The sequence below is a fragment of the Muscardinus avellanarius genome (assembly GCF_963383645.1).
Source record: "Muscardinus avellanarius genome assembly, chromosome: 5".
Lineage (NCBI taxonomy): Eukaryota > Metazoa > Chordata > Mammalia > Rodentia > Gliridae > Muscardinus > Muscardinus avellanarius.
The window spans coordinates 76814487-76957111 of NC_137790.1; the positions used below are offsets into that span (position 1 = coordinate 76814487).

General features: G+C 44.8%; 4 protein-coding genes across 6 annotated transcripts; 2 read left to right on the forward strand and 2 right to left on the reverse strand.

Moving 5' to 3' along the window:
- Positions 1-20253: 20253 nt before the first annotated feature.
- SENP5 (SUMO specific peptidase 5) lies at positions 20254-71756 on the forward strand (the record flags this gene model as incomplete). Of its 2 annotated transcripts, XM_080696297.1 has the most annotated exons (9): positions 20254-21775; positions 44031-44136; positions 44286-44424; positions 46590-46637; positions 49866-49943; positions 60692-60829; positions 69361-69444; positions 70774-70824; positions 71646-71756. In XM_080696297.1, 9 exons carry the CDS (start codon positions 20269-20271, stop codon positions 71754-71756), a joined length of 2262 nt encoding a protein of 753 aa, XP_080552423.1. The 2 variants fall into 2 exon arrangements, with proteins under 2 accessions (XP_080552423.1, XP_080552422.1); XM_080696296.1 differs by lacking the exon at positions 60692-60829 and having other exon boundaries at positions 20269-21775.
- Positions 71757-78232: 6476 nt separating this feature from the next.
- NCBP2 (nuclear cap binding protein subunit 2) lies at positions 78233-87095 on the reverse strand (the record flags this gene model as incomplete). Of its 2 annotated transcripts, none has more annotated exons than XM_080696870.1 (4): positions 78233-78304; positions 79167-79288; positions 82405-82444; positions 87018-87095. In XM_080696870.1, 4 exons carry the CDS (start codon positions 87093-87095, stop codon positions 78233-78235), a joined length of 312 nt encoding a protein of 103 aa, XP_080552996.1. The 2 variants fall into 2 exon arrangements, with proteins under 2 accessions (XP_080552996.1, XP_080552995.1); XM_080696869.1 differs by having other exon boundaries at positions 79167-79305; positions 82263-82444.
- Positions 87096-87327: 232 nt separating this feature from the next.
- NCBP2AS2 (NCBP2 antisense 2 (head to head)) lies at positions 87328-87627 on the forward strand (the record flags this gene model as incomplete). The annotated part of the gene is made up of 1 exon (XM_080696540.1): positions 87328-87627. One exon carries the CDS (start codon positions 87328-87330, stop codon positions 87625-87627), a length of 300 nt encoding a protein of 99 aa, XP_080552666.1.
- A 101-nt stretch (positions 87628-87728) lies between these two features.
- On the reverse strand, positions 87729-95702 carry PIGZ (phosphatidylinositol glycan anchor biosynthesis class Z; the record flags this gene model as incomplete). Its single annotated transcript, XM_080696541.1, has 4 exons — positions 87729-87959; positions 90209-90315; positions 90442-92001; positions 95585-95702. The coding sequence occupies 4 exons, from the start codon at positions 95700-95702 to the stop codon at positions 87729-87731; spliced, it is 2016 nt and encodes a 671-aa protein (XP_080552667.1).
- Positions 95703-142625: the final 46923 nt, after the last annotated feature.

Here is a 142625-nt window from a genome sequence, read left to right on the forward strand (position 1 = left end):
CCCAATGGCATTCTACCTCTGAGCTACATCTCCAGCTCTATTTTACTTTTTTTTTTGAAACAGTGTCTCACTAGGTTGATGTGAGTCTCACTATTTGCTAAGACTGTCCTCGAACCAGTGCTTCTCCTGTCTCAGCCTCCCAAGAGCCAGCATGTGCCACCATGCCTGCTCTAAGTTAGTTTTCATCTTGAATGTAAGAATTAACTTCCATTAGTGGCTAAGAGACACTAAAAATTTTCAGTTACTTTAGTGCTCATTTCTCCCCCGCCCCTTGTACTGGGGATGGAACCCAGGGGCATTCTACCTCTGAGCTACACCCCCAGCCAGCCCGATTTTTTAGTCTTTATTTTGAAACAGGGTCTCACTGAGTTGCAAAGGACTGCTCTAAATAGCTGAGTTCTGTCCGCGATCCACAATCCTGTCTCAGCCTCCCAAATGCTAGGATTACAAGCATGTGCCACCACGCCCAGCTCCCCAGCCCTATTTTATTTTTATTTTATTTATCTTTTTTTGTGTGTGTGGAATCGGGGATGGAACACAGGGGTATTTTACTTCCAAGCTACACCCCCTGCCCTATTTTTTTCTTCTTTATTTTGAAACAGGGTCTCACTAAGTTGCAGAGGGCCTCACTAAGTAGCTGAGGCTGGCCTCAAACCTGTGATCCTCCTGTCTCAGCCTTCCAAGTACTGGGATTACAAGTGTGAGCCATTATGCCTGGCTTGGTTCCACTTTTTTTGAGAGGGGGGATACTGGGGATTGAACCCAGAGGCATTCTACCACTGAACAACACACAATCTCTTTTCATTTTGAAGCAGGGTCTCACAGCCAGGCATGTTGGCACAAGCCTGTAGTCCCCATACTTGGGAGGCTGAGACAAGAGGATTATAGGTTCAAGGACAGCCTTAGCAAGAAGTAAGACTCCTATGAACCTATATACACCGTGTTTCTTTTTTTCTTTTTTTTGGTGGTACTGGGGGTGGAACCCAGAGCCAGACATATTTTATATTTTATTTGGAAACAGGGTCTCACTAAGTTGCTGAGAGCCTCACTAAGTAGCTGAGGCTGGCTTCGAACCTGTGCACTCCTCCTGTCTCAGCCTCCCAAGCACGGGGATTAGAAGCGTGCGCCACCACACCTGGCTAGACACCGTGTTTCAAAATAAACATAAAGTAGTTCAGCATCATGACACCATCAGGTCACACCTCTCCTGGCCACACAGGCCAGGTGGAGGGAGAAGCTGTTTCAGCACTTCCTCCCCTGAGGGCTCTTGGACAGATGGACTCAGGTGCTGAAAGCCAGATGGGCAGGGGCAGGACTCCAGGGATGGGCGGGCTGTTTGCTCTTGGAGTTCTTCTGGTGTCTGCAGCCATGGAAGCAGTCTCAGGAGAGAGGCATACTGCAGCCAAGCCTGAAATGCAAGGTTGGATCACCAGCTTGAAGTGGATAAAGCAAAGAGAGAAAGCCCTAGTTTGGAAGAAGAAAAAAATAGCTCAAAAAAGGGTTAGAGGCCGGGCATGGTAGTGCACTCTTGTAATCCCAGCATTCGGGAGGCTGAGACAGGAGGATCATGGTTCACAGACAGCCTCAGATACTACATAGTGAGGCCCTTTGCAATTCAGTGAGACACTGTTTCAAAAATAATGCCCCTGGGTTCTATCCTTAGTAACACAAAAAGAAAAAAAAAGTTAGAGCTGGGGCTGGTGGCACATGCCTGTCATCCCAGCTTCTCAGGAAGCTGAGGCAGTAGGATTACAAGTTCAAGGCCACCTTGTGCAAGTTAGTAAATCCCTGTCCCCCCCAAAAAAAAAAAAAAAGTTTGGCCGGGCGGAGACAGGAGGATTGCGCAGGTTCGAAGCCAGCCATGCTGGCTTAAGAGACCCTGTTTCCAAAAATTAAAATGTATAAAATAGGTCTGGAAGTGTAGCCCGGAGGTAGAAGGGCTTCCAGGAACCCCAGTAACACAAAAAAATAAAAAATAAAAAAATAAAACGAACAAAAAAAAGAGCCGGGCGTGGTGGCACACACTTGTAATCCCAGCATTCAGGAGGCTGAGACAGGAGGATCGCGGTTCACAGACAGCCTCAGCTACTTAGTGAGGCCCTCTGCAACTCAGTGAGACCCGGTTTCAAAATAAAGAACAAAAAATAGGGCAGGGGGTCTAGCTCAGAGGTCGAATGCCTCTGGGTTCCATCCCCACACCCACAAAACAAAACAAACAAACAAACAAAACAAAACAAAAATGTTTAGAGAAAGTTTATTTGAGGAAGATGCCAAGGAACAATGCCTAGCACAATTTGTGAGCTAGGTATTAAGTAATGACAAATTATGGTCTAATTCCTATGGCCATATATGAAAAATGGGTAAAGGGCAGGTGTGGTGGCGCACGCTTGTAATCCCAGCATTTGTAAGGTTGAGACAGGAGAATAGGGGTTCTCAGCCAGCCTCAACTACATAGTGAGGCCCTTTGCAACTCAGTGAGACCCTGTTTGAAAATAATAGGGTTGGGGGTATAGCTTGGAGAAAGAATGCCCCTTGGTTCCATCCCCAGTGCTGCGGAAAGAAAGAAAAAGAAAGAAAGAAAGAAGAAAGAGAGAAAGAAAGAAAGAAAGACAAGTGAATGACTAGGTGGACATTTTCTTCTTTTTTTTTAGTCCATTTGTGTGTGTGTATGTGTGTGTGTGTGTGTGTGTGTGTGTGTGTGTGTGTGTGTTACTAGGGATGGAACTCAGGGGCATTCTACCTCCAAGCTACACCCCTAGCCCTATTTTTTATTCTTTATTTTGAAACAGGGTCACAATGAGTTGCAAAGGGCCTAAGTAGTAGCTGAGACTGTCCAGAAACCGTGAACCTCCAGTCTCAGCCTCCCAAATGCTGGGATGATAAGCGTGTGCCGCCATGCCCAGCTTCTTTCCATTTTTTGAAACAGGGTCTCACTGAGTTGTGAAGGGGCTCACTAAGTAGCTGAGGCTGTCCACAAACCAGGATCCTGGATCCTCTGGTCTCTGTCTCCCGAATGCTGGGATTACAAGCATGCGCCACCATGCCCGGCCCTAGGTGGACATTTTCTGAACACACACAAAAGCTTATACAAAAGTTGTCTTGGAGCCAGGTGTGGTGGCACATGCTTGTAATCCCAGAATTTGGGAGGCTGAGACAGGAGGATCCAGGTTCACAGCCAGTCTCAGCTACTTAGTGAGGCCCTTTGCAACTCAGTGATACCCTGTTTCCATAAAGAAGAAAAAGCAGGGCTGGGGTATAGCTCAAAGGTAGAATGCCCCTGGGTTCCAACTCCAGTACTGCAAAAAAAAAAAAAAAAAAAAAAAAAAGTCTTGGGCCAAGCAAGGCCCAAGCTGTTTGGTTTTCGTCGACTCCCAGCTTCTTGTCCTCAGCTTAGGGAGACCACCAGGCTCCTCATGGCTTTTCACACCTGCGACATGCCTATCCTGGAAACTCCAGGCAGTAAATAGGGGCTTTGGGAGGCTCACCCATATATTCCCCAGTTCCCAGTGATCATCTTTATTTGAGGTCCAATGTCTTGGCAACTGTTGTTGCATATGTTCTATCTGCTTTTTGAGTTGTTTCAGTTTAGAGGGGGGGTCAGTATGATCCCTGTTATTCCATCTTGGCTGGAAGCAGATATCTTAAAAGATTGTTTACTTATTAATTTTTTGTGGTGGTACTGGGACTTGAACCCAGAGGTATTCTATATTTGAGCTACATCCCCAGCCCTATTTTATTTTCTTTTAATTTGGAAACAAGTTATCACTAAGATGTAGAGGGCCTATGTTGCCGAGGCTGTCCTTGAACCTGTGATCCTCCTGTCTTAGTCTGCAAAGTACTAGAATTATAGGCACGTATCACCATAACTGGCTTATTTATTATTTACTCATTTATTTATTTCGTGGCACTGAGAATGAAACCCAGAGGCCTTCTACCTCCAAGCTACACCCCAAACCTATTTTATTATTTACTTATTTTATTTGGAAACAGGGTCTCTCTAATTGCTGAGGCTGGCCTTGAACCTGTGATTCTCCTGTTTCAGCCTCCAAGTGGGATTACAGGCCTGTGTCACCACATTAGGCTAAGGAAGGTTTCTGTTTGGAAAGGAGAACTGTAGCCAGGCATGGTGGCACAGGCCTGCAATCACGGTACTTGGTAGGCTGAGACAGAAGAACTGCAGGTTCGAGGACTGCCTCAGCAGGTAGTGAGACTCTCATCAACCTAGTGTGACCCTGTTTCCAAATAAGAAATAAAAGCTGGTTGTGGCGTCCCATGCTTGTAATCCTAGCATTTGGGAGGATGAGACAGGAGGATCGCAGTTCACAGCCTCAGCTACTTATTGAGGTCCTTTGCAACTCAGTGAGACCCTATTTCAAAATAAAGCATAAAAAATCTGCCTGGGGAGCCGGGCGTGGTGGTGCACGCTTGTAATCCCAGCATTCGGGAGGCTGAGACCCGTAGGATCACGGTTCACAGACAGCCTCAGCTACTTAGTGAGGCCCTCTGCAACTCAGTAAGACCCGGTTTCAAAATAAAGACTGAAAAATAGGGCAGGGGGTGTAGCTCGGAGGTCGAATGCCCCTGGGTTCCATCCCCAGACCCTCAAAAAAAAAAAAATCTGGCTGGGGGTGTAGCTCAGAGGTAGAATGCACTTGGGTTCCAGTTCACACACACACACACACACACACACACACACACACACACAATTAAAATAAGCCAGGCATGGTGGCACACGCTTGTAATCCCAGCACTTAGGAGACTGAGGCAGGAGGATTGCACAGGTTCGAAGCCAGCCTCAGCTACTTAGTGAGGCTCTCAGCAACTTAGTGAAACCCTGTTTCCAAATAAAGTATAAAATAGGTCTGGAAGTGTAGCCTGGGAGATAGAAAAGCCCCTGGGTTCCACCCCAAGTACTACACACACACACACACACACACACACACACACACACACACATAAAATAAAATAAAAAATTGAACTGGGTGTGGTGGCCCAAGGCGTGTCATCCCAGTACTTGGGAAGCTGAGACAGGAGGATCATGGTTTTAGACAGCTTCAGCTACTTAAGCTTTCTGCAACTTAGTGAGACCCTATTTCAAAATAAAGAATAAAAAATAGAACTGGGATGCTGGGCATGGTGGCACATGCTTATAATCCCAGCACTTGGGAGTCTGAGACAGGTGGATCGTACAGGTTAGAAGCCAGCCTCAGCTACTGAGTGAGGCGCTCATGATCTTAGTGTGACCCTGTTTCCAAATAAAGTATAAAACAGGTCTGGGAGTATAGCCTGGAGGTAGAAAAGCCCCTCCCTGGGTTCCACCCCCAGTACCACACACACACACACACACACACACACACACACACACACACACACACGGGCTGGGGGTGTAGCTCAGAGGTAGAATGCTCCTGGGTTCCATCCCCAGTAATGGGGGAAAAAAAAGTACAGTCCAGAGAGGAACACAGTAAATTTATTTTTTTGGCAAAAAGGCCTTGCTCAGTGGAGGGTCGATTAGTACACTAGGTGTGGTTTGATTTAGCCTGTTTGGGGGTAAAATCTTGAGCCGGATATGATGGTGCACACCAGCAATCCCAGAATTTGGGAGACTGAGACAGGAAGATTGCAGGTTGGACGACAGTCTCAGCAAGTAGCAAGCCTCTCAGAAACCTAGTGAGACCTTTTTTTGGTACTGGAAATTGAAACCGGGGCATTCTACCTCCGAAGTATATCCTCAGACCTATTTTATATTCTTTATTTTGGAATGGAGTCTCACTAATTTGCAGAGGGTCTCATTACTTATGAGGTAGAATAAGTTCCTGGCTGAGGCTGGCCACGAACCTGGATCTTCTTGTCTCAGCCTCCCAAGTATTGGGATTACAAGCGTGTGCTACCATAGCCGGCTCTTATTTCAAAATAAATAATAAAAAATAGGGCTGGGGGTGTAGCTTGGATATAGAATGCCCTTGGGTTCAATCTCCTGTACCGCAATAAATAAATAAGTAAATAAATAAATAAATAAATAAATAAAAGGGCTGGGGGTGTAGTTTGAAGGTTGAATGCCCTGGGTTCACTCCCCAGTAACACGCATACACACTATTGAGAAAGGGCTCAAACAGAAGTCTCAAACGCGTTTACATCTATAATTCCAGTAGTTGGGGGCTAAGACAAGGATCACAAGTTTGAGGCCATCTTCAGTAATTTAGTCAGACCCTGTATGTAAAACAATTCGGTGCTTCGGGGTTCAATTCCTAGTACTAAAATGGAAAAAAGAAAGAACAGGAAGAAAGGAAGGAAGGAGGGAAGGGAAAGAGGGAGAGAGGCCGGGTGTAGTAGCACACCTTCTAATCCCAGTATTTGGGAGGCTGAAGACAGGAGGATCGCACAGGTTAGAAGTCAGCCTCAGTACTTAGTGAGGCTCTCAGCAACTTAGTGAGACCCTGTTTTCAAATAAAATATAAAACAGGTCTGGAAGTGTAGCCCAGAGGTAGAAAGCCCCTGGGTTTCATTTCCAGTACCATAAAAAAAAGCAAGCAAGCAAGCAAGCGAGCAAGCCGGGCGTGGTGTCGCACCCTTGTAGTCACAGCATTCCGGAGGCTGAGTCCAGAGGATCACGGTTCGTGGACAGCCTCAGCTACTGTGAGGCCCTCCGCAACTTACTGAGACCCTGTCTCAAAGTAAAGAATAAAAAATAGGGCAGGGGGTTTAGCTTGGAGGTAGAATGCCCCTGGGTTCCATCCCCAGACCCGAAAAAAAAGAAAGGGGAAAAAAAAGTAAGCAAAGGAAAGAAAGAAGGAAAGAAAGAAAGAAAGAAAGGAAGAAAGAAAGAAAGAAAGAAAGAAGGAAAGAAAGAAAGAAAGAAAGAAAGAAAGAAAGAAAGAAAGAAAGAAAGAAAGAAAGAAAGAAAGAAAGAAGAGAGAGATAGAAAAAATAACCAGGCTCTGTGCAATCTTTGTAGGTCCTTCCCAGCTCCTACAGGTCCCACAGCCCCGCCCACGGCGCGGAGGCGGAGCCACGTGGCCCCGCCCCGCCCCACGCGGCGCGCGCCCGCCCCGCCCCTCGCACGCGGCCCGGGCGGGGCTGCCGGCGGAAGGGCGGGAGGAGATGACGCGGTAAGTGAGCGCCGGCGTCGGCAGCGGCTCGGGAGGAACTCGGCGGCCGTGGCTGCCGCTAGCAGGCCCCGCACCTCCTCGCTGGCGGAGTTTCCCCTGGCCCCGGCCGAGCTGTGGCCGCAGCCCGGGTCGCCCGGCTTGTGGGCAGGCGCGGGGCAGGTGCGGGGAGCGAGGGATGTAGGTAAGCCGGAGCACTCGTGGCCACTCGGCCGGTGACCGCCAGATCGACCGCCTGACCGGCCATTCCCCGCGCCTGGAGCGCCAGCTCAGCGCCCCGGCCCCGAGGCCGCACTCGCCGCCCCTCCCCCCGCCCGGCCTCAGGCTGCAATTTCTCCCCCCGCACTGTGATTTCTGGGGGCCGGGAGGGAGCTCATCCCGAGGGACCGCTGCCTTCCGTTCCCTCTCGCCAGCCCAAGCTGTGCGACGTTGGCAGTGGGAGCGATGTCCCCAGCCGCTCCCCTGAAGAGGGTTGTTAGGGGTCCCCAGCTCCTTCCGCCTTGGAAGTCAAGGACTTTTATTTACGGGGACAGTTCTCCTTTTTTCCTCTAATGGGATATGGTATAGTTGAACATTGGGATGGGGGACCGCTTATTCTGCTTCATGCGATGTCAACCCCCGTTCCATTCTATGGCCACCTTGTTGAGGAGGGATGCAGAGAGGTTGAATTTTGGACTCAAGAGTCAGGAGATCTGAGTTAAAATCCCATCCAGCCTGCCATTTGGTAATGTTCTTAATTCATCGGGTGTAAAGTGAGTCCTTCTTACACCTGTGTAAGTTAGCTAGAATTAAACTCCTTTTAAAAACCAGGCGTGGTGGCGCACGCTTATAATCCCAGCATTCGGGAGGCTGAGACCGGAGGATCGCGGTTCGCGGACAGCCTCAGCTACTTAGTGAGGCCCTTTGCAACTCAGTGAGACCCGGTTTCAAAATAAAGAATAAAAAATAGGGCAGGAGGTGTAGCTCGGAGGTCGAATGCCCCTGGGTTCCACCCCCAGACCCGCAGAAAAAGCAAAAAACAAAAAACTCCTTTTAAGAATACCGAGGAGACCTACTGGTAAGTTCCTAATTATTAATTAATTTTTGCCTTTTGTCCAGAATAGCTAAATTTGGTTTGGAGAAGGGTGCCTGAAGAGATGGCCAGGACTGAAACAGGAGGATGGTGGTTCGCGGCCAGCCTCAGCAGTTAGTGAGGCCCTTTGTAACTCAGTGAGACCCTGTTTCAAAATAAAGAATAAAAAATAGAGATGGCCAGGATCTTATGTGGTCAGAATCTAACTGCAGTTTGTAATTTAAATGAATAGCATCAAAAAGAAACCAGACTCACTCTTAGTCACCCGGACGTCTCACGCTTACTGAAAACATTATTGGTGTAGGAAAAATGATTTTGCTCTTTATTCGTGATAGCTTTTTTTTTTTTTTTTTTTTTTGTACTGGGGTTTGAACCCAGGGGCATCCTACCCCCCCCCCCCCAGCTACACCCTCAGCCCTATTTTTTATTCTTTGTATTTTGAGACAGGGTCTCACTAAGTTAAGGAGGGCTTTACTAAGTAGCCAAGGCTGGCTGCAAACCTGCGATGCTCCTGTCTCAGCCTCCCAAGTACTAGGTGCGCCATCTTGCCCGGCTTGTGCGCATGTGCTTTTCCTCTCCCTCTCCTCCCTCTCCTTTTTTTTGGGGGGGGGGTGATAGTGGGATTTGAATGCAGACACATTCTACCTCAGCTACATCCCAGCTACTCCCTCTCTCCCCACTTTTTTTTTTTTTTTTTTTTTGCTTTGAAACAGGGTTTTGCTAAGTTATTGAAGCTGGTCTTGAACCAGCAAATCTACTATTTCAGCCTCCCAAGTGGCCACCCAAAGTGGCCTCCCAAAGTGGCCACCACGCCCAGTTTGTCATAGATTTTGCCCAGTGCACTGTTACTGGGAGAAATGTTGGGAGGGGTTTTATTTCCCCCTCCGCTGCCTTAGAAGGAATTCTTTGCACCTATTTTTGAAGACCTCTCATTCTGCCTCTAAAACATTTTATGTTCATTGAAAGCAGAGAGTGAAATCAGGGACTGGGATATTCTCTACTATAGTGTAATGGGTCCCAAGTTACAGAAATACTGGGGAGGGCAGGAGATGCAGTCAGTGACTTGAGTAGCACCTACTCTTACAGGTTGATTAAAGATACTTTCCATTGGGTGTGGTGGTGCACAGCTGTAATCTCAGTAGTTGGGAGGCTAAGACAGGATTGCAGGTTCAAGGACAGCCTCAGCAATGTTAGCAGTGTTGTGAGACTCAGCAACCTAGCAAGGCTGTTTCAAAACAAAAAATAATGGCTGGGGGTATAGCTTGGAGGTAGAATGTCCCTGAGTTCAATCCCTAGTATCACCAAAAAAAAAAAAAAAAAAAAAAAAAAGATAAAGAAAGAAAGAAAAGAAAAAAGATACTTTCCTTACTTCATTGGGCCATGATATGACTCTGGTGCAGTATGTAGTTAATGCATTCTTTCTTGTCATTGACACAGAATTGTCAGTTTGGAATTTAAAGTCATAGATATGGGAGGAACCTTGAGCCAGGCATGGTACACTTGCCTGTTACAGTATTTGGGAGAGTCAGGCAGGACAATCCAGGTTTGAGACATCTTCAGCATTTCAGCAACTTGGCAAGACTCTGTTTGAAAATAAAAAGGGAAGTTGGGCGTGGTACATGCTTGTAACAAATCCCAGTACTATGGAGGCTGAGACAGGAGAATCGCTGAGGTTCGAAGCCAGTCTTAGCTACTTAGGCTCTTAGCAGCTTGTTGAGACCCTGTTTCCAAATAAAATATAAAATAGGTCTGGGAGTGTAGCCTGGGGGTAGAAAGCCCCTGGGTTCCATCCCCAGTACCACAAAAAGAAAGAAAGAAAGAAAGAAAGAAAGAAAGAAAGAAAGAAAGAAAGAAAGAAAGAAAGAAAATGGATAAACCGAGTGTGGCTGCACACACTTGTAATCTCAGTACTTGGGAGGAGACAGCCTCAGCAACTTGTAAGGCCCTGTTTCAAAGTAAAGAATAAAAAATAGGGCTGGGAACCAGTGCATGCTTGTAATGTCAGCATTTGGGACAGCCTCAGCTATTTAGGTAGACTGCAACTTAGACTCTGTTTCAAAAAATAAAGAATAGCCTGGTGTGGTGCCACATGCATGCATGAGTGTAATTCCAGTGCTTGGGAGGCTGAGACAGGAGGTTTGCACAGGTTGGAAGCCAGCCTCAGCTATTTAGTGAGGCTCTCAGCAACTTAGTGAAACCTTATTTCCAAATAAAATATAAAATAGATTTGCCAGTATAGAGTATAACCCAGAGGTAGGAAAGCTCCTGGGTTCCATCCCCAGTACCACACACACACAAAAAAAAATGAATAAAAAACAGGGCAAAGGGGTGTAGCTTGGAGGTCGAATGCCCCTGGGTTCCATCCCCAGACCTGCCCCCCCCCAAAAAAAAAAATAGGGCTGGAGATGTAGCTTGAAGGCTACATACTCCTGGGTTCAATCCCCAGCACTGGGGGGGAAAAAAAAAAGATTCTGGGAGTGTCACTCAGTGTAGAAAGCCCCTGGGATCAATATCCATTACCCCCCTCCCAAGAAAGTGTTAAAGAGTCTTAACTGCTTAAGAAACTACCAGAACAGTCCTTTTTATTTTGAAAAAAAGATCTGGCTAGGTTGCCAAGAGTCTCACAAAATTCCAGGGGCTGGCTTTAAACCTGTGATCTTGTCTCAACCTCTCAAATACTGGGATTATGGGTGTGTGTCAACTCACTCAGCTCTTACTGAAAGTCTTAAAAATGGGTATGTGATCTGCTGGCCTATTCCTTTATTTTTCTGTTATTTTCAATTTCTTTTTTTTTGTACTTGGAAATTTTTTCAATTAAAATTTTTTAACTCGGAAATAATTTCAAACTTTAAAAAGTTGCAAAAATTACAAAATTTTCAAATGTACTTTATCTAAGTTTCCTCTAGTATTATACAATGTAACCAGCACAGGATCAAAACCAGGAAATTAACATAATGCTCTTTAGCCTGGCATGGTGACACTCCTGTAATCCCAGTTCCTAGGAGGCTGAAGCTGCAGGATCCCAGGTTTATGGTCAGCCTCAACAAATGAGCTCCCTTGGTTCAAGCCCAACTACCACAAAAATAAAAAAACAAAGATAACATTGTTAACTGATCTACAAGCCTTATCAAAATTTTGGCTGTTAGCCCAGCATGGTGGCACATGCTTGTAATCTCAGTACTTGTGGCTGAGACAGGAGGATCCAGGTTTGTGGCTAGCTTCAGCTACTTAGTGAGGCCTCTGCAACTTAGTGAGATCCTGTTTTAAAATAAAGAATAAAAAACCGGATGTGGTGATGCACACTTATAATCCCACTTGAGAGGCTGGAGATAGGATCACGCAAGTTCGAAGCCAGCCTCAGCTACTTAGTGAGGCTCTCAGCAACTTAGTGAGAATAGGTCTGGGAGTAGAATCCAGCGGTAGAAAGCCCCTGGGGTTTCATCCCCAGTACCACACACACCAAAAAAAAAAAAAAAAAAAAAAAAAAAAAAAAATTGGAGCTGGGCTTGGTGGAGTACTGAGTCAGGGGGATCACAGTTTGTGAACAGCCTCAGCAATACTTAGGCCCTTTGCAACTCAGTGAGACCCTGTTTCAAAATAAAGAATAAGAAAATAGGGCTGGGATGTAGCTTGGAGGTTAAATGCCCCTGGGTTCCATCTTCAGTGCTGAAAAAAAAAATTGGGCTGCGGAAATAGCTCGGAGGTAGAACACCCCTGGGTTCAATCCCCAGTATCTATCTATCTATCTATCTATATCTCTCTCTCTCTCTCTCTCTCTCTCTCTCTCTCTCTCTCACACACACACACACACACACACACACACACACACACACAGTTGTCTGTTGTCCCATTAATTTTCTTTTTCTAGACCAGAATTCCATATAGGGGGTTACACATACAAATTGTATTGTCATGTAGCCTTAGTCTTAGTCTTTTTTTTTTTTTTCTTTTTTTTTTTGGTGGTACTGGGGATTGAACCCACAGCCATTCTACCTCCACAGTACATCTCCCAACCTGATAGTTTTATTTTTTATTTTTTGGCAGTACTGGGGATGGAACCCAGGGGCATTCTACCTTTGAGCTATACCCCTAGCCCTATTTTTTATTCTTTACTTTGAAACAGGGTATCACTAAGTTGCTAAAGGCCTCACTGAGGTGGCGGTAAACCTGTGATCCTTCCTGTCTCAGCCTCCCAAGTACTGGGATTACAAGCATTCACCACTATGCCTGGCTTTGATTTTTTTTTTAATTGTTTATTTTGATTGTTTAATTGTTCTTACTAAGTAGCTGAGGCTGGCCACAAACCGGGATCCTCCTGTCTCAGCCTCCCAAGTACTGGGATTCCAAGTATGTGCCACCACGTCCTACTAGTCTAAATCCTTTAATCTGGACATTTGCTTTGTTCCACTTTATTTTTCCTGACCGTGAATGACATATTTGAAGAATATTGATTAGAATCTCCTTCAATTTCAGTTTGTCTTTTGTTTCCTCATGATTAAATTCAGGTTAAACATTTCTGACAGCCTGGCATGGTAGTGCACTTTTTTTTTTTTTTGTGGTACTGGGGGTGGAACCCAGAGGCTTTCTACCTCCGGGCTATACTCCCAGACCTATTTTGTATTTTATTTGGAAACAGGGTCTCACTAAGTTGCTGAGAGCCTCACTAAGTAGCTGAGGCTGGCTTCGAACCCGTGTGATCCTCCTGTCTCAGCCTCCCAAACGCGGGGATTACAAGCGTGTGCCACCACGCCCGGCTGAGTAGCACACATTTATAATCCCAGCGCTTGGAAGACAGACTGGAGGATCACACAGGTTCGAAGACAGCCTCAGGTAATTAGGCTCTCAGCAACTTAGTGAGACCCTGTTTTCAAATAATTATAAACATAGGGCTGGGAGTGTAGCCTGGAGGTAGAAAAACCCCTGGGTTCGAAAAGAAAACACACTTTTTTTTTTTTTAGGATCTGGGGATGGAACCCAGGGGTATTCGACCTCCGGGCTACACCCTCTGTCCTACTTTTTATTCTTTATTTTGAAACCTGGTGTCACTGAGTTGGAGAGGGCCTCACCAAGTAGCTGAAGCTGGCCTCACTAAGTAGCTGAGGCTGTCTGCGAAATGCGATCCTCTGGTCTCTCAGCCTCCCGGATGCTGGGATTACAAGCATGCGCCACCACGCCCGGCTCAAAAGATTTAAAATTTTCTGTTTCCATCATTCTGTATTTGTTTGTTTGTTTGTTTGTTTGTTTATTTTGGTGGTACTGAGGGTGGAACCCAGGGGCTTTCTACCTCTGGCTTATACTCTCAGACCTATTTTTTATATTTTATTTGGAAACAGGGTCTCATTAAGTAGCCGAGGATGGCTTTGAACCTGCTCGATCCTCCTGTCTTAGCCTCCCAAGCTCAGGGATTACAAGAATGCACCACCACACCCGGCTCATTCTGTATTTATTAATATGAAATTGTATGTAAGGAAGAGCTACTTCTCCATAGTTATTGAATCAGTTTTTTTTTTTTTTACTATCACTATGAACTCAAGGATATTTATCTTATTCTTGAGTTAAAACCCATTACTATCATGCATTCATTGCTCAAAGTTTTCTTGGCTAGTGTGATTTTCTTCAAGTTGGCTTTTGTGTCCTTGTGACATGTCATCATGATTTTTTCAGCACTTGTGTAATTTTTGGTACCACAATGATTTTATAAGCTCATCTTGTGTTTTCTTTGTCCTAGCTCTGGGAATGGCCTCCCTCTCCTCCCATCCCATCCCATCCTCTCCCCTCCTCTCCTCTCTTTTTCCTTCCCCTATTTTCTCTCTCTTTTAGAAATCTCACTATTGTTGCCACGCTTGATAGTAATCATGTGTGCTCAAATGATCTTTCTACCTCAGCCTCCTGAATAGCTGGGCTTCAGGTATGTGCTGCCTTGCCTGGCCAGCCATTCATTTATTTCCTCCCTCCTTCCCTTTCTTCATTGGGGATTAAGTCCAGGGGCATTCTACCTCTACACCTCCAGCCTTATTTTGAGATGGAGTCTCACTAAGTTGCTGAGGGTCTCATTAAGTTGTGAAGCCTGTCCTTGAACCTGTGATCCTCCTATCAAGGATGGACAGCCATTTTCATTTAAATTTATATTATATTTAAATTTATATATTTAAATTATATTATATTTAAATTATATTTAGAAACCAAGGTCTGAGCTAGCGCACGCTTATAATCCCAGCACTTGGGAGGCTGAGACAGGAGGATCGCACAGGTTTGAAGCCAGGTCAGCTACTTAGTGAGGCCCTCTGCAACTTAATGAGACCCTGTTTCAGACTAAAGAATAAAAAAACAGGGCTGGGGATGTAATTCAGAGGTAGAATACCCCTGGGTTTAATCTCTGATACCACACACACACACACACACACACACACAAAGAAACCAAGGTCTGGGGTGGTAGGAGTGTTCAGTTTTTACTGGAATGGTATTGCATTTAGGACACCTAGGAAATACTGTAATATATGTATATACAATTTTATATCTCTGTATATTAAATACTGTTGTCTTGTTCCCTTCCTTCCTTTCTTCCTTTTTTTGTGGTACTAAGGATTGAACCAAGAGGTATACTATCACTGAGTTATACCCCCCAGTGCCCCCCTTTTTGGGGCAATATTGGGAATAAAACCCAGGGGCATTCTACCCCCGAACTACATCCCCTGCCCTATTTTTCATTCTTTATTTTTTTGAAATAGGGTCTCGCTTAGTTGCAAAGCGCCTCACTAAGTAGTAGCTGAGGCTGTCCATGAACCGCAATCTTCCTGTCTCAGCCTCCCAGATGCTGGAGTTACAAGCATGTGCCACCATCCCCCAGTTCCCCAGTCCTGTTTAATCTTTTGTTTTGAAACAAGTTTCACTTAAGTTGCTGAGGCTGTCTTTAAGCCTACAATCCTCCTGTCTCAACCTCTCAGGTACTAGGATTACAGACATGTGCTGTCACGCCCAGCTCCAGTTTCAGTGTAGCTCCCTGGGCTAGCTCTCATTTTGTCTCTTTCGTCATCATTCATTATTTTCCTAACAATGAAAACTCTTTTAATCATCTCCTCCCCTCCCCTTCCTTGCAATACTGAGGATTGAACCCAGGGACATTCTATCTTTGAGCTACACCCCAGGCTTTTTATTTTTTTATTTTTAGGCAGGGTCTAGCTAGGTTGCTGAGTGTCTCACTGCATTGGTGAGGCTGGTCTCAAACCTGCGATCCTCCTGTCTTAGCCTCCCAAGTACTGTGATTATAGGCATGAGCCACTAAACCCAGCTCCAGTTCTAATTATTTACCACATATTTACTTATTTGATCAGTCTTATAATACTGATAGTTTTAGGGCCGGGGCCACAGTTCAGTGGTAGAGTGCTTGTCTATCATTCGTGAGGCCCTGGGGCCTTAAAAAAAAAAAAACAACAAAACAGAAGGTTATGTAGTTTTAGAATTCCCTTATATTTCAGCCGGGCGTGGTGGTGCACGCTTGTAATCCCTGCGCTTGGGAGACTGAGACAGGAGGATCGCACAGGTTCAAAGCCAGCCTCAGCTACTTAGTGAGGCTCTCAGCAACTTAGGGAGACCCTGTTTCCAAATAAAAAATAAAAAATAGGTCTGGGAGTATAGCCCAGAGGTAGAAAGCCCCTGGGTTCCATTCCTAGTACCACCAAAAAAAAAAAAAAAGCCCTTATATTTCTATAGAAAAGTAAATTTGCTAATCAATAATATTTTCCAAAGTTAGATTACTTCTCCACTTTGTTGTCATTATGTTATTCATATAAAATTTGGTTCAGAGCTGGGCATGGTGGCTCACATCTGTAATCCCAGTACTTGGGTGGCTGAGATAGGGGGAGGGCAGGATCAAGGATAGCCTCAGCAAGTAATGAGACTCTCATCAACCCAGGGAGATCCTTTTCCAAATAAGAAATAAAATCAGCTGGGCTTGTAGCTTAAAGGTAGAATGCTTCTGGGTTCAATCCCCAGGACCACAAGAAAAAAATATAGTTCATGTTGGGTGTGGTGGCATATGCTTGTAATTTGAGGACTTGAGAGACTGAGACAGGAGGATTACAGGTTCACAGCCAGCCTCAGCAACTTGTGAGGCCCTCTGCAATTTATAGAGATCCTGTTTCAAAATAATAAAATAGGGCTGGGGCCTGGCGTGGTGGCACATGCTTGAAATCCCATTACTTGGGAGGCTGATGCAGGAGATTGCAGGTTTGAGGACAGCCTCAGCAAGTAGTGAGACTCATTAATCTAGTGAGATCCTTCTTCAAAATAAAAATAAGATAGACCTGGGGTATAGCTCGGAGGTAGAATGTTCATGGGTTCCATCCCAAGTACCCACCTTCCATGCGGTGGTGTATTATTGATACTCAATTCAAATGTTGCTTTTTTTTTTTATTAATGATATATCTTAGAAATCATTCCATGTTTGTTCTTACAGTGGATCCTTGTTTTTTTATAGCTTCATTTATTCTGTGGATAAGCCATAGTTTATGAAGTCACTCTTCTATGTATGGACATTTATTTGGCTTCCAATATTTTGCAGTAATATATATTATTCTTTATTTTTATTTGCAGCACTGGGGATGGAACCCAGGGGTATTCTGTCTTAGAGCTACACCCACAGCCCAGTCCTACTTTTTATCTTTTTTTTTTTTTTTTGTGGTACTAGGGTGGAACCTATGGGCTTTTTTTGGAAACAGCGTCTCACTAAATTACAGAATGCCTCACTAAGAAGCTGAGGCTGGCTTTGAATTTGTGCAATCCTCTTTTCTCAGCCTCCCAAGCGCTGAGATTACAAGCGTGCACCACCATGCCTGGCTATTTATTTATTTATTTATTTAGGGTCTGGGGATGGAACCCAGGGACATTTGGCTTCCGAGCTACACCCCCTGCCCTTTTTTTTATTCTTTATTTTGAAGCAGGGTCTCACTAAGTAGCTGAGGCTGTCCACGAACTGTGATCCTCTGGTTTCAGCCTCCTGAATGCTGGGATTACAAGTGTGTACCACCATACATGGCCAACTTTCTGTTTTACTTCTAATCTTGGGTAGGGGAAGAAGAGTGGAGCTAGGAGGGTTTTTTTTTGTGTGTGTGTGTGTGTGTGGTACCAAGGATTGAACCCAGGGGCATTCTACCTCCAAGTGATACCCTCAGCCCTATTTTTTAATTTATTTTGATTTTGAAACTAGGTCTCACTACACTGCAGAAGGCCTCACCAAGTAGCTGAGACTGGTCGTGAACCTGTGATCCTTCTTTCTCAATCTCCTAAGTACTGGGATTACAGTGTGTGCCACTGTGCCCAGCTCCATTTTTAAATTTTTATCTTTGAAACAGGGTCTTGCTAGGTTGATGCGAGTCTCACTACTTGCTAAGGTTATTCTCAAATCTGTAGTCCTCCTGTCTCAGCCTCCCAAATGCTGGGGTTACAAATATGTGCCACCATGTCCGGCTCTTAATTGTTTCTTAAATGTTAGGGTGCACTGTAGAGGAATTAAGGCCTTCTTGTTAAAGCGTTAACAAATTTACTATGTGTAGTCTTTTTCTTTTTCTTTCTTTTTTTTTTTTGCGGGTCTGAGGATGGAACCTAGAGGCATTTGACCTCCGAGCTACACCCCCTGCCCTATTTTTTTTATTCTTTATTTTGAAACCGGGTCTCACTGAGCTGCAGAGGGCCTCATTAAGTAGCTGAGGCTTTCCACGAACCACGATCCTCTGGTCTCAGCCTCCCGAATGCTGGGATTACAAGCGTGCGCCACCACGCCCGACTGATCTCCTCCTTAGGGGTATATACTTGGCTGCCAGTCTCTTGGAAGCTGAGTGGGGAAGTGGAGAAGGAGAGAGCTCATGTGTAAACTCACTTACTCTATTCTAATCATATCCTCAGCTGTACATAATGTGCTTGACTGTCCTTGTTCATCCTCCCAGAAAAGTGAAACTGGTTTTTTGCCAGGGTAGTAGAAGTGATCTGGGGGTCCAACTATTTCTTCAAACTTTGAATCAGTCATTCTTTTTTTAGTTCTACCCATACTCCTAACCTTCATAGTATTTGTTGCTTCTAATTCCAAGCCTTTCTAAAATCATATAGCTTGCTTCTTGGCCTCTCCTCCTGTTGGCTTAGATTGCAGATCTTTTGGCCTGCTAAGTTCGCTATTACTCATTCATCTGCTTGCTTTAAAAAAGTTTATTGTTCTTATCTCCTCTTTCATTGTTTTTGTCCTTGAAGGTGGGTTTTGCCTTTTTGTTGTTGTTGTTGTTGTACTTGGGATGGAACCCAGGAACATTCTACCTCCAAGTGATACCCCCTGCCCTATTTTTTACTCTTTATTTTGAAACAGGGTCTCACTGAGTTGCAGAGGGCCTCACTAAGTAGTAGCGGAGGCTGTCCGCTAGCCGTGATCCTCCTGTCTCAGCCTCCCATATGCTGGGATTACAAGCTTGCGCCACACACCCGGCTCCATGTTAGATATTAATTGCCATTTATTCACATCCATGTCTCTTGTCGTTGTATTCCTGAAGTTCATGTGTATATGTTTGTGTTGGTTCTTGTTCCTGATAGTCACTTGAGGACCAGAATGACTGGGTGAGAGCACCTGATGGAATCTTTTCCTATGTTGTCATTCACAGAGTCTTTGACTACCTGGAAAAAGGGAAGATTGGTTTCTTTTTGAGATACTGATAATTAGGTCTTGATGGAGTATTCATCTCTGGATGACTGCAGAGCAAAAGCATCTGCCCTTGCTGAGTGTGGTGGCGCACGCTTGTCATCCCCGTGCTTGGGAGGCGGAGACAGGAGGATCGCACAGGTTCGAAGCCAGTCTCGCTGGCTTAAGAGACCCTGTTTGCAAATAAAGTATAAAATAGGTCTGTGAGTGTGGCCTGGAGGTAGAAGGGTTCCATCCCCAATACCACCAAAAAAAAAAAAAAAAGTACCTGCTCTTTAAAAGTTTTGGAGTATGAAACAAATTGTTTCGCTGTTGGCAATCCATTTATTTATCCAGTTATAAATAAGTGATTATGAGGGCCTGTGATGGAGGTCAGTGGTAGAACACTTGCCCAGCATGTGTGAGGCCCTGGATTCAGTCCCCAGTAAGCTGTGAAAAAGGAGGGATACATAAATTCTGTCTTAAGTGGTATTTGCATCCCTCGGATGTAGGTTCAGTTCTAAATGGTATTTGCATCCCTCTACCTTCCCTAGCCTTCATTTTACAAATGAGAACACAGAATTTGGATGACTGACTTAAAAAGCTATATAGCTAATGAGAAGCAGAGCCAACACTTAGAATTCTTTCTCTTCTGAATTCCAGTACTTGGGAGGCTGAGACAAAAGAATTGCAGGTTTGTGGCCAGCCTCAGCTACTTAGCGAGGCCCTCTGCAACTTAGTGAGACCTTGTTTCAAAATAAAGAATACAAAATAGGGCAGGGGGTGTAGCTCAGAGGTCAAATGCCCCTGGGTTTCATCCCCAAACCCAACAAAAAAATAAATGACAAAATAAAGAATAAAAAATAGGGTGTAGCTTGGAGATAGAATGCTCCTGGGTTCAATTCCCAGCACTGCAGAAACAAAAAAGGCTCTTTGACTCCTTGCCCTATATATTACATAAAAAACTAATTATGGAGCCGGGCATGGTGGCACACACTTGTAATCCTCGCGCTTGGGAGGCGGAGACAGGAGGATCGCACAGGTTCGAAACCAGCCTTAGCTACTTAGTGAGTGAGGCTCTCAGCAACTTAGTGAGACCCTATTCCCAAATAAAAAATATAAAATAGGTCTGGGAGTATAGCCCGGAGGTAGAAAGCCTCTGGGTTCCACCCCCAGTACCGCCACCAAAAAAAAAACAAAAACAAAAAAAACTAACTACATACTGGGAAATGATTATTGAAACTTTTATCTGAGGCAGGTCTACAGCAAATGGGTTGTTAGAATGTTCCCATCTTCCCTCCTGTCCGATTTTCACTGAGATAAAAACTTTGATCTGATAGAATTTTATTATGTCTGAGAGCCTAAATTAAAGTATGTATGTTTTCAATTTTCTCCTTTTCAGCTGCATTAAGATATCATTATGCATCAGAAAAATGAAAAAACAGAGGAAAATTCTATGGAGGAAAGGAATCCATTTAGCATTTTCTGAGAAATGGAATACTGGGTTTGGAGGCTTTAAGAAATTCTATTTTCACCAACACTTATGCATTTTGAAAGCTAAGTTGGGAAGGCAAATTACCTGGAATAGACAGTTGAGGCCTTTCCAGTGTAGAAAGAACACTCTTCATATCCAGAAAACGTGGCTCCAGAATGAACCCCTTTGTGCTAAGACCAAATCCAGTGTGGCTACTCAGAATGTTAATACTTTGTCTAAAGTGAAAAGAAAGGATACTAAGCACTTCATTTCTTCTTCAAGGAGTCTCCTGAAACTCCAGACAGAGAAGTTGCTGTCATCAGCAAAGAACTTGGATCATGAATACTGCGGAGAGAAAAGTCTCTTGAAGGGAGTTGCTGGCTTAGCAGCAAATAGTGTTTTAGGTCAGGCCAATGGTCACAGACCTAGAACAGAGCCACAAACTTCTGACTTTCCTATGAAGTTGAATGGAGAGAGCCAAAGTCCAGGTGAAAGTGGCAAGATTGTGGTCACCTTGAGTAACCATAAGAGAAAGCGCTTTTGTTATGGCTGCTACCAAGGGTTGGAGCACCAAAGGTGTAGGGAACCCCTGATTTCAAAAAAGTTTCAACTTAACCAACATCGAAGAATAAAAGTGTCTCGTCTTATGATGTATGAGAAATTATCCATGATTAGATTTCAGTATAGGATTCTCAGATCCCAGCACTTCAGAACAAAAAGCAAAGTTTGCAAGCCAAGAAAAGCCCAGCAAAGCTGGGTGCAATTCACTGGGGACCACCAGGAGACCCTGCGGGATAACACGGAGGGTGGCATTTACAGCCCAGTCTCTTCCCCAGAACCTGAAGACCCTTCTTGTCAGCATCCACAGTTCCCTCCAGATATGGACAGCAATGTTGTGGTAAAAGGAAAGAACTCCCATATGCCTGATGGTCACACTAATGGAAGCCCTTTCTTGGGCAAGGATCTTGGTTTAGATGAAGCATTCCCTGACCAACAGAATGGCAGTGCCACATACACCTGGGACCAGTCACCATGTTCCTCTCCTAAGTGGGTGTGTACAGAGCTGATTCATGATATCCCCTTACCAGAACATCATTCTGGTAACATGTTCACCTCGGAAACTGAAAGAGAAATTGTGACTCTGGGACAGGAAAATCAGACAAGTACCGTCAGTGATGACAGAGTAGAGCTGTCAGTGTCTGGAGCAGATGAATCTGTGAGCAGTGTAGATGGGCTTGTGTCTGAAGAGACTGTCCAAAATGAGAACTCATGCCAGATGGAAGAGGATGGGTCTCTCAAGCAGAACATCCTCAGTTCTAAGTTGCTGGACCACCCTTACTGTAAAAGTCCACTGGAAGCTCCCCTGGTGTGCAGTGAACTCAAACTAGAAAATCAAGTGGGAGGTGGGAAAAACAGTCAAAAAGCATCTCCAGTGGACGATGAACAGCTTTCAGTCTGCCTTTCTGGTATGCGCTCTTCCTTTATTCTTCCCCAACCTATGGCCCACACTTGCTGTTCATTATCCTTTATTAGAAGAGTTCTGTTTTTCCTCTCATACATGGCTTTCCCTTTGAGCAGCTGGATATGCTTCTTGAGGCTGTGTTATGTATATATTCCATAAATTATTTTATTCATTGCTTATGGACATGTACTTTGATTTCCAGTGATTTATCCTATAACAGTGCAGTGAAGTTCTTCATACTTATACAATTGTTTTTGTAAGTTAAATTCTTGGTGAAAGAATTTTTTTTTTTTTTTTTTTGAGGTACTGGGGATGGACCCTAGGGGCATTCTACTTCTGAGCAACATTCTCAGGCCCTATTTCTTCTTATTTTATTTTTGGTGGTACTGGGGATGGAACCCAGAGGCTTTCTACCTCCGGGCTATACTCCCAGACCTTTTTTTTATATTTTATTTAGAAACAAGGTCTCACTAAGTTGCTGAGAGCCTTACTAAGTAGCTGAGGCTGGCTTCGAACTTGTGCGATCCTCCTGTCTCAGCCTCCCAAGCGCGGGGATTACAAGCGTGCGCTACCACGCCCAGCAAAAAAATTTTTTTAAATAAGTGTCTCACTGAGTTGCAAAAGGCCTCAGAGTAGTTGAGGCTGCCTGCAAACCCAGATCCCCGTCTCAGCCTCCAGAATGCTGGGATTATGAGCATGCACCACCTTGCCTAGCTGTGAAAGAATATTCAAACTGAAAATTATTTTTATTTTGTTTTATTTATTTTTTTGTGGAACTGGGGGTGGAACCCAGGGGCCTTCCACCTCTGGGCTATATCCTCTACCCTATATTATTTTTTATTTGGATACAGGGTCTTGCTAAGTTACTGAGAGCCTCACAAAAGTTGCTGAGGCTGGCTTAGAACCTGTGATCTTCCTGTCTCTGCTTCCCAAATACTGGGATTACAAATGTGTGCCATCATGCTCAGCTTCATACTGAATATTTTGAATAATGATAAATTACCCTTCAAAAAGTTAAGCCAGTAAGCTTTACTAGTCTTACACATCATTGAGAGTTTTGTTTTAATTTTACTTTTTTTAAATTTTAGACTTTTTTTTTTTTGGTGATACTGAGGTTCCTGGAAACCCTTCTACCTTCAGGCTACACTCCCATACCTATTTTATACTTTTTTATTTGGAAACAGGGTCTCTTAAGCCAGCATGGCTGGCGTCGAACCTGCGCGACCCTCCTGTCTCCGCCTCCCAAGCGCGGGGATTACAATCGTGCGCCACTACACCCGGTGAAATTTAGACTTTTTAATGTGTTTATTGGCCATTTTATTGTGTATAGTTTTCTTTTGCCAATTTTTCTATTTAAGTTTCTGTTTTATTTATTTAGTATCTAAGAAACTACTATATATCAGATACTATTAGGCCGGTTTCTAAGAATATAGCTACAAACAGGATTTTTTTTTTTTTTTTTTTTTTTTTTTTTTGCAGTACTAGGGATTGAATCCAGGGACAATTTTAACACTTGAGCTACTTCTTCAACCCTTTTTGCTTCTTATTTTGAGACAGAGCTTTGCTAAGTTACTTGGGTTGTCCTCAAATTTCCAGTTCTCCTGCATCAGCCTCTTTAAATAATTGGAGTTACAGGCATGTATTACTGTACCTGACAGTTTTTTACTGATTTCTGGCTTCATGGTCCACAACATCATTCTAGTTATAAAAATGTCAAGTTGGCCGGGTGTAGTGGTGCATGCTTGTAATCCCAGCATTCGGGAGGCTGAGACAGGAGGATCGCGGTTTGTGGCCAGCCTCAGATACTTAGTTGGGGCCCTTTCCAACTTAGTGAGACCCTATCTCAAAATAAAGAATAAAAAATAGGGCTAAGGGTGTAGCTCAGAGGTATAATCCCCCTGGGCTCCATCCATCTCCAGTAACCCCCCCCCACCAAAAAAAGTCAAGTTAATTGCTAGTTATAAATATCAAAAGGATGATTATGCCTCCCAAAAGATAACAGTCTTCAATACCCCAACATTACACATACTTTTGCATCACATAAATTTTTAGTTCTTACATTGTAGGTTTTTTTGTCTTTGACTTCATGGCTTCTCTCTTTTTTTTCTTTTCTTGTGGGTCTGAGGATGGAACCCAGGGGCATTCGACCTCTGAGCTACACCCCTTGCCCTATTCTTTATTCTTTATTTTGAAACTGGGTCTCACTGAGTTGTGGAGGATCTCACTAAATAGCTGAGGCTGTCTGCGAACCACGATCCTCTGGTCTCAGCCTCCCAAATGCTGGAATTACAAGCGTGCGCCACCATGCCCGGCTTGGCTTTTCTCATAAGTGTTTATAATCCGCGCACTTGGGAGGCGGAGACAGGATTGCACAGGTTCGAAGCCAGCCTCACTGGCTTAAGAGACCCTGTTTCCAAATAAAAATATAAAATAGGTCTGGGAGTGTAGCCCGGAGGTAGAAGGGTTACATCCCGAGTACCACACACACAAAAAAGTCTGTTTTTTGAGCCGGGCATGGTGGCACACTCTTGTAATCCCAGTACTTGTGAGGCTGAGACAGGAGGATTGTAGGTTTGCGGTCAGCCTCAGCACCTTAGTGAGGCTGTGCAACTTAGTAAGCTTCTGTTAAAAAATAGGAGATAAAAATAGGGCTAGGGATGTAGCAGAATTCAGAAGCAAAATGCCTCTGGATTCCATTCCCAATACCACACACAAAAAAACCCAAAAAAACAACTTTTGTCAGAATTACCCTAGTTAGTAAATAGGCATAAACTTTTTTTTTTTTTCCAGTACTGGGAGTAGAACCCATGTGCATTCCACCGCCGAGCTACACCCCCAGCCCTATTTTTTATTGTTTATTTTGAAGGAGGGTCTGACAGAGTTGCAAAGGGCCTCACTTAGTAGCTGAGGCTGTCTGTGAACCTCTTTCCTCCTGTCTCAGCCTCTCTAATGCTGGGATTATAAGCATGTGCCACCATGCCTGGCTTTAGCATAAACTTTTTTGGCGGGTACTGGGGATGGCACCCAGGGGCATTCTACCTCCAAGCTACACCCCCAGCCCTATTTTATTATTTATTTTGAAACAGGGCCTCACTATGGGCCTCACTAAGTAGCTGGGGCCTTCTGCCAACTGCAGTCCTCCTGTCTCAGCCTCTGAAATGCTGGGATTTCAAGTGTGTGCCGCCATGCCCGACTGGCATAAGCAATATGGCAGTGTCAGTCTTTGATTCCTTCCCCTGCTTGAAATTTACATGAACGTATTAAAAAGCACTAATGTTTATATTCTTCTATCATTATTATTATTATTACTTTATATTTGTTGATATATATATAATTTTTTTTTTTTTGGCAGTATTGGGGATGGAACTCAGGGGCATTCTACCTCCGAGCTACACCTTCAGCCATATTTTTTATTCTTTATTTTGTTTGTTTGTTTTTTGGTGGTACTGGGGATGGAACCCAGGGGCCCTCTACCTCTGGGCTACACTCCCAGACCTATTTTATATTTTATTTGGAGACAGGGTCTCTTAAGCCAGCTGAGGCTGGCTTTGAACCTGCATGATCCTCCTGTCTCAGCCTCCCAAGCGCGGGGATTACAAGCGTGCGCCCCCACGCCCGGCTCTTATTCTTTATTTTGAAACAGGGTCTCACTAAGTTGAGGAGGGACTCACAAAATAGCTGAGGCTGTCCACAAACCATGATCCTCCTGTCTCATCCTCCCAAATGCTGGGATTATAAGCATGCGCCACCACGCCTGGCTTCTCTTATTATTTTATTCAAAACTGAAAACAACCAAAATAACAAAATTTCTGTCAAAGTATTTAATTGTGGCACATACAGGAAATGGTATACAACACAACTGTTTAAGAATAAGATAAGCTCTCAGCAACTTAGCAAGACTCTCTATCTAAATAAAAAGTAAAATAGGTCTGGGGGTGTAGCTTAGAGGTAGAATGCCCCTAGTTTTAATCTTCAGCACCACAAAAACAAAAGTTGCTGGGCTGGTGGTGCATGTCTATAATCCTATTACTTGGAAGGCTGAGGCTGGAAAATCAAAGGTTTGAAGCCATCCTCAGCATTGAACAAGACCTTTGTTTCAAAATAAAAAAGGGCCAGTCGGGTGTGGTGATGCACACTTGTAATCCTAGCATTCAGGAGGCTGAGACAAGATGATTACAGTTCACAGACAGCCTCAGCTGTTTATTTAGGCTCTTTGCAACTCAGTGAGACCCTGTTTCAAAATAAAGAATAAAAAATAGGGCTGGGGGTGTAACTCAGAGGTAGAATGCCCCTGGGTTCCATATTCAGTAACACACACACACACACACACACACACACACACACACACAGAGAGAGAGAGAGAGAGAGAGAGAGAGAGAGAGAGAGAGAGAGAGAGAGAGAAAGAAAAGGGCTGGGATATGGCTTAGAGGTAGAATGCTCTTGGCTTCCATCACCAATGCCACAGTAAATTTAAAAAAATAGCCGGGCGTGGTGGTGCACGCTTGTAATCCCCGCGCTTGGGAGGCGGAGACAGGAGGATCGCGCAGGTTCGAAGCCAGCCGCGCGCTGGCTTAGGAGACCCTGTTTCCAAAATGAAAATGTAAAAATAGGTCTGGGAATGTAGCCCCGAGGTAGAAGGGCTTCCAGGAACCCCAGTACCACCAAAAAAAAAAAAAAAAAAAAAATTTAAAAAAATAAAAAGGGCTGGAGGTATAGTTTAGTGGTAGATTGTCCCTGGATTCCATCCCCAGTACTACATTGAAAAAAATGCAATTAAGCCGGGCATGGCGTAATCCCAGCATTTGGGAGGCTGAGACTGGAGGATTGTGGTTCATGGACAGCCTCAGCTACTTAGTGAGGCCTTCTGCAACTCAGTGAGACCCTGTTTCAATATAAAGAATAAAAAATAGGGCAGGGGGGGGGTGTAGCTCAGAGATGCCCCTGGGTTCCATCCCTAGACATGCAAAAAAAAAAAAGAAAAAGAAAAAAAATATTCACAGAGATTGTTGAAAGAATTTAAAAACAGCACCTGGTCATGGTGGCACATGCTTGGAATCCCAGCATTTGGAGGCTGAGATAGGAGGATCGGGTTGGCAGCCAGCCTCAGCTACTTAGTGAGGCCCTTTGCAACTCATTGAGACCGTTTCAAAATTAATAAAAATCAGGAGCCGGGTGTGTTGGTGCACGCTTGTAATCTCAGTGCTTGGGAGGCTGAGACAGGAGGATTGCACAGGTTCGAAGCCAGCCTCAGCTACTTAGTGAGGTCCTTTCCAAATAAAATATAAAATAGGTCGGGGGTGTAGATCAGAGGTAGAGGCTCCTGGGTTCCATACCCAGGAACACACACACACACACAAATCAGGGCTGGGGTGTAGCTCAGAGGTAGAATGTTCCTGGGTTCCATTCCCAGTACTGCAAAACTAAATAAATAATACAGCAAGTTGCTGGTGGATACAGGAGGATCATAGGTTTGAGGCTAGTATGTAGTAATTTAGACCATTTCTGAATAAAAACTTGAGGGGATGTAGCTAAGAGGTAGAACACCCTAGGGTTCAATTCTCTGTACCACCACAAAAGACAAAAAGGCCTTGTCTTGGGAGTGTAAGGGTTACTTTTTGGTAGTTTAAATATTGAATACTTTTACCAACAATCAAATGTGCATAATAAATTCTCCAAGCCAGGTGTGGTGATGCACGCTTGTAATCCAGCATTCGGGAGGCTGATACTGGAGGGTCACAGTTCTCAGACAGCCTCTGCTACTTATTGAAGCCTTCCACAACTTAGTGAGACCCTGTTTCAAAATAAAGAATAAAATATAGGGCAGGGAGTGTAGCTCGGAGGTCATATGCCTCTGGGTTCCATCCCCAGACCTGCAAAAATAAATAAATAAAATTTCCAGACCAGGCATGGTGGTGCATACTTTTAATCCCAGTGCTTGGGTGGCTGAAACAGGAGGATTGCAGGTTGCCAGTCTGCCTCAAGTAAACTTATAAAGAACCCTGTTTTAAAATGATAAAAAATAGGCCTAGGGGTATAGCTTGGAGGTAGAACGCCCCTGGGTTCCATCCCCCAGTTTCTACAAAAAAAACCAAAAAACTCCGTAAATTGTTATATATATATATATATATATATATATATATATATATATATATATATATATATATATAGTGTGTGTGTGTGGTACTGGGGATGGAACCCAGGGGCATTCAACCTCTGAGCTAGATCCCCAGCCCTATTTTTTTTTAAAACTGCAGGAATTCTCTTTATATTTTTATTTTTTATTAATTAATATATTTATTTACTTATTGGTGGTACTGGGGTTCCTGGAAACCCTTCTACATCTGGGCTATACTCCAGACCTATTTTATATTTTTATTTGGAAACAGGGTCTCTTAAGCCAGCAAGGCTGGCTGGCTTTGAACCAGCACAATCCTCCTGTTTCTGCCTCCCAAGCGCGGGGATTACAAGTGTGTGCCACCACGCCTGGGCCCAGCCCTATTTTTTATTCTTTATTTTGAAACAGGATTCCACTGAGTTGCAAAGGACTCACTAAGTAGCTGAGGCTGTCTGCGAACCCCGATCTTCTGGTCTCGGCCTCCTGAATGCTGGGATTACTAGCATGAGCCACCACACCCCGCAAACTGTAATATTTAAATCTGAAAAAATTTTCTTTCCTCACACAAAATGAATTAACTTACATAGATGTAATATTTTCTGATATGAATATAGCATATAGTAAAATTGTAGCATAACCTGAGAAAGTAGAAGTTCTTGCAGAATAGACATTTAGTGACCTCTAATGTGGCTTATTATTTTAGTAGTCTCATGGGGAAAAATTATGGCATCTTATAGCAAATATTGAAAAGCCTGTTAATAAGATTCAGCTTCTGAGTTTAAATCTAGAAAACCAAGAATCTTAGGCCCTTCACAAATTAGACCCTGTTTTAAAAGAAGAAGCTGGGCGTGGTGGCGCACACTTGTAATTCCAGCATTTGGGAGGCTGAGACAGGAGGATCGCAGTTTGTGGCCAGTCTCAGGTACTTAGTGAGGCCCTTTGCAATTCAGTGAGACCCTGCTTCAAAGTAAAAAATTAAAAGTAGGGCTGGGGGTGTAGCTTGGAGGTAGAATGCCCCTGGGTTCCATCCCCAGACCAGCAAAAAAAAAAAAAAAAAAAAGAAAGTAAACTATAAATGAAAGAAACTTTCGTACTTGGTAAGAAATATTTGTCAGAAACCAGCAACAGTTCCAGGTTAAAAGAATGAAATTAAGTACATGCAATCTGTTCTTTATATTATCCATAGGAAGTATGAAGAATATAAATAAAATAAAAATAGGGCTGGGGGTATAGCTGGAGGGTAGAATGCCCCTACATTCCATTCCCAGTACTGCAAAAATAAAAAATAAAAAACCAAGGAGAGAACTGGGCACAATGATGGAACATGCCCATTACTCTTAATTCTTGAGAGACTTAGAGAAGTGGATCACAAATTCAAGCCTGGCTTCAGCAATTTAGTGAGACCCTGTTTCAAAGTAAATTTTTTTTTAGAAGACCAGGGATACTGGGTGTGGTAGTGCAAATTTGTAATCCCAGGAATATAGCGGTTTGCAGACAGCCTCAGTTACTTAGTGAGACCCTTTGCAATTTAGACCCTGTTTCAAAATAAATAGCTGGGCGTTGTGACACACATTTGTAATCCCAGCGCTTGGGAGGCTGAGACAGGAGGATCACACAGGTTCAAAGCCAGCCTTAGCTAAGGATTGTGAAGCTCTCAGCAACTTAGTGAGACCCTGTTTCCAAATAAAATATAAAACAGGTCTGGGAGTATAGCCTAGAGGTAGAAAAGTCCCTGGGTTCCACCCTCAGTACCACTAAAAAAGAAAAAGAAAAAATAGGGCAGGGGGTATAGCTTGGAGGTTTAATGCCCGTGGATTCCATCCTCAGACCTGTCCTCCCCCCCCAAAAAAAAAAAAAAAAAAAAATCAGGGATGTAGCTCAGAGGTAGAGTGTCCCTGAGTTCAACCCCTACTGCCAAAACCAAACAAAAGCTAGGAGTGTTTTGGATCAGAATCTCAGAAGCTGTCACAAGGCACAAAGTAGAGGGATGATACAGAAGGGAGAAGGAAGATTTGTATGGGGAGATGTGGGGACAGTGAAGGTGCTCATTTCCTGGAACTGATGGAAGTGGGGAGGAAGGGAGAAGATCTGTAGCAAAATACTGAATAACTGGGGAATCTTCCTCCTGTGCCACATCTGCTGTCAAGTAGAAATTCTAAAAATAGGAGAGAGAGGACATTTGCTCTCATCACCTGGCAAGAATTGAAACATTCAAGAAGGGTTGCTGGGATTCTGAGCCTCCTCCTGCTGAAAGTAGTTCAGAGGACAGCAAGAGCTACTGCTCATCACAGCTCCTTACTCTCAGCACCTACACAAATGGAGATGTAGTCATTCTGAAGAAAGCGACACAGCAAACGAGATAAATTCAACATGTAAAAGAACTTGAGTATTCAGGATAAATAGCAGTCAGAATAGGAAACTGCAGGGCTGCAAGACAGTGGGTACTCTGCAGCATTAGCCAGTGTTAACTTGGTATATTGAATGCTAGGACATTCTTTTTACTTGTTTAATCTATTTGAGTCATTTGTACTTATAGGAAATTAATTGTGGTTTCTTTTTTTGTGTGTGTGTGGTGCTGGGGATTGAATCCAAGGGCATTTTGCCTCTGAGCTTCACCTCCAGTCTGATTTTATGTTTTTTATTTTGAAACAGGGTCTCACTAAGTTGCAGAGGGCCTAAGTAGCTGAGGCTGGCCGTGAACCCGGATCCTTCTGTCTCAGCCACCCAAGTCCTGGGATTACAAGCCTGTACTACCACGCCTGGCTGTGGTTTCATAATTTTACCCAATATTGCATGAACCGATAAAATAAATGTAAAAAGAAAGTTATTCCTTTAAAAACCAAGTTGAAAATTTTCTTTCTTTTTCTTTTTATCTTCCAGTACTGGGGATTGGATTGAGCCTAGGCTTCATACATGCTAAGCAAGTTCTCTACCATAGAGCTTCATCCTCAGGCTCCTCTACCTCTCATTTTTGTTGTTGGTTTTTTTTTTTTTTTGAGACAACTAAATTGCCCAGGGTGGCCTAGAACTTGTGATCCTTCTGCCTCTGCTTTGCACGTAGCCGGGGTTATACAGGTGTGTGCCACTTGCCTGGTTCAAGTTGAATACTTTTAGTGGTCATCACTTGTTGAAAAAAAAAATGATACTGAGTTACACTTGTACAAATCTATAAAAATTGTGAGGTAGTACATGAAAATATAAAACTGTGTACTTAGATTATTTTGTGTGTCTTTTTTTCCCTTCACTTTAAAGAACTAAAAGTAACCTTCATCTCATTAGTGTGCCAGGAGATGGAAGGAAAACTGAAGGAAATAACAATGGATGTTTTCCAGAACTGAAGAGAGGTCTGAGTCTTCATATTGAAAGGCTTGGGGCAAGGGATGTAGTTCAGTGTATAGCACTTGCCAAGCCTGCCTTAGATACCCTGGACTCCATGACCCTTACTGCAAAACAAAACAGCAATAAGAAAAAGAATGAGGAAGGCTTGGTAAATGCCAATCAGAATACAAATACCACATATACCCAAACTCATTAAATTTTGTGCAGCAAAATTATAGCACATTAAAAATTAAGAGAAGGCTGAGACAGGAGGATTGTAGGTGTCAGGACAACCTCAGCAACTTAGACTTAACAACCTAGTGACATCCTGTTTCAAAACAACCAAAATAAAAGAGCTGGAGGTATAGCTCAGAGGTGGGATGCCCTTGGATTCGATCTTTAGTACCACACATGAAAAGAGAATAAGATATAAAAAAAAAAAAGAATTAAGAAATAACTGGGACAGTTAGCTATCTGTTTTGTTAGGAAATAGAATACATTCCTGTACTACAGTACATTCCAAGTGAATTAAAAATTTAAATAGAACCAAATACACAACTTTTTTTATTTTTGTTGGTCTGGGGATGGAACCCATGGGCATTTGATCTCCAAGCCACACCCCCTGCCCTATTTTTTCTTTTTGAAACATGGTCTCACTAAATTATGGAGGGCCCTGCTAAGTAGCTGAGGCTGTTCACGAACTGCGATCCTCTGGTCTCAGCCTCTTGAATGCTGGGATTACAAGCATGTGCCACCATACCCAGCCACAAAACTCATGCCTTGCTTAGGAAAAAATACAGGGCCTGCCTCTTACTAAGCAAGTGCTGTACTTTACAAAGCTATACCCTTGGACCCATAGAAACATTTTGGTGCTGGGTATCAAACCTAGGGTCTTATGCTAAGCAATTTCTCTGCCACCAAGCTACACTCCTACTCTCCAGATAGAAAAACTTGTGCATGAATATTTTTAACACCATCACAATGGCTCAGAAATGGAAACCTAAATATCCAATGAATGGATAAAATCTTATCTATCAGAAATAGTTTTTTTGTGGTACTTGGGGTGGAACCCAGGGGCTTTTCTACCTCTGGGCTATACTCCCACACCTATTTTAAATTTTATTTGGAAAAAGGGCCTCACTAAGTTGCTGAGGCTGGCTTTGAACCTGTGCAATTCTCCTGTCTCAGCCTTCCAAGTGCTAGGATTATAAGCATGCGCCACCACTCCTGGCAGCTGGAAATATTTTTCTACCATAAAAGAAGTGAAATGCTGGTATACTTTTTAATGTGGAGGAATCTTGAAAACATGCTAAATGAAAGAAGCCAGACACAAAGGGCCATATAGCCTACTCATAAACTTTTTTTTTTTTTTTTTTGCGGGTCTAGGGATGGAACCTAGTGGCATTTGACCTCCGAGCTACACCCCCTGCCCTATTATTTATTTTGAGACCGGGTCTCACTGAGTTGCAGAGGGCCTCACTAAGTAGCTGAGGCTGTCCGCGAACCGCGATCCTCCAGGTCTCAGCTCTCGAATGCTGGGATTACAAGCGTGCGCCACCATGCCCGGCCCTACTCATAAACTTGAAATGTCCTGCAAGGCATGGTGGCGCACACCTGTAGTCCCTGTACTGGGAAGTTGAGACAAGAGGTCGCAGATTTACGGCCAGCCTCAGGTACTTAGTGAGGCCCTCCATAACCTAGAGACCCTGTTTCAAAATGAAAAAATAAAACCAGGCATGATGGTGCACGCTTGTAATCTCTGCATTCTGGAAGCTGAGACCAGAAGATCGGGGTTTGTGGACAGCTTCAACTACTTAGTGAGACCCTTTGCAACTCAGTGGGACCCTGTTTTAAAATAAAAGAATAAAAAATAGGACTGAGGGTGTAGTTCGGAGGTAGATTGCCCCTGGGTTCAATCCCTGGACCTGCAAAAAAAAAAAAAAAAAAAAAAATAAGCCTGTCATGCTGGTGCATGCCTGTAATCTCAGCATTCGGGAGGTGAAGACCAGAGGATCACTGTGGAGAGCCTCAGCTACTTAGTGAGGCCCTTTGCAACTCAGTGAGACCCTGTTTCAAAAAATAAAAATAATTAAAAATAGGACTGGGGGTATAGTTCAGAGGTACAATGCCACTGGGTTCCACCTCCAGTACTGCCAAAAAAAAGAAAACTAAGGCTGAGTTCACAGGCAGAATGCCCCTGAGTTCAGTCCTTGGTACTACACACAAAAAAGCCCAGAGTAGGTAAACAGTAAATTAATGGTTGCCGGGAGCTAAGAAGTGGGGAGAATGGGAGTTGACTGCTAATGGGTACAGGATTCCTTCAGGGTAATGCATATATTCTGAAATTGGATATGGTGATGGATGTACAACTCTTGAGTTGTGCTCTTCAGGAAGATGATTTTTGTGATGTGAATTTTATTTTAGTACAGATGTAAAAAGAAATTTAGGAACCCATTTCTTTTTAATTTAGAGCTGGGGACTGGAGATACAGCTAAATGATAAAGCTCTTATCTAGCATGTGCCAGGCCCTGGATTCTATCCCTAGGAATGCCAAAAGGAACAAAATAATAAATTGACAAAAATTGCATTTCTGGAGTACAGTGTGGTATTTATATATGTACATTGTGAAACATTGACTCGAGCTACTTAACATATACCCTTCATTGACGTATTTTTATGTGGTGAGAACATTTAAAACCTTTTTTCCCCCAGTACTGGGGATTAAACCCTTTTTATTTTTTTGAGACAGGACATCCCTAAAGCATACTTCAAATTTGTAATCCTACCTCAGTTTCCTGAGTAGCTGGGATTACGAGGGTGTGCCACTCTATCCAGTCTTAAAAGCTATTTACAAGACTGGTGGTGCATACAGAGGCAGGAAGCTCTCTTGAGCTCAGGAGTTCAAGACCAACCTAGCTGACATAGTCCTCATCTTAGAAAAAGAAAATTTATCTGGTGTGGTGGCACACACCTTTAATCCTAGCACTTGGGAGGCTGAGACAGGAGGATTACAGTTTTGAGGTCAGTCCCTGCAATTTATCAAGAACTTGTTTCAAAATAAAAAGTAAAGAGCCGGATGTGGTGGTTCACACTTGTGATCCCAGCATTCGGGAGGCTGAGACCAGAGGATCCTGGTTTGCAGACAGCCTTAGCTACTTAGGCCCTCCGGAACTTAGTGAGACCCTGTTTCAAAATAAAGAATAAAAAATAGGACAGAGGGTGTAGCTCGGAGGTTGAATGCCCCTGGGTGTCATCCGCAGATCCACCAAAAAAAAAAAAAAAAAAAAGTAAAAAGGGCTGGGGTTGTAGCTCAAGGGTAGAATGTCTTTGGGTTCATTCCCTAATATATATTCCCCCCCCCCAAATAAAAGAGCAACTGCCACCATATTGTACAGTATATCTCTAGAATTTGCTTCTCCTGTCTTAACAGAAATTTTGTACTTTTTTTTTTTTTCTTTTTCTTTTTGTGGTCTGGGGATGGAATCCAGGGGCATTCGACTTCCGATCTACACCATCTGCCCTATTTTTTATTCTTTATTTTGAAACAGGGTCTCACTAAGTTGCAGAGGGCCTCACTAAGTAGCTGAGGCTGTCTGGGAACCACAATCCTCTGGTCTTAGCCTCCCAAATGCTGGGATTATGAGCATTCGCCACCACTCCCTGTTTAAATTTTGTACTTTTTTTTTATATACTTTATTTGGAAATAGGGTCTCACTAAGTTGCTGAGAGCCTCACTAAGTAGCTGAGGCTGGCTTCGAACCTATGTGATCCTCCCCAAGTGCTGGGATTAAAAGTGTGCACCACCACACCCAACTCAAATTTTGTACTCTTTTTACCAACATATCTTCATTCCCTTTTCTGTAACCATCTTACTCTTATGAGTTTTTCGACTTTTTTTTTTTTTTTTTCGGTACTGGGGATGGAACCCAGGGGCATTTTCCCTCCGGGCCACATCCCTAGCCCTATTTTTTATTCTTTATTTTGAAACAGGGGCTCACTGAGTTGCAAAGGACCTCACTAAGTAGTAGCTGAGGCTGTCCTCAAACCATAATCCTCCTATGTCAGCCTCCCAAATGCTGGGATTATGAGTGTGATCCACCATGCCTGGCAAGTTTGGGCTTTTTATTGTATGTGTGTGTGTGTGGTACTGGAGATGGAACACAAGGGCATTCTACTTCAGAGCTCCACCCCCAGCACTATTTTATTTCTAATTTTTTGAAACAGGGTCTCAATAATGATCTGGAGGGCCTAAATTTCTGAGGCTGGGTACAGACCTGCAGTCCTCTGGTCTCAGCTTCCCAAGTACTGGGATTGCACTTTACCACTCCTGATTGAGTTTGACTTTTTTTTTTTTTTTTTGGCAGGTCTGGGGATGGAACCCAAGAGCATTTGACCTCAGAGCTATACCCCCTGCCCTATTTTTTATTCTTTATTTTGAGACAGGGTCTCACTAAATTGCAGAGGGCCTCAATAAGTAGCTGAGGCTGTCCTCGAATCGCGATCATCCGGTCTCAGTCTCCCAAATGCTGGGATTACAAGCGTGCACCACCACACCTGGCTGAGTTTGTCTTTTATGTTCTACATATAGATGAAATAATGTATTTTTCTATGAGTGGCTTATTTCACTTTTTTTTTTTTTTTTTTTTTTTTTTGGTGGTACTAGGGATAGATCCCAGGGGCCTTCTACCTCCAGGCTCCACTCCCAGACCTATTTTATATTTTATTTGGGAACAGGGTCTCTTAAGTCAGCTAAGGCTGGCTTCAGACATGCATGATCCTCCTGTCTCAGCCTCCCAAGTCTGGGGAATACAAGTGTGCGCCACGATGCCTGGCTTCTTATTTCACTTAATGTAATATTTTCCAGGATCATCCATGTCACAAATGACGGAATTTCCTTTTTATTTTAAAGGCTGAATAGCTATTATGTCTATATAGCAGTACATTTAATTTTTTAATTTTTTATTTTATCAGTGCACTATAGTCTCACATCATAATGTGGTCCTGTTGACAATGGCATATATTCACACAGTACTTGGTGCCACCCCCTTCTCCCCCCGCTTTCTCTTTCTACCTCCCTCCCAATACTGAGTGACAAGGTTAGCTATGTTATATTCACAGGTATACACATATTCAAATGTAGCTTTTCCATTAATCAACCTCAGCCTTCCTCCTCCCTTACCCTTCCTTTCTGGCTTTGCTGAGGTTTCCTCTCCATTATCTGAAGTCCTTCTGGTATCCGTAATACTCCCTAGCTTGAGCTATTAGAGAAAAAAATAGTCCCTTCTCTTTCTGTGCTTGGCTGATCTCACTTAATGTTCTTTAGGTCTTTCCATCTTTTTGCGAACGACATGATTTTGTTCTTTATTGCTAAGTAGGATTCCATTGTGTATATTTCCCATAATTTTATCATCTATTCATCTATTGATGGAGAACTAGGTTGGTTCCATATTTTGGCTATCATGTATTGTGCTATAGCAGCATTTTTAAAAATCTGTTTTCCAGCTGGGTGTGGTGGTGCACGCTTGTAGTTCCAGTACTTGGGAGGCTGAGACAGGATTGCAGGTTTGCAGCCAGCCTCAGCTACTTAGGCCCTCCACAACTTAGTGAGACCCTGTTTAAAAATAAAGAGTAAAAAAAAAAAAAAAAAAAGTGCTGGGGATGTTGCTCAGAGGTAGAGTGCTCCTGGGTTTCATCCCCAGTACCACACACACACACACACACACACACACACGCACAAAATTTGTTTTCCTTTGACAGTCAAAAGTTGATTACATCATCTAGGCTGATATGAATTCTGCCAGGAACCTGGGACAATAGCTCTTCAACATACTAAATTCATTTCCTTTGGATATTTATATCCAATCACATTGTTGGATCTCATAGTAGTTCTGTTTTTGTTTTTGAGGGCCCTTCATACTGTTTTCCATAATAACTGTACTAATATACATTTCTACCAAGTATACAAGGGTTCACTTTTGTCCAAAACTTTGTCTTTTCAATAAAAATCATTCTAAGCTGGATGTGGTAGTGCACACCTATAATCTCAGTACTTGGGAACTGAGAAAAGAGGATCTCAGACTCTAGGCCAGGGTGTGGTAACTTTAGTGAGACCCTGAAATATAAAATAAAAGAAGAACTAGGGCTGAGGAATGCTCCTGAGTTCAATTAGTAGTACCACAAAATAAATAAATGAATGTTATTCTAACAGGCGAGGTGCTATTTCACTGTAATTCAGTTTGCATTTCCCTTATTAGTGCTCTCCAGCATATTTCAGATGGCTATTCATATATTTTCTTTTCTTTTTTTGTGGTACTAGGGATGGAACCCAGGGGCATTCTACCTCCAAGTTACACCCCAGCCCCATTTTTTATTCTTTATTTTGAAGCAGGGTCTCACTAACTAGCTGAGGCTGTCCTCGAACCCGATCCTCCTGTTTCAGCCTCCCAATTGCTAGGATTACAAGCGTGTGCCACCACACCTGGCTGTATGTTTTCTTTTTAGAAATCTCTTTTCAAAACTGTTGCTCCTTTTTTGAGGGGGAGTAGTCTGGATAGAGTTCCATCACTGAGCCATACCTGCAGACCTATGTATCTTTTTTTCTTTTGTGGTACTGGGAATGGAACCAAGCAGGTATTTTACCCCTAGAGGTTAAACTTTTACCAAGTATATCCTGGAGAAACAATATAGCACAGATTACAGGTTTTATCACATTATTTAGAAAGCTAAAGAAATCCTTAAAATTAATTAAGTTAGCCAGGTGTGTGGTGGCACACGCTTGTCATCCCAGCATTTGGAATGCTGAGACAGGAGGATCCTGGTTTGCGGACAGCCTTAGCTACTTAGTGAGGCTCTTTGCAACTCAGTGAGACCCTGTTTCAAAAATAAAGAATAAAAAATAGGGCTGGGGTTGTGGCTCGGAGGTAGAATGCCCCTGGGTCCCATTCCCAGTACTGCGAGGGAAAAAAAAGTTAATAAACTTAAGTGACTCAGTAGGGAATTAGTTAAAATACAGCATGGCCATTTAATGGGCTACTAGATCATATTGAATGGACAGGGTGCCATTTACATGTTTAAGAAATACATGTTTGGAGCCGGGTGTAGTGGTGCATACTTGTAATCCCAGCATTTGGGAAGCTGAGACAGGAGGATCTCAGGTTCATTGCCAGCCCCAGTTATTACACCCTCAGCAACTTAGTGAGACCCTGTTTCAAAGTAAAGGATAAAAAATAGGGCTGGGAGCATAGCTTGGAGGAAGAATGCCCTGAGTCAATCTCCCAATACCCCCCCAAAAAAATGTTTGGGTTCACAGTAGTGCATGCCTGTAGTCCTAGTACTTGATAAGCTGAAACAGGAGGATGACATGTTTGAGGCCAGCATCAACAAAGTAGCAAGACTCAGCAATTTAGTGAGATCCTGTTCCAAAGCAAGAAAATGTAAGACTGGAGGCAGGCGTGGTGGTGCATGTTTGTAATCCCAGCATTTGGAGGGCTGAGACAGGAACATCTGCGATTCGTAGACAGCCTCAGCTACTTAGCGAGGCTCTTTGCAACTCAGTGAGACCCTGTTTCAAAATAAAGAATAAAAAATAGGAGCCAGGTGTGGTGGTGTACACACTTGTAATCTCAGCATTTGGGAGGCCGAGACAGGAGAATTGAGGTTTGCGGACAGCCTCAACTACTACTTAGACCCTGTTTCAAAATAAAGAATATAAAATAGGGGTGGGTTTGTAGCTTGGAGGTAGAATGCCCCTTTGTTCCATCCTCAGTCCTGCAAGAAATAAATAATTAATTAATTAATTAAGAAAGAGGGCTGGGGTGTAGCTTGGGGGTAGAATGCCTCTGAGTTCAATCCTCAGTACTTAAAAAAAAGGCTGGGAGAGCCAGGCGTGATGGTGCACACTTGTAATCCCAGTACTTGGGAGGCTAAGATGGGAAGATCGCAGGTTATCAGCCAGCCTCAGCTACTTAGTGAGTCCCTCTGCAACTTAGACCCTGTTTCAAAATAAAGGTAGAGCTGGAGGTATAGCTCAGAGGTAGAATGGTCCTGGATTCAGCCATGCCTGGCTGTACTTTTTATTTTGAAACAGACTTGCTAAGGTGCTGAGAGTCTCACTAAATTCCTAAGCCTAGCCTTGAACTGGCAATCCTGCTACAGCCTACCAAATAGTGGGATGAGGAGTCTTTTCTCAGCAATCCTTAGTTGAAGTGCTGCTGCTGCTGCTGCTGCTGCTGCTGCTGCTGCTGCTGCTGCTGCTGCTGCTGCTTCTTCTTCTTCTTCTTCTTCTTCTTCTTCTTCTTCTTCTTCTTCTTCTTCTTCTTCTTCTTTTTGAGGTACTGGGGATGGAACTTGGGTATTCTACCTCTGAGCTATGCCCCCAGCCCTATTTTTTATTCTTTATTTTGAAACCAGGTCTCACAGAGTTGCAAAGGACCTCACTATGTAGCTGAGGTTGTCCACGAACCGTGATCCTCCTGTCTCAGCTTCCCAAATGCTGGGATTATAAGCATGTGCCACCACACCTGGCTTGAAGAGCTTCTTACCAGGTTGGTCTGGCCTAAAACTTAACTTTTTTTATATTTGAGGTATTATTTTTATATAGAGTGTGTGTGTATGTTACTAGGGATTGAAACTAGGGGGGAATTCTACCTCCTAGCTATACCTCCAGCTCTATTTTATTTTTTATTTTGAAACAGGGTCTTGCTAAGTTGCTGAGGCTAGCTTTGAACCTGACATCCTGTCTCAGCCTTTCAAGTAGTAGGGGTCACAGGTGAGTAACCACGCCTGGCCAGAATTTTTTTTTTTTGGTGTGTGTGTGTGTGTGTGTGTGTGTGTGATGTGATGCTGGAGATTGAACTCATGGGCATTCTACCTCCAAGCTACACTTCCAGCCTCATTTTTCATTCATTATTTTGAAACTGTCTCACTAAGTTTGAGAGGGCCTCACTAAGTAGCTGAGACTGGCCACAGACCCAGATCCTCCTGTTACAGCCTCCCAAGTACTGGGATTGCAAGCATGCACCACCATGCCCAGCTGACTCTGTGTGTGTGTGTGTGTGTGTGTGTTGTGTATTGTATATTACTGGGAATGGAACCCAGGGGCCTTCTACCTCTGGGCTATACCCCTGTACCTGTTTTATTTCTTACTTGGAAACAGGGTCTCACTAAGTTACTGAGGCTAGCTTTGAACTTAATATCCTCCTGTCTCAGCCTCCCAAGTACTGGTATTACAAGAATGAGCCACCACCCTGGCTTAGAATTTGCTTAAGTGTAGTTTCTCAAATGTGGAGATTCCTTTATTTTTATTTTTATTTTTTTATTTTGTGGAACTAGGGATAGAACCCAGGGACATTCCATCTCTGACCTACATCCCCAGCCCTATTTTTTTTTTTTTTTTTTTGTGTGTGTGTGTGGTACTGGGGTGGAATCTAGGGGTTTTTCTACCTCTAGGCTATCTTCCTAGACCTAGTTTTATACTTTATTTGGAAACAGGGTCTCACTAAGTTGCTGAGAGCCTCAAGTAAGTAGCTGAGGCTGTCTTCAAACCTGTGCGATCCTCCTGTCTCAGCCTCCCAAGCGCTGGGATTACAAGCGTGCGCCACCATGCCCGGCTCCCCAGCCCTATTTTTAATTCTTTATTTTGAATCATGCTCTCATTAAATTGTTGAGGGCCCCACTAAGTATTTGATGCTGGCCTCCCAAATACTGGGGCTAAATTCCTTACTTAAAATCTGAAAGATAAACTTAATAGGCAAATACATGCTCAGTTCCTAGTTTAGAAGCTCCCAGTTTTTATCTCCTACAGTAATAAAATTGGAACATGAACCTTTTGGTGATGAACCTTTCTGTTGTCTATATTTGCTACAAGCCTAGACCACAACCAGGCATCAGTAAGCACCCTTTTTCCTGTTTATGGTACCCTGACCTTTGCTCTTGCCGTAAACTTTTGAAATCAGAGCTACTCTGGGTGGGCAGTTAGTAAGAAAAAGAGATTTTCCACTTCTATCTGTCCTTATCCCCGTACAAAACACAATACTCCATTCCCAATACACTGTTTTCATCTTTCCTGTCCATTTTGAATTGATGTAAAACAGAGGCCAACGGGTGGATAAGAGTCAGGCGACGTGGTGCACACTTGTAATCCTAGTACTTGGGAGGCTGAGACAGGAGGATCGCACAGGTTCAAAGCCAGCCTCAGGTACTTAGTGAGATCCTGTTTCCAAATTAGTGAGATCCTGTTTCCAAATAAAATATAAAATAGGTTTGGGAGTATAACCTGGAGGTAGAAAGCCCCTGGGTTCCATTCCCAGTACCACACACACACACACACACACACACACACACACACACACACACAACAGAAGATACTAACCCAGTTATGTGGGACACGGAATAACCCAGTTATGAATGAATGATTCATTCTGTTGCTGCAAAATGGCTACTCTGTCCCCATGTTACCTTGGGAGCAGGCAGACAGGGCTGTGAGCAGACTGGTTGGCATGGTAACAGACTGGCTGAGATCTTGGAATTTCCAGGCACTGAACTTAAAGGGGAAAGGGTCCTTGTAAAGATAAAGGGGCTCATTGCCTATAAAAGAAACAAATGCAGATTTCCATTTCACTGCTTTAAGACAACACATCCCAATCTTTAGAAATGCAAAATCAGCTAAAGTGCCCTTAGGCAGAGAGAGGTCACCAGAATCTGCCAGCTTTCCCTTTCTCCCTTTGCCATAATCCTGTCATGGAATGCAAGGGACAGTCAAAATAAACTATTGCTCCAGATAAGAAAGACAAGAAAATTAAACACCTGCGTAGGGCATATGGCAGAAAAGATGTTTCCTGGGAACCTGATAAGGAACTGATTTATTTTTTATTTTTTAATTTCTTGTAGATTTGGGGAGAACCCAGGGGGCATTTGACCTCCAAGCAGCATCCCCAGCTCTGTTTGTTTTTTTTTTTTTTAAGTTTCCTTTTCTTCCTTTCTTTTTGTGGGTCTAGGGATGGAACCCAGGGGCATTTGACCTCCGAGCTACACCCCCGTTCTATGTTATATTCAGGATCTTACTGAGTTGCAAAGGGCCTCACTAAGTAACTGAGGCTGTCTGTGAACTGTGATCCTCGTCTCAGCTTTCCGAATGCTGGGATTACAAGCATGTGCCACCATGCCTGGCTTTATTCTCTATTTTGAAACTGGATATTACTGAGTTGCAGAGGGCCTCAACTAAGTAGCTGAGGCTGTCTGTGAACTGTAATCCTCCTGTCTCAGCCTCCCGAATGCTGGGATTACAAGCATGTGCCACCACACCCTGCCCCCATCCCTATTTTTTATTCTTTATTTTGAAACAGGGTCTTGTTTAGTGAGTGCATCACTAAGTAGCTGAGGCTGACTGTGAACCACATTCCTCCTGTCTCAGCCTCCCAAGTATTGGGATTACAAGCATGCATGTACATCACCATGCCTGGCTAACCTCATGGTGTTATTAAGTGTTATCATTAATAACTGTCAAATTGTATGAGATCTTTTGATGTTACCTTTACCAAATTATTACAGTGAACATGACATCAAAAAATTTTTTTAGTACTGGGGATTTAACCCAGGGGCATTCTACCTTTGAGCTACACCTCTAGCCCTATTTTTTTTTTTGTTCTTTCTTTATTTATTTACTTTTTTAGTGGTACTGGGGGTGGAACCCAAAGGCTTTCTATCTCCAGGGTATACTTCCAAACCTATTTTATATTTTTTTTTAGAAACCGGGTCTCACTAAGTTTCTGAGAGCCTCACTAAGTAGCTGAGGCTGGCTTCGAACCTGCGTGATCATCCTGTCTCAGCCTCCCAAGCACAGGGATTAAAGCATGGGCCACCACGCCCGGCTTGTTCTTTATTTTTTGAAACAGGGTCTTGCAAAATTGCAGAGAGCCTTGGTTAGTTGCTGAGGCTGTCCTTCAATCTGTGTTCCTCCTGTCTCAGCAACCTAAATACTGGCATCACAGACCTGCACTACATTTGAGTTATACCCCCAGCTCTTTTTATTTATTTATTTTATTTTGGAATATGGTCTTGCTAAGTTGCTGAGGGTCTTGACAAATTGCTAAGGCTGGCCTTGAACCTGCAAATTGCCTTTTGTCTCAGCCTCCCATGTACTAGGATTATTGGCATGTGCAACCATGCCCAGTATAAAATTTTTTTTTTTTTTTGGTACTGAAGGTTGAACCCATGGACATATCTGAGCTATATCCCCAGCCCTATTTTATATAAAGTTTTTTTTTTTTTTTTGGTGATACTGGGGTGGAACCCAGAAGCTTTCTACCTCCAGGCTATACTCCCAAGCCTATTTTTTTTTATATTTTATTTGGAAACAGGGTCTCACTAAGTTGCTGAGAGCCTCACTAAGTAGCTGAGGCTGGCTTTGAACTTGTGTGATCCTCCTGTCTCAGCCTCCCAAGTGCGGAGATTACAAGCATGCACTACCATGCCCGGCTAAAAGATTTCTTTATACAGATTACAATCCCATGCTGTAATAGAGTTTTTGTGTGAGTGAAACCCAGGGCATTCTACCTCTGAGCTACACTTCAGCCCTTTTTACTTTTGTCTTGGAACAGGATTTCACTGCATTACTAAGAATCTCACTAAGTTTCTGAGGCTGGCTTCCAACCTGTGATCCTCCTGTCTTCAACCTCCTAAGTTCTGGAAGTACAGGGGGTGCGCCACCACACTTGGTGTAATATAGGTTTATATATGTGTTAAGTATTATTTGTAGATTAAGTCTCAAGAAGACAACTTTGTTGAAAATGGTTTGTTTTTCTATCCTTTCTTCCTTCCTTTCTTTCAGGATTCCTAGATGAGATTATGAAAAAGTATGGCAGTTTGGTCCCACTCAGTGAAAAAGATGTTCTTGGAAGATTAAAAGATGTCTTTAATGAAGATTTTTCAAATAGGTATGCCAGTGATGTTGAAGTTAAGTCTTTTAAAATAAAATTGTTGGCATATGATTTTTCTCTTGATTTTGGAGAAAAATATACTTAACCATACCTTGAGTAGAAAGAACTTATGTTGTCTGGCTTTTCTTTCAAAATTTTTGTTTCAGAAAACCATTTATCAATAGAGAAATAACAAACTATCGGGCCAGACATCAAAAATGTAACTTCCGCATTTTCTACAATAAGCACATGCTGGATATGGATGATCTGGCTACTCTGGATGGTCAGAACTGGCTGAATGACCAGGTGAGTGTATTGCAGATTGTCAATGTAGAAAAGTTGAGGCCAGGGGCGGTGGCGCACTCTTGTAATCCCCGCATATGGGAAGCTGAGACCAGAGGATTGTGGTTCGCGGACAGCCTCAGCTACTTAGGCCCTCCGCAACTTAATGACACCCTGTTTCAAAATAAAGAATAAAAAACAGGGTAGGGGGTGTAACTCTGAGGTCAAATGTCCCTGGGTTCCATCCCGAGACCTGCCAAAAAAAAAAAAGAAAAGTTGAAAAGGATGTTGGTCAATAAAATGTAATTATAATCTAGAAAATAGCCCCACACATCTTTATTAGTACTAAGGATGGAACCCAGGGGCATTCTATCTCCAAGGTACACCCCAGCCCTAATTTTTTTTAGTCTTTTTATTTTTTGAAACAGGTTCTCACTGAGTTGTGGAGGGCCTCGCGCATTTGCTGAGGCTGTCCACCTCTGGTCTCAGCCTCCCAAATGCTGAGATTACAAGCATGCACTACCACGCCCAGCTCTCATACATTTTTTTGTTTCTGTAGTGTTGGAGACTGAACCCAGGGGCATTTTACCTCTGAGTTACCCCTCCAACCCTACTTTTTTTTTTTTTTTTTTTTGGTGGTACTAGGGTTTCTGGAAACCCTTCTACTTCCGGGCTACACTCCCAGACCTATTTTATACTTTTTATTTGGAAACAGGGTCTCTTAAGCCAGCAAGACTGGCTCCGAACCTGCGTGATCTTCCTTTCTCCACCTCCCAAGCATGAGGATTACAAGCGTGTGCCACCACGCCTGGCCTCCAACCCTATTAATTAAAAAAAAAAATTTATTTGGGAAAAGGGTCTCACTAAGTTGCTGAGAGCCTCACTAAGTTTCTAACTTAGCTAAGTTGCCTGAAACCTGTGATTCTCATGTCTCAGCCTCCCTAGTACTGGGAACCCAGGTGCACACTACAACACCCAGCTCACCACACTTACCTTTCTTTTCATTTTTCTTTTTTTTTTTTTTTTTTTTTTTTTTGCGTGGTACTGGGGATTAAACATAGGGGTATTCTACCCTGAGGTTCTTATTTTGAAAGAGGATCTCATCAAGTTGTTGAGAGCCTCACTAAATTGCTGAGGCTGGCTGGCTTCAAAACTGTGATCCTTCTGTCTCAGCTTTCCAGGTACTGAGATTACAAGTATATGCCACCATGCCTGGCTTCTCATTTATCTTTAGCAATCAAAAATTCTTTTTTTTTTTTTTGAGCTGGCGTGGTGGCATACGCTTGTAACCCCAGCTTTTGGGAGGCTGAGACAGGAGGATTGCAGTTCGAGGATAGCCTCGAAAACTTTTTCTTTTTTTTTTTTGCAGTAATTTTTTCCCCCCGGTACTGGGGATGGAACCCAGGGGCATTCTACCTCTGAGCTACACCCCCAGCCCTATTTTTTATTCTTTATTTTGAAACCAGGTCTCACTGAGTAGCAAAGGGTCTCACCAAGTAGTTGAGGCTGTCTTCAAACTGCAATCCTCCTGTCTCACCTCCCAAATGCTGGGGTTACAAGTGTGTGCCACCATGCCCAGCTTCAAAAATTATTTATATAAGCTCAGCATCGTAGCTCATGCTTGGAATCCCAGTACTTGTGAGGCTGAGACAGGAGGATCACAGGTTTGTAGCTAGCCTCAGCTACTTAGTCCTTCCACAACTTAGTGAGAGACCCTGTTTCAAAATAAAGAATAAAAATTAGGGCTGGGGGTGTAGCTCAGAGGTAGAATACCCCTGGGTTCAATCCCCTGTACCACACACACACAAATGTTTTTTATATAGCCAGGTGTGGTGGTACATGCTTGTAATAACATTAACTTGGGTGCTGAGACAGGAGGATCACAGTTTCAAAGCCAGCCATAGTGAGCCACAGTTTCAGCAACAATGTGAGGCTCTCAACAACTTAATGAGATCCTATTTCCAAATAAAAAATTAAAAACATGGACTTAGTGTGTACCCAGAAGAAGAATGCCCTGGGTTTAATCCCAGAACCATAAGAAAAGAAAGATCCCTTATCTTCAAGTGATGCGTTCACTAACCTCAGGATCCACAAACCTTGATTACTGTTCCTAGCATCATTGTGTTGTTCATCCTGCTTGGGTTGTTTTGAATTGGAAAGCAGTAGTAAGCTAGTTTTACTTTTTCTAGGTCATAAATATGTACGGTGAGCTGATAATGGATGCGGTCCCAGAGAAAGTGAGTGAACACTTAACTCTTTAAAAGAGTTCTTGTATGTTAAAATATAGTTTTGTTTTTAAGATTTACATTATAATAGGGCTCGGGTGTAGCTCAGAGATAGAACACTTCTGGGTTCAATCCCAGTACCACAAAGAAAAAAATATGTGTTAGATTATGTCTTGTTCATGTACTGTAGGGTAGGGCCTAAGCACTTTCAAGTCACTTTGGGAAAGGAAGTCCGCCACTCTCAGGGTTTTCTTTCTTACCTGTGTGTCAACATGCCTGTGCTTATTGAGAAGATTTTTGTGTGTGTGTGGTACTGGAGATTCATTCTCCTCTGAGCTACTCTCCCAGCTCTATTTTTCTTTCTTTTTTCTTTTGTGGTACTGGGGGTGGAACTCAGGGGCTTTCTACCTCCAGGCTATTCCCCCAGCCCTATCTATTTTTTTTGTTTTTGGAAACAAGGGTCTCACTAAGTTGCTGAGGCTAACCTCAAACCTACAGTCCTCCTGTCTCAGCCTCCCAAGTACTGGGATTGCAGGCATGCATCACCATGCCTGGCCATTTTCTCTTTCTTTCTTTCTTTCTTTCTTTCTTTCTTTCTTTCTTTCTTCCTTTCTTTCTGTAAAGTGTGTGTGTGTGTGCGTGTGTGTGTGTGTGTGTGTGTATGATTGGGAATTTAATTGAACCCAGGGACATTCTGCCTCCAAGATACACCTTTAGCCCTACTTTATTTTTTATTTTCAAATAGGGTCTCACTAGGTTGATGAGTCTCACTACTTGCTTAGGCTGTCGAACTTATGATCCTCCCTCAGCTTTTTAAGTACTGGGATTACAAGAGTGTGCTACCATACCCGCTCTTTATATTTAATTCTAAATTTCCATGGAGTTAAAAGCACACTTACCAAGGCAGTAGTTCTCAAACAGTGGTTCCCAGATCAGCAGTGTCTGCATCATCTGGGAGCTTAGTAGAAATATGCATTCTCAGATCCAGCTCAGACCTACTGAATCAGAAACAAGTTGGGGCTGGGCATGGTGGTGCACACTTGTAATCCCAGTACTTGGGGGGCTGAGACAGGAAGAGGATCGCAGGTTCCTGGCCAGCCTCAGCTAATGAGGAACTCCACAACTTAGACCCTGTTTCCAAATAAAGAATAAAAAATAGGGCTGGGGATGTAGCTTGAAAGTAGAATGGACCTGGGTTCCATCCCCAGCACCACACCCATACACAAAAAAGAACCTGGGGCCCAGTGATGTTTTGCTAAGCCCTGGAGATGAATCTGATTCTGATATACACTGAATTTCAGAGTTACTGCTGTAGAGGTAACTACACTAGGGGTTGAACCCAGGGGCATTCTACCTCTGAGATACACCCCAAGCCCTATTTTATTTTAATTTTTTGAAACAATGTCTTATTAAGTTGCTGAGGTTGGCCTCAAACCAGTGATCCTCCTACACCGGGATCATGGGAGTGTGCCAAGATGCCAGGTTCGCTGACTCTTGTGTGTGTGTGTGTGTGTGTGTGTGTGTGTGTGTGTGTGTGTGTGTGTGATACTGGGGATAGAACCCAGGGGCATTCTACCTCCGAGCTGTATCCTCAGCTTTATTTATTGTTCTTTATTTTGATTCAGGGTCTCACTGAGTTGCAAAGGGCCTCACTAAGTAGCTGAGGCTGTCTGTGAACTGTGATCCTCCTGTCTCTGCCTCCCAAATACTGGGATTGCAAGTGTGCGCCACCAAACCCAGCTTACAGACTCCCCCCTCCCCCCCGCGGGTCTGGAGATGAAACCCAGGGGCATTCTACCTCCAAGCTACACTCCCTGCTCTATTTTTTGTTCTTTATTTTGAAACCGGGTCTCACTGAGTTGCAGAGGGCCTCACTAAGTAGCTGAGGCTGTCCACTGAACTCTGGTCTCAGCCTCCTGAATGCTGGAATTACAAGTGTGCGCCACCACGCCTGGCTTACAGACTCTTTTTTATACACATTAAGCCACATAGTTCTCAAAAGGGTGTGCATGGAAGTCATCTGGAAAGTTTGTAAAACTAGATTTCTGAGCCTCACTATCCAAGTTTGTGCTTTATAGTTCTAGGATGGGGCCTGAAAACTTAGATTTCTAATGAGTTCCCAGGTAATACCAATTCTTTTGGTCTGGTGACCATGCCCTGAGAAGCAGGTACTAATGCAACTGTTTTATGATCTCAAGTGAGTCAAAATTATAGTGAATACTGCAGGACCATAGTATGTGTACTCAATCAGATGAACTAATATCATCTATAAGCCATAAATCTGAAGCCAAGGAGGCAAGACCTGATACTCCATAGGGCCCAGATAATTATTTTGGTACTAGAAATTATTGCTTAGGCCTTTTCATAATTATACAAGGAGTCTACAAATCTATCCTTCAGATAGAGTTAATTTTGTAATCTATATCCCTTGGTTTTTGTTTTTGTCTTTTTTGTGGGTCTGGGGATGGAACCCAGGGGCATTTGACCTCCAAGCTACACCCCCTGCCCTATTTTTTATTCTTTATTTTGAAACTTGGTCTCACTGAGTTGCAAAGGGCCTCACTAAGTAGCTGAGGCTGTCCGCAATTCGCGATCCTCTGGTCTCAGCCTCCCAAATGCTGGGATTACAAGCGTGTGCCACCACGCCCGGCTGTATCCCCTGGTTTAAGGTAATCATTAGCTCAGTATTTCATAGCTTCTTTCATTTGTGTGTGTGTGGTGTGTGTGTATGTGTGTTGTACTAATGATTGAAACCAGAGGCCTTCTACCTTCAAGTTACTTCCCCAGCCCGATTTTATTTCTTATCTGAAAATACGGTCTTGCTTGGTTGTTGAGGGTCTTGCTGAGTTGCCAAGACTGGTTTCCAACCTGTGATCCTCCTGCCTCAGCCTCCCAAGTACCGGAATTACAAGTGTGTGCCACCACGCCCTGCTGTCTTTCAAATTCATCACCTGATTTGGACAGAGTTGTCAGGTTACCGCTGTAATTGGTTAGACTCAGGTAATCTTACTTAGGTTGATGAGTCTCATTACTCGATGAGGCTGTCCCTGAACATGTTATCCTCCCGAGTCACAGGTGTGCACCACCATACCTGGCTTGATCATTATTTTTAAGAAGAAACTTTTCCTCCCCTCTTTGTCTGTTTTATGTTCAAACATTGTAAAGTTTCCATTTTCTTTTGGAGTTAAATCTGGGCACAGCCTAATATAATCTGGTTGCTTGTATTTGGTGTTGTTCTAGGTTCACTTCTTCAACAGCTTTTTTCATAGACAGCTGGTAACCAAAGGATATAATGGAGTTAAGAGATGGACTAAAAAGGTATTCTCTTATTCTCTTTTTCTTCAAAATTTGAAATGGAGATAAGCCATTTTGGGTAGAAGGATACAAACTTTAATGCCAATATGATGTCAGTTAGAAACAAAAGTTTAATGTGATAGGTTTTGTTTTGCTTGTTTTTGGTTTTTTATAGAATTGTGGATTGAACCTAGGAGTATTCTACCTCTGAGTTATACCCCCAGCTGTTTTTTATTTTGTTTTTTGTTTGTTTGTTTGTTTGTTTTTTGGTGGTACTGGGAATGGAACCCAGAGGCTTTCTACCTCCAGGCTATACTCCCAGACCTATTTTATATTTTATTTGGAAACAGGGTCTCACTAAATTGCTGAGAGCCTCACTAAGTAGCTGAGGCTGGCTTCGAACCTGTGCGATCCTCCTGTCTCAGCCTCCCAAGCGCGGGGATTACAAGCGTGCGCCACCATGCCCAGCTTTTATTTTTTATTTTGAAACAGACATTCTCTATGTTTCTGAAGGCCTCACTAAGTTGCTGAGGCTGGTCTCAAACCTGTGACCTTCCTGTCTCAGCCTCCCATGTGATAGGATTACAGGCATGCACCACTACACCTGGCTGACAGATTTATTTTTTAATCTTATGGTTTGAAAAATAAGACACTAGTAGCCAGGTGTACACCCTTTAACCCCAAAACATAGAAGGTTTGAGATAGGAGGGTCATAGATTGGAGAGCAGTCTCAGCAATTTAGTGAGACATAGTTTCTTTCTCTTTCTTTTTTTTTTTTTTTTTGCAGTACTGGGGATTGAACCCAGGGGCCTTCTACCTCAAGTTATACCCCCTTCTACCTTAAGTTATACCTATTTTTTAAATTTTTCTGTTCTTGAAACAGGGTCTCACTAAGTTACAGAGAGCCTCACTAAGTAGCTGAGGCTGGCCATGAACCTGTGCTCTTCTTGTCTCAGGCTCCCAAGTACTAGGATTACAGGTGTGCACCACCACACTCGGCTAGTGAGACCCTATTTCAAAATAAAAAGTAAAATAGGACTGAGAGTTTATCTCAGAGGTAGATTGCCCCTAGATTTAATCCCTAGTACCAATTGGGGGGGGGGACCACTAGTAAAATTCTTGAACTGTCTAGTGGATGGGAATATGCTATAAATGAAAAAGCACTAGGCTGTGAGTTAATTATTGCAGCATTACATTTATCTTGCTGTACAACTTGGAGAGGACACTCAGCCTGTCTGAGCCTTAGATTGCTTAGTTGCAAAAGAAAAATTTGTGTTATTTCTCGAGTACCTCCAGTGACTATGCCAGAAACATAATTTTAAAAGCCTCTTTTCTTTTCTTTCTTTTTTTTTTTTTTTTTTTTGGTACTGGAAATTGAACCCAGGGGCATTCTCTCTCTAAGCTATATACTTAGCCCTATTTTTTTTATTTATTATTATTATTATTATTTTTTAGTTATTGGGCATGGAACCCAGGAGCATTCTACCTCTGAGCTACACCCCCAGCCCTATTTTTTATTCTTTATTTTGAAACAGTGTCTCACTGAGTTGCAGTGGGCCTAAGTAGCTGAGGCTGTCTGTGAATCCTGTCTCAGCCTCCCAAATGCTGGGATTATAAACTTGTGCTACCACGCCAGGCTTCCTATTTCATTTTTATTTGGAAACAGTCTGGCTAAGTTGCTGAGAGCCTTGCTAAATTGCTGAGGGTGTCCGCAAACCTACATTCCTCCTTCCTCAGCCTCCAAAGTACTAGGATTACAAGCATGTGTCACCATGCCAGGCTCATTTTTGATATTTTGATGAAATTACCAACAAGTTGGAATGTAAGCATAGCTCTAAGGATGCTGTAACTTCACTTTCTATACTGCACACAGGGCTAAGGATGATGCTCAGTAGTTGTCTAACATACACAAGACACTGAGCTCCATTTCCTAGCACCTCAAAACAAAAAGAAAAAAAGAATTACTTTTTTGTGGTACTAGGGGTGGAACCCAGGGGCTTTTCTACCTCCAGGCTATACTCTCAGACCTATTTTTTATACTTTTTTTGGAAACAGGGTCTCACTAAGTTGCTGAGAGCCTCACTAAGTAGCTGAGGCTGGCTTTGAACCTGTGCAATCCTCCTGTCTCAGCCTCCCAAGCACGGGGATTACAAGCATGCGCCACCACGCCTGACTTGAAAAAAATAATTTTATTAGATGGTTTGGAGAAAATAAGATTAGGTCTTATTTGCAGATAGAAATAAAGCTGTGTAGCCAGGCATGGTGGCGCACGCTTGTGATTCCCGCACTTGGTTAGGAGGATCGCACAGGTTCAAAGCCAGCCTCAGCTCCTTAGTAAGGTTCTTAGCAACTTAGTGAGACCCTGTTTCCTAATGAAAAATAAAATGGGTCTGGGAATATAGCCCGAAGGTAGAGAGCCCCTGGGTTCCACCCCTAGTAAAAAAAAAAAAAAAAAAAAAAAAAAAAAAAAGAAAGAAAGAAAGAAACTTGTGGTAAGTACAAACACCTAAAGAGTACATATTTCAGCTGGGCATAGTGGCACTTGCTTATAATTCCAGAATTTGGGAGACTGAGACTAGAGAATCACAGGTTCGCAGCCTGACTCAGCAACTTAGTGAGGCTCTCAGCAACTTAATGAGACTGTTTCCAAATAAAAATACATTCTGGGGTTGTAGCCTGGAGGTAGAAGTTCTCTAGCTTCCATCTCTAGTACCAGATACACACACACACACACACACACACACACACACACACACACACACACACACATCTGGGGAGATAAGCTGGGCGTGGTGGCGCATGCTTGTAATCCTAGCATTTGGGAGGCTGAGACCGGAGGTTTGCGGTTCGTGGACAGCCTCAGCTACTTAGTGAGACTCTTTCAAAATAAAGAATAAAAAATTGGGCAGGGGGTGTACCATGGAGGTCAAATGCCTCTGGGTTCCATCCCCAGACCCACAAAAAAAAAAAAAAGAGAGAAAAAAAAAGAAAGAAAGTGGTCAGGAATATACCCTTAACTAGCTATAGACCTTAGGTAAATTGCTTATTTCCTCTAAACTTCAATTTGTAATATTACTCACCAAATGTATTCAGTTCTTTGATTTGCTAATTGAACTACTAGGGATTTAAGTTAAAAGGAAATCTCAAAAAGCAAAGTTCTATATGTAGAAAATGTTCCCCTGAGTCAGGCTTGGTGGCATATGCTTATAATCCCAATACTTGAGAGGCTGACACAGAAGAATCATAGGTTTGCGGCTAGCCTCAGCTACTTTTTTTTTTTTTTTTTTGGTATTGGGGATGGAACCCAGGGACATTCTACCTCTGAGCTATTACTACCTTAGCTCTATTTTTTATTCTTTATTTTTGCAGTACTAGGTATGGAACCCACGGGCATTCTACCTCCTAGTTACACTCCCAGCTCTAATTTTTAGTCTTTTTTATTTTTATTTTTTTTTTGCAGGTCTGGGGATGGAACCCATGGGCATTCGACCTCCAAATGTGCGCCACCACGCCCAGCTATTATTCTTTATTTTGAAACAGGGTCTCACTGAATTGCAAAGAGCCTCACTAAGTAACTGAGGCTGTCCGTGAACCGCAATCCTCCTGTCTCAGCGTGCTGAATGCTGGGATTACAAGCATGTGCCACCATGCCTAGCTTTATTTTTGAAACAGGGTCTCACTGAATTGCAAAGAGCCTCACAAAGTAGCAGAGGCTGTCCACGAACTGCAGTTCTCCTGTCTCAGCCTTCCAAATACTGGGATTAGAAGCGTGTACCACCATGCCTAGCTAGCCTCAGCTACTTAGTGAAGCCTTCTGCAACTTAGTGAGACCCTGTTTCAAAATAAAGAATATAAAATAGGTCTGGGAGTATAGCTTAGATGTAGAATGTCCCAGGGTTCCTTCCCCAGTACCACAAAAATAAATAAATAAATAAATAAATAAATATATATATATATATAAATAAATAAATAAATAAAAAAAATAAGGGCCTGCGTTATAGCTCAGAGGTAGAATGCCCCTGGGTTCAATCTTTAGTACTGCAAAAGAAAAAAAAAAAAGGTTCTTCAGATTACTAATTATTGTAGCAGAAATTAAAACATTGGCCGGGTGTGGTGGCGCATGCTTGTAATCCCATCGCTTGGGAGGTGGAGACCGGAGGATCGTGCTGGTTCGGAGCCAGCCTCGCTGGCTTAAGAGACCCTGTTTTCACATAAAAAGTATAAAATAGGTCTGGGACTGTAGCCCGGAGGTAGGAGGTCTTCCAGGAACCCCAGTACCACACACACACAAAAAAGAAATTAAAACATTGGATAAGCCAGGCATTGTGCACGTTTATAATCTCAGCACTTGGGAGGCTGAGATAGGAGGATCGCACAGGTTTGAAGCTTGTCTCAGCTACTTAGGCTCTCAGGAACTTAGTGAGACCCTGTTTCCAAATAAAGTATAAAATAGGTCTGGGAGTATAGCCTGGAGGTAGAAAAGCCCCTGGTTTCCACCCCCAGTACCACAAAATAAATAAATAAATTAATTAATAATAAAATATTAGATAAGCTGATATATCATTTTCATAGAAATAATGTTAGTAAGCCTTATGATGTCAATATCTTTTTTATAGTAAATGTATTCCAAACTGATTATGCTAACAAATTCAAAAATGAAAGCTGTTATCAATTTCTTAATCTTTCATACAGGGCGGCAATAGATTTCTTTCTGGAATTGATCAATTGAAAAACAAAAATTAAGGTGCATGTCCTTTTCCTTTTTCCCTCAGCCATATCTGTTTCCCTGTAACAGTCATATCCTTGTCTTCAGGCTTTTGCACTTTCTATTCCTTCTGCCCAGAATAATCTTCACTGCCACACATGTAAGATTGAGGCCTCTGCTCAAATGTTATCTCCTCAGAGAGGCAAGCCTTACCTGTCCTAGCTAAATATGCACCCCAGGGACTGGGCGTGACTGAATGGTAGAGTGGCATCCTAGTACCCACAAGGCCCTGGGTTCTATCCCAGCACCATAAAGTAAATAACTAAATAAATAGTGCTCCCCAGCACTCTCCCCTTACCTTTATTTTCCTTCCTAGTGCTTTTCATGAACTCATAAGTATATATTTGTTGTTTCTACCCTGCTGTAAACTTTGTATGAGTGACTTACTTTGCTTCATGTAGTAATACCAGAGCAATGTATTATTTTAAGGTTATGAAGGCTGAGCGTGGTGGCGCACGCTTGTAATCCCTGCGCTTGGGAGGCGGAGACAGGAGGATCGCGCAGGTTCGAAGCCAGCCGTGCTGGCTTAAGAGACCCTGTTTCCAAATAAAAAAATATAAAAATAGATCTGGGGGTGTAGCCTGGAGGTAGAAGGGCTTCCAGGAACCCCAGTACCACCAAAAAAAAAAAAATTATCTAACTACTGGTAAGAACTAAAAGTACACTATTTGGCTTCTGTGTCACTGCTGTTTTTCTCAGTTCTTAACATAGAGTTCAACAAATGTGAAATCAAGTATTTTTTTTACTGCACTTACTTAGATTTTCAGCATTTATTAAGCTCCTTTTATACACCAAGCACTTCTCTAGTCACTAAGAATCCAGAGGTAGGTAAGAAAGATAAATCCCTTGCTGGACCCAGTAGCACATACCTGGGAGAATGAGGCAGGAGGATCACAAATTTGAGGCCAGCCTGGACAACTTAATGAGACCAGGTCTCAAAATTTTAAAAAGGGGCCAGGTATGTAATTCATTGGTAGAACCTCCCAGGTTTCAACCCCAATGCTGCAAAAAAAATAAATAAATAAAAATAAATAAATAAATAAATAAGGAAAGGAAGGAAGGAGGGGAGGGAGGGAGGGAGGGAGGGAGGGAGGTCAGTCTTGGTCTCTTGAGACTTAGAAGTAAGCCTAAGTCAGATCTAATCAGTGATGAGTCCTACTTGCTATAGAGGTGTTAGAGCAGATATGGGACTCCAGGTGGTACAGCACTTGGCTGCTTGCATAAGGACCTGTGTTTGATCTTCAACACTACAAAGAGAAGTATGAGAATACAAAAAAGTAATAGGGTAAGGAAACAGGAAGAGGTACAAGGCAGTCTAGCTTTTCTCTCTCTCTCTCTCTCTTTTTTTCTTTTGTGGCATTGGGGATGAAATCCAGGAGCATTCTATCCCCGAACTACACCCCCCGCTCTGTTCTTTTTTTGTGTGTGTGTGGTACTGAGGATGGAACCCAGGGGAATTCTACCTCTGAGCTACACCACCAGCCTTAGTTTTTATTCTTTATTTTGAAACAGGGTCTCATTAAGTTACGAAGGGCCTTGCTAAGTAGCTAAGGCTGCCTGCGAACCACAGTCCTCCGGTCTCAGCCTCCTGAATGCTGGGATTACAAGCGTGCACCACCACACCTGGCTATTCTTTATTTTGAAACAGGGTCTCACTAAATTGCAGAGGACCTAAGTAGCTGAGGCTGGCTGTGGACCAGGATCCTCCTGTTTCAGCCTCCCAAGTCCTAGGATTACAAGTGCCACCATGCCTGGCTCAGTCTAACTTTTTTTAGGTAGAATAATAAGGAAAAGCCTCTTTAAAAATGTCACATTTCATTTAAAACTCAGTGTTGACAAGTACCAACTTTGTGAAGATAAGAGAATGAACATTCCAGGTAGATATCAGTGAATATAAAGGTCCTAAAGCAAGCTGGGCATGATGGCACACATCTGTAATTCATATACTTGTGAGGCTGACACAGAATCACAGGTTGAAGTCCTGCCTCAGCAACCTAGTGAGACTCTGTTTCAAAACAAAAAGTGGAAAAGGGCTGGTGGTATAGCTCAGAGATAGAACACCCCTTGATTCAATCCCTAGTACTACACACACACACACACACACACACACACACACACACACACACACACAGTACTTGGAAGTACTTAGCGAGGCCCTTTGCAACTTAGTGATGACCTGTTTCAAAATAAAGAATAAGCCAGGTGTAGTGGTACACACTTATAATACCAGTACTTAGGAGGCTGAGACAGGAAGATAGCAGGTTCATGGCCAGCCTCAGCTACTTAGACCCTCTGCCACTTAGTGAGACCTTGTTTTAACATAAAGAATAAAAAATAGGGCTGGGTGTATAGTTCAGAGGTAGAATGTCTCTGGGTTCCACCCCCAGTACTGCAAAAAAAGAAAGAATAAGAGCCGGGTGGGGTGGCGCTTGCTCGTAATCCAGCATTTAGGAAACAGACAGGAGGATCATGGTTTGCAGGCAACCTCAGCTACTTAGGCCCTTTGCAACTCAGTAAGATCCTGCTTCAAAATAAAGAATAAAAAATAGGGCTGTGGGTGAAGTTCAGAGGTAGAATGCTCCTGGGTTCTATCCTCAGTACTGTAAAAGACAAAAAAAAAAAAAAAAAGAAAAGAAAAAGAAATTTAAAAATAGGGCTGGGATGTAGCTTGGAGTTAGAATGCCCCTGGGTTCAATCCCCAGTACTGCAAAATAATAAATAAAAAAAAAAAATATATATATATACATATATATATATATATATAATAGGGCTTGGGGTATAGCTCAAAGATAAAATGCCTCTGGGTTCAATACTCAGAACCACAAAAATATATATATATATATAAAATAAGGCTGGTCGGGGCATAGCTCAGAGGTATAATGATCTTGGGCTCTATTCCTAGTATCATTCAAGAAAAAAGAGGGAAAACTTGAGAAATTAGTTGTTTTTGCAGTACTGAGGATGGATGGAACCAAGGGGCATTCTACCTCTAAGCTACACCCAGCCCTATTCTTTTTTTTTTTTTTTTTTGGTGGTACTGGGGGTGGAACCCAGAGGCTTTTCTACTTCTGGGCTATACTCCCAGACCTATTTTATATTTTATTTGGAAACAGGGTCTCACTAAGTTGCTGAGAGCCTCACTTAAGTAGCTGAGGCTGGCTCTGAACCCGTGCGATCCTCCTGTCTCAGCCTCCCAAGCGCGGGGATTTACAAACGTGCACCACCACGCCCAACTATTTTTATTTATTTATTTATTTTTTTTTTTTGCAGGTCTGGGGATGGAACCCAGGGGCATTCGACCTCTGAGCTACACTCTCTGCCCTATTTTTTATTCTTTATTTTGAAACAGGGTCTCACTAAGTTGCAGAGGGCCTCAAAGTAGCTGAGGCTGTTCAAAAACCGCGATCCTCTGGTCTCAGTCTCCTAAATGCTGGGATTACAAGTGTGCACCACCATGCCCACCTGGCTTTATTATTTATTTTTGAAATGATCTCACTGAGTTGCAAAGGCCTCAGTAGCTGAGACTGTCCTTAAACAGTTGTACTCCTGTTTCAACCTCCCAAATGTTGGGATTGCAAGCTTAAACCACCATTCGTGGCTGAGAAATTAGTTTTTGAGAATCTGATATAGTTTAAAATAGTATAATAGGCTGGGCATTGTGGCGCACGCTTGTAATCCCAGCACTTGGGAGGCTGAGACAGGTGGATCTCACAGGTTTGAAGCCAGTCTCAGCTACTTAATGAGGCTTTCAGCAACTTAGTGAGACTCTGTTTTCAAATAAATTATAAAAGAGGGCTGGGGGTATATCCTGGAGGTAGAAAGCCACTGGCTTCTACCCCTCAGTACCACACACACATTTTAAATAGCATACTAGTTTTACCCAAAGAATCACTAAAAATATTCTTAAAAGTACCTGAAAAAAATTGCTTACTTTTACTTATTTTTTTTTATGGTTGGGGATTAATGCAGGAGCATTCTACTTCCAAGATGCAACCTCCCAGCCCAGTTTTTTATTTATTTATTTATTTATTTATTTATTTATTTATTTATTTATTTATTTTCACAGTACTGGAGATGGGACTCAGGGGCATTCTACCTCTGAGCTATACCATCAGCCCCAATTTTTTTTTTTTTTTTTTTTTTTGGGTGGGTCTAGGGATGAAACTCAAGGGCATTTGACCTCTGAGCTACACCTCCTGCCCTATTTTTTATTCTTTATTTTGAAACAGGGTCTCACTGAGTTGCAAAGGACCTCACTAAGTAGCTGAGGCTGTCTGCGAACCGCGATCCTCCGGTCTCAACCTCACAAATGCTGGGATTACAAGCGTGCGCCACCACGCCTGGCCCTATTTATTTTTTATTTTTATTTATTTATTTATTTTTTGCAGGTCTGGGGATGGAAGCCAGGGGCATTCGACCTCTGAGCTACACTCCCAGCCCTATTGTTTTTTGTGTGTGTGGTACTGGGGGTAGAACCTAGGGGTCTTTTCTACTCCCAGACCTATTTCATACCTTATTTGGAAACAGGGTCTCACTAAGTTGCTGAGAGCCTCAGTAAGTAACCGAGGCTGGCTTCAAATCTGTCTCAGCCTCCCAAGTGCTGGGATTACAAGCATGCTCCACCACACCCGACCTCCGGCCCTATTTTTATTTTTTTTTTGGTCGTAATGAGGTTCCTGGAAACCTTTCTACCTCTGGGCTACATTCCCAGACCTATTATATATACATACACACACACACACACACACACACACACACACACACACACACTTTTTTTTTTTTAATTTGGAAACAGGGTCTCACGCCAGCGAGGCTGGCTTCGAACCTGCACGATCCTCCTGTCTCCGCCTCCCAAGTGCAGGGATTACAAGTGTGTGCTCCAGCCCTATTTTTTATTCTTTTTTTTTTTTTTTTGACCCTATTTTTGAAACAGGGTCTCATTAAGTTGTGGAGGGCCTAAGTAGCTGAGGCTATTTGCGAACTGTGATCCTCGGTCTCAGCCTCTTGAATGCTGGGATTATAATCGTGCGCCACCACACTGGCTTATTTTTGTTTCAAAACAAGGTCTTGCTAGCTTGCCAAGAGTCTCACTACTTACTGAGGCTGTCCTTGAACCTGTGATCCTCTTTTTTCAGCCTCCCTAAATGATGGGATTACAGGTGTGCGCACCTGGTTTCTTATTCCTTTACAAGTGGTTGTGGGGCACTTGCTCCTCTATCATCCAATCTGCAACTAGGATTTCTAGTGGAATGACAAGTGTTTCTAGTTTGGAGGGGATATATATTAGGATATAAAGAGTATATTGTGATTGTAAAGTGATTATTAGGATTTAAAGTGTGTATAAAGTGTTATGAAGCATTTTTTTCTTAATTTTGACATCTGATACATAAGGAAGTCAAAATGATAATAGCTAAGATTTATTGACTACTTAAAATATCTGAAGCATTTTCATGTGTTCTCTCAAACTCATAAGGTACTATTATTTTCTGCATCTTATAGTTGAGGAAATTAAGACACAAAGGGGCTAAGAAAACTGCCATAATTATCTGGCCAATAATTGGAAGAGTCACAATTTAAACTTGAGAAATTGCTGAGTGTGGTGGCACATGCTTGTAATTCCAGCATTTGGGAGGCTGAGACAGGAGGATATCGATTCCTGGCCTCAGCTACTACTTATTGAGGCCCTTTGTAACTCAGTGAGACCTATTTCAAAAATAAAAAGACCAAAAAAATAGTGATGGGGTGTAGCTCAGAGGTAGAAAGCCCCTGGGTTCCATCCTCAGTACTGCAAAAAAAAAAAAAAAGTATTTGCTATTTTTTTATTTTTCTTACTGCTGTGTATTATACCTTAGTAGTTGTAAGGATGGGCTTAACACTTGGGTTCAAATTCTGGTTCACCATTTTCTAGTTTCATGTCCACAGGCGGGTCAAAGGTCAGTAAATGGAAGCTGCTATGTGATGTTGGCTTCATGGTAACAACTGCATTTCTTTCTCTTTTCTTAATCAGGTGGATTTGTTTAAAAAGAGTCTTCTGTTGATTCCCATTCACCTAGAAGTCCACTGGTCTCTCATTACTGTGACACTCTCTAATCGAATTATTTCATTTTATGATTCCCAAGGCATTCATTTTAAATTTTGTGTAGAGGTAAGTTAATATCCTGCCTATTTTTTCATTTTGTGATTGACCAAGTTCCATTTTAGCTCTAGTTAGAGTATCAGAAGTCAGTGCCATAGAGAAATAGTTTCTCTCATGAAAATCCTTTAAACTGTTGATAGAAAAAAGAACTGTAGCCAGGCATGGTGGCGTACACTTGTAATCCCAGTACTTGGGAGGTTGAGACAGGAGGATCACAGATTTAAGGCCAGGCTCAGCTACTTAGTGGGGCCCTCTGCAACTTAGTGAGACCCTGTTTCAAAAATAAAGAATAAAAATAGCCTAGGGTATAGGTGGGAAGGAGAATGCCCCTGGAGTCAATCCCTAGAACCACACACACAAAAAAGAGAGTGAACTACAAGTGTGCTTCCTAGGTGGGGAGAGGTAGCTGTCTGAGATCAGGATCCCCTGCTGAAATACATGCTCAAATTGGACTTGTCGGCCTTTTTTTTCCCTGCTTTTCCCTTGAGACTACTTTTAAAATGGAGATAGCAACTGTTTTCCTTGATTTCTCTTATAGCTAATTGGCTTGCACCTTCAAAATAGTTTCTGTAGAATAAATCATAGCCCAAGAGAAACAGCTGGCACAGAACTAGAGTTTGCTAATATGATTAACAGTTCAATAAGATGGTGAGACACAAAAGCCAGAAACACCAGTAGTTTCCTGATTTTCCTGCATGATCAAGAACCACTTGGAAAATTTAATTAAAACAAGATTCCAGGCTGGGCGTGGTGGCGCACGCTTGTAATCCCCGCGCTTGGGAGGTGGAGACAGGAGGGTCACGCAGGTTCGAAGCCAGCCGCACTGGCTTAAGAGACCCTGTTTCCAAATAATAAAATATAAAAATAGGTCTGGGAGTGTAGCCCGGAGGTAGAAGGGCTTCCAGGAACCCCAGAACCACAAAACAACAATAACAAAAAAAAAAAAACCCCACAAAAAATAAACAAGATTCCATTTACAAAAGCAGCAAAACATAAATTACCCAGGAATTTACCCAGCAAGAAACATCAAAGTCCTTGATGGTGAAACTAAGATTTATTTAAGTATTTAAAGGAAATCGGAATAGCTGGGCTCAGTAGCACATGCTTGTAATCCCAGCACTTGGAAGACTAAGACAGGAGGATCACAGTTTCACAACCAGCCTTAGTAATTTGGTGAGAACTTGTTTTAAAATTAAAAATAACAAAGGCCTGGAGTCTAGCTCAGAGGTAGAATGTACCTGAGTTCAATCTCCAGTATAATAAATAAATAAATTCTGAATAAATGGAGAGATAGGCATACTCAATATTGAACAAGATCAATTATCTTCAAACTAGAACACTGAGGTGTCAAACCATGTTACAGAGTTGTGTTTCTTTTTTTTTTCTGGTGGTGCTGGGGGATCAGACCTAGGTCCTCTTGTATACTAGGCGTGTGCTTGACCTCTGAGCGACTTTCCCAGTTCCAAAGTTTTTATAATTAAACTGTATTTATCTTTGGCACTGTTTTAAAAAAACAACTCTCTTAGCTTAGGAGTAAACAAATAGATTGATGAAGCAGCATGAAGAACCCAGAAATAACTCATGCATATTTGGGTTCTTCATACATGATGAGGTTCGGAAAAGATAGGCTGTTCAGTTATGGCTTTGGAAAAATGAGCCATCATTTGAAAAATAAAATATCCTACTCTTTATATAACATACTTCAGATGAAATAAAGATCTCAATATAAAATAAAATTATAAAAGCATTTGAAGAAAATATGGAAGATGCTATGTGCTTAGAGTAGGGAATGCTTTCATAACATAGAAGTCTCCCCTTACCTTAAGCCGGGCGTGGTGGTGCACGCTTGTAATCCCTACACTTGGGAGGCTGAGACAGGAGGATGACACAGGTTCGAAGCCAGCCTCAGCTACTTAGTGAGGCTCTCAGCAACCTAGTGAGACCCTGTTTCCAAATAAAATATAAAATAGGTCTGGGAGTGTAGCCCGGAGGTAGAAAATCCCTGGGTTCCACCCCCATTACCACACACACAAAAATAGAATACAAAATAGGGCTGGGAGGGGGGTGTAGCCCGGAGGTAGAATGACCCTGGGTTCCAATCCCAGTACCACAAAAAAAAAAAAGAATATATCTATATCTATAAAGACAGTCTAAAAATGAATACAATATGAAAAATAGACAAAGGATATTAAATTTTTTTAAGAAAAATGTAGCTGGGCACAGTTTCCTTATCCCAATACTTGGGAGGCTGTTACAGGACGATTGCAGGTTCAAGGCCAGCTGAGGTAACTTTAACAAGCCCTTTTCAAATTAAAAAATAAAAAGGAGCCGGGCATGGTGGCGCATGCTTGTAATCCCAGCATTCAGCAGGCTGAGACAGGAGGATCACGGTTTGCAGACAGCCTCAGCTACTTAGGCCCATTGTAACACAGTGAGACCCTGTTTCAAGATAAAGAATAAAAAACAGGAGCTGGCTGTGGTGGCGCACATTTGTAATCCCAGCTTTTGGGAAGCTGAGACAGGAGGATGTGGTTCGCTGACAGCCTCAGCTACTTAGTGAGGCCCTTTGCAACTCAATGAGACTGTTTCAAAATAAAGAATAAAAAATAGGGCTGGGGGTGTAGCTTGGAGGGATAATGCCCCTGGGCTCCATCCCCAGTACCACAAAAATAAAAATATAAAGTAATATTAATAATAAAAATAAAAAGAGCCTGGTGATCTAGCTCAGTGGTAGAGTGCTAATGGGTTCAGTTTCAGTGAGAGAGAGAGAGACAGACACATACACACAAAAAAAAAAAAAAGAAAAAAGAAAAAGGAAGGTAGATAGATGTATGGATGTAAATAACCATTAAACCGCAGGTGTGGTGGCATACATCTGTAATCCCAGTACTTGGGAGACTGAGAAGGAGGATTGAAGGTTCAAATGATAGCCTCAGCAGCGTAGCTAGACTCTCAGTGGCTTAATGAGACCTGTTTCAAAACAAACAAAAAAAATAATACTGGGGTATAGTTCAAAGGTAGAATGTCCTAGGGTTCAATCCCAAGTACTGCCAAAAAAAGTAGATATCTAGCCTCAGCAGAATTAAGAGAAATGCAAACTAAATCTACATCAAGGAGCTGGGGATATAAGGTAGAGCACTTGCTTGTTATGTAAGAAGCCCTGGGTTCCATATGTAAAGAAGAAAAGATACCATGGTTCTCTCCTCTCTTTCCTCTTCCCTCTCCTCCTCCCCTTCCTCCTTATCTTTTTCTCCTCTTCCTTCTCCTTTCTCCTTCTTTCTTTCTCCTTCATTGTGAATCTAGGGGCTTTCTACTATCTCTTAACCTACATCTCCAGTCCTTTATTTTTTTTGAAACGGACTCTCACTTTTTTTGTGTGTGTGTGGGGGGGTTTGGGGATGGAACCAGGGGCATTCAACCTCCGAGATACCCCCTGCCCTGTTTTTTATTCTTTATTTTGTGGTTCTAGGGATAGAACACAGAGGAATTCTACCTCCAAGCTACACCTCCAGTCCTTTTTAAAAAAATTTTTAAATTTTGAAACAGGGTCTGAGTTGCAAAGGGTCTCACTAAGTAGCTGAGGCTGTCTTTGAACCATGATCCTCCTGTCTCAGGCTCCCAAATGCTGAGATTACAAGCATGCGCCACCACGCCCAGCTTTTATTCTTTATTTTGAAACAGGGTCTCACTAAGTTGCGGAGGGCCTCACTAAGTAGCTGAGGCTGTCTGCGAACTGTGATCCTCCTGTCTCAGCCTCCCGAATGCTGGGATTACAAGCATGCGCCACCACGCCCAGCTTTTATTCTTTATTTTGAAACAGGGTCTCACTAAGTTGCGAAGGGCCTCACTAAGTAGCTGAGGCTGTCTGCAAACCACGATCCTCCTGTCTCAGCCTCCTGAATGCTGGGATTACAAGCATGTGCCACCATGCCCGGCTCCCACCCCTATTGTTTATTTTGAAACAGTCTCACTAAGTGGAATGCTATGCAAGTACTCAATCACTGAGCAAAATACTCAGCCCTTTTTATTTTTATTTTGAGACAGGACCTTGCTAATTTGTGGAGGCTGGCTTTGAACCTTTGATCCTCGTGTCTCAGCTTCCCAAGTATTGGGATTACAGGTGTACACCACCACACCCAGCTAATATAGTAGCTCTTGCTGGGTGTAGTGGTGCATGCTATAATCTCAATTCCTCAGTGGGTTTAGGCTGGAGACTTTTTTTTTTTTTGCGGGTCTGGAGATGGAACCCAGGGGTATTCAACCTCCGAGCTACAGCCCCTGCCCTATTTTTTATTTTTTATTTTGAAACAGGGTCTCACTAAGTTGTGGAGGGCCTCACTTAAGTAGCTGAGGCTGTCTGCGAACCATGATCCTCTGATTTCAGCCTCCAGAATGCTGGGATTACAAGCCTGTGCCAACATGCCTGGCTCAGGCTGGAGACTCTTTAAGATCAAGGCCAGCCCTGGCAACTTAGCAAGACCCTGTCTCAAAATAAAAGGACTGGGGATTCAGCTCAGTGGTTGAGCACTTAAGGACAGCATACCAAAGGCTCTGGGTTCAATCTCCTTTAATAAAAAGAATATAGTAATTTTCTAGATTCTGACCAGGAAAGATTTTCAAAACATAATTGAGATTTTTTTTTATGTGTGTGTGATACTGGGGATGATGGAACCCCAGGGAGATTCTACCTTCGAGCTATACCACCAGCTCTATTTTTTTGTCTATTTAATTAATTAATTAATTAATTTATTTATTGGTGGCACTGGGGGTGGAACCCAGAGGCTTTCTACCTCTAGGCTGTACTCCCAGACCTATTTTATATTTTATTTAGAAACAGGGTCTCACTAAGTTGCTGAGAGCCTCACTAAGTATCTGAGGCTGGCTTCAAACCTGTGTGATCCTCCTGTCTCAGCCTCCCAAGCACGGGGAGTACAAGCGTGCGCCACCACGCCCGGCTAGTCTTATTATTTGTTTGTTTGTTTGTTTGTTTTTGTGGTACTGGGGGTGGAACCCAGGGGCTTTACCTCTGGGCTACACTCCCAGACCTATTTTATGTTTTATTTAGAAACAGGGTCTCTTAAGCCAGCTGAGGCTGGCTTTGAACCTGCACGATTCTCCTGTCTCAGCCTCCCAAGTGTGGGGATTACAAGCGTGCGCCACCATACCCGGCTTAGTCTTTTTATTTTTATTTATTTATTTATTTATTTTGAGGGTCTGGGGATGGAACCCAGGGGCATTTGACCTCCGAGCTACACCCCCTGCCCTATTATTTATTTTGAGACCGGGTCTCACTGAGTTGCAGAGGGCCTCACTAAGTAGCTGAGGCTGTCCGCAAACCGTGATCCTCCAGGTCTCAGCCTCCCGAATGCTGGGATTACAAGCGTGCGCCACCATGCCCAGCTAGTCTTTTTATTTTTTGAAACAGGATCTCACTCAGTTGTGAAGGGCCTCACTAAGTAGCTGAGGCTGTCCACAAACCTCAATCCTCTGGTCTCCGCCTCCTGAATACTGAGATTTCAAGTGTGTACCACCACTCCTGGCCTCCGTAATTGAGGTTTTTTTTTCCCCTGGTACTGGAGATGGAACCCAGGGGTAGTCTACCTCTGAGCTACAACCCTAGCCCCATTTTTTATTCTTTATTTTGAAACCGGGTCTCACTGATTTGCAAAGGACCTCATTAAGTAGCTGGGGCTGTCGGCAAACTGTGATCCTCCATTCTCAGCCTCCCAAATGCTGGGATTACAAGAGTATGCCACCATGCCTGGACTCATAATTGAGTTGTTAAAAGTCAGGTACAGCTGGGTGTGGTGGCGTAAGCTTGTAATTTCAGCATTTGGGAGGCTGAGACGAGAGGATCACGTTTGCAGACAGCCTTAGCTACTTAGTGAGGCCCTTCGTAACTTAGTGAGATCCAGTTTCAAAATAAAGAATAAAAAATAGGGCAGGGGGTGTAGCTCGAAAGTAGAATGCCCCTGGGTTCCAACCCCAGACCCACAAATAAAAATAAAAATAAAAATAAATAAAAGCCAAGTGCAAGCCAGGCATGGTGGCACACGCTTGTAATCCCAGCATTCAGGAGATGGAGACCAGAGGATCGCAGTTTGCGGACAGCCTCAGCTACATAGTGAGGCCCTTTGCAACTCAGTGAGACCCTGTTTCAAATAGAAAAAGCCGGACGTGGTGGCGCATGCTTGTAATCCCCACGCTTGGGAGGTGGAGACAGGACGATCGCATAGGTTCAAAGCCAGCCTTGCTGGCTTAAGAGACCGTTTCCAAATAAAATATACAAAATTGGTTTGGGAATTTAGCCCGGAGGTAGAAGGGTTCCATCCCCAGTACCCCCCCCACACACACACACACAATTCAGACGCAGCAGAATGATACAGTGTAATACATTTATTGGGGGAAAATACATATATTTATGTGCATTCATTCTCATTCTCTCTCTCTCTCTCTCTCTCTCACTCTTCTCTCTCTCTCCCTCTCTCCCCCCTCCTCTCTTCTCTCTCCTCTCTCCTCTCTCTCTCTCCTCTCTCTCTTGGGCAGGGATGTTGAGAAAATCATTTCATCTACAAAATTCTTTCCAGACTTCTGCTTTGGGCCAGGCACTGAGGCTGGGGAATCAGAGAAGGAATAGATAGGCATTTTCTTCCATGGAGTAAGTGATGTTAAACAGAATTTTGCTGCTGAAATAAGCAGTTGACCTCTTATTATTGGGTGCTTGGTTTTACAGTCATTAAAAATATTCATTTTCTGAATTTTTCCTAAGTCCCTATGCAGATTTCATACCTCTGCACTAGAATTACAACTGGCTGATAACTTGCCCAACATTTGCAAAAAAGACCCTAAGAGCAGACTTGTTTGGTGTGATAACTTTAAGTCATTCAAAGGCAAGCAGAGTCATCTGGTCAGGTGGGGCTAGGCAGTTGTTTTAAGAGAATGTGAGAAGCCAGGTGTGGTGGTGGTGCATGCTTGTAATCCCAGCATTTGGGAGCCTGAGATAGGAGGGTCCCTGTTCAAGGATAGCCTCAGCTACTTAGGCCCTTTGTAACTCAGACCCTATTTCAAATTAAATAAAAAATAGGGCTAGAGGTGTCACTCAGAGGTAGAATGGCTTCTATCCCCAGTACTACAAAAAAAAAAAAAAGAGAGAGAGAGAGAGAGAATGTGGGGGTCATAGAAGTGACTCTGAAAGACAATTGGGGGCTTATATTTTCAGAGTTGATGAAAACTATTTTAAATAATGACAAAATACAGGAGGATCGCGGTTCGAGCACAGCCTCAGCTACTTAGTGGGGTCCTTTGCAACTCAGCAAAAAATAGGGCAGGGGGTATATCGGAAGTAGAATGCCCCTGGGTTCCATCCCCATTACCACGTACACACACAAAATTACCAAATTGTAGAATCTAAGAGAGCAAGACTTCAACAGCTTTATTAACTACTGTATTTCTGGCACTTGACACATTATAGATCCTCAGTAAAAACTGATGTAGTCGATCATTTTTAAGACACATCTTTTTTGCCTTTGTCAATGTACATATATTGCTTATTCTGAGGACTTGAAGTTACTTGTTTGGAGGAAGAGGAGCAACATGCAGTTATACTTTGTTAAATATTAAGTATTTGCTTTTACCAAATGGTTTTTCTTCAAAAAGAGGTAGCTACTTTTACTTTACTTTCAGGGGGTGTTATTTAATTAAAATGGCCTCTGACATTACCCTTGATGTAGAGAGAAATATATTGAGAGAGGTTCAGGGCCTAAGGGACATTTGAAATCCCAGCAGGTTTCATTATGAGAGATTGCAACAGTGAAGTTAAGTGTACTCAGAATGGCTTGAGAAGCCAGGCGTAGTGGTGGCGCATGCTTGTAATCCCAGCATTTAGGAGGCTGAGACCGGAGGATCGCAGTTCGCGGATAGCCTCAGCTACTATTTAGTGAGGCCCTCTGCAACTCAGTGAGACCCTGTTTCAAAATAAAGAATAAAAAATTGTGCAGGGAGTATAGCTTGGAGGTCAAATGCCTCTGGGTTCCATCTCCAGACCCACCACCAACAACAACAAAAAAAGAATGGTTTGAGATACTTTTATAGAAACTGAATGATATATTTCTTGCCATCCGCAAAAATAAGGAGTCTGTGGTTGGAATGCTTTTCATTCAGTTTTAGTTATAAATTATTTCAGGTATGGGTTCCTTCCTCTGTAGAGCACTGGCAGTGATTAAGACTTTCTTTTTGTCTTGCCAGTAAGTTTCAAATGTAGTAATTGACTTACCGCTGGAAAAGGCTAACCATCTCATGAAGCACTGTAATTAAACAGATACCAGTGTCCACAGTTAAGGGCATACCTTGAGTGTAGGAGTCTGCATCTTTCACAATATGCAATGAAGGCTCTGAAACACAGCCCCAGCTCTAGACTTGTTATCACACACTCTGCCTGCTTACACAGGGCCACAGTCTTTTGCTTTTGTCTGCTGTGGGCAGGTTGCATTTTCATCAGCTCATGGAACACAGCATCTGTGTTATGGTTTCTTTTTAACCAGAATATAAGAAAGTATTTGCTGACTGAAGCCAGAGAAAAAAATAGACCTGAATTTCTTCAGGGTTGGCAGACTGCTGTTACGAAGGTAAGTATGGGATACAAACGAAACATGGGCATATCCAGGGGAGGGACTGAGCCAAGGGTGGGCGCCTGTCAGCACTGGTACACTGGTGACAGACCAAGGAGCGCCTGGGCGGCTCCAGCAGGCGGCTCAGCACAAGCCTGTTGAGCACTTCATCATCTGGCTGCTCATCACCTCGCCTGGTGCTTGCTGGGAGCAGTTAACTTTAGTTTTTCATCATTGGGGCAGTTGCAAATGATGTCATTGTTCTGCCAAAACTACTTTTTTTTTTTTGTGCAGTACCGGGAATTGAGCCCAGGAAGATTCTACTTCTATAATACCAGCCCTATTTTTTATTCTTTTCTTTTTTTTTTTGGTGGTACTAGGGATTGAACCCATGTGCATTTTACCTCTGAGCTATATCCCCAGCCCTATTTTTTATTCTTTATTTTGAAACAGTCTCACTGAGTTGCAGAGGGCCTAAGTAGCTGAGGCTGGCCACGAACCGTAATCCTCCTGTCTCAGCCTCCCAAATACTGGGATTGCAAGCGTGTGCCACCATACCCAGCTTTATTAGTTCATTCTTGAACTTAACCAAATATTAAAGTTTAAAATTAATCTGAAGTTTTATATTTTCAATAACCTAGTATAGTAGTTTAAACCAGAACTGAACCTGTAAATTTTCTGTATTTACCCAATTAGAACATCTAGGTGTTGAAATTTAGACAGGATCTTCTCCCACTTTGGGCGGAGAACAGGAACCAGTTCTCTTGGAAACTTATATTTACTTTCAAGCATCTTTCAGAAAATGGGATGGAGTTGTCACCATCACAGTGCTCAGAGTCCAGGTAGATGTTCTCTGACCCACAGCTTCATTGATAGTCCAGTGTCAGTAAATTGATAGTCAAACTGATTACCCAGATGGATACTCTTAAAAAAAGGTTATTTCCCATTTCTAATATTTAGGCAAAATGTAGTTTTATAAGGGCTACTGAATAGCTCTTTTACATGGCCAGATACCTCTGTGAAGTGGACCCTTAAGATACCAGAGGGGCTGGGCATGGTGACGCATGCCTAGAATCCCAGTACTAGGCTGAGGCAAGAGGATCACAGGTTTGAGGCCACTGAGTGATAACTTAGATCCTGATTCAAAACAAAGAAGTAGCTCAGAAGTAAAATGCCCTTGAGCTCAATTCCTAGTACCACAAAAATGAAAAGCTGTCAGAGGTAAATGCCAGCTGTCCTGGAAAGAGATAGTCTCCAGTCATTTGCTCATTTGTCATAAAATATTTTTTCTTATCTGGAGAGGAGTACTTGATGTTATTTTAATGACCGTTTTGTTTTTCCCCTCAGTGTATTCCACAACAAAAAAATGACAGTGACTGTGGAGTCTTTGTGCTCCAGGTAAAGAAATACTGTTTTTTCAGAATTTACAAGATACGAATTCGGTTTGTTTAGAGAGAATGGCAGTCCTGTGTGTATGTGGTACTAGGCACAGGTAACACAGTGCTGAGATGCAGCAGTTTCTGCATTTTCAGATGTTAATATCAGGAAGAACCCATCCCAAGCTCAGGAGTGGACAATGAGTATTGTCCATGTCTGGTAGAGGTTGCTTGTAAGCCTTACTGGAGGCTGACTTGAATTTTTCCATATCATAGATCACTGACATTTGTAGAATTAACTTTTTAAAAAAATGCCATTGGCAAGAAATCTACAAGTCTTTAATATAGAAAGTTTGGATACTAAATAAGGGCCACATTTAGAAACTGCCATCTCATGCTCAAGGACCTTTCATTGTCTAAAACGGCAATGGGAAAAAATTCAGTTATAAATACATTTATGAAGGAACTTACATAACCTGTGAATGTAGAGATTTACAAAGATCTTGGAAGATAGGTCTGTTTATACCCCTCATGAATGGGGTTTGTAAACAAAGTAAAGTTTCCACTTAAAGGCCATGTTGAGGTCTGACCACATCTTCAGAGGTTGCACTTGCGGAGGGGGGGGGGGTTAGAGCCTCTTCATTGGTTGCTGCTTTTCAGTGTTGGGGTGTAGGAGGGAGAGGGGAACACTAGCCATACACTTGTCTGGAAAGCTGACTGTAATTTGGAGGTAAATGTTGTGAAACAAAGTGTTCTCACAAGTTAGACTGTCTAGTCAGCATCTGGCACTAGGCTCCTGTACAGCACCACGTTTCACTTAAGTTGTTTCTGTGACCTTTGCAGTACTGCAAGTGCCTCGCCTTAGAGCAGCCTTTCCAGTTTTCTCAAGAAGACATGCCCCGTGTGCGGAAGAGGATCTACAAGGAGCTGTGTGAGTGCAGACTCCTGGACTGAACCACAGGGCTCCGCAAGTCTGACCAAGTTGGAGCAGATGGTTTGTTACTTGAATCTCCAAACACTTGTTTGAATTTTTACAGATACTTCAGATCAGTGGTGTTGGGCCACTATTGTTACCTCAAATTTATTTTTTGCCCTTATTCATTTCTCCAGCTACCATGTACTTTTTAAATGTTCATTTTGGTTTCATTTTTAATTTTATGGATTCCGCGCGTCCCTCCCATATTTAATATTTATTATCCAAACGCATGCATATAGACAGAGCATGCAGTGAAGAGTATTAAAAAAAAAGCCTAGTAGATTTGGTGCAGCTTTTGAAACTTAGTTAGACGTGAACTGAACACAGGTTTAAATTTTAATCCCAGAACCTAAAAATGCAAGATGTTTTTGATACAGCATAACTCGGAGTAGTTGATATTCCATGGGGCATAAGGGTAGCTAGGAATGGTGCTGACGGAGCCAGTCCTGTTTTACTTTTACCAGCAACACCTTTCACTGACTTCCCTCTCCAAGGGAGTCTTCAAGCGTGAGATGTATTTCTTTTTAGGGTTGAGATGAAGTGGCTCTAAACTGATGGGTGTGTTTTGCAAGCAAGGAGTCTGCTTTGGGAAGAGTTGGTTAAGATATGAGAATAGGGCAGTGACCTTTGGGGTCAGTTATCATAACAAATGAGATTTCAATATTGGTCACAGGAATTATACATGGCCTAAATCTCATAAAGGCTTTTGCTGGGACATTGAACTCCCTAGTTCACAGTTTTAACCTGTGAAAAACTTGGCGTCTGTCAAAGTAGTGCTCAGGCAAATGAGAAGTAAGCCTTTCTAGAAGTAACCCGCAAGTTACTTCCCTTGTGTTGTCTAACATCTGAAAGAAGTTAAAATTGACCAAATACATTTCTATTTCAAGGACATCTGAAATATAAACATTCAAAATGACTAACTTCAGGACTCTTGCAGGTGGGGTAGGGAAGCTAATGCCTGCAACATGGCTCTGTGGGAGAGCAGCCAGCATGTTAGGAGTGTCTGCTCCAGTGGGCTGTGATACCGGCCTCGTGCAGGCTCCATCGCTCCTGCGCTCCGTCCTGACTCCAGCGCGGGAGCTGCGTGTCCCCGTTGTTGAGCTTCATTTTGGGGGACAGGCTGTAACATGGCTTTGTCCTTATATTTAGCAGCATTAGAGTGAAAGTAATGGATCTTACATCTTTAATCTGGCCTTTTGTGGCATATTTGAAAGGAGATAAGGAAAGATACGTAAACCTACACAAATATCTTTTCTGAATTGGAAGAAGAAAATGTGTAAGAAACTAAAAGGTTTGTACTGAAAATTACAAAGTAAATGGCAGAAGATACTTGAATTTTTGGCTGGCTAGCTGTGGGGGCGTTGGGAAAGCTAAAACGCTTAACTTGGCCCTAACATATGGCCAAGACACCGATGGCTGCCAGCAGTTGAGAGTTGAGTCAGACCCTGTGTATGTGCAGGAGAGTGGGAAGCAGCCCCAGCACTTTTCTTTTCTGATTTCTCCAGACTCAAATTTCTTAGCTTACAATCAGGTTGATATTTCTACTATAGGGCAAGTCATTAAAAAAGCTGGGAGTAGGCTGGGGATGGTGGCACACACTTGTAATTCCAGCAGTTGGGAGGCCAAGACTGGAGGACACAGGTTCATGGCCAGCCTTGGCTACTTAGTGAGGCACTCCGCAACTTAAGTGAGATCTTGTTTCAAAATAAAAAATGAAATAGGACTGGGGGTGTGGCTCAGAGGTAGGATGCCCCTGAGTTTAATCCCCAGCACCCAAAAAAAAAAAAAAAAAAGGAGTAACAGACACTTACATTGCTACAGGTGAGGTTGTCACCAGTAAGAAAGATGAGAATTAAAGATGTCTTCGTAAGGTTCCCAGACATAACTATACACACGAAACTTCAGAATTTGTGAGACATTTGTCTCTTTGGGGGAAGTATTTATACTAATATAACCAGTATCTAGGCAGATTCAAAATGTCTAGTGCTGAGAAATAAGGAAAGACTTCACTTCCCCAGTGACAGGCCCACCATGTAGAAGAGAGAACTGCGCTCCTGCAAGAATCCTTTTTTCTTTCTTTCTTTCTTTCTTTCTCTCTCTCTCTCTCTCTCTCTCTCTCTCTCTCTCTCTCTCTCTCTCTCTCTTTCTTTCTTTCTTTTTCTTATTTCCTGTGCTGGAGATCGAAACTAGGGTCATGGGTGTGCTAGGTAAGCATTCTGCCACTGAACCACACTCCCAACCCTCTAAGAATCTTAACGCCCAGAGTTCAAGTTGCCACTTCTCCATCTGAGAAATGGTCTTGGTGTCAGCGTGGAGGCATGCAGGGGTGAGCATAGCGACACTGGGAACTGTCTACATTACTCTGACTCCAGCATCCGAGGGCACCTTGAGGTGCACTGCCCAGCATGTTAGCCTACATGTTGAATATTTTGAGTATATTTTAAAAATATTGTTATTCATAAAACATGGTTTCAGCGCACATAGTTGCTTTTTCCTCTTTCCTTGTGATTAGGTATAAACCCCTATTTAGCTCAAGTCCTAGATTAAAAAGTCTTGTCCTAATGTTTACATTACAGTAATTGCTTCCTTGCAACAAAGTCATTTTTGAAATATACTCTGGGCCTTTGATGAAAACCAGGGACATTGCTTTACTGTCACTAGCTTGGCACTCAACTGTCTGGGTGCCCACATGGTAGGCAGACTTTTTTATGCCTTTGAGGCTGAGTGCAGGCTGTGCATAGATTAAAAGCTATTTATGACAAGCCTTCAGCAAGCTTTCCCGTCCTCTCTGAGCAAACTTACCAGGCTACAGTTGCTTCTTTCCAGTGGTCTGTCCTTTTGTTATATCTGTAGCAATGAACATAATCTAATTCATCTTTTATTTCTCTCGAGTCATACTTTCATTTAGCCTCTTTCAGGAAAGGAATCAATTGTTGCCAGTACTTCCATCACATTTTTGGCTTTGAATTGTACTTTCCTCTTACCATGGACTATGAGTAACACGGTCACCTTGAATTTAGAGTTGGAACAAAAAATAACAGACCTAACTTGGACACGACCAGCACTTACTGCCTCGCCTGAGTTGCTCATTTGCTCTGGTTGTGGTTCACTGCTTCTCTGGGTTATAGGCATAGCTGGGAGGGGTTTCAAGAAACAATGAATTACGAGTATGAATTAGGATTACACCAGTTACTTGAGAAGCAGAGTGCACATACTTTGTTATGTGCTAGATATTGCCTCCTGGCCTGTTAAGATAATCAAGACCTAGGGAATATCAGAGAAGTGCTAAAATATTGGGGCGTTAAAACAGATCTAGACAAGCTGTTCACTTAAATGGTACTTGTTGGTCAGAAAAAAATTATTTAAAGACTATGATCATGTAAAGTTACAGTACTCAACCCTTCTAGCAAAGTATTTTTTTGAAAAATAAACTAAATGCCTTTATAAACTTGTGTTCTCTTGTGTTGAATTCCATGTAGTGCTTAGTAGTGTTTTCCTAGCCATGACAAAGCTCACCGAAGAACAGTGATCAAGCCAAGCACGGTGGCACAGGTCTGTTATCCCAGTACTTGGAGGAAAGCTGAGACAGGAGGATTTTAAGTTGCCTTAGCAACTTAGCAAGATCCTGCTTCAAAATAAAAGGGGCTGGGGTACAGCTCAGAAATAACCTCTGGGTTCAATCACCAGTATATTAAAAAAAAAAAAAAAAAGTGACCAGTGTCTACCCTTAGAGCACCACTGTCCAATAGTCTTTAGGAGTGGTGAGAATGTTCTGTATTTTAATTCAACCTTACAGCCACTTAGGAATTTGGTACTTTTTAATTTTTCTTTTTTTTTTGGCGGGTCTGGGGATGGAACCCACAGGCACTCTACCTCCGAGCTACACCCCCCTGCCCTATTTTTTATTCTTTATTTTGAAACAGGGTCTCACTAAGTTGTGGAGGGCCTAAGTAGCTGAGGCTGTCCAAGAACCGCGATCCTCCTGTCTCAGCCTGCTGAATGCTGGGATTACAAGCGAGCGCCACCACGCCCAGCTTGAATTTGGCACTTTATAAATGTGGTCAGTGTGACTTGAGAAATTGAATGCTTAATTTTATTTTTGTTACATAGCCACAAGTGACAAGTGGCTGCCATACTGGGTAGCACAGCCCTAAAGCAAGTCTCAAGTTTACACTTTAGCTAATAATACAGAGGTACCTAGTCATTCTTCAGATTCCAGTCTGGCTAGATCTGACACTTCATAATCCCTGATCTTAGCTTAAATACATGCCTACATTCTCACTTTCCCTGATTAAGACACTATTTCTGAGAAATAGACTACAACAGAAAACTAAAATTTAGCATCTTCAAGCCCAAGAAACAGGTTTTTATTTTAAACAGGGTTTCACTAAGTTGCTGAAGTTGTCCTCAAACCTGCACTCCTCCTGTCTCAGCCTCCCAAGTACTAGACGATAAGCATGCGTCTCTACTGGCACATCAGGTCCTCTTAATTCAATGTTAATTTCCCTTCCAATCATTCTGAGCATGTGTTATCTGGAAAACTAACCTATTTTTCCATTGGTGGTTGCTTGATGCATTTTTAGAATTTTTTACACAAAACTGTAACTAGGCACAAATGTCAAATCAAAATGGACCTGCACATTTGGCACATTACTCATATAGTCTGCCTGAATTCATTTATAGGTAGTCAACAGCAAAGGGGTTCCAGGACACACCCTTTTAGACGAGGGAAGAGGGAGACAATAGGTTGGTCCAACTTTATTGAAATCTGTTACAGAAGACACAATTCAATTAAGAACCACAGTCTTTGGTTTTAAGGCCTATAGAAATCTGAGTTATGTTTACTACAGAAGAATATATAAAATACATTAAACTACAGTTTAAAAGCAGATCTTAAAAATTAACAGTGTATCCTGATTAAATCAAATATTTAAAAGGTTTCTTCCAGCTGAGCATGGTGATGCACAACTTCTAATCCCAGTACTTGGAAGGCTGAGACAGGAGGAGTGCAAATTTGAGGCCAGCCTCAAGAACATAGCAAGAGCCTGTTTAAAAAACAAAAAATAAAAATAGGGCTAGGGTATAGCTCAGAGGTAGAATGCCTCTGAATTCAATCTCCAGTGCCACAAAATGTTAAAAAAAAAAAAAAAAAAGAAAATGAAAAAAATAAAGGGTTTATTCTTAAGGGCTTAACAACTGGTACAGCTCTTCTAAAAATTCAAATAAAATAGGAATTTAATGAGAAACCCCATGCTTATAGTAACATGAAACATATTCACTTTCAGGTATTCAGCCCCAACTTTCACAAACTACTAGAAGCTACTTTGTTGCTAAAATTATACTCACAATATTAGACAGCAGTCACTTCTTGCCTCACAAATGTAAAATAAATTCTCTAGATTCTCCTCTCTGTGGAGACTATAAGCTCACTTTGGAGGCTAAAGTAACCACAATTATGGGGAAAAAATAAAGCAGACTTCAATATGAGAATTGACTGAAACAGACATTTCCTACAGGAAACCTCTATTCTCTCAATTTTCAAGATTTTTAAAGAACCCATTCTACTCCCAGGATCACTGAAATGAAAGAATAAATCCGATGGCCCTTAAAAGCTGCCTTCACTGTGTCAGGGGATGTTGCAGCTCCTGACTCCACTCCTGATACTTCATGCCATCTCCTACTGCTGGGGTCTCCATATTACAAACCCTTGAACCAAGTTTTAGGTAAAACGTACATTTTTAGAAAAATGTGTTTATAAATACTCTTCTTCAAGTCCCGCACCTTGTTTCCTGGTATGTAATAGAAGCAGGGAGTATCCCCAGGGCCACCTCAGGTATTAGTGCCAACTATTTAGAAAGGTCCCTTGACCTTTAAACATTAGAACTCAACAGAGAAAACAAATTCAGTTGTCACACACCTGTCCTTATTTAGAGCAAAGCTATACAACGTAACAAAACTCCACCAAACTTTATCTCATGTAAACTTAACATTTTAAAAGTAATTCCAGACCCCAATGTAGACCATGAGCCTTAGACATGAGCATGTTAAAACAAATTTTTACATTTTTCCAATCTCCCTTAAAGAACTGTATTCTTGGCTGACAGATTTATCAACATTACAGATCAAATCTTTTGCAAAGAAACGTTTGTTTTTGTGGTGCTGTGATCTAACTGAGAGCTTCACGGATGCTAAGGCAAGCACTATGCTTCTGAGCTATGTTCACAGCTCCAAAGAACATAATTTTTGACCTGAAACTCATTCTGATAACCTGACATGTGGCCAAAATACTAAGACTAGAATTAAAGGCATTCTTTGTGTTCTTTTAATAAAAATTTCAGACGAGACCTTGAAGGGGCATCCAGCTCAGCAGAGACACGGATCAGACCTTGGCGATGCTTTCCAACAAATCCAGCAGGCGGTGGAGTGAGGTCTGCACTGACAGGCTGTCAGCACTTCACTGGTTTTGTACCAGCTTTCCATAGCCGCCTCTCCCGGCATCATAGTCCCGCCGATACTCATCTCGAACCTTAATTGGAAAAGAACACAAAGTATAGTAGACATAAGATTGTATAACAAACACACCTCCTGCAGCCACTCAAACAGCTAGACCTTTACAGGACCTATATACGAGGCTCCTTTTTTTGTGTGTGTTACTGGAGATGGAACCCCGGGGCATTCTACCTCCCAGCTACACCCCCAGCCCTATTTTTTATTCTTTATTTTTAAATAGGGTCTCACTGAGTTGCAAAGGGCCTCACTAAATAGCTGAAGCTGGCTGCCAAACGTGATCCTGTCTCAGCCTCCCAAAAGTTGGGATTACAAGTGTGCACGCTACACTTGGCTGAGGCTCATTTTAAAGTAAAACTTATTTCAGTGTATTTTGCTTTTGTTATACGTGTGTGTATGTGTGTGTGTGTGTGTGTGTGTGTGTGTGTGTGTGTGTGTGTGTGTGTGTTACCAGGGATGGAACCCAGGGGCATGCTACCTCCTAGCTACATCCCCAGCCCTACTTTTTATTCTTTATTTTAAAACAGGGTCTGAGTTGCAGAGGTCCTCACTAAGTAGCTGAGGCTGTCCGCGAACTGCAATCCTCCGGTCTCAGCCTCCCAAATGCTGAGATTACAAGTGTGTGCCACTTTGCCTGGCTTTGTTCTAGATACCCTTGCAGGTGGAAAATACCTAGCCCCTCTAAGTTCAATAACAGTTGCTTATAGAAATGAACAGAATATACTATTTTAAGGTTTAAGAAAAATTTTACCAAAACCAGTGGGCAGTTTTCAGCAGGGTTAGAGGCAAAAAGATACAAAAGACTAAGTACAAATTGATAAAACACCTGCCATAATTGGAATTACAGACAGAGGCTCAACCCAGAGACTGACTCTGCATACCTGGCCCCCTGAACGCCCACGTCCATACTGCCTGCCCTCCTTAAAGCCTGCATCCCAGTCTGTGCGAATGATCCGGTCATCTAGACGCGTTCCATTTATGTACCGCATGGCATTTTCTGCATCTGCTCTTGAATAATATCTTAAGTGTAAAATGTTAAGGAACATCAACACTTCTCGAAATGTTCTTGGAAGCACAGGAAATGATATCTACATGAAGCCAAAGTTAAGACAAACCACAAAAGCTAATCCAATCCAAGTGAAAGAGACATTTCAACTTGTACAGGCCTGTCAGTTGGTCCAGAAGCACCAAGAGAAGGAAAATATAATTATCCAGGGCCATATTGGTCCTGATTTTCTGGATGCTAAAGTTTATTTGATCTCATTGCCTCCCTGCTGTGGTGGAAGATCAAACCCAAGGCTGGGGTATACTAGGCAATCTATAATGAGCTATACCCCTGGTTCTGTATTATTTATTTACTGTACTAAGGATTAAACCCAGGGTCATTCTGTTTTCAAGCTATACCCCCATAGGTCTCACTGAGACTAGCCTGGAACCTGTGATGATCCTGTCTCAGCCTCACAAGTAATGGTATTACAAGCCCGTTTCAAAATAAAGATAAAATAGGGCTGGGAGTGTAGCTTGGAGATAGAATACCTCTGAGATCAATCTCCAATACCACAAAAAAAGAAAAAGAAAAAGGGATAAGGGGTACTCAGAGGTAGAATGCCCCTGAATTCAACCCTCAATGGCAAAAAAGAAAATTATGTTTGTATATGTCTGTGTATGTATATAGTTAGAATATATGTATGTATGTATGTGTATATACATACATATATATATATGAATGGGAACCCAGCAAGCTTCAGACATTTGGGGAAGATGTACAGCCATAAATACAACCAAAACCAACATTAATTCAAAATTAATGTTGGGCTCAAAAGTATTCAAAAGACACATTAGCTCAGGTCTGAAATTTCTCAGACTATAATAAAAAAATAAAATACACCTGTAATCCTAGTACTTGGGAGGCCGAGACAGGAAGATTTCAGGTTTAAAGCCAATGTGCAATAACTTAACGGGTTTCAAAATAAAAAATTTTAAAAAAGGGGCGGGGATATAGCTCAGTTGTAAAGCACCCCTGGGTTCACTCCTTAGTACCAAAATAATGGCTCAGGCAGGGGGACTGAAAATTCCAGGCCAACCTCAGCAATTTAGTGAAACCCTGTCTCAAAAAATACACAGAAAAGCGAGGCATGGTGGTGCACGCTTATAATCCCAGCATTTGGGAGGTTGAGACTGGAGGATTGCGATTCGCCGACAGCCTCAGTTACTTAGTGAGGCCTTCCGCAACTTAGCAAGACCCTGCTTCCAAATAAAGAATTAAAAAAATAGGGCAGGGGGTGTAGCTTGGAGGTCGAATGCCCCTGGGTTCCATCCCCAGACCTGAAACAAAAAAACAAAAAAACAAAACAACAACAACAACAAAAAAAAAAAACAAAGAAGGCTGGGGATATAGCTTAGTGGTAAGAGTTTACCTTGATTCAATCCCCACTACTGAAAGAAAAAAAAAAAAAATTAGTAAAAAGACCTAAAGGATAAATCCAGGAGGTCCAATATTTACAGTTTTCAGAAAGATGGTACATGATCACAAGTAAATACAGTTTTGGTTTTTACTTATAAAATTATTCTATATACATCTATACATGAAATACATTATAGCAATATTAAAAACTGGTAGACCTGTATGTGCTGACATGGAAAAATTGCCAAGATAGGTTAAACCTAGAGGCAGTCTACTTCTGAGCAACATTCCCAGACCGATTTTATTTATTTGGAAACAGGGTCTCACTGGGTTGTGACATTAAACTGCTGAGGTTATCCTTGAACCTGTGATTCTCCTGTCTCCGCTTCCCAAGTACTAAGATTACATACAGCCCGGTGTGGTGGCGCACGCTTGTAATCCCAGTGCTTGAGAGGCTGAGACAGGAGGATCACACAGTTTCAAAGCCAGCCTCAGCTACTTAGTGAGGCTCTCAGCAATTTAGTGAGACCCTGTTTCCAAATAAAGTATAAAATAGGTCTGGGAGTATAGCCCCAGAGGTTTAAAAAAAATAAAAAACTCCTAGGTTCCACCCCCAATACCACCAAAAATAAACAATAAAAAAAATAACAAGTATTAGGATTACAAGCATGCACCACCACGCCTGGCTTTTATTTTTGAAACAGGATGTCAGTTGCTGAAGGTATCATTAAAATACTGAGGCTGACCTTGAATCTGAAATCTTACTAAGTCTCCTAAGCACTGGAACTATGATGTGTGCTACATGCCGAGCACAATCATGGTTGATGCTTTTAAGAAAAACAATCTGCCAAGGATATATGGTCTTTGAGGGTTAGGGACACAGCTCAATAAGAAAACAAAATAAGATAACAAGGCCGGGCTTAGTGGCTCATGCTTGTAATCCCAGCACTTGGGAGGCTGAGACAGGAGGATCCAAGTTTTTGGCCAGCCTCAGCTACTTAGTGAGGCCCTCTGCAACTTAGTGAGACCTTGTTCTAAATAATCAAAAATAGAGCTGGGGGTGTAGCTCAGAGGTAGAACGCACCTGGGTTCAATCTCCAGTACCACAAATAAAGTACTCAGGGAATAGCTTTGTGGTAGAATGCCACTGGTGCCAATCCCAGTTAAAAAAAAAAACAAAAACAAAAACAAAAAAAACACCCACGCAGAATATAACCTAGCTAGCACATGCTTGAGGTGCAGAGAGGAGGATCACAGGTTCATGGCCAGCTTCAGCTACTTAGTGGGTACTTGTGGAGACCATTTCAAAATAAAATAAAGAATTAAAAATAGGGTTGGGGGTGTAGCTTGGAGGTAGAAGGCCCCTTGGTTCATTTCCTAGTACTACAAAAAAAAAAAAAAAAAAAAAAAAAGAATGTAACTTACTGGCTTTCACAGTGTAACTATAGACACATAAGGAGAAGAGACAGAGACAAGTTTAGGGAAATTAAGAAGTTAATATCCTTGTTTTAAAAAAACAATCACTCAGATTTGCCTTGGTTCAATAGCTACATTAGATATTCAGGAAGGATACTCCACAAAACAGAATCCACAGGCTGTTTTTTTCATTTTATCCAAACCCATAATGATCTTCTTTATATCACCACTTTTGCTGAAGAGTTCATAAATTTGTTCTTCAGTTGTATAAAAGGAAAGATTCCCAACATACAGTGTACAGCTTTTCTTCAGTAATTTTTCTTGTTCTTCATTGTCACCCTAGAATTTCAGAGGCAAAGTTAAACATTACAACTTAACTGTTTTGCTTAAATAATATTACTAAGTATACGTAAAATATTAATTCTGACTTAGAAATCAAATTCTCACATCATCTCAATTCACCACAAAGCCCTTCCTAAAAAAAAGGGAGCAGTCCAGATTACACTGGAGAGAGAAGGCACACCTCCCCCTGCACACAAGTGGCATGTCCTTCTCTAACATACTCCCTGTTCTCAGCACTGGATCGTTCTCTTACTGGTTCTAGTTTAAATTTCAGGCATTAAGCCAGGTATGATGGGATTATATTTGTAATCTCGGTACTTGAGAGGCTGAGATAGGAGCATCACAGGTTATTAGCCAGCCTCGGCTACTTAGTGAGGCCCTCTGCAATTTAGTGAGATCCTGAGATCCTGCTTCAAAATAAATAGGCTGGATGTGGTGGCACATGCTTGTAATACCAGTACTTGGGCTGAGACAGCCTCAGCTACTTAATGAGGCACTCTGCAACTTAGACCGTCTCAAAATCAACAACAACAAATGGGGCTGGGCTGGGGATGTAAGCTCATAGAATGCCCCTGGGTTCAATCCCTGTACCACAAACAAATAAATTAATTAAAAATAAATAAAAAATAGGCCTGGAGGTGTAGCGGAGAGGTAGAATGCCCCTGGGTTCAAGCTCCAGCACCACAAAAATAAATAAATAAATAAATTAATAATAAATAAACAGGCCTGGAGGTTTAGCTGAGAGGCAGAATGCCCCGGGTTCAATCCCCAGTATTGCAAAAATAAATTCCAAACCTTAGTGAGGCCCTCAGCAACTTGGTGAGACCCTGTTTCCAAATAAAATATTAAAAAATACGTCTGGGAGTATAATTCAGAGGTAGAAAGCCCCTGGGTTCCATCCCTAGTACCAAAAAAAAAAAAAAAAAGTTAAAAACAAGAGATGTCATTTTTTAAAAGTTCACCATTTAAGTTGGGTGTGGTGCTGCACGCTTGTAATCCCAGCATTCAGGAGGCTGAGACTGGAGGATCGCGGTTCGCGGACAGCCTCAGCTACTTAGTGAGGCCCTCAGTGAGACCTGGTATGAAAATAAAGAATAAAAAAATAGGGCAGGGGGTGTAGCTCTGAGGTCAAATGCCCCTGGGTTCCATCCCCAGACCTGCAAAAAAAAAAAAAAAAAAAAAAAAGGGACTGGGATGTCTGAGGTAGAATACCCCTGGGTTCCATCCCCACTACCACACACACACAAAAAAGTTCAACATTACATATACATACACACGTGTGCATATATATATATATATATATATATATATATACACACACACACATACATACATACAAACATACATATTTATTTTGGTGCTACAGACTGAACCCAGGGGTGCTCACCCCCAGTCCTTTTTATTATTATTATTATATTTTTTGTGGTACTGGGGATTGAACCCAGGGGTAGTCTACCTCTGAGCTATACCCCCAGGCCTATTTTTTGTTCTTTACTTTGAAACAAGGTCTCACTACGTTGCAGAGGGCCTCATTAAGTAACTGAGGTTGATTGCAAACCCAGATCCTCCGGTCTCAGCCTCTCAAATACTGGGAGTTTACAAGCATGTGCCACCACACCCAGTTCCTTTCTATTTTTGTAAACAAGTCTTGCTAAGTTACTGAGGCTGTTCTTGAATATGCAATATTTTTATCTTAACCTCTCAAGTACTGGAATTGTAGTTATGTACCAGTATGCCCTGCTTTTTAAATTTTTATTGGTGCATCTCAATTACCCAGAGTGCTAGGTTTCATTGTGGCACATTCGCACATACATAAAAACACAATCTGATCAATCTCATTCTTCAGTCCACTCCATCTCCCCTCCTTCTGCCCTAATGGTCACCCAAGAGGGGACATGTGTAGGGCTTTTGCTCATAGGGAGACCGTGAATGTTGTGCCTCTCGACACACTAGCCCCAGATTCCTGTTGGGTGTGTTGTAAACAGAGGCGCCATTCTTTGGGCCCCCTGCTCTGAGCACACCCAGGATCTCTCTTCCTAATTTGAAGACAGGGTGAAGCCAGAATAGCATAACAGGGCTTCAGAAAAACACCAACAATCCTGGGAGACAAGATGGTTCACCATGGGCTAAACATGATATTTTAGATGCTTTTACCCATTCGGGAGGACAAATGAGAGGGCAGCCAACTGACCTATTCTCAGGCCCTCCTGACCCTGGTACGGGCTTTGACATTAACCACATGGAGGTTATCTCAGCTTGGAGAATAGCTTAAACGATCTATACTCTGCCTTCACAGAGTACTTTTCAAGGGACCATTGCTCCATATGTAATGCTGATCTAGTTTCCTTTACTCTGAAGACAGGACTGGATGACTTGTCTCTCAATGCTTCATAGCGTAGTGCCCAGAGTACATGACCATATTTAGTGAGGTTAGAGAAATATACAGAAACATCAAAAGGAAACTGACTAAATTGCGGTGCAGCTATAAATATAAAACTATGCAGCCTCCAGGTGTAGTGGCACACACCTGTAATCTCAGTACTTGAAAGGCTGCAACAAGAGGACTGCAGGTTCGAGGCTAGTCTTGGCAGCAAAGCAAGATCCTGTTTCAATATAAAAAATAAAATGGAGTTGGGCGTGGTGACACACACCTGTAATCTTAGTGCTTGTGAGGCTGAGACAGGAGGATTGCATATTGGAGCAGATTTATCAGCCTAGCAAGACCCTGTTTCAAATTAAAACTTAAATAAAGCTGGGAGTATAGCTCAGAGGTAGAGTAAGTGTCCCTGGGTTCAATGCCCAATGCCCCCCCCCCAAAAAAAAACATAACTATGCAGCCCCCAGAAAAACGTACACCTATATGCAATGATAGGAAACATCTCCAAGAAGGAAAGAAAACTGCAAAGAGGTTTAAAGAGCAGTGTGAAGGGTGTTCTCCAAGTTATAGTTTCAAAAAGCATGAACAATAGCTGGCATGGTGGCACATACTTGTGATCTCAGAACTTGGGAGGCTGAGACAGGAGAATTGCAAGTTCACAGCCAGCCTCAGCAACTTGTGAGGCCCTCTGCAACTTTATGAGACCCTGTTCTAAAATAAAGAATAAAAAGGGGCCGGGGATGTAGCTTTGAGGCAGAATGCCCCTTGGTTCAATCCCCAGTACCACACACAAAAGAGCATGAACGAGCCAGGTGTGATGGTGCATGCCTATAATGCTAGGATTTGGATGGCTGAGACAGGAGGATAGTAGGTTCTCGGCCAGCCTCAGCTACTTAGTGAGGCCCTCCACTATTTAGTGAGACCCTGTTTCAAAATAAATAAAAACTAGGGCTGGGGGTATAACTCAGAGGTAGTGTGCCCCTGGGTTCAATCCCTAGTACTGAAAAAGGAGGGGAGGAGGCATGAACATACAGTTTCTTCTACAAGAAACTGGTTATAATGTTTGCCTCTGGGCAGAATAAAGTAACTGCAGGGCAGAGATTTGTTTATTTTTATGGCACTGGGGGTGGAACCCAGGGGCTTTTCTACCTTCAGGCCATACTCCCAGACCTATTTTATACTTTATTTGGATACAGGGTCTCACTAAGTTGCTGAGAGCCTAAGTAGCTGAGGCTAGCTTCGAACCTGGGCGATTCTCCTGTCTCAGCCTCCCAAGCGCTGGGATTACAAGCATGCACCACAATGTCCAGCTTATTTATTTTTGTGGTACGGGGTGGGGGGAACCCAGGGGCTTTATACATCGAGGCTATATCCACAGCCCTATTTTGTAATTTATTTGGAAACAGGGTCTCACTAAGTTGCTAAGGCTGGCTTCGAACCTGTGCGATCCTCCTGTCTCAGCCTCCCAAACGCTGGGATTACAAGCCTGCACCACAGCGCCAGGCAATAGGTTCACTTTATATAACTGTTGTTATTGATTCATTAAAATTATTGGCAGGAAGCCAATCGTGTTGAGACCCTGTTTCAAAATAAAGAATAAAAAATAGGGCTGGGGGTGTAGCTCAGAGGTAAGAATGCCCCTGGGTTCCAGCCTCAGCAATTTGGTGAAACCCCGAACAACCTAGTTTTTTGAAACAGGGTCTCACTAAGTTGCGGAGGGCCTCCCTAAGTAGCTGAGGCTGTCCGCGAACTGCGATCCTACTGTCTCCCGAATGCTGGGATTACAAGCGTGCGCCACCACGCCCGGCTTGGTTAGTTCTTTTAAAAACTCCTGGTTTCTGGGTAAGGCGCCTCCACATATCCTGCAAGTGAAAAGGACGACTCTTTCCTCTCATCACTGTGCCCTTCCGGAGGCACAGGGCACGGAAACAGGAGCCACCGTTTCTGCTGCTCGAACCTCTGCACTGGCCCAGGTACAGGCAGCGGCTGCAGGAGATGGGAAAGCGAGTCTCGAATTCCCTGTCTTCGGGAGAAAGCGGTTTCAGTGAAACCCAGGCGACCTCCGGCTCCATCCTCCAGCAGGCCCGGGCCCACCCGGCCTGTCGGACACCAAGAGAATGGGGACGACACAATGAGACGGGCGCAGCCGTCCCGCGTTCGGGCCCCGGCGCCCCCCTCCGCCGGCCTCCTCACCCGGAAGTGCTGGTCCCGGTACTGGCTCAGCTCCACGTAGGAGTCGCTGCGCAGCGCCTTCGGGAGGCCGCTCGACATACCGCAGAGAAACAGGCAGGGACGAGGCTACTCGAGAACAAGCAGGCGGCGGCGGCGGCGGCGGAAGCGGAAACGCGAGCGGGCGGCGGCCGAAAGTGGAGAGTCGTCGGGCCCAATGGGAGCGCGGCAGTGTCGTCATCACGCGGCGCAGGCGCGCAGGCGGTCCGTCGTCCGGCACCGCCGAGCCGCAGGGCCGGGCTGCGTGCTTTGGTTCCGAGGACTTCCGAGAAGCATGGTTCTCCGGCGGCTGCTGGCCGTCCTGCTGCACAGCCCGCAGCTGGTGGAGCGTCTGTCCGAGTCGCGGCCGATCCGGCGTGCGGCGCAGCTCACGGCGTTCGCGCTGCTGCAGGCGCAGCTGCGCGGCCAGGACGCGGCCCGCCGCCTGCGCGCCCTCGCAGCCGGGCCCGCGGGCTCCCTGAGCCGCCGCGCCGGCCGATTCCGAGACGCCTTCCACCAGGAGCTGCGGCGAGGCCTTCGGGACCGGCCGGGGCCTCCCCCGGGGAGCCAGAGGGGCCGGCGCGCAGACTCTTAAGCTCGGCGGGGCTGGGCTGAGGTCGCCTTCTTTCCCTGTTGTGCCCTACCCCGACCTTGGCGTTACTCATCCCAGGCCCTCGCATGGCCGCGAATCCCGGCTCAGACGGTCGCCCGCAGGCGTCGGGCTCCTAAGAACTGGGGCCAAACCCACATCCTCGTTGAAGTCCTGTGAGTGGGCAGGTCACAGCGGAGAAAGACCCTGAAGTCTGACAGGCAGGAACCGGACACAGCCCGTAGAAAATCATGGACACACAGCCAGAAACAGCGCGTCAGCAAGTGGAACCAAAGCGCTCGTCGATGCTGCTGCGTCTGCTCTGGTACCGCCAGGTACTAATTTCAGGGAAAGCCGTGATGGAAAGACAACCTTGCAGCTGCTAACGTCTCTGAGTAAATGTGTGAGCTGATTAAAAGGCTTGAGTGTGTTATTTCTCAGTGAGATGGATTGGGAATCCTGCGGGCCCGTGGTTAACATTGAGTGCCTGTTCTGTGCTGGCACCTGCTGACCGCACTCGGTGTGGCTTGTCTCACTCCCTAGAAGCACATTTCTTTGAAGTAATGGGGATCTCATCTCAAATTGCCAGAACCTTGCAAGAGTGCGGTGTGAGCACGGGCATTAGACGCTAGGGCCTAGATCCTAATCACAGCTCTGCAGCATTTACCCTGCTCCTTAGGGGCTGCCTTACCCCGTCGCTACCAGCCATTAAGACTACTGCCGACTATGGCACAAGATAACCTAAATTCTTGGTCCCCATTGTTGAGGGCCTGGGTTACAAACTAAGACTATCTAATCAGACCTATGATAAGGAAATCCATTGTATACATAAGTGCCTTCAATTTGATCCTCCTGAATAAATTTATGATCATCTCTTTGGAATACATAGTTATTCATGCACTCTAAAAAACTTGAGGGCATGGGAAACGTGTGGGTTTTTTTGTTTTGTTTGTTTTTTGTTTTGTTTTGTTTTTGCAGGTCTGGGGATGAAACCCAGGGACATTCGACCTCCGAGCTACACCTCCTGCCCTGGTTTTTATATTTTTTATTTTGAAACAGGGTCTCACTAAGTTATGGAGGGCCTCCCTAAGTAGCTGTGGCTGTCCGCAAACCGCCATCCTCAGGTCTTAGCCTCCCGAATGCTGGGATTACAAGCGTGCGCCACCATGCCCGGCAATGGAAAAGTTTTTAAGCTGGTTACTAATACAAAGCATCATGTGTTCTCAGTTCCCACCTGGGCCAATTGAGAGGGCCCGAGACATGTGGCATTGCTGAGAAGGGAGAAATCCGGGTTCCTTAATCTTGGAAAATAATTTTTACCCCCTTGGTATTGGGAATTGAGGTCAGGGTCGCAAGCATGAGAAACAGGCACCTATCTCTAGGCAATGTAGAAATGGCTGGAGAGTTCTGCCGGGCATGGTGGCGCATGCTTGTAATTCCAGCATTTGGGAGGCTGAGCCCTGAAGATCATGGTTTGTGGACAGCCTCAGCTACTTAGTGAGGCCCTGTGCAACTTAGTGAGACCCTGTTTCAAAATAAACAATAAAAAAAAAAAAATAGGTGTAGCTCTGAGGTCCAGTGCCCCTAGGTTCCATCTACAGATATGAAAAAAAAAAAGGTTGGAGAATTTCTCAGGAATGGGAGTTGAAACAGTGTGTGGAGGAAATTTCCAGGCTTGTTTTGATAATAACCAAACAGGGAGACAGCAGACACCAAAAGTGCCACTAAATACGTCACTTTCATTCTCAAAAAGCTTTGAAAGTCATGCCTGCTGAGCCAGGGTACTTGTGCTATAGACGCCAAGAAGGGCAGCATGAGCTGGCAGGCCCTTCAGAGATTCTCTGATCCATTGTACAGATTGGGAGATGAGCCGGGTTAAGTAGGAGGGGTTTTCTCACAGTCTGAATGGCAGACCCCAGTCTTGAAATCAGATTCCTGCTGGGCATGGTGGCACAGGCTTGTAATCCCAGTACTTGGAAGGCTGAGACTGAAGGATCTCAGGTTCACTGCCAGCCTCCGCTACTTAGTGAGGCTCTCCACTACTTAGTGAGATCCTGTTTTTAAAATAAAGAATTAAAAAAAAAATAGGTCTGGGGGCTATAGCTCAGAGGTAGAATGCCCCTGGTTCAATCCCTAGTAACTCAAAAAAAGAAGTCGGATCCCTTGAGTCCAAGACATTCATTTTCTCTCCCACCTCTTACTGCGGATTGAACTCAAGGTCAGTGTACCTCCAAGCTACACTCCCAGCCCTTTCTTATTTTTTATTTTGGAACAGGTCTCCCTAAATTGCTGAAGGTCTTGCCAAATTGCTGAGGCTGGCATTGAACCGGCCATCTTCTTGCATCAGCCTCCCAAGTAGTGGGATTACAGAGAGGTGAATCTTAAGAATTCCATCAACCACCATGCCCATCAACAACCTATTCTCTTTTCTTTACCACACGGTCTGCTAGGTGTCTGGAAACCAAAAGATTGTCATGCTAGCAGGAGGTAAGACATGAGGTTTGGAAGAGGCCATTCAGGAATGGCATTAGCAGTTCATCCCCCCACACACACACAACCAGGGGCTATTATATATTTAAAACATTACAGTGGCTGGAATGAATAGGGCAGGAACAGACATTAGATGCCGTTGGTTACACTGGGATTCTTTGGGGACCTTGGCATCGGGACCAGGACTGGTCAGATCTTTGGTGTCTGAGGGAGAAGAGCACAGGCTCACTTAAAAGGCAGAACAACTGTTGGCTGTGCAGAGAAGAGGCAGCAGTGGAATCCTGAAGGAGGATCGTTGCCTGCTCGGGTGGAGTGGTGCAGTCTACAGACGAAGCTCGGGCAGAGACTGTTCCATCGCATTGCCTTGGGTCCCCTCCAGCTCCACGATGTGAAGACTCAGATGGTCCCTCCAAGCTCCACTCAGGAGGGAGGACAGGGCTGGCGGGTCCTCCAGGGTCACGTGGGGAAACACAAGTGTCTCATTCTTGGGGTGGAAGCTGCACTTCTCCACCACATGCCTGGCGGTTCCAGGGGTCACCACAAAGAGGCGGCAGAGCCACGGCCCGCCAGCCACTTGGCAAGCTGGTTGTCTGGTGAAGTTGTTCAGAGCTTGGCACAGGACCTGGTCCTCGGTCCCACCCATGTCTACCACCTCCACAGGTGACCCCAGGCCTGGGAGGTGTAGGAGGTGCTGGGGGGGCATGTAGGTGTGCGTGAAGAGGAGTGTGTAGTGGGTAGGCGTGCCTGGAAGCACAGGCGCATGAACCACCTGCTCCAGGTACTTTAGGCCAGGTACCAGGCCTCCCTGATGGAGGCAGCCGTAGAAGAGGGCACCTAGGGCATTAAAGAGGACCAGGGTGCCCTTCCAAGGCACAGGCTGGGTTCGCGGACTACAGAGCAGGCATAGGGGGACCAGAAGGGGAATCAGGAACCGAGCTTCCTGGTGACTAAAGGCAGACAGCAAGGCCAGAGGCATGAAGTAGAGGAGGAGGAGGTAAGGCCTGGGGCTGGACGGCAGACTCCGGGCATGCAGCACCCTGGGGAGGCCCACGTGTGTGAAGGCCTGGAGGCAGGCTTGCAGCTGTCGCCACGCAGCCTGCAGTGCCCAGGCGTGTAGCACCCCAAAAAGCAGGAAGCCGTTGACTGCCAGGTGCGTGAGTCGCACGTGCGTGCCGTGCCTTGCAAGGTTCTGAGGATCCAGGTTGTAGTGCAAGAAGTTGACAGGTGTAAGGACAAGGCTATAGGACCTCGAGAGGCTGGAGAAGTACCAGCTATCAGTGACCACAAAGGCCGCCGCAGTGAGGGCTGCCCCGGGGAGCAGCACCAGGGCCTCCCACATCACGGACTTGAAGCCAGGGTCTGTGGCTCCCCGAGTGCCCCAGAAGAAGAGGGGGACCAGAGCAAAGGCCAGGAAGGTGGGCCGGTTAAAGAAGCCAGCAGCCACAATGGCCCCAAGGAGCCAGCTGTGCCACCACGGGCCGGGGGCAGGCTTCCTGGGTGTGGGGCTCCACGCCACACGAGGGGACGCCAGCACCAGCAGCCATGCGAAGAGCAGTCCCTCGATGGTGTTGGAGAAGGTCCTCGTGTAGAAAACCAGGGTGACGTAGGAACCGGACAGCAGGGCCAGGGCGTTCCAGCGATCCGCTCCCCACAGTGGGGCCAGGTGGTACACGGCCCCGTCCAGGGCAAAGGAGAGGGTGGTGAGGAGGAGTCGGGGCCCCACCAGTAGCACATAGCCATTCACCCGACCAGGCCACAGCCCCAGCTCTTCCCAGAGCCGGAGCAACCAGAAGGCAGAGCCAGAGGTCAGCAGTGGGAAGACCACCGTGCGGCAAGAGCTGCCCGGGTAAAACTCCCAGGGCCGAGTAGCCCGCACACCCAGGATGTCCTCTGCAAGAGAGAGGTGAGGTGAGCCGGGTCCAGGCTCAGCGGTGTGCTGCAGAATTCCAGCATGTTGCCCGCCCCCCAGTGGACACTCTGGGACTGGACAGGGTAGAATTTCCTCCTGGGATTAGGGTTAGATTAGGTGGGAGCATTGACTGTGGAACAGGCTCTTGGGTGGGCCCGACCCAGACACACCAGCCCTTCAACAGCAGAGTTGTCTCCAGCTGGATGATTCGAAGTTTGAGAAGGATTTGATGTGCCCCTGCTGGCTCAACGGTGGAAGGGGCTGTGGGCAAGGAGTACGGGTCCCCTCTAGAAGTTGGCAGCAAGGAAACTGGGACTATAGTCCCATAGTTGAGGTGAATCAAATTCTGCCAACAGGGATGAGCTCAGAAGGAGATTTTTCCCAGAGTTTTCAGAGTTCAGCCCAGTTCCTAAGTTTAACTTCATGATACCCGGAGTTGGGAACCCACAGTGGACTTCAGATCTACAGAATGCAAACTATGAAGTAGGAGTTATTTTATTTTATTGTTTTGTAATACTAAGGATTGAGCTCAGGGTTGTTCTACCACTGAGCTACATACCCAGCCCCTCCAACCTTTTTTTGGTACTAGGGGTTGAACTCAGGGGTATTCTACCTCTAAGCATTTATTTTTATATAAAATAGGGCTAACTCTAGCCTTATTTTATATTTATTTGAAACAGGATCTTGCTAAGTTGCTGAGGGTTTCTCTACATTGCTGAGGCTGGCCAGGCATGGTGGCGCACACTTGTACTCCCAGCATTTGGGAGGCTGAGACAGGAGGATCGCAGTTCACGGACAGCCTCAGCTACAGCTACTTAGTGATGCCCTCTGCAACACAGTGAGACCCTGTTTCAAAATAAAGAATAAAAAAAATAGGGCTGGGAGTGTAGCTCGGAGGTAGAATGCCCCTGGGTTCCATTCCCAGTACTACAAAAATAAATAAATACATACATACATACATTAATAAAAAGAAATTTCTGAAGCTAGCTTCAAACCTGCAATCCTCCTATCTCAGCCTCCCAAATTCTGGGGTTACAGGTGTGTGCCACCATGCCTGGATCACAGCCCTATTTATTTATTTATTTATTTGTTGGTTTTTGAGCATGTGTGATACTGGGGATGAAACCCAGGGGCCTTTTACCTCTGAGCTATATCTCAGCCCTTTTTTAATTTTTTTTTGTTTTGAAATAGGGTCTTATTTAAAAAATAAGGCAGGGGGTGTAGCTTGGAGGTTGAATGCCCCTGGGTTCCATCCCCAGACCCGCAAAAATAAATAAATAAATTTTTAAATTTGAAGATGGGGCTTTCAGGCTGGCCTCTACCTTGCAGTGCTCCTGCCCTGTCAGCCTCCCGGGCAGCTGTGATTATATATAGGTGAGTACTGTCATGCTCGGCACTAATGGGAATCATTTTATTTTATTTTTTTCTTTTTGGTGGTACTGGGGTTCCTGGAAACCCATCTACCTCCGGGCTACACTCCCAGACCTATTTTATATTTTTTTATTTGGAAACAGGGTCTCTTAAGCCAGCGCGGCTGGCTTCGAACCTGCGCGATCCTCCTGTCTCCTCCTCCCAAGCGTGGGGATTACAAGCTTGCGCCACCACACCCGGCTTATGGGAATCATTTTAAACGCCTAGTTTTGTCGTACAGTAATAGAATGCAGGGGAGCTCAAGGTGATAGAGCACCCCACCTTGTGATAGGCCAAGGGATCCTTGTCCAGGAGATGAGGTGATGGGTGTATCCTGGGAAAGGTGTGGGGAGAAGCTTTATTCCTCTTCTCAGTGTTCAGAGATTTCAGTCAAAACCCATCTCTGTGATAACACCTGTCATCCAGGAGAGGGCGTGTGAGGGTGGAGACCAGGAACAAGCAATCAGGGTTATGGCTGTGACTTTGGTTTTATGATACTTAAATCTTTGATAGAAGGATGGAGTCAAGAAGTCTTTATATAATTAAAAAGATACTTGCTAAGCCGGGCATGGTATTGCAGGCTTGTCATCCCAGTACTCGGGAGGCTGAGGGACGGGAGGACTGCAGGTTCGTGGCCAGCCTCAACTACTTAGTGAGGCTCTCTGCAACTTAGATTTATTTAAAAAAATAAAAACTAGGGCTTGGGGTGGAACTCAGAGGTAGAATATCCCTGGATTCAATCCCCAGTACAGCAAAAAAAGAAAAAAAAAAGATACTCGCTGCCTGGGGCTGGACTATGATCCTGTGCCCCAGTGTCCCACAGTGCAGTGGGGGGGGTGGTGGTGGTGAAGGAATGAACTCAGGGTTTCTGCATCTCCAGTCCACATCCCACTGCCCGCAGCATTTCATGCTGGGTAACCTTGCAGGCTGTTTAGAGCTGATGGTGTAGTTTGGGATCATTTGGGCTCTTTGCTTTTCCTACTTATTTCTCTAACCTTTTGGCCATTTGATCTACATCAGAATGTTAAAGGGAAACAGAAAATCTAGCACCAGTCAATCTGGCTGCTGTATACAGCACAGTCTCCCCCCCCCACCCCGGCCCCTTTGGTACTGGGGATGGAACCCAGGGGCGTTTTACCTCCAAGCTACACCCCAGCCCTATTTTATATTCTTTGTTTTGAAACAGGGTCTCACTAAGTTGCAGAGGGCCTCACTAAGTAGATGAGGCTGGCCAGGAACCTGCGATGCTCTTGTCTCAGCCTCCCGAATGCTGAGATTACAAGCATGTCCCACCACGCCCAAGGAGCTCAGACTTTTAAAAATGTGTGGGAAGATACTGAGTTTCCAGTTTAAAATCCAAATCTAACTGGATGTGGCAGTGCATACCTGCAATCTCAGTGTATCTTAGTACTGTAAGAAGCTGCGATCCTCCTGTCTCAGCCTCCCAAGTACTGGGATTACAAGCATGTGCCAACATGTCTGGCCCCTTTTATTATTTTAATTTGAAACAGAGTCTCACTAAGTTATGGAGGGCTTCGCTAAGTTGCTGAGGTTGGCTTTGAACATATGATACTCCTGTCTCAGCTTTCTAGTACTGGGATTACAAGCCAGCACCACCATGCCCTGCTTCTATTTCCCCCTTCCTTCTTACTCTCTTTAACTGGGCATGTGATCAAATATAAAAACTTTATTTCCTAGCTTCCCTTGCAGCTAGGTGTAGTCATGTGATACATTCTGAACAGTAGGGTGGGTAAGTTCTAACAAGTGAGTACCCCATATCTGAGTTCCCTCACTCCTTCCAGAAGAAAAGCTTGATTATCTAAGACCGCATCTCTATGACGCATCTCCAGAGACATGGAGAAAGCCCAACTCTAACATCCTTCTGCTCAGAGGTCCAGCTCAGCTTTCATTTTGAATGACCTGTTGGTCCAAACAGGAAAAAAAAAAACAAAAAGCTGGTGTTTTATTAATCTCACCTAAGGTCAATGTCACCCCTCAAAGAGATGTGAGTCCCGGCTCCCAAGCTCTTATCCCAGAGGGACTGCAGCTTTGCTTGTGGGTTATTGCTTGTCCAAATGGACGACACGCTTCCCTCCCACTAAATATTAAAGCAGACTGGGCTGCTACTCCTCTTAGCCACACGTGGGGCTTTACCTGCCATCACCTCTGGTGACTGGAAGAACTCATCAGGGTGCACGTAGCCGGTCTGAGGAAGGAGACACCACAGCACTCGCAGCAGGCCGAGGCTGCCCCAGAACACCCGGGCTGCCATGCTGATCAAAGTGTTGCCCAGCTCATTGCCAGCTCAGGAAGGTGAGGGGAGCCGGCGTGACCTTCCAGCTGCAGCAGTTGCGACTCTGGATCTACCAATCTGTGTCTGCTGAGGGCAACATCATTAGTTATTATAATGCAAACTATAATACATCCAGATGTCTTCACAAACTCAAAATGGATCGACATAAATAAAATTGACAATGATGAGCTGGGTGTGGTGGCGCACGCTTGTAATCCCAGCATCTGGGAGGCTGAGACAGGAGGATCATGGTTTTCAGCCAGCCTAAGTGAGGCCCTTTGCAACTCAGTGAGACTGTTTCAAAATAAAGAATAAAAAAATAGGGCTGGAGGGCTAGGTGTGGTGGCACACGCTTGTAATCCCAGCATTTGGGAGGCTTAGACTGGAGGACTGCAGTTCGGGGACAGCCTCAGCTACTAAGTGAGGCTTTCTGTAACTTAGTGAGACCCTGTTTCAAATAAAGAATAAAAAATAGGTCAGAGGATGTAGCTCAGAGGTCAAATGCCTCTGGGTTCCATCCCCAGACCCAATAAATAAATAAATAAATAAATAAATAAATAAATAAATAAATAGTAGGGCTGGGGGTGTAGCTTGGAGATAGAATGCCCTTGGGTTCCATCCCCAGTACCGCAAAAAAAAAAAAAAAAAAGACAATGATAATAGCTGCTTTGTACTGAGCCCACTAAATCCCAGACACTTCATGTGCCTACCTTATTTTCATTTATTCCTGGCCTGCCTGCCTGCCTGCCTTCTGGGAATTGAATCCAGGGTGTTCTACCTCTAAGCCACAACACTAGCCCTATTATATTATATTATATTATATTATATTATATTATATTATATTATTTTGGCACTGTGGATTGAACCCAAGGGCATTCTACTTCTGAGCTGTACCCACAGCCCCCCATTATTAATTTTTTTGGTTTGTTCTTTTTTTTTTTTTTTGCAGGTCTGGGGATGGAACCCAGGGGCATTCTACCTCCGAGCTAAACCCCCTGTCCTATTTTTTATTCTTTGTTTTTTTGTTGTTTTTTTTGTTTTTGTTTTTTTGGTGGTACTGGAGGTGGAACCCAGAAGCTTTCTACCTCCGGGCTATACTCCCAGACCTATTTTATACTTTATTTGGAAACAGGGTCTCACTAGGTTGCTGAGAGCCTCACTAAGTAGCTGAGGCTGGCTTCGAACCCGTGTGATCCTCCTGTCTCAGCCTCCCAAGCGCGGGGATTACAAGTGTGTGCCACCACGCCCGGCTTTAATTCTTTGTTTTGAAACAGGGTCTCACTAAGTTGCAGAGGGCCTCACTAAGTAGCTGAGGCTGTCTGTGAACCGCGATCCTCCTGTCTCAGCCTCCCGAATGCCGGGATTACAGGCGTGCGCCACCACGCCCGGCTTTTTGGTTTGTTTTGAAGCAGGGTCTCACTAGGTTGCTGAGAATCTTGCTACATTTGAGGCTGTCCTAAAACTTGTGATCCTCCTATCTCAGCCTCCCAAGTACTGGGATTACAGGTGCGTACCACCACCACACCTGGCTGCCTATTTTTTTTAGTTTGAAACAGGGTTTCACTAAGTTGTGGTGGCTCTTGCTAAGTTACAGAAACTAACGTACAGTTACAGTTTCTGTAACTTAGCAAGAGCCTTAAATCCTTAAATTAAAACCTTAAATCCTCCTATCTCAGTATCCCAAGTATTGGGATTATAGGCATATACCACCATGCCCCACATCTCTGTTTTATAGAAATGGAAACAGAGGCCTCTTTTTTTCTTTTTTTTTTTTTTTTTTGGTGGTACTGGGGTTCCTGGAAGCCCTTCTACCTCTGGGCTACACTCCCAGACCTATTTTTTATACTTTTTTTATTTGGAAACAGAGTCTCTTAAGCCAGTGTGCCTGGATTCAAACCTGCACGATCCTCCTGTCTCCACCTCCCAAGCGCGGGGATTACAAGCGTGGGCCACCATGCCCAGCCAGAGGCCTCTTTTGAATGACCTGATTATTTGCTGATTGTATTTACTAAGGATCTGTGATGCTTATAATTTTATGTGTTGACTGTGCCCAGAGAGCTGGTAAAGTATTATTTCTGGGACTGTCTATGGAGGCTTCAGGAGGAGATTAGCATTTGAATCAGTATGAAGAGTAAAGATTCCCTCAGGAGTGTGGGCAGGCACCAGCCAACCCATCAAAGGCCTGAATAGAACACAGCAGTGGAGGAGAGACAAGCCGCTCTCCCTTCTTGAAGTAGGCCGTCCATCTCCTGCCCTCAGACATCAGCACCCCTGTGGCTTCCAGGACCCGGATGCTCAGGCCTTTGGGCTAAGCCAGGGAGGTACACCACAGGCTCCCTGGTTATCAGACTTTGGACTGAGACAATCCACCAGCTTTCCTGGCTTTCTAGACTTATTAGTCTGGCCATCACATCCTAAATAATTCAGTGTTGGCAACTGTCTCTGAGTGTGTGTGTGTGTGTGTGTGTGTGTGTGTGTGTGTAGACTGAACCCAGGGGTGTTCTACCTCCAGGTTATATCTGCAATCCTATTTTTTTTTTTTTTTTGCAGTACTGGGGATTAAACCTAGGGGCATTCTACCTCCAGGCTATACCCCCATCTCTATTTTTTATTCTTTATTTTGAAGCAGGGTCTCACTAAATTGTAGAGGGCCTCACTAAGTAGCTGAGGCTGGGTGCAAACTTGAGATCCTCCTGTCTCAGCCTCCAAATTCTGGGATTACAGGTGTGTACCATTACACCTGGCTGAATTTTAAATTATTGGCATAATTCTTTATGTAATTCATCAATGACTTACTGCTGCTGCTGCTGCTTCTTAATTTAGTTTTTAACCCAGGGGCATTCTACCTTTGTGCTATATGCCCAACCCTTTTTTATTTTTTTTCTTTAATTTTGAAACAAGTTCTTTCTAAATTGCTGAGGCTGGCCTTGAACTTGCAATCCTCCTGTCTTAACCTCCCAAGTACTGAGATTACAGGTGTGTGCCACCATGCTTGGCTTTGTATTGACTTTTAAAAAATGGAAAGTCACCAGGCATGGTGGCGCATGCTTGTAATCCCAGCATTTGGGAGGCTGAGACTGGAGGATCATGGTTCGTGGACAGCCTCAGCTACTTAGTGAGGCCCGCTGCAACTCAGTGAGATCCTGTTTCAAAAAATTAAAAAAAAAAGGAAAGCTGGGCATGATGATGCATGCTTTTAAGGAGGGGGAGGGAGAAGAAAGGTGTTCAAGGTGTGGTGGCAAACGCCTGTAATCTAGTACTTGGGAGGCGGAGACAGGAGAATCATAGGCTTGTGACCAGCCTCAGCTACTTATAAGACTTTGTATCAAAATGAAGAATAAAACATGAGGCTGGGAAGTCAGGTGTGGTGTACTTGGAAGGCTGACAGGAGCATCCCTGAGGATCCTGAAGGCAGGGGCAGCGGCTTGGGCAGGAGGTCCCTGCGCAGAGCCTGGAGAGTGTGTGTCTGCCGTCCTGCACCCCCCCCACCCCGCCCAGGCCGTGTGGTGCCTGGGCCCCACCCCAGCATGTGGCCTCACACAGTGAAACTGAGTTTTGACTCTAGGAAGAAAGAGAATTCAGTGAGTATTTCTTCCTTTTTTTTTTTTTTATCTTTCCAACTTTTATTAAGCGCACCAATTAGAAATAATCGCTTCTAGGATAAACCTCATTGGCTACGATACTGCCACTGTGCAAAGTTCTTTCTTTCTTTTTACTTGTGTGATGTGCAAGGGTATACGGGATCAGACCCAGGGCTCTCTGCATGCTAGAGCTGCATTCCCAGCCCCTCAGTGGGTATTTTCAGTGTATCTGAGATATGTATGTGTGGGGGTTATTGGGGTTTGAACCCAAGGACATTTACAAAGCCTCACCGTCCGTGTGTGTGTGTGTGTGTGTGTGTGTGTGTGTGTGTGTGTGTGTTACTGAGGATTGAACCTAAGGGCATTCTACCTTCGAGCTACATCCCCAGAACTACTTTATTAATTTTTATTTATTTTAGTTATTTTTTTTTGTGTGTGTGGGTTTGGGGATGGAACCCAGGGGCATTTGACCTCTGAGCCACACCCCCTGCCCAACTTTTTATTCTTTATTTTGAAACAGGGTCTCACTGAGTTGAGGAGGGCCTCACTAAGTAACTGAGGCTGTCCACGAACTGCGATCCTCCTGTCTCAGCCTCCGAATGCTGGGATTACAAACACGTGCCACCACGCCCGGCTATTAATTTTTATTTTGATATAGGGTCCCACTAAATTGCTGAGGCTGGTCTTGAACCTGCAATCCTCCTGTCTCAACCTTCCAAGTACTGAGATCACAGGTGTTCACCACCACACCTGACTCCTAGCCCACTGATTGATTGGCTGGTTGATTGACTGGTGGTACTGAGGCATTCTACCTGCAAGCTACATCCCAGCCCTTTTGTAATTTTTTTTTGGTTTCAAAACAGGTTCTTTCAGCTTGGTGTAGTGGTGCACACTTGTAATCCCAACATTTAGGAGGCTGAGACAGGAGGATTGCGGTTTGCAGACAGCACCAGCTACTTAATGAGGCCGTTTGCAACTCAGTGAGACCTTATTTCAAAACAAAGAATAAAATAGGGCTAGGGGTAGCTCGGAGGTAGAATGCTTCTAGGTTCTATCCCCAGTATTTTCTTTGTGTGTGTGGTGTTCTGGGTTTGGAACCCAGGGGCACTCTACCTCTGAGCTACACCCCCTGCCCTATTTTTTATTCTTTATTTTTAAACAGAGTCTCACCAAGTTGTGGAGGGCCTCACTAAATCGCTGAGGCTGTTGGCAAACTGTGATCCTCCAGTCTTAGCCTCCCGAATGCTGGGATTACAAGCGTGCACCACCACGCCTGGCCATCCCCAGTATTAAAAACAAACAAAACAAAACAAAACAAAACAAAAAAACAGGAAAGGAATCATATGGTGATAAGTGTGTGTGTGTGTGTGTGTGTGTGTGTGTGTGTGTGTGTGTGTGTGTGTTACTGGGAGTTGAACTTCAGGGGTGCTCTATCTCTGAGCTATACCCCTAGCTGTTTTGATTTTTTATTTTGAGACTGAGTCTTGCTAAGTTGCCCAGTCTGGCCTCGAATTTGTGATCCTCCTACCTCAGCTTCCGGAGTAGCTTCCCTTGCAGACCTGTGCCACTGGACCCAGCTATTAAATAAGCTTTTGGTTCTTAGCAAAAGGTCATTATCAAGCTGGGTGTTGTGTCCCAGTCTTGTAATCCCAGGATTTGGGAGGCTGAGACAGAAGGATCGTGGTTCGTGGACAGCCTCATCTACTTAGCGAGTCCCTTTGCAACTCAGTGAGACCCTGTTTCAAAAAAAAGAATAAAGTCGGGCGTGGTGGCACACGCTTGTAATTTCTGCCCGGGAGGTGGAGACAGGAGGATCACACAGGTTTGAAGCCAACCTCGCTGGCTTAAGAGACCCTGTTTCCAAATAAAAATATAAAATAGGTCTGGGAGTGTACCCCAGAGGTAGAAGGGTTTCCAGGAGCCCCAGTACCACACACACACACACACACACAAAAAAAAAAAAAAAAAAAAAAGAATAAAAATAGGGCTGGGGTATAGCTCGGAGATAGAATGCCTGTATAGATTGGAGACAGAATGCCCCGGGAGCCGGGCGTGGTGGCACATGCTTGTAATCCCAGCATTTGGGAGGCTGAGACTGGAGGATCGTGGTTCCCGGACAGCCTCAGCTACTTAGTGAGACCCTGTTTCAAAATAAAGAATAAAAAAATAGGGCAGGGGGTGTAGCTCGGAGGTCGAATGCCCCTTAGTTCCACCCCCAGACCTTCCAAAAAAAAAAAAAAAGTCGACCATCTTCCATCAGCTCAAGCCCCCCACAGCTGGAAGCTCTCCATCCACCATGGGGCCACTCCTTCCCTCTGTTCTTTTTGATGACACCTGCCCTTCCACCCAGAAACATGGCTGACCCTCTAGTGTTCTTAGAACAGCCAACTCAAGCTCTCCTTTGCACTCGATGCACCCCCCACATCTACAGCCTCTCTCTCCTCTTCCCTTCACAGGAACCCTGAAACCATCTACACTGGCCGAACCCACTTCTCGCTTGTTGGCTGTTCTGCCCACTGTGATCTGGCTCCCTGTCTGCCACTGCACCCACGTGACCTCCACAGCCCGTGATTTCTCTTTGTTAAGCGTGCTGGCTGCTCCAGGCCCTGCATCATGGCATTTGACGATGGGACCCCTTCCCCTGCTGCGATCTCTTTCTAGAGTGTCTTGCTGTACTGCAACAGCTAGGACACAAAACTCTACTTTTTTTTTTTTTTGTGGTACTGGGGGTGGAACCCAGAGGCTATACTCCTAAACCTATTTTATATTTTATTTGGAAACAGGGTCTCACTAAGTTGCTGAGAGCCTCACTAAGTAGCTGAGGCTGGCTTCAAACCTGCATGATCCTCCTGTCTCAGCCTCCCAGGGGCGGGGATTACAAGCGTGTGCCACCACGCCCAGCTTCAAAACTCTACATTTTATAGATTCCCTTGAAGTTGAGTTCTGCAAATTAGGTTTTCAGAGAGCCTCACTAAGTAGCTGAGGCTGTCCTCCAATCACGATCCTCTTGTCTCAGCCTCCCGAATGCTGGCATTACAAGCGTGCACCACCTAGCCAACATTTTCATGGAAACCCAAACTGGAAAATCTTAAAGGACATTCTTACACAGAAGGGAAAGTGATTCCAGATCGAATATCTGAGATGGAAGTAGGCACAGCAAAGAAGAAGCTGTGCATTAGATGCAAAACTTCTGGAAGGCAGAGTCGAGGGAAGTGCGTCTTCCTGCTGCCTTCTTCTGGCAGTCAAGTCAGGGAGACATTTCTGAGTGTTGCCGGGCAGCGCTGCTGCTTCCCCCCTCCTCCTCTGGCCCCTCGGCCGCAGCTTCCTGTCCTGTGTCCACTTCCTTAGTGTCAGCTCTCACACGCACACTCTTCTCAAATCATCCCAGTTATTCTCATAGTTTCAGTCTCTACTTCATGACTTCTGAATTTGCTTAGTTTCTGAGCTTCAGATTTTTATAAAAATTAATAATAATGTAAAAAAAACCCAATAGCATTGCCATTTATTAGGTACTCATTAAGTTCCAGGCACTATATTCTCCTCCTTCCTTAGGTGCTCTCTACCACTGAGCCCTTCTTATTTATTTATGGCATTTTTTTTTTTTTTTTGCAGTACTGGAGATGGAACCCAGGGGTATTCTACCTCCAAGCTTCATCTCCAGCCCCATTTTTAATTCTTTATTTTGAAACAGGGTCTAAGTTGCAGAGGGCCTAAGTAGTTGAAGCTGGCCACGAACCTGTAATCCTCCTGTCTCAGCCTCCCAAGTACTGGGATTACAAGCATATGCCACCACGCTCAGCTTATTTTATTTTATTTGTTAAATTTTTTTTTTGTTGGTACTGGGCATGGTGGTGGACACTTATAATCCCAGCATTCGGGAGGCTGAGACAGGAGGATTGCGGTTCACAGACAGCCTCAGCTACTTAGTGAGGCCCTTTGCAACTCAGTGAGACCCTGTTTCAAAATAAAGAATAAAAAATAGGGGAGAGGGTGTAGCTCGGAGATTGGATGCCTCTGGGTTCCATCCCCATACCTGCAAAAAAAAAAAAAAAAAGTTGGTACTGGGAATTGAATCCACATACATATTTGTTTATGTATGTATTTATTTTATTTATTTATTTTTGTGGTACTGGGGGATTGAACCCATTCTACCTCTCTGGTACATCCCCAGTCCTTTTTATTTATTTATTTTTTAAATACCACTCTCCCTCTCCTGGTTGTACCCATCCTGAGCATGGCACAGGGATGGAATCACACTCTGTGAGTCCCTGGGCGGGTCCAGCTCCCACAGCCTCGGGGCCACCTCCAAAGCCCTGCCTGGCCATGGCTCAGCCTCTGGGTGCTTGCTGGAGTGGACCTGCCCACTTCTCACTGCGCTGCTGGCTCAAGTTGTTATGCTGAACATGGAGGCTAAGCCCAGCTGCCGCACAGAGAGCCAGGGCTCAAGTCCTTGCTCTGTCCTTTGCTCAAAGAGAACATTTGATTTGTAAACCTGAGTGCCTACCTCAGGCTGTGTGGAAGGGGAAAAAGGAGGGGGAATGCAGACATAAAATGGTTGATTTCAATACCTATTTTGCTTCAATTGAGGGCGCCCCCAAGGAGCTCTCCCCATTTTCTTTTTCTTTTTTTTTTTTTTTTTTGGTGGTGTACTGGGGGTGGAACCCAGAGGCTTCCTACCTCCGGGCTATACTCCCAGACCTATTTTATACTTTTATTTGGAAACAGGGTCTCACTAAGTTGCTGAAAGCCTCACTAAGTAGCTGAGGCTGGCTTCGAACCTGTGTCATCCTCCTGTCTCAGCCTCCCAAGCGCGGGGATTACAAGCATGCATCACCACGCCCGGCCAAACTCAGAGGGATTCTGCTTCTGAGCAATACCCCAGCTCTACTTTGTCAGTTTTTAAATTTTGAAACAGGGTCTCCCTAAATTGCCGAGGCTGGCTTGAGTCAGCGATCCTCCTGTCTCAGCCTCCTGAGTACTGGGCTCGCAGGTGCCCGGCACCACGCTGGGCGCCTCACCCCACTTTCCAGGCGCCCGGTGCTGAGCGCTGCCTTGTAACCGGCTGGGTCGCCCTCTGCCCTGCCTAGCTGAGGTCCCCAGGGCTGGGATCCACTGGGATGGGCCTCAGCTCCTGGTGTCCAGCCTGGCCGGACCCTGTGCAGCCATTCTGTCAAGGAGGCGACCCAGGGGACCGGACCCCAAGTGGGAGAGTTCTTGCCCAGCGGCTCCCGGGCCACGGCGCCAGCTGGGGGGCGGCCCAGGGTCCTGGGAGACTCACCTGCACCGCTCGGGACGCCGGGCTGCTATTCGGGCAGAGGAACTTGCAGATGGGTGCGGGTGCGGGTCGCGCGTGGATGGGAGTCCTGCCCCCGCGGCTCCCTGGAGGACGGGGAGGCGGAGGCTTTAGGATACAGGACAGGCAGCCTCCAGGGCCGGAGGCTGGGCTGCGGGCAGGGAGCCGCTGCGGCGAGTGTGCGGGGAGCAGCAGGGAGAGACCATTCGGCTGCGGGGCCGGCGAGCGGGAACCACCGCGCCGTGCGGGGGAGGCCGGGGGGGGGGTCACGTCCGAGAGGAGAGGGGGAGGCTCTGCTCGGGCCGGCGGGTGAGCGATGCTGCGCCGCCACCGGCCCCGGTTCACACGCCGGTGTGCGCGGCCATCGCAGTGGACCCCACCTTCGATCCAAACTTCTTCCTGACAGGGCTGCGAGGTCGCGGCTTACTGCAGAGGGCTGCGGTCCCCAGGCTTAGCCCTGATCGGGATCCGGCATGGAGCAGGCTGTAAGACCGAGGGAGAGGAGGGGCCTCTGCACAGCAGCCCTCATCCATCCTCAGGGGCCGGCCTTCCCAGGCCGAGGTCTCCTTCCAGCCTCCCGGGCCCTTCCCAGGGGCTGCGGAAGGTGGCGCTCCTGAGCCCAGTTTCCTGTTTGGTGAGCACTTCATGCCCACTGTGACCCTGAGGCTGCGGGTGGTCCTCTCTGAAAGTGTTTTCTGACTGGGCTGCCTCCTTCCTTTGCTGGCCCCAACACGCTTTAGATTAATGCAGCACCCAGTAATTTTTTTTTTTTTTTTTTTTTTTGCGGGTCTGGGGATGGAACCCAGGGGCATTCGAACTCCAAGCTACAGCCTCTTCTCTCTCTCTCTCTCTCTTATCTCTTTCTCTCATTATTCTTTATTTTGAGACAGGGTCTCACTAAGTTGTGGAGGGCCTCACTGAGTAGCTGAGGCTGTCCGCGAACCTCGACCCTCCAGTCTCAGCCTCCCGAATGCTGGGATTAGGAGCGTGCGCCACCCCCGGCTCCTGCACACAGTACTGAACGCATATCACAGAGTGTTGGAGAGCGCCGTGAGTCCCTTAGCCGGGGCGCGTTACTTAACCACTAGGCACCTCCGACTCCAGTCTACAGTCCAGGACCTCTGCTCTCACAGGAAAATTCCAGCTGTGCATGGTTTTGACAGTGGATCCCAGTGTTATGTGATGAAGGTTTCTGGGGTGGAGAATGACATTGAGAAGGAACTTGAGGGACGTCTTCCTTAAGGGAAGCAGCAGCGGTCCCTGTCACACTGTGACCCACCCAAAGGCCTCCATGGCTACCAATAAATAAATAAATAAAAGTGCTGAGCTGGCCTGCAGGGCCGACCTTCCCTTGTCGGTGGCTCCCTGTGACTCTGGACCCAGGAGGCCCTGCCTGGCCTGCAGAGCAGCTCCCAAGGCAGGACGCAGAAGTTTTTATTTTTTCAGTACTGGGGACTGAACCCAGGGGCACTCTCCCCCCTATTTATTTTTTTATTTTTTATTTTGAAACAAGGTTTCACTAAGTTGCAGAGGGCCTCACTAAGAATTAGCTGAGACTGGCCAGAACCTGTGGTCCTCCTGTCTCAGCCTCCCAACTGCTGGGATTCTTCTGGCTAGAGAGAGGGCCTCTCTGCTCACGGGCTTCACTGGTACTTCGCAGCATCACTGGCTGCGACCTCACAGGGCCCCTGAGGCGTCCTTTTGCTCCTGTTGTAGAGATGAGGACTCTGAGACTAGCGAAGGTCTCGGACCCACGGAGGACACCAGCTCCCCAGGCTGAGTCCAGTAGCAGGAGACCACTCTAGCCCGGGCCTCTGTCTGGGCCCAAGCCAGCGCTCCAAAGTGGAGGCTACGGCGGCCTCCCTTCCCCAGGAAATGTCACCACGGGCCCTGGGTCTCCTGGGTTGGAGCCTGTGGCCGGCTTTGGGGAGAGCCGCCGCCCGCGAGGACGTGGAGCCCTCAGCTGCCCGGCCTCCTCCCTGGTCTCTGGCACCTGAAGGTCTGTCCTGCAAACGCAGATAAAGATGGAGACGACGCCGGCCCCTGGTCCCCCTCCGCCAGGTCCAGCCCGCAGCCCCGCCTCGGCCGACTCCCCCGCGCCCCCGCCGGGCCTGAGGATCCCGCGAGCCGCAGGGCGCCAACCCGCCGGGGTGGGAAGGGGCGCGGCCCGTGCACCCCGCGGCCCCTCCCCGGCTGCCCCTCCATGCCACAGGGCACCCGGCTACCTCGAGGGCAATTCCACCACCGAGACCCCCTCGGCCATACCCCTTTGTCATTCCAAACGGCAGCTAGCTCGGTAGCAGAGCACTTTTCCAGCAAGCGCAGAGCACTTTTCCAGCAAGCGCACGCGCGAGGCTGTAGGTTCGAGCCCCAGCCCCGCAACCAGCAACAAAACCACGGCATCTCCGGTGTCTATGTCTCCGGCCCCGAGTCCGGCCTCCCGGCCTCCGAGGCCTCGGGCTGGGGGAGGGGCGCCCGGGTCGCCGCGGCCTGGCCGGGGATGCTCCACTGAGACACCCGTGCGGGGAGAAGGTGGGCCTGCCTTCTTTCCTTCCAAACACTGTTTTTGGAAGGTCCAGGGCGGTCCCTTTACCTGTGCTCCCCTTCAAACCTCACAGGGACGTTAGTATAAAAAAAACCAAGCAAGCCCAAAACTAACAACTGCATTACTGAGATATTATTCACATACAAGTACCATACATTGTTAGTGTTCAGTCTGGTGACTTTTGACAACTGAAAACACCAGGCTAGTCACCGCTCCAGTTCAAGAACATTTCCCCCCAAAAGTTCTCCCCTGCCTTTTGTAGTCAGTCCTCTGTCCCTCTCCTGACTCCTGGCCATCCATCCTCTGATTTCAATCCCAATGGTTGGTCCCTCGTCCAGTTCCATACAAATAAAACCAGTTTCACTTAGCACAATGCCTCTAAGATTCACCCTGTGCTGAGTGTTGTATTCCTCTGATCTGGTCTTGAGGTCTCTCTAGGCAGTGGCTATAGACCTAGCCCCGTCCTGACCCCAGGGGATGTGGTCTCCAGCGCTTACGGGTGTGTTCACCAGAGGCGTTACCCCGGGGATGGCCTAATGCCCGCGTGTCTGACCCCTCTGACTGTGCTCTGGGTCTGACTTGTGTCCAGTTTATTCCAATCAAGATGGTGCTCTGTGGAGAAAACCCAGCCAGACAAAAAACTTGGGGTGTATGGGTGCAGTCAAACACAGCAGGTAACACCGCAGAGCTCAGGGAAGACACCGGTTGTGCACTACTTACAGATCCGTGAAGAAGGCGCTGGAGCAGGTGGTTGGGAAGCATTTGGAGCACTACACCCAATCAGCGGTGGGAGCCAGAGCGTGCGTCCGCGGCAGAGGCCTGCATTGGGGGCTCGGGTCCCAAGTGGGTGTCTGATTGGTTTGTTTTGAGCAAGCCGACTTGAGTCCTCTGGGGCCACTCTGGGACTTAGGAGTGGTCACTGTAGTCTGTCTACGTGGTCCATGCAGGGTGTGGGGCTAGCAGGGAATCTGGAAGCTGGCATCTACATGTCTCATAGGGAGGGGGTTACCAGGAGGCAGTTGTGGAATAGAGGGCTTGATATTTGGATTAACCGCGTCAAGGAGCTGGGAGGAGGCAAAGGCCAAGTCTTGCTGAGACAACATAAGATTTCTCCTGTTTGGCCGGACATGGTGACACAGGCTTACAATCCTAGTACTTGGGAGGCTGAGGATTGCACGAGGACCGCAGATTCACCTCCAGTTTCAGGTACTTAGTGAGACCTTTGCAACTTAGTGAGACCCTGTTTAAAATAAAGAATAAGGCATGGCATGTTGGCGCATGCTTGTAATCCCAGCGTGTGGGAGGCTGAGATAAGAGGATCGCCCAGGTTCAAGCCAGCCTCAGCTACTTAGTGAGGCTCTCAGCAACTTAGTGAGACCCTGTTTCCAAATAAAATATAAAATAGGGGGGACTTTCGGAAAGATGGCAATGGAGAAAAGCGGGGCTTACGAGCCCCGCTAACAACCAATCTCTATTACTACAAAATCAGCGCCTTTCATAGTCAGAAAACACCATCAGCAGAGAAACAAAAAATGTAATTACAAAGGACAGAGAAAAAGAGGGCTGGAAAAACGAGACACAGAAAGAAACCAGACCACAGTCCTGCAGCTGGAGCCGCGGTGCGGAGCGGCGGGTGCCATCTTTCCTTGCAGCACCAGGCCCCAAAGAGGAGGGGGACTCAGAACGGAGCTCAGAGCCACAGAGGAGATACGCCGGCCTCACACCCGAGGACGCAGCAGCAGCGCCTTACTGCCGGCGGCAGTGGCGAGTTCACTGGACGGCACCAGACCAACGCATTCAACAGCCCACCAGGCTCCAGAGAGGAGTGGCGGACAGCAAGCCGAGGTGAGCCGCTGCAAATCAGCCGGGTGGGATTCGGCAGATTTTTCGGCGCAGGGAGCATCTAAAGCTCCCAGTGGCTGGGCTCAGCACACGCTGCAGGGACTCAGAGCGGAGTGCAAAACTAGAGAAGAAATATGCCAGCCTCACGGCCAAGGGTGTGGCAGCGGCGCCATATTGCCACCAGCGGCAGCAGCAGCAGCAGCGAATTCACCGAGTCCACTACAGTTCCATTGGCATACTCAACAACAGTGAGTCAAATTGCGGCCCCTAGAGGAGAAATCCCAGTACTGCACTCCCAGGGACTTGACCCAGTGGGGGAGTGGCATTGGCAGAGATATCACACCATAGGAGAACGCCCAACCTGGCACCCCCCATGGTCTAAAGCAGCCTCGATTGACTCCCAGGGTCTGAGACTCTGCCATGCAACCTAGTAAAGGAGTAGTGGAGACTGAGATACCACAGACTCGAGATCCAGAGCACCTTAAGTGAAGTCGTAGTGATCCAAGGGAAGAACCCAGAGAAGGCACAAACTTCTGAAATCATGGGAAAGAGGAATAACACTGGAGCAATGAATGCCCACAACCCCACAACATCAGAACCCGATAAAACAGAAAATCAGAGATTTCTAGAAGATCAAATCAGGAAAATAACTGCAGAAATAATAGAGGTGTTTCGAAAAGAATTCAGAGAGAGCCAAAAAGAGATAAAGGATGCAATTAATTAAGTAAAGTCCTCAATTCAAAGTATAAACAACCGATTAGACCACTTGGAGAATAGAATCTTGCTCTTAGAAGACAATCACTCCAAAAATGAAAGCATAGTTTCTAATTTAGAAAAAAAAATCTGACAGCAGGAATCTGACACTGAAGAAATATGGGCCCATTTTAAGAGAGCTAACCTAAGAATAATTGGAATAGAGGAGGGAAAAGAAGGTGAAACCAAAGGGATCAACAATCTCTTCAAGGAAGTAATAGCAGAAAATTTTCCAAACATAGAGCAAGAGGTCAATACACAGGTCCAGGAAACTTATAGAACTCCCTTTAGATAGGATCGGAGAAGAGGATCCCCACGCCACATAATTGTCAAAATGACCAATGTGGAAGCCAAGCAGAGAATCTTAAAGGCAACAAAAACAAAGGGCCAAGTGACATTCAGAGGCAAACCAATTAGAATCACTCCAGACTTCCCAAACCAAGTCATGAAAGCCAGAAGGGCTTGGAGTAACATATTCCAAACTCTGAAAGAAAACAACTTCCAGCCAAGAATTTCCTACCCAGCAAAACTTTCTATCAAAATAGATGGAGAAATAAGAAGCTTCCATGACAAACAGAAACTGAAGGAATTTATGTCTTCAAAATCAGCGCTAGAGAAAATACTCAAAGAGATTAACTACAAAGAAGAAATAGGTAACACACACCAGAACCAGAGAAACAAGATTTTCCATCCAACAGACAACTAAGATTGGTTATCTGTGGAGATTCATTATTTATGTTAGTCTTTTACCTATCTCTAAATTGTATTGTTTGCTTTTATTGTTGCTAATTTTTAGGATTTCTAGTTGGAATATTAATATACCTTCAGATATAGCTTGGAAATATTTTATCCCATTCTATCAGTAACTTTTAACTCTGTTTACATTGTCTTTGGATATACAATATTTTTTTAATTTTTAGGGAGTTTGTTTACCCTTCTGTTGCCTGTGCAATTGAAATCATATCCAAGAAATCACTACCAATTTCAATGTTGTGAGGTTTAATGACCCAGATTTTCTTCTAAAAGTTTATAGTCTTAAAGATTTATATTTAGGTCTTTTATCTATTTTGAGTTAATATTTGTATATGGTGTTAGGTAAGGGTCCAATTTTATTCCTTTTCATGTAATTATTATTTTTCAACAATATTTAGTTAAAAGATTATTATTTTCTCCACCAAATGTTCGTGGAACCCTTGTCAAAAATAACTTGACAATATATGGAAGAATTTATCTCTAGGCTTTTATTTAACTCCAATGGTTTATATATCTGCCTTTATAACAGTACTATACTGTTTCAATTATTGTAGCTTTATATGGTTTGAAATCAGAAAATATACATCTTCTAGCTTTGTTCTTTTTTGAGATCGTTTTGGGTATCTAGAGTCCATATTCCACATTAGGATAGAATTATTCTGAAAAATAAATAATTGTATGATAGTTTCACCAAAAAAAAAGAAAAAAGAAAAAAATATTCTCTGGTGAGAAAGAAAGCAAAAAGAAAATATTGAAATGTTATCTTTAAGTCATCAAAAACTTCATATCAGACAAATGAAACTGTTATGTGAGATTATCATTGTTAATTTTGGATAAATTTCTATAATACTAGATGTCAACCACCAAGCCAAGCATGGGAAGGAGGGAAGGGGAGGGAACAGGGTGGGGATCGGGTAGGGGCTAATTGGGCGATGTGTGCATGTATGTCTATAAATTTTTTTTATCCCATTATGATGTATGAATACAGTGCACCAATAAAAAAAATAAATTAAAAAAAATAAAATAGGTCTGGGAGTGTAGCCTGGAGGTAGAAAAGACCCTGGGTTCCACCTCCAGTACCACACACACACACACACAAAAATAATAATAATAAAAAGAATAAAAATAGGGCTGGGGGTGTAGCTGGGAGGTATAATGCCCCTGGGTTCAATACCCAGTACAAAAAAAAAAAAAAACATCTGATGTTTACTGGAGTGTGTATCAGCAGTTACCTCCCTGTACCTGGTGAAAAGCTTCTATCCCTTCATATGAGAATACCACAATTGTTTATCCATTCTGACATGGAGGGTTGGGGTGAGGCACCCTCTCAGAATTGGGCTGCTTCCAGCTGGGGAATATTGTGAATTAAACTGGCACATTCTTATATGAGCCTTTGTATAGACATGTTTTCATTTTTCTTGGTTGACTACCAAGATGGGTGGCCTGGATTGTTGTATAAGAGTGTTTTTTAATTTTAAGAGTTCAAATTTTTTTTCAAAGTGGTAATATTATTTTACATTACCACCAGCATGAGAGTCCATCCGGAGCAGTCTGTGGTTTGCTGTTTTTCTCCTCCTCCTCCTCCTCCTCCTCCTCCTCCTCCTCCTCCTCCTCCTCCTCCTTCTTCTTCTTCTTCTTCTTCTTCTTCTTCTTCTTCTTCTTCCTCTTCTGTGTGTCTTGCTGGGAATTGAACCCAGAAGCATTCTATATTCGAACTACACCCCCAGCCCAATTTTATTTCTATTCTTTTCTTTTTCTTTCTTTCTTTTTTTTTTTTTTTTTTTTTGTGGTACTGGGTATGGAACCCAGGGACCTTCTACCTCTGGGCTATATTCCCAGACCTATTTTCTATTTTATTTGGAAACAGGGCCTCACTAAGTTACTGAGAGCCTCACTAATGTGCTGGGGTTGGCTTTGAACCTGCGATCCTCCTGTCTTAGACTCCCAAGTACTGGGATTGCAAGCATGTACCACCACACCTGGCCCGATTTTATTTTTTATTTGGAAAAAGGGTCTTGCTAAGGTGATATCAGTCTCATTACTTGCTGAAGCTGGCCTTGAACCTGTGATCCTCCTGTCTCATCCTCTCAAGTACTGAGATTACAGGTGTGAGCCACCATGCTGGCTCTTTGCATCTTTTTTATTATATCTTCCAAAGAACCAAAGCTTCTAATTATGACAGTCTTCAATGTATTAAAACTTTTCCTTGGTGATGTATGCTTTTTGTTCTAAGAAATCCTTGCCTACCTTAATATTTCCTCCTAGAATTGAAGATACTTTTTTGTGTGTTCAGGTCTCTGATACATTAAAATTAATTTCTTGCCGGGCGTGGTGACGCACGCTTGTAATCCCAGTACTTGGGAGGCTAAGACAGGAGGATCGTACAGTTTCGAAGCCAGCCTCAGCTACTGAGTGAGGCTCTCAGAAACTTAGTGAAATGCTGTTTTCAAATAAAATATAAAAAAGGTCTGGGAGTATAGCCCAGAGGTAGAAAGCCCCTGAGTTCCATCCCCACCACCACAAAATAAATAAATAAATAAAACTTTATTTTTTATTTTTTTGTACTGGGATTGAACTCAGCGATGCTTTACCTCTGAGCTAGACCCCTAGCCTTAATTAATTAATTAATTAATTAATTTTTAGGAGGGATTGAACCTAGGGGCGCTCTACCTCTGAACTAGACACCCAGTCTTATTTATTTATTTATTTATTTATTTATTTATTTATTTATGGCAATACTGGGGATTGAACCCAGAGGAATTCTACTTCCAAGCTACACCTCCAGACCTACTTTTCCCATTCTACCAGCACTATTTTTCATTCTTTTTTTTTTTTTTTTTTTGGCAGGTCTGGGGATGGAACCCAGGGGCATCTGATCTCCAAGCTACACCCCAGTCCTATTTTTTATTCTTTATTTTGAAACAGGGTCTCGCTGAGTTGCAGAGGACCTCATTAAGTAGCTGAGGCTGTCTGCAAACTGCGATCCTCCTGTCTCAGCCTCCTGATGCTGGGATGACAAGCATCCACCACACCCAGCTCCTATTTTTCATTCTTTACTTTGAAACAGGGTCTCATTACATTGTAGAGGGCCTCACTTAGTACCTGAGGCTGGCCATAAACCTGAGACCCTCCTGTCTCAGCCTCTCAAGTACTGGGATTACAAGTGTGTGCCACCACACCTGGCTTCCCAGACCTTTATTTTTCTTTTTTTGTGGTGCTGGAGCTTGAACCCAGGAGCTTTCTACCTCTGAGCTATACCTCTAGCCTGATTTTTTATTCTTTATTTCGAAACAGGGTCTCACTAAGTTGGGGAGGGCCTCACTAAGTAGCTAAGGCTGCCTGCGAACCTGGATCCTCCTGTCTCAGCCTCCCAAATGCTGGGATTACCACTGTGCACCAGCTTGCCTGGCTTGTTGTTGTTTTTTTTATTTTGAAACAGGGTCTCACTAAGTTGCAGAGGGCCCTGCTAAGTTGCTGAGGCTGGCTGTGAATCTATGATCCTCCTATCTCAGGCTCCCAAGTACTGGGTTTATAGGCATGCACCACCATGCCCAGCCCTCAGCCTTCTTTTACTTTTTGTTTTGAAACAGAATCTTGCTAAGTTGCCAACGGTCTCACTAAGTTCCTGAGGCTGACCTCAAACCTGTAATCCTTCTTTCTCAGTTTCTCAAGTACTGAGATTATAGGAATGTACCACCATGTCTGGTTCAGAATAATTTTCATGTATGGTGTGAGGTAAGGATCAAACTAAGTTTCTTCCCATGAAGACATCCAGTTTTCTAGAGCTGTTTTTGAAGAGATTATATATTGTTTTCTACTTTGATTTACCTTGACACCCTCGTTGGTCGGGTGCTGGGGGTAAACAGGAGGGCCTCTGGGTGGAGGCCTGTTGGAGGAGATGGTGTGTGGATTGAGTTATGGGGTGTGGCGGTGTGGAAGGTGTACAGCCTGAGCCGAGCTAGCTGGGGTGGGGCAGTGACTTGGTGTGTCTTCAGCCCGCAGCGAGGGAAGAAAGGCCGCTGGAGTGTCAGGGGAAATACTACGCAGATGTGCACTGTAGATAGTTTATGCGGGCTCAGAGGAAGGCTGGGAGGAGGTCAGAATGGAGGCGGCTGGCCAGAAAGGAGGCCGCCTTTTTTTTTTTTTTCTTTTTCAGTACTGAAGATCTAACCCATGGGTGTTCTGCCACTGCCACTGAGCTACATCCCAGCCCTTTTATTTTTTGAGGCCGTGTTCTGGTTGGGCTCGAACTCACAAACCCCCTCCTACTTCAACCTCCTAAGGAGCTGGGATGGCAGGCGTGCCACCCTGTCTGGCTTCAGAGGATGTCTTGGTAACAAAACACAGTGAAGATGGTGGGAAGGAGAACTGAGAAGATGATGGTGTATTTGTCCATCTTCTGTTGCTAGTAGAATGTATCTTGGGGTGGAGGAGTTATGAAGAAAAGAGGTTTCTTTTGGCTCACAGTTCTGATGCAAGATCGATGGGCTGCAGCTGGTGATGGCTTCTCACTTCACTGGTGGAGTCTAGAGACAGCACAGGGTGCCTCACAGGTCGGAGTGTGTGTGTGTGTGTGTGTGTGTGTGTGTGTGTGTGTGTTCTCAGGCCTCTCCCCTTTTTCTTCTCTTCCCCCCTCTTTTTAAAATTTTTATTTATTTATTTATTTTGAGATGGGGCCTCTTTGGATTGCCCTTGATCTCCTGGCCTCAGGAGACCTTCCTGCCTCAGCCTCCCACATAGCTGGGACTACACCAAGGTCTGTACCACTGTTGCTAGCTTCTGCCTTCTTTCTTTATTCTTTCTTTCTTTCTCTTGTAGTACTGGGTATTGAACCCAGGGGTATTCTACCTCCAAGCTACATCCCCAGCTCTATTTTATTCTTTATTTTGAAACAGGGTCTCACTAAGTTGCAGAGGCCCTCACTGAGTAGCTGAGGCTGACCATAAACCTGTAATCCTCCTCCGATCTCAGCCTCCCAAGTACTGGGATTATAAACTTGTGTGACACCATGCCTGGTTCTGCCGGTTTTTTTTTTTTTTTTTTTTTTGATGGTACTGGGGGTGGAACCCAGAGGCTTTCTACCTCCAGGCTATACTCCCAGACCTTTTTTAAAAATATTTTATTTGGAAACAGGGTCTCACTAAGTTGCTGAGAGCCTCACTAAGTAGCTGAGGCTGGCTTCGAACCCGTGCGATCCTCCTGTCTCAGCCTCCCAAGTGCGGGGATTACAAGTGTGCGCCACCACACCCGGCTTCTGCCATTTTTTTTTATTAAGCTTCTAGTATTCAATTTCTGGGTTCCACCTAGATGACTATATCGATTTTTTTTTTTTTTTTTGCGGTTCTGGAGGTTGAACCCAGGGATATTCTATTTCTGAGCTACACCCCAGCCCTATTTTTTATTCTTTATTTTGAAACAGGGTCTCACTGAGTTGCAAAGGGCCTAAGTAGCTGAGGCTGTTTTCAAACTGCAATCCTCCTGTCTCAGCTTCCCAAATGCTGGGATTACAGTGTGTGCCACCACTCCTGTCAACTATATCTAATCTTAATCACTTCTCAAAGAGTCTGCTTCTAAACATCCTGGTTTAACTTTATACTCTAATGTTGGGAATCCAGCCCAATAGCGACGGGGCTTGGTGAGATGATGAATACTGAAGGCCCGATCACCACATGGAGCCAGAGCCAGGAGATATGTCAAGCAAGATCTCATTTATCTCTCTCCAAGCAATCATATATATAGCACCAAACCATAAGAGGAATTCCCATGGGAAATAGCCTAACCTATCCGGGATAAAGATCACTAGCACATAGCTCACAGCCAATCCCAGGCCAGTACATGAGCCTGAAAGGCTCCATTTTAAAAGAAAAATTATAAGCCCCTAGCAGCCAGCTAATAGTTAAAAGAAAAAAAATATATATTTTTACTGCAGCTTAAGAAGTATAGGCTCAAGAATGAGAAATATGCAATAAGCCCACCCTGTTCCAGGAGCCTACCTAGCATCTTATCTATACTGACCGGGTCAGCGCGCCCTGTGCCGGGAATCTTACTACATCTGGTATCTTATCTAACATCTGGTATCTTATCTAACACTTGACTACAGAATGTACTATGTAGTTTTCAAATGATTCTGTACTTTTCTGTAAATGCATGCAATCTGGCCCAAACCTCCCTAACTAGTGGTCTTTTCCCTATAAATACCCTCAGTTCCAGTCGCTCGGGGCCAAACTCCTATACGAGTCGGCCCCAGTGCACTGGCTCCTTAATAAACTTTTTGCTTTTGCATCAAGGAAAAAAAAAAGTCTCTCGTGTGTACTTGGACTCGTGTATCCCAAGGCTTGATTGAGGGTCTCCCCTCTGCGGGGGTTTTTCAAGCCATTCATGTGTGCGGAACCTCCTTTAAAGGGAAAACTGCTCAGTCTCCCCACCCATAATGAATGGGGAAACCACGCCTTCATAGCTTCCTCCAGGCGCCATCTTTGCCCCTTTTCTGCTGAATCACTTTACTTAAAGTTTTGTCTTAGGTTGCAGGCCGCTCAGGCCGAGGGAGGCTGTATCTCCTTAGGTGCTGTATGGACACACCCCATCATATCCCCCTTTTTCTTTCATTTTTATCGGGACTGTGCCTGTCTTAGGTTGTCCCCATCGAGTACCAGGGATTACCCATCATTGGATAGCACAGATCTATGCTGTACTTCCTGTCTTAGGTTTCCCTGGCCCATGGGAATCTTACCCGTCATTGGCCATCAGCCCTTCAACATGCTGCGATTTTTCCCCATCTGGGGAACTTGTAAGGCAGGAGAGGGGTGGTCATATTCAGAGCGCCAATCCTAAGATTTATTTTCTTTGCTGGCAAGCCTTTGGTAATACACTTCTATTTGGTTGATATTAACAGAAATTGAACTAATCTATTAAAATCACAGGGGTCTATGATGCACAAAACTATGATAAACAGTAAGGGGCCCAACAAAGGAAGAAAATAGGGCAAAAGTCCATGAAAGCCGGTCCAGAACGGATTCTCCTGAAGATCTTCTTGCCGCGTCTCCAGATCATGTTGGAGCTGCTTAATCTTATCTTGTTCCTGCAAAAATAAGCAGATGCCTCCCTTTTCGGCTATTAATAAATCCAGTAACTGTCTTTTTTTTGTGATACCATATAGGCTAGGGAATCTAATTGGGCTTGTAAGTCTCAGTTTCTGAGACAGCCTTAATACTATCAATCATTTGGAGGGAGTTTCCTATGTAACTCAAAGGCCATCCCAAGGCCAGCCGCACCTATGGCAGTTTTGACAGTAATCTCCAGGCCGATTAAGAAAGGGATGGCTTGTACTGCTCTCCTTTTTCGCCCTCCCCAATCAAAAGGGGGGGTGGGCATTGGTTCCTCCCCAAGGATAATATTTATATTGGGGAGCAGGGAGGCAAGGGTGCAAAGGCCTGTCCATGATGGGGGCAAAGACCCATATGCAATGCTATCACCACAAACAAAAATTAACCTGGGAGGGGGACAAAGATTTTGGGAGGGAGATTTAACAGTAATATTTATAGAGCGAAAACTTGAATCATCAACGTTGGGTGCCCAGTAACAGGTATTATTTATTGATATTTTAAATGGCTGAACGGATAATGGGAAGGGCATAGAGCAATTGGGGTGATCTAGTTTTGGGGACTCCTCTTGATTAATTAGGGCCAAGGACTGAGGTGGTCCCGCTCGAAGATAAAGCCAACAATCTCTAGCTACTTCGATGGAGGAAAAGGGAATCTCTGTGGTCCAATGCCTATGAAAAAGGGAAAGGTTGGAGTCTTTTGAAAAATTTAAAATATTTAGGGTTAATAATGCATTTCTTAATTGATTATGTGGGGGTAGTAACTCCCCCTTTTGTTTTTGTAATTGAACCTTTAGGGTATGATTATATTTTTTTATTAAAGCTTGTCCTTTTGGGTTATATGGAATGCCCGTATTGTGAATAATTTTCCATAATTGTAGGAAGGAGACGGAATGTTGACTAATAAAACAAGGGCCATTATCAGTTTTGATTTGTTCAGGAATATCAAGAACAGCAAAACAATGAAGAAAATAACTTATAGCATGTTTTGTCTTTTCTCCCGAATGAGCTGAGGCCCAATCAGCCCTGGAATAGTTATCTATGGAAACAAAAATATACTTAAGTTTTCCAAATGGTTGAAAATGAGTTAATCCACTTGCCATAATCCATTGGGGCGTAGGCCTCTCGGAATAACTCTGGACGATTGAAGGGGAGGTATTTGAAAGAAGGGTTGACATGATTTACAAGTATGAACAATACTTTTTAAATCCTTAGTAGGGATTTGAGGATATTTGTGTTTTAATCCTCTCCCCATGGCCTCTTCTACAGATAGGGCTTGAACTTTTGTGCAGGCCATCCCTGTCCCTTCTGAACGGTGCTCACCCATCTCTTTAGGACCTATTGTCCCATGTTTAACTGCTGTTGTTCCAACATGCCAGAGGCTGTTTATCTTGGAGACCTGCTGAGGATATGGGTACGGCCCGGCATGAGATTTACACCCTCTCCCCTGGATTTTCAAGAGCCAGTGAGAGCTCACCGGACGCCGCCGGAACCGCGACGCTTTCCAAGGCACGGGCCCCTCTCTTGGGAGGAACCCATTCCAGGGCGCCCTGCCCTTCACAAAGAAAAGAGAACTCTCCCTGGGGCTCCCGCCAGCTTCTCCAGGATTGGTCGTGTTACCGCACTGGATGCCTCGCTGCGACCATCTCTGCCACTTCGGATTTGGCAATCTGAACCTGATTCGCTTTCGATCGGCTCTAGTATCAATTAAATATTTAGAATTTTTATCTCCAATTGTGACGACCATCTTGGGTCTTAACCCATTTTTTACCGGGGCTGGGGGAAGCCCCCTTGGGAAGTTAAAAGCTCCTCCTTTTAAGTTAAACTTGGACCGGCAGTCCCGGGGCCCAATGAAAGCCCTTACGGCATTTGGGGCAGGGCGTCGGGAGGGGGGGGTCCCCTTTCTTCCCTCCTCCCATAGGAGGCGTAGCCTGGGACGGGCACACTCGGCGGAAATGGCCCTCTTTTTTGCATTTGAAACACGTGGGGGGAGCAACCCTTGACTGCTGCATTGCCTGTATCAGAGTCTGCAAGCCCTCCCGTTGCCCTTCCTTTACCACGGCTGTCATGGTTTGAAGTTGATGGCTCATAGAGTCAGCATCCCGAGAGGCCACGATCCATCTCTCTAAAGTATGCCCCTTCAACCCTGCTCAGGCCAGCTTATGGTCGGCTGTCATCCCGTCCCACACTAGCATTTTGACAAACTTGTCTCTTAATGGACCGGCTAGAAACTTCCTCTTTTAAGGCTGTTATACACTCTCTCTATAAATGTAGGTAGATCCTCACCGGGCTTTTGAGTGATTGCCACAATAGGGGCCTCAGTGGGCCCATCGTCTAATTTCCTCCATGCCGCCAGTGCCGCTGCTCTAACCTGATCCTGGTATGGGGGGGGGCAAGGCCGCCTGTTGTAGGCCAGTGGTATGCGGCTCGGCCATCCCCATAAGCATGCAGTAGGTTAAGGGGATGGCGGGATTGGCATTCTGATTTCTTTCCCCCAAGATTCGGCATTCCTCCTGATAATAGGCCATCCATTTCATAAAGAGCGGCCCAGGGAGAACTGCCTTGGTTAGGTCTCTCCAGTCCCGGGGCACTAAAGCCTGATGGGCCAGCCCTTCCACTAGGGTATCTGCCCAGGGAGAATTGGGACCGTCCTCCGCCACTGCCTTTTGGAGCTCTTTGAGATCCTGTGGTTCCCAGGGGTACCAGGTGGCTGGACGGTTTCCTCCTGGGTTGACGTTGATGGGAAAGAGGCCCACAGTTCCTCCAGCCCTCCCTACGTCAGCATAGAGCGGTGGAGCAGAGGGTATGGAGAATGAATTGGCCGGGGAAAGGGGGTATGGGGAGTCCTTGGCGTCCCCAAAAGGATCTGAGGGATCAGGAGGTTTTTTAGGGGCTTCGAGATGAGAAGGGGGTGTATGCTCAGCAGCCCCCTTTTGCGCTGGCTTGGGGATATGGTCAGCGAGTTTCTCCGGGGGTTGCGGGGGAAAACAACTTTTAAGCGCAGAGACGGTAGGGAGAACCGCAAAGGGGGGGATCTCCCCTTTCTCTGTCTGGGCTCTCCTAACCAGCCCCTCAACTTGATCCCAGGTATCCCAATCATAAAGATTACTATCAGGGAGCCATGGGGGCGTTTTTAAAAGGTGCCCCCAGGCCTGGGTGGCTTGGTTATCAGCGAGATTAAGTCCTTGGCTCTTGAGAAAGAGTCGAATGGATTCTAGGGCAGGGTCAGGTTTAGAACTGGACTTCCCCATATTAATATACAGGGGATACTCACCCGAAGACTGATTGACTCGCCAGCAATTTCTTTCGTTAGGGGGTGAAGAGGGGGTCCTCACACGGGGCACCAGACTGTCGGGAATCCAGCCCAACAGTGGCAGGGCTTGACGAGATGATGAGTACCGACGGCCCGATCACCACACGGAGCCGGGAGATATGTCAAGCAAGATCTCATTTATCTCTCTCCAAGCAATCATATATATAGCACCAAACCACGAGGGGAATTCCCATGAGAAATAGCCTAGCCTATCCGGGATAAAGATCACTAGCACGTAGCTCACAGCCAATCCCAGGCCAGTATATGAGCCATTCATGTGTGCGGAACCTCCTTTAAAGGGAAAACTGCTCAGTCTCCCCACCCATAATGAATGGGGAAACCATGCCTTCACAGCTTCCTCCAGGCGCCATCTTTGCCCCTTTTCTGCTGAATCACTTAAAGTTTTGCCTTAGGCTGCAGGCCGCTCAGGCCGAGGGAGGCTGTATCTCCTTAGGTGCTGTATGGACACACCCCATCACTCTAATACCTCACAATGGAGATTAAACTTCAACACAAGTTTTAAGAAGGGGTAAACTATATCCAAACCACAGCAGGAAGTCTACTCTGATTAGTTTTTGGGGGGGCAATGGAGATTGAACCTAGGGGCATTTTACCTTCAAGCTATACCTCCAGCCCTTGTGGGTATTTTTTTTTTTCAGCACTGGGGATGGAACTCAGGGGCATTCTACCTCCAAGCTATATCCTCAGCTCTTTTTTATTTATTTATTTTTTTTGAAACAGGGTCTCACTGAGTTGCAAAGGGCCTCACTAAGTAGCTGAGGCTGTCTGCGAACTGTGATCCTCCTGTCTCAGCCTCCCAAATGCTGGGATTACAAGCATGCAATACCATGCCCGATAAAAAAGAATATTTAAATCAAAACATTTAACCTAGCTGGGCATGTTGGTGCATGCTTGTAATCCCAGCAGTCGGGAGGCTGAGACTAAGAATTGAGGTTCGAGGACAGCCTCAGCTACTTAGTGAGGTCCTTTGCAACTCAGTGAGACCCTGTTTCAAAATAATGAATAAAAAAATAGGGCTGGGGGTGTTGCTCAGAGGTAGAATCCCCTTGGGTCCCATCCCCAGTACCACACACACACACACACACACACACACACACACACACACACACAAGAAAAACAATTTTTTTGTGTGTGCATGCTTATAATACCAGTCTTGGGAGGCTGAGACAGGAGGATTGTACAGGTTCGAAGCCAGCCTCAGGTACTTAGTAAGGCTCTCATCAACTTAGTGAGACCCTGTTTACAAATAAAGTATAGAAATAGGTCTGGGAGTATAGCCTGGAGGTAGAAAAGCCCCTGGGTTTCACCATAGTACCACACACACACACACACACACAAAAATCACGCTTGTAATCCCAGCAGTTGGGAGGCTGAGACCAGGATCACGGTTCCTGGACAGCCTCAGCTACTAAGGCCCTCTGTGAGTCAGTGAGAACTTGTTTCAAAATAAAGGATAAAAAATAGGGCAGGGGGTGTACCTCGGAGGTTGATGCCCCTGGGTTCCATCCTTTGATCCACAAAAAAACAAAAACAAAAACAAAACAAAACAAAAACCTTTAAGCTGAACTACACAAATACTGATTAGTTTTTGTGGTACTGATAATTGAACCCAGGGGTGTTCTATCTCAAGCTAACCCCCTCATTAGTTTGTTATGGGCCTCCCTAAGTTGCTGAGGCTAACTTTGAACCTATGATCCTCCAGTTTCAGCCTCCCAAGTAGTGGGATTACAGGCATGGTGGTTTTTTTTTTTTTTTTTTTGGTATGTGTGTGTGTGGTACTGGGGTTCCTGGAAACCCTTCTAGCTCTGGGCCACACTCCCAGACACCTATTTTATTAATATTTTTATTTGGAGACAGGGTCTCTTAAGCCAGCGTGGCTGGCTTCGAACCTGTGCGATCCTCCTGTCTCCACCTCCCAAGTGCAGGGATTACAAGCATGCACCACCATGCCTGGTTTACAAGTGTGTTTTTGAAACAGGGTCTTGCTAGGTTTCTGAGTCTTTCACTTTGTTGCTGAGACTGTTCTCAGACCTGTAATCTTCCTGTCTCAGACTCCCAAGTGTGGGAATTACAGGTGTGGGCCACCCACCCGGCTCTAATTAGTATTTGCTTTAGTTTTGGTACTGGGGATTGAACTCAGAGGCATTCTACCTCCAATCTGCATCTCCAGACTAATTTTTATTACTTATTTGGAATCAGGTCTCACTAGGTTGCTGAGAGCTTCACTAAATTGCTGAGGCTGGCTTTGAACTGGCATCCTCCTGTCTCAGCCTCCCAAGTACCGGGATTACAAGTGTGTTCCATCATGCTTTGCTCTCTGATTAGTATTTTTTTTCAGTACTGGCAAGGAAACTAAAGGGATTCTAATCCTGAGCTACACCCCCTGTGCCGCAGACCACTCAATCGAAATTGCCATGAGTCCACTCGCAATCGAATAATCTCAGAAAAGATGGGCGAAGGGTTAGGGTGCCGTTCTGCCGCCGCTTGTCTGCAGCGATTCTTTCCCCTCTAGGAAATAAATTTATTTAAGTTTCTATTTATGGCGCTTCTGGAAAGAATCTGACATGGACAAAAGCTTCTTGAGCTATTGACACTTTATTACAAGAACCCAGAAAATTTATATCCTTCACCAGTGGGGTTAATAGTAAAAAAAAAAAGGAAAGGAGTGTAATCACCATAAATCAATAATCAAGGTAAAAAAACAAGTTAGTCCGGCATTCAAGAGATTAGCTCAGAATCTTCTCCGGATCCTGCAGCAGATCCAGCTGTCCTTGCAAAGGGCAAATTCCAGAAGAAACGACACTCCCAGGGCTTGGAGGCCTCTCATGGAATCTTCTTTAACTTTTTTGGAACTTTCCATCTTTAGGGCTTAGTCCATATGTCAGGCACGGGGAGATGTGGTGATTCAGGTGGATGTGATGGAGTTCTCCCAGGTGTCCTCCTGCCTTGTCTTCTAAATTCTGAAAGCTTAAGCAAACTCACAACACAGTTTGGCAGATAAACACCAAAAAATACCATGAAGTTTTTAGATTTAGTTGTCAGATGTATTTCCTTAGCTGCTGAACACTTTTCCTCAAGCGATAGGCTTATTAGAAGCCTATTCCTCTTTTAATAATCCATTTCCACATCACAATCCTTCTGCAACCTGCTTTTAATCTTTCTAATTCCTTTCTTTCCCATTTGGGACAATCTTATGGTAAGCTCTTCTTCATACAAGAATCCTTTCTTATTCTTACCCTATTTCCTTTCTTTTACACATTTATTATATCTATCCTTTGTTCTGACATACTAATTTCTTAGCCATGTGGCGCCTCCTTGTCTCGGGCAGAGCTCATACTGGGTGTAAAGGTTAAGAATCTTCCTAGCCTTCAGCTCTATTGTATTGGGCAGTATTAGCTGCTCATAAAATGTATCTTCTCCATATCTAGGCAGGATCGCAAGGATAAACAGTTACCGGTTGCCTCCCCTTTAGGGCTAATGGTTTCAGTTAACTTAATGCTTTTACTGTGTGTTAATGAAAGTCAGAGATAGAGGGGAAATCTGCGTTTTGTAATTGCTGTTACGGGAACGCTGCCACTGCATCTGAATTCTAACTAGATTTTATTGCCATTTGAACAAAGCCGAGGACGTTTAGAGGCTTAGACAAATTACCAGAAAGTTGATTTTCCACGGACTCAGTTTCCCTCACAGTCCTGATCTTACACCACCGGAGCAATTTGTGTGGAGAGTTAAAAGAATCATTACCAAAAGAATAATAGTTATGAAAGAATATCTAAAAGCGGGAGGAGTACTTTGGCCAGAGACCACACCCTTTCTTGGGGCTTATTTCTAGAGTTGAGATCCTGCCGATTAGCTGCATGGGAGACCACACAGATGCCGAGAAAAAGCAGGTGGTCTCGGCACCCCTGCCCTATTTTTTATTCTTTATTTTGAAACAGAGTCTTACTGAGTTGCAAAGGGCCTCACTAAGTAGCTGAGGCTGTCTGCGAACCACAATTGTCCTGTCTCAGCCTCCCAAATGCTGGATTACATGCGTGTGCCACCATGCCCAGTTTCTGATTAGTATTTTATTTTTTGTGTGTGTGTGGTACTGGGGGTGGAATCCAGGGGCTTTCCTACCTCCGGGCTATACTCCCAGACCTATTTTTTTTTAATATACTTTATTTGGAAACAGGATCTCACTAAGTTGCTGAAAGCCTCACTCAATAGCTGGCTTCGAACCTGTGTGATCCTCCTGTCTCAGCCTCCCAAGTGCTGGGATTACAAGTGTGCACCACCACACCCAGCTCTGAAATAGTATTTGAACAGTGTTTTTCAGAGTGGAAAATTCATTAAACTAGCCGAGAATTACTTGATAAATGTCTTTTAGAGTGCAGTTTTTAAAAAGGGGTTTTAATTATCTTCTTTTTCTACACTTATAAAAATCTATTGCCAGGAGCATGTGACTGTAATCTTAGCAACTGGGAGGGTGAGACAGAGAATTCCAGGTTTGAGGCCAGAGTGTGGTAATTTAGCAAGATTCTGTTTCAAAATATACATAGGACTAGGGTTGTAGCTCAGAGGTAGAACGCCCCCTGGGTTCAGTCCCCAGCACCGTGCGTGCACACACACGCGTGTACACACACACACACACACACACACACAGTATTAATTTAACACTTGCCTCAATGGTTTCACTAACGCCCTCTGTTCTTGCTCTGATGTCAGGTGCTTAGACAGGTGTGTGGGCCTCAGCTGGCTTTGACTGGGGGCCTCCCAGCTTCTAGGTCTCCAGCCTGGGAGCCCTGGGAGGGAAGGCGCTGTGTGTGTGGAGCCCAACCCTAGCTAGATGCTGAGATCAAACGTGTCTGCCTCCCTGGGTGTGGATCCTTGAAACCTCATTTCTTTTCCCCTCTAAAATAGGGATTACCTCTGCTAGTTCACCTCTGTTTTCATTTCATTGAACAGGTGTAGTACAGCAGCATTTACTAATCTGTATGTGAAACTCCTATTCCCAGAGTGTCAGAGTGCAGGATCAGTTACTGTGTTACTGCTGTGGGTAATGAAACAAGTTTGTTTCCTGATATGACCACTAGGTGGCACCACAGATTTGGTTCTGTGACTTGTTGCAAAGGCAGCTTTGGGATTTGGTTGAGTCATCTAATAGTACTGTTGTATTGCTGTTGTTTTGTAGGTCAAAACCAGCAAATTATTGGCCACTGCATATGGTTCTACCTAATTTTTGGAGTGTCTCCTGCCCTGAGATATTTCCTTTCCAAACACTGGCCTGTCCTGGGAGGTCACAGGCTGGGCCTTTTTCCAGTCTTTAGGATTTTCTGTGCACCCAGGCTGCAGAGAACCAGAGAGACCAGGGCTGTGTCTCTGAAGAGGATGGCTCACGCTGCTGGAGTCTACTCAGAGGCTTGCGCCCAGGGTCCATGCAAGTTAGGAAGAGAGAACTAGAAAGACTACCAGAATTCTAGGACAGGCCGGCCAGTTTGCAGAGGTGGGGGCCTCCCATTTTACAGTAGAGATTCCTTGATGGTCTCAGGGAGCATTTCCCAAGAAACTTCAAGAACACATTATCACCTACCTTCTGTCCTTTGCTTCTTGTCCCCAGCAGCTGGCTTTGGGCCCCCAGCATTGTGAAAGAAGTTGAGAAACATCAGCAAGATCTCAGATCATTAACAGAACTGACTGGGTCAGTCAGCAGGAGTGACTCCCAGGAAAGTGGGTGCAGCCCGAGGCCCCGCAGCTCCCAGGCCTTGGTTCCACCTGCCTCAGCAAACGCGCCTGCCATCCGCTCCCTGGGTGCTCCCTCGCCTCGGCCAAGGCATTTGGTGTGGGGCGATTCCTTCCCAGGTCTGCCTCTGCCTCTGCAGCAAAGGGGCCTGGAACTGCTTATACAGATATATTTGTATATATAAGTATATACAGATATACTTATACTTGGATGTGTTAAAGAAATATGCGCACTTCAAGAGCATTTTCACTTGTGTATTACTATTATTATATTGTTATTACTATTGCTGTTATTATTATTATTATTATTATTATTATTATTATTATTATTATGTGCCAGGAAATGAGCCTGGGAAGCTCTATTTGTGAACTACACCCCCAGCCTTTGTATTTTTTTTTTTTTTTTTTTTTTTGTGTGTGTGTGTGTTGGTACTGGGGTTCCTGGAAGCCCTTCTACCTCCGGGCTACACTCCCAGACCTATTTTTGTATTTTTTTATTTGGAAACAGGGTCTCTTAAGCCAGCGCGGCTGGCTTCGAACCTGCGGGATCCTCCTGTCTGCCTCCCAAGTGCGGGGATTACAAGCGTGCGCCACCACGCCCAGCTTAATATTTTAGTTTGATGATAGATTAGAGAGATGGGTACTTTCTTATGTTGCAAGGTAAACTGGTTTGATTTTAGAGTAGAGCAACTTGAAACTAATACAAGTTACTATTATTATTTTATTTTGCTTTTTTTCTTTTTTTTCGGGTCTGGAGATGGGGCCAGGGGCATTCGACCCCTGAGCCACACCTCCTGCCCTATTTTTTATTCTTTATTTTGAAACAGGGTCTCACTAAGTTGCGGAGGGCCTCACTAAGTAGCTGAGGCTGTCCGCGAACCGAGATCCTCTGGTCTCAGCCTCCTGAATGCTGGGATTACAATACTATTATTATTTTATTTTATTTTATTTATTTATTTTTATATTATATTATTTTTTGTGGTACTGGGGGTGGAACCCAGAGGCTTTCTACCTCCGGGCTATACTCCCAGACCTTTTTAATATTTTATTTGGAAACAGGGTCTCACTAAGTTGCTGAGAGCCTCACTAAGCAGCTGAGGCTGGCTTCGAACCTGTGCGATCCTCCTGTCTCAGCCCCTCAAGCCCTCACCTGCCTGGCTCGTTTTTTTTTTTTTTTTTTTTTTTTCTTTTTAAACCGGGTCTTGTGGTCCAGGTGTGGTGGCTCATGCTTGTAATCCCAGCATTTGGGAGGCTGAGACAGGAGGACTAGAGTTTCATGGCCAACCTCAGCCTCTTAGTGAGGCTCTCTTCAACTTAGTGAGACCCTGTTTCAAAATAAAGAATAAAAATAGGGCTGGGAATGTAGCTTAGAGGTAGAATGCCCCTAGGTTCAATCCCCACTGCCATAAAAAATAAAACAAACAAACAAACAAACAGACAAACTGGGTCTTGCTAGGTTACTGAGAGTCTCACTAAATTGCTGAGGCTGTCCTCGAATCTGTGATCCTCTTGTCTGTCTCAGCCTCCCAAGTACTGGGATTCCAAGAGTGTGCCACCGTGCCCAGCGAGTGCTGGTTTCTTGATAGTAAACCCCATTTCTTACCACCCTCATTCTTGAAAGATCCTTTCACAAGGTTCACAGCTGTGGGATGACAGCTATTTCTGATCAGCTTGGCAAGCGTGTACTGTCTTCCTGCTTTGTTGTTGTGAGCAGCCTACCAATTCATGTCCAGTCCAGCTGATCTGTCCTTTCTCTCTGGCTGGCTTTAAGATCTCATCTTTGTCTTTTGTTTCTTAGTTTACTGAGCTAGTCTAGGCATTTATTTATTTATTTATTTATTTATTTATTTATTTATTTCTTGCAGAACTGAGGATTGAACCCAGGAGTATTCTACCTCTGAGCTACACCTCTGACACCATGCCTGGCTATGGATTTATTTTTATTTGTCCTGCTTGATACACATTGATGTCAGGCTTTTCACTAGTTTTAACTTTTTCATAGCTATTTTATAGTTTTTGTTCTCTTTATTCTGCACTTTTGAATTTCTAATTATATACACGCACACTACTTCAGTTACTGCTTCCTTTATGTTTTCCCTCTACTTATTTCTCAGTATTTCATTGTTGGTAGTTTATTAACTCCCAAATCTCTGATTCTTTGTTTCTAACTGGTATTTTATAATATATATATATATTTTTTTGAGGGGGTGGGTTTGGGGATGGAACCCAGAGGCCTTTGACCTCTGAGCTACACCCTCTGCCCCATTTTTTATTCTTTATTTTGAAACAGATGCTAACTAACTCCCAAAACTCCTCAGAAGACCAGCCCTCCTAAATGCTGAGAGATAACGAGACCAAAAGCCTCCTGAAAGCAACCAGAGCCTCACAAATTCCAGTTGTTCCTGCTGATAAGCAATCCTAGGAGCTTCCCAAGAGAACCCAGAAAACAGCATCAGGGACCCCAACCAAGAGAAGGAGACTCGAAGAAAAACACTATGCAAATCCCCAATGCCTCTGAGGCCCCGACTGGAAAGGAGACCCACACAAGTGCATCCACCTAGGCCAGCCACTCTGAATGGTTTTCCCACTCAGGAGCCCCTCCCGTTGAGAACTTTCCTCTCTTTCAGGGATCATGTTGGCTTTGAGGGAAAACTGTATGTAATTGATAACACTCGGCCCAGGAAACTCCCGCGTAGTGACCAGACGGCACTGGCTGGACATGAAGGCCGACCGAGGCCCCAAGGGGGACCTTGATACATCGTGTGGACTTGGGGAGGAAGCAGTTTGCAGTCTGGCTTGGGCTACTCCCAAGTAGTGTCCAGAAGGCAGCAGCCGGACTCCAGGGTACCCACGGCCCGCAAGGGTGTTCTGCCTCTTTTCCCTTCCCCGTTCTCTTTACAATAAATCCCCCGCTCACCTTTCTGCTGTTGTCTGTGTCATTCTTTATAGAATTTTTTTTTTTTTCAGATCTGGGGATGGAACCCAGGGGCATTTGGCCTCTGAGCTACACCCCCTGCCCTATTTTTTATTCTTTATTTTGAAACAGGGCCTTACTAAGTAGCTGAGGCTGTCCGTGAACCACAATCCTCCTGTCTCAGCCTCCCAAATGCTGGGATTACAAGTGTGTGACACCACACCCGGCTAGACATTCTTTATAGAGCTTCATAGGCAAGAGCTCTGGTACAGAAAACGTCCATTTCATCTTCCCCACCCCTTTTTTTTTGCAGGTCTGAGGATGGAACCCAGGGACATTTGACCTCCAAGCCACACCCCCTGCCCTATTTTTTTTTTTAATATTCTTTATTTTGAAACAGGGTCTCACTGAGTTGCAAAGGGCCTCATTAAGTAGCAGAGGCTGTCCGTGAACTGCGATCCTCCGGTCTCAGCCTCCCAAATGCTGGGATTACAAGCGTGTGCTACCACGCCTGGCTTAATTTTGTTTATTTATTTATGTATTGGCACTGAGTTTTGAACCCAGGAGCATTCTACCTCTGAGGTATATCTCCACTCAGTCCTATTTTATTTTTATTTTGAAACAGAGTCTCACTATATTGATGAGTCTCACTCTTGCTGAGGCTGTCCTTGAACCTGCGATCCTCGAGTCTCAGCCTTCGAAGTACTGCCACCACACCCATGATTTTTTTTTAAAGTAATTTTAGATTTACAAAAAAATTGTAAGGCTAATACAGGTAACATAGTTTCCTTTTATGTTACCATCATATGTAACCATAATATATTTACCAAAACTAAGAAATTAACATTGGCATAACAATATTAACTAAACTGCAGGCTTACTCATATTTTACCAGCTTTCCACTACTGTTTGCCTCTATTCCAGGATCCTGTCTGAGGTATGATGATGTATACTCAGTCACCGAGACTATTTACTCTTCAAATCTGCGGTTTTTCCTTACTTTTCATGACCTTGGCTCTTGAAGGATTCAGACTGATGACTGGGGGCGCTGCCTCTCAGCGTGGGTCCTGAGGTCTCCTCGGGATGACACTTGGGTCATGGTTTGGGGAATGGACACCACAGAGGTAAAGTATCCTCCTCATCGCATCACATCCGGGAAGGACATGATACCAACAGGATTTAGGACTGATGACAGCAGCCCTGCTCACCGGGTGAAGGTGATGTCGGTCAGGATTTTCCACTGCAGAGTAACTAGTTTTTCCCTTTCCAGATTTTGTTTGTTGAAAGCTGGCCATTAGTGCCGGTTTCAGAGGAGAGTGATTAAACTCCCATTGTGGAGAAAGAGTATCAAAGGATTTGCGAACATATGTTAAAACCAGTACAGTAATTAATAATGGTTAAGAAGAAATACTTTAATTCTCTGCAAACATCCCGACTCTCCCTAGGGCTTGGTTCTCTGATTTTAGAATTTATCTATGACTCTTGCCTATGGGAACCATCCATGCAGCAACATTACATTCATTCCTTCTACATCATTATTTGAAATTTTTCTGTGAGGAAGATTTGTTCCTTTCCTTCCATATATTTACTTAATCACCCACAGAGAGGTGTTTTAAGTGATTATAAAAAATTTTAAGCCGGGCATGGTGGCGCACGCTTGTAATATCCGCTTGGGAGGCGGAGACAGGAGGATCATGTAGGTTCGAAGCCAGCCTCTCTGGCTTAAGAGACCCTGTTTCCAAATAAAAATGTAAATAGGTCTGGGAGAGTAGCCTGGAGGTAGAAGGGTTTCCAGGAACCTCAGTGAAATGGGGGTTTCTTCCGAGCCCCCAAGATGAAGCGGGGGGTTTCCTGAGAAGAAACCTGGAGTTTCATCATAGATGAAACGGAGTTTCTTGAGAAGAAACTCAGCATCTCCATACAGGGTTCTTGTCTACAGTGAGCGAAGAATGACACCCGCAGACCTCAGGAAGGGGAGTAAAAGGTTTATTGGAAGCAGCAGGGAATGGGGAAAGGTGGCTGAACACTCCCAAAGGGGCTGGAATTCTGGGTCCAGCAATTGCCTTCAGGACAATACTTGAGAGTAGCCCAAGTCGAATTGCCTTCAGGTGCAGGCTGCTTTCTTCCAGAGTCCCCGCGATCTGCCAGAAGGGAATAGAGAAAAGTGGCCGAACACCCCAAAGGGGCTGTTGGGTCTCTGTTGTCCAGTAGCTGCCTTCAGGTGACTACCCAAGTGTCACCCGAGCCAAGTGCCATCAATTACAAACTACTTTTTCCCAGAGTCCACGCGACCTGCCAGATAATAGGTACAGGTCACCCCTAGGGGCCTGGCCAGCCCTGATGTCCAGCAGAGGTCTTCAGGTCACTACTCGAGAGTCGCCCAAGCCATGTGCCCTCAGATGCACTCTGCCTTCTCTCAGGGCCAACACAACCTGCAAGAGAGAGAACAGCTTCCCAAAAGGGGAGGAGGTCCCGAGAGGGAAAAGCCCATTTTGCTATCCGACTAGGGGCTTTGCAGATGCCTGCTAGTCCTCTTTTGGTTAGGGTGACTTTTGGGATCCCCAGAATTCTGGGAAGCAGCTCTCAGAATTTGCATAGGGCATTTGCAAGTCTGTTGAAGGGTCTCATCTCCTTTCATTCAGTAGGAGTGTCCGACTTGCTCTGTGCTGGCTCCTGGGTTTGTTGATAAGTAAACAGATGGCTTTGTGAAGCTCTGGTCCCTCTTATCTCTGAGCCTTTGGAATTTCAGATATTTGTTGCCCCTCAGGAAACTCAAGAAATTAACTTTTTCTACTGAGGCCTTTTCTCTATCTGCCTATTTCTTTTCTTCCTCCTCACCAGTACCACCCCCCCCAAAAAAATTAAACCATGAGAAGAAAATTGGACTAATTGAAATCAAGAAAGGAAAACATTAATAAAACATATGGTAAATAGAACATATGCTAGAAATAAATCCTAATGTAAAGGGATTAAGAATAATTATTTTAAAAGTCACTTGTTATAATATACAGTCAGCAAATATTTAGACAGAAACTCTTGATAGGCCTTGATACTACACTGTAGTGAACACTTCTTTTTTTTTTTTTTTTTGTGGTACTGGAGGTGGAACCCAGAGGCCTTCCACCTCCAGAATATACTCCCAGACCCATTTTATTTTTTATTTGGAAACAGGGTCTCACTAAGTTGCTGAGAGCCTCACTAAGTAGCTGAGGCTAGCTCTGAACCTGTGTGATCCTCCTATCTCAGCCTCCCAAGTGCAGGGATTACAAGCGTGCGCCACCACGCCTGGCTTGTAGTGAACACTTCTAAAATGATAGAGAAAAGCCCAGTGCAGTAGCATGTGGGAGGCTAAGGCAAAAGATCACAGGTTCAAGGCCAGCCTTAGCATTTAGCTGAGACCCTGTTTCAAAATAAAGAATAAAAAATAGGGCTGGGGGTGTAGCTTGGAGGTAGAAAGCCCCTGGGTTCCACCCCCTAGTAACACCAAAAAAAAAAAAAAAAAAAAAAAAGTGGGCTGGGAGTGTAGCTCAGAGGTGGAATGCCCCTGGGTTTCATCACCAGTATGGCAAAAAAGAAAAACAAAAAACCAACAAAAAACAAAGAACAAAAAGAACAACAACAACAACACAAAAAAAACAGTGTTAAGTGAAAAATAAAGTGAGAGGGTGAGATTAATTATCACAGGACAGTGTATATGCCTTGAAGACACAGGCGCAAGTAAGCATGCGTGTTTTGTAAAGATGCAAGGATAGCGTCACAAGATGGAATGGGTGCCTGATGGGGAGGGGAGGGGAGGCAGGGGAGAGGAGGACCTTGTAGCTGCTGCTCTGATAGACTCTGAACTAAAGTAGATAATCACCTCAGTTCAATCGTGATTATCATCTTTCCTATCAGCAGAAAGGTTGTCAGTATGACTGCAGTTGTCATGTGGCCAGTGGACAGCAAAGTCTTCCTGGGAAACTGCAAGAGTCTGGGGGCCCAGGGGCAGCTCTGGAGGCCGAGGCTGCACAATCCGGCTCCAGGCGAGGTCGCGGCCTCCGGGCCCAGGCAGAGCCTGCTCAACACCAGCGTCTCTTGTGGGGGAGATGCACCCACTGAGCTGGAGCATGCAGAGTCTGGCCCCAGCTCAGCTTGGGTTTATGGATTTCTCAAGAAATAAGATTTGAGCTGGGTATGACGGCACATACCAGTACTTGGGAGGCAGTGAGGATCACAAGTTTGAGACTATCCTCAGCAACTTAGTGACACTATCAGTAGCCTAGTGAAACCCTATTAAAAAAAAAAAAAAAAGTCGGGCGTGGTGGCACATACTTGTAATCCCCGCGCTTGGGAGGCGGAGACAGGAGGATCGTTCGGAGCCAGCCTTGCTGGCTTAAGAGACCCTGTTTCCAAATTAAAAAAAAAAAAAAATAGGTCTGGGAGTGTAGCACGAACGTAGAAGGGCTTCCAGGAACCCCAGTACCCCCCCCCACACACACAAAACAACAACAACAACAACAAAAAAAAAAAAACCCAGTAAGTAGGCCGGGCGTAGTGGCGAACACTTCTAATCCCAGTGCTTGGGAGGCTGAGACAGGAGGACCGAACAGGTTTGAAGCCAGCCTCAGCTACTTAGTGAGGCTCTCAGCAACTCAGTGAGACCCTGTTTCCAAATAAAATATAAAAATTAGGTCTGGGAATGTAGCCCGGAGGTAGAAAGTCCCGGGGTTCCAACCCCAGTACCACACACACACAGAACAAAAAAGCAAAAAAACAATAAGTGGCAGGTGTGGTGGCGCACGCTTATAATCCCAGCATTTGGGAGGCTGAGACAGGAGGATCGCGGTTCGCGGACAGCCTCAGCTATTTAGTGAGTCCCTTTGCAACTCAGTGAGACCCTGTTTGAAAATAAAGAATAATAAACAGGGTGTAGCTTGGAGGTAGAATGTCTCTGGGTTCCATCCCCAGTACCACACACACACAAAAAAAGAGTAAGTAAATGAATGAATGACAAATAAATAGAAAATCAGAGTATAGCTCAGAGGTAGAATTTCCCCTGGGTCCATTCCACAGTAGCACACAGGCGGGCACACACACACACACACACACACACACACACACACACACACACACGTGCGCCGGTGACTTGAAATCCCCAATATCAAAGTCCTCCAGGTGGTTCCAAGGCCAGCAAGGTTTTGTCTTCCACATCACTCACACAGAAACGTCTTCACTGGAGCAATTCAGGCCCGCCTGGGCCCTGCAAAATCCAAAGAGAAAAGATCCCAAATAACAACGTTAAGATCATCAAGATGAGGAGTTTAAAAAGTGCTGCCAGATGTGGTGGCGCACACCTGCAGTTCTGGTACTTGGGAGGCTAAGACAGAAGGATCACAGGCTTGAGGCCCGTCTCAGCAACTTAGTGAGACCCTGTTTCAAAATAAAAAATAAAAAGTAGGGCATGGTGGCAGACGCTTGTAATCCCAGAATTTGGGAAGCTGAGACAGGAGGATCATGGTTTGCAGTGGCCTCAACTACTTAGTCCTTTGAAACTCAGTAAGACCCTGTTCCAAAATAAAGAATAAAAAAAATAGGTCTGGGGGGTGTCGCTTGGAGGTAGAATACCCCCGGGTTCCATCCCCAGTACCAATAAATAAATAAATAAACAAATAAATAAGAACTGGAGGTGTAGCTCAGAGCCAGAATGCCCCTGGGTTCTATCTCCAGAACCACACACATACACAGAAGTAAAGTTGCCTATGGACCGGGTTAGATTTGACAAAGAACATCTCCAATAAGCTAGTACCACATGAAAAGAAGCTCAACACCATGATTAGGAAAATGCAAACTAAAACCACAAAGAGGTAGCACCTCATAGCACCTCATGTCTATCAGGGTGGCTACTATAAAAAAGAAACTAAGTTGGGCATGGTGGTGCACGCCTGCAAGACCCTCCCCGGCCATCCCCAGGCTCTGCTTCAGGCTGGAGACCCCTCACCAGGGGGGCTGAAGGCAGGCAGAGCTGCAGGCAGAACCACTCTCTGTCCCGGGGCCCTGGCGAGAGGGGGGAGGGACCTCACACCTTCCCAAGGCTCAGCCCGCTGCACTGTGGCCAGGTGTTGCGCTGCACACCGGAAATCTCACACGCAGGAGGCTGAGGCAGGAGCCTCACGATTTCCAAACCAGCTTGGGAAATTTAGTGGGATCCTTTCTCAACATAAGAAATAAAAAGGAGCCAGGCATGGTGGCACATGCTTGTAATCCCAGCATTTGGGAGGCTGAGACAGGAGGATCTTGGTTCGCAGACAGCCTTATAGCTACTTAGTGAGGCCCTTTGCCTCACTAAGTAAAAAATAAAAAATAGGGCTGGGGGTATGGCTCAGAGGTAGGAACTCCCCTGGGTTCCACTGCAAAAAATAAAAAATAAAAAGGTCTGGTCGAGGGGTGTAGCTTAGTGCTAGAGCATCCCTGGGTTTTGATCCCCAGTACCACAAAATAAAATGAAGGCGTGCTGTGGAATTCCGTGCTAAGATAAGCTCAGTGCCCAGCCCATCTCTGTCATCAGCCTGGCTAGCACTTCTGTTATCACTGAGAGCCCCACTCACTTGACATATGCTGACCAGGCCTCATCCTGGGGCCTGACCAGTCCCCCGAAGATGATGTGGAGATTGGCAGCAGAGGAGATAAGGGCGGTTGCACCTGGACTTTGGTCAGGGTGTCCTGCAGTCAGGCCACCAGCCCATCCTATGGCCTCGGTCAGCCTCCCAGCACGGCCTGGTGGAGGTGCCACCGTCATGCTCTGGGGCTAGCCGTGCCAGTGTTCAAGACCCTGCAAGACCCTCCATCCTCGTGGCTCCGTGTGTGTGTGTGTGTGTGTGTGTGTGTGTGTGTGTGTGTGTGTGTTACTGGGGACTGAACTCAGGGCCATTCTATCTTTGAGCTACACCTCAAACCCCTTTTTATTTTTTGCTTTTTTAAATTTTTATTTTTTGTGGTACTGGGGATTGAACCCAGGGGCACTCTGTGCTGAGTTACACCCCCAGCCCTATTTTATTATTTATTTACTATTTATTTAATTTATTTATTTACTTATTTATTTGTTTATTTTTGTGGTACTGGGGTTCCTGGAAACCCTTTTACCTCCAGGCTACTCCCAGACCCATTTAAAAAATATTTTTATTTGGAAACAGGGTCTCTTAAGCCAGCCAGGGAGGCTGGGTTCGAACCAGCACGATCTTCCTGTCTCCGCCTCCCAAGCACAGGGATTACAAGCGTGTGCCACCACGCCCAGCGTTGTTTTTTTATTATTTTGAAACAGGGTCTTACTAGGTTGATGACAGTCTTACTACTTGCTGAGACTGTCTTCGAACCGTTGATCCTCCTGTCTCAGCCTCCCAAGTACTGGGATTACAAGCATATACCACTACAGCTTCTTTTCTATTTTGAAACATGTCTCAGTAGGTTGTACAGGGCCTCACTAAGTTTTCTGAGACTATCCATGAACCTACGATCCTCCTGTCTCAGACTCCCAAGTAATGGGCTTACAGGCATGTGCCACCATGCCTGGCTTATTTTTTGTTTTTTGTTTTTTTGTTTTTTTTTGGTGGTACTGGGGTTTCTGGAAACGCTTCTACCTCCAGGCTACACTCCCAGACCTATTTTTTATTTTTATTTGGAAACAGGGTCTCTTAAGCCAGTGAGGCTGGCTTCGAACCTGTGCGATCCTCCTGTCTCCACTTCCCAAGCGCGGGGATTACAAGCGTGCGGTACCACGCCCGGCTTGTTTTTTGCTTTTTTGAAACAGGGTCTCACTACATTGTTGAGGGCCTTGCTAAACTGTTGATGCTGACCTTGAACTTTCAATCCTGTCTCAGCCTCCTAAATACTGGGATTATAGGCTGCACCACCACGCTTGGCTCATGACACTGTTCCAAGGGTTAAACAATAGCATCACAGGTAGCGCCCAGCATGCAGTAAGCATACCTTTTAAGTAGCAGCCATTCCTATTATTACTGGGATCAGCTGTGGACTTTGACCAGCTGGATTTAACCGATACCACCTTTTGCTGTGTAATCCCGGGTAGGTTCTTTTTCCTCCTCATAGGGCGCACTGTGGTCACTGCGCAGAGAGCCCCTCCAGGGCTGAGGATGCCTTCTCCGCATTGCAGTGTGTGTTGCTGGTTGACGGGCCGGCTGGGTTTCTCTCTGGGGCTTGACCTCAGCTGAAGAGAGCCACCTTGCTCAAGGTCATGTTACACCCAGACCTGCGCCCAGTGAAGGGCTGATGTGGTAGGGATGCCAGGCCAGGAAACGCTGAAGGCATCAGCTGATCGCACTCTGCTCCTGTCTCACGAATCTCTCACAGTGTTTTCTGGGCAAAGAAACATGTGACAGTTGGTGCCAGGAAGGATCCTGGGGACAGACGGTGTTGTGGGATTTTGGTGTTGGATACCTATCCGCCAGCTGGTGATGTTAGAACTTTCCGGGCACTGAACTGGGCTAGAAAACTGGTAGAAAGAAATGCACTGGTGTGTGCTGGTCCCTGTCCCTGTGACCTGTTGTGGCAAAGTAGGAAGCCAGAGACTGGGTTTGAGAACGGAGCCGTGATCCCAAAGTCCCCAGCAGGAGAAAGTTGCACCCTGTGGTCTTGGTGTCTCAGTCAGCACTCTCACTGCTATATCCAAAACACCAGACGAAGACAACTTAGATGAAGGGAAACTTACCTGCTCACAGTTCTGGAGATTGCAGGCCAGTTATGTGGAACACGGCGGGAGAATGCAGAGGGGGGCAGAGCAAGGCTCTGCTCTGTATCCTGGAGGCTGGAAGCAAGAAAGAGGATTCAAGGACACAGACACAGTCCCCCAGGTCACATCCCGGTGACCCGTCACCTCCAGCTACACCCCACCCTCCTAGGTTACCATGTGGTATATTTATGACAGCGGATTCATCCACTGGTGAGATCACAACCCTCGTGTCAACTCTGACCATCAATACCTGAGCTCAGGGGACATTCTATATCTAACCCACAACACTTGCTTTCCTGTCGGGTGAGGTGTGGGACCAATTGGTTGGACAGCGGAGTCACTGGGGTTCCTTCCGCTCTAGCATCCTGCACAAACCTATGGCTGGGGGAAGGGAGGTGCCCCAGCCGGCCGTGGGGGGGCCGGGAGTGTGAGCAGGGGCGGGGGGCTTGGAGGAGGTGTGTGTCCCCACTCTGCCTTGGCAGTCTCTATGATCCTGGGCCCCCTCGCCTCCCTGCAGAAGACCCCAAGGGCGCTTGACCCACCCACATCCACTCCTCTCCACCAGCCCAGGACGTGGGTGCTCCAGGAAGAAGCAGAGGCTCCGAAGAGTAGGCAGCTTTGGGGAGGTCCACAGCTGGAGGGCAGGCACATCCAAGACACAGTGGCTCTGGGCTTGGGCTCCTCACACCACCTGCTGGGCCTTCTCCCCAGCGGACCCAGGGCTGCACAGCCAGGGAGGAATTGTGGCCACTGTGACTGGAAATGTGGAAGGCATTGATTGTTGTTGTTTCTTGTTTATTTATCCATTCCAAAAAGAGAATGGTTAGCTCTACTTTAAATGCTTTAAAATTCAAAATATAGAGTTTATTTTGTAATTAAAAAATTTTTTTTGGCAGATATGGAACCAGGGGCATTCGACCTCCGAACTACACCCCCTGTCCTATTTTTTATTCTTTATTTTGAAACCTTGTCCCATTTAGTTGCAGAGGGCCTCACTAAGTAGCTGAGGCTGGCCGCGAACCACGATCCTCCAGTTTCAGCCTCCTGAATGCTGGGATTACAAGCTTGTGCTACCATGCCCGGCTAAAATATAGTTTAAAGAAACTAAAAAACAAAGCTTAGAGAAAGTGATAAGGTGATGAGGCCCTCAGGCACGAAGCTGTGGAACAACTGTTAGACCTTCCTGGGCACTGAAATTACCCTTAAATTCCACCAACTGGAGAGGGTTACTGTTAACAGTTTGGCGAACAGATTTCCAGACAACTCTGAGTGTGTGTGTGTGTGTGTGTGTGTGTGTGTGTGTGTGTGTGTGTGCACACGTGCCCATGTATGCATGCCTGTGTGCGAGATTTTATGGTAATGGGACCATATACTGTTTTATAACCTGCTCTTTTTACTCAACAATATGTCATGGGAATCTTCCTACCTCAGTAAATACAGCTCTTTCCTTCATTTAATGGTTATTGGTTGTGTGTTGCAAATTAAATTATATATACCATCTTTCACTTGTCTAGCCCAATAGTGGGTGGAAGGGTACTTAGATCGTATTTTTCTACTCTGAAAACTCTAGGGTGAACATCATTATCTTGTCCGGCTACTGTCTTAGGAATTTTTTTAGGGGGGATGTATGTGGCACAAGAGATTGAACTCAGAGGCATTCTACCTCTGAGCTACACCCAGTCCATTTTAATTCTTGTTTTGAAGCGGGCTTTCACTAGGTTGCTAGGAGTCTTGCTAAGTTGTTGAGGCTGGTCTCGAATCTGTGATTCTTCTGTTTCAGCCTTCCAAGTACTAGGATTATAGTCATACATCACCATGCCCAGCTTCTTAAGTATGTCTTAAAGTACATTTTAGCTGGTTGTTCTTAAAGAAAAATTCCCTACTTCAGAAGAGGTCTCCCTGTGACCCCTTTGCAGTTATAGATCTTGTTTTCCAGGAAACCTGGGTTCTCCCCAAGGGGTCAGGGACCTTCACCCCAGGTGCTGTCCCAGCAGGGCAGCAGGGTCACACGTGGGGGATCAGGGCAGCATGTCCCGGGGCAGTTCTGGGTGGGGGGCAGGAGAACACTTACTCCTGTGCTGAGAAATGTCCAAATCCAATCTAGTTATCCCCATGGGTTACCGAGCTTCCTGCAGGAGTCTATGGGTCTCACCAGTGGCCTACTACCCTGCAGGGTTTGGTTCTCCCTCAGGGGTAACTGGGCAGCCCAGGGGTAAAGAAATGGCCAGCGGCATTAGTGGGCCCCAGAGGAGCCAGCAGAATGGGAGCTGGCCTTGGTGCTGTGTCGACCCACTCATACATGCCTGAGAAAGCCAGCTCCTGTGAGGCTCAGTGAGGCAAGAGGAGGGGTGTGTGTGTGTGTGTGTGTGTGTGTGTGTGTGTGTGTGTGTGTGTGAGAGAGAGAGAGATAGAGAGAGAGAGAGAGAGAGAGAGAGAGAGAGAGAGAGAGAGAGAGAGATACTAGGATTGAACCAAGGGGATTTGACCTCCGAGCTATACCCCCAGCCTTATTATTATTATTATTATTATTATTATTATTATTATTATTATTATTATTATTTTGGTGGTACTGGGGTTCCTGGAAGCCCTTCTACCTCCAGGCTACACTCCCAGACCAATTTTTATACTATTTTTATTTGGAAACAGAGTCTCTTAAGCCAGCACGGCTGGCTTCGAACCTGCGCGATCCTCCTGTCTCTGCCTTCCAAGTGCAGGGATTACAAGTGTGCACCACCATGCCTGGCTCCTATTTTTTAATTTTAATTTTAATTTTGAAACAGGGCCTCTCTTGATCACTGAGAGTCTCACAATTTCCTGAGGCTGTTCTCGATCCTGCAATCCTCCTCTCTCAACCTCCTAAGTACTGGGATTATAGGCATGGGCCACCATGCTTGGCTGAAAAGCCCAATTCTAAAAAAGCAAAAGGAGCCGGGCGTGGTGGCGCACGCTTGTAATCCCTGCGCTTGGGAGGCTGAGACAGGAGGATCGCACAGGTTCTAAGCCAGTCTCAGCTGCTTAGTGAGGCTCTCAGCAACTTAGTGAGACCCTGCTTCCAAATAAAGTATAAAAAATTAGGTCTAGGAGTATAGCCCAGAGGTAGAAGAGCCCCTGGGTTCTACCCCCAGTACCCGCCCCCCCACACACACACACACAATACAAAGGGAGAGCCGGGTGTGGAGGTAGCCTCGACAATTTACAGAGAGAGAGCCTTAGCAATTAAGGAAGGACTTATTTCAAAATAAAGAATAAAAAGGACTGGAGATTTAGCTCAGAGATCAAATAGCCCTGGTTTCAATCCCCAGCACCCCCCAAAATGAATCCTGCAGACACTTAAGATTCTGTGGTTTGCACTGTATGGTCCTTTTGTCTGGACACTGATAAGACATGGATCCCAGTATGTCACCCGTCCTCAGGGTGGCTTCCTGCCCCATCCCTAACCACATGCCCCTCCATCCCCAGCCACACAGGGCAAAGGAGACCCATTGGCCTTTGGGTTCATCCACAGGCAGGGCCCTGGGAGGGCAGCGACTTCCCCTGAGTGGCGCAGCCTATGGCGAGGGCTCCAGGAGCTGTCTCCTGTGCCGTCCCGGATTCCGTCTCCCGTCAGTCCAGACAGGCCCTAGAGGAAACTAGGTGGTCATAATACTACCACCCCCCACACACCTTAGTTTTCTCTATCCAGAACTCAGCTGTCAGTCATCCATAGTAAATATTTTTAGGTGGTGCTAGGTGCAGTGGTGCAGGCCTGTAATCCCAGTACTTCGGAGACTGAGATAGGAGGCTCACAGATTTGAGATCAGGATTGACAATTTAGCAAAACCATCAGCAATTTAGTTTAACAAGTTATGTTGTAAAATGTAGCAAGACTCTAAGTGACTTAAAAATACCCTTAGCAATGTAGTTTACCAGGTAATCTGTTAATCTGCAATCTTCTTGTCTCAGCCTCCCAAATACTGGGATTTTGGGTGTGTGCCACCATGCCTGGCAACAAACACACATTGTAAAGCCTTGGCAGGCTTGGGCAGGAGGAGCAGAGAGAGCAGGTTCTCGCCCCACAGCCTGCCCCTTTCTTCTCTTCCAGGCTGCATCCCACACTTGGACGGCCTTGGGCTCATGCAGAGCACCAGAGCCTACTCATCACACTCACCCACAGCTTCGGCAAAGAGCTTCCCTTGATCATCCCGGGAGAAGAGCCCTACCAAGCCCTGCAGGTTGGCACAGGCCCATCTGGAGTAAGAATTCCAGGATGCCTCTTGCTCAGTTCTAGGGGTAATGCTAATAGCAGATACCAATAAATATTTGTGCAAGTGGTGGCAAATATCACCTAAAATAGATCTGGTGGGTG